General features: G+C 41.9%; 1 protein-coding gene across 1 annotated transcript; it reads right to left on the reverse strand.

Moving 5' to 3' along the window:
- Positions 1 to 5085: 5085 nt before the first annotated feature.
- On the reverse strand, positions 5086 to 66307 carry LOC115154950 (beta,beta-carotene 9',10'-oxygenase-like). The gene is made up of 11 exons (XM_029701684.1): positions 66107 to 66307; positions 65496 to 65707; positions 57532 to 57647; positions 55820 to 55922; positions 35606 to 35734; positions 34912 to 35072; positions 30228 to 30395; positions 19887 to 20024; positions 14581 to 14763; positions 12915 to 13025; positions 5086 to 5295 (listed from the first exon to the last, which is right to left on the reverse strand). Exons 2-11 carry the CDS (start codon positions 65683 to 65685, stop codon positions 5179 to 5181), a joined length of 1416 nt encoding a protein of 471 aa, XP_029557544.1. The 5' UTR covers positions 65686 to 65707; positions 66107 to 66307; the 3' UTR covers positions 5086 to 5178.
- Positions 66308 to 144179: the final 77872 nt, after the last annotated feature.

The following is a 144179-nucleotide window of genomic DNA, read 5'->3' on the forward strand; positions in this document are numbered from 1 at the left end:
GTTGTGCTTTATTTTAGTTTGTTACATCATATCTAATTTTAATTTGGTTTTGTCTTGAATTGAATATGCAGGGCTCCCTGTTGAAATACATCCAGGTCTCAATGGGGACTCCCTGTTTAAATAAGGGTAAAATGAAATATAATACAAAAACCATTAGAAAAATGTAAGGACAAATAATAGTCAGTGATGTATAACATAGTTGTATAGTTATTTTCTTTGTTGTGATAATACTGCAGTCTTTTGACTTAAAGCAACCTACAGTCGTCATTTTGCCGGCATTTTTCGGCATAGTGTTATCATATAGGCACATTTAACAATCTTCTTTCCGGTCTATGTGGATAGTGAAAACAAATATTTTTATCACAACCTGTGAAGTCCACGATGCCAAAACACATCAGAACTTTGTGGAATCTCTTCTATTGAACATGCCACTTTATTATAGGCAGTTTACTATTATGAAGAGTGGCTTGGTCGGATTTATTCATACTGCACTTGCCCGCTCCTGCTAGAATTCTGTCCGACTCCCACCAGCTACCACAAAACTGATCCCAAAGGCAGTACTGCTATTTTATTTTTGGTGCATGTGACAGCTCACTTGCCAGCCATGTTCCCAGTAATTTTGTGCCTTATCGCAATATCAAAATGCACAAAAATAACATGAGAAATAGGTTAAAAATTACCAGAGATTCTCACGTGAACCATTATATTAGGATTACCCGGTATTACTGGGCTGTATTAGCCAAGTCTAGACCTAGTTTGAAGAAAGCAGAGTTGTAGAGGGAGCAGACACTTGCACTTTCTCTTGAGGTATGTTTTACAGCCTACCTTTCAGGAGCAGGACGATTTTTAAACGGAGTGAAATATGGGTGATCCATAATTATTTCTAGGCATTTTAGTAAACTATAGCCTAATCATATTTAGAAAGTTAATTACCTTGGAACATTAACTGCCCTGTGCGTCTCCACCCATTCATAGGCTGTATAGATTACTATTTAGTTGAGACCACACGCGCAACTGATCTTGCACATATGGCTACTGAACTTGAAGCATCAAGAATGATGAGAACAGACACTTGCACTTTCTCTAAAGCTACATTTTGCAAATTGGATATTTGGGAGAGGGATGATTTGCAGTCAGAGACAAATAAATGGGTAATCAACATTTATAGAAAAGGAAAATGGTATACCCACATTGTGCTTTTGTGTTTTCAGCTATGATATATTTTTCTGATTGCAGCTCGACTGTTTTGAGCACAACACTTTTAGGTAAACATTTTTTTTAAATAGTATTTTTTTGGGGGGGTGGGGCTTGCCTGTTTTGCTTGTTATTTTGTCACATATCAGTTTGCAAACAATGTAAAAAATAAAATATCATTGAGCTAATAAAGCCGCATACAAACATGGTCTTTTTTTTGCTTTGTTGAGTAAGGCAGCTCCAAAATGCAAGTGTTTCAGCCTAGCTCAGTGCTTTCAGTGGTGGTGGTGGTGGGGCTAGCCAGCAGAAAATACAGAGCGCTGCGCCTGATTGGCTCAGTTTTCTGTTATGATTGGCTCCATTTTCTGTCACTCATGGAACAGTACATCATCACTAAATGTAAGGTTAGAGTTATATTAGAAGTGCCCATGCAAGAAGGCTCAAACTTCACAGATAGAATGACATCAAATCACGTTATATCTACAGTAGCTTTGATTGGACTGTCAAAATATTAGCTAGCAGTCGTCAAGTCGACAATCTACTGGCAAATCCTTTTTACTCCTTGTCATATGAAGAGAAATAATTAACAGAAATGATCGATAAAACTTATCTGTGCTCATCGGCCATTGCACATAAAGATTACACAAGTTGGAAATCGCAAATTCAATAATGAGTTGTTTGGAAGGAATCAGTGGCTAACTGCAAGTGTTGCAAAGAAACCACTAACGTTAGTCTGCTATTCAATAGAGTGGCTGTGTTCTTTTCCCGAGTTCCCACCACCAGAGAATGCCTGACTTTGATGACAAAGTTTGATGACAAAATTTGCCATCAAAGGACTGCTGCGCCACCTTCACAAGGTGAGTCCAAAAATGTCTTGCTGCTGCATAAATTATGTAATATGCAAGGGAGAAATGTATACTGCTAAGAAAGTACTAAGTGTATGTTGTGTAGTAAGCTGTTAGTAGCCCATGTGCCTCACCCTAATCATTTGGTCTATTTTCACCAGCGCAGTATTGTAAACACATCGTTCGTACCCGGTGTGTGCTTGTTTGGCTACTTTTTTTGAACAGCTTTGACAGTGCTACTGATAGTAGTTGTGGTGCTTGGCTTGCACGTGCAAATTCAGCACACACAACATTCTATAATATAATTCTGTTATTTGAAGTGTCAAATTAAAAGCTAATTTAACGCGTCAAATACTGTTATGTGACGTGTATCTTTTTTTGACACGCAAAGACCCAAACGGCGTTCAATGTGCCTCACCCTAATAATTTGGTCTATTTGGACCACTTAATTTCGCCTACTGTTCTAACTTGGTGGTGGACAAATAGCCTATAGCCTGTTTTAGAGAAATGTAATCATCAAATATTGTAAGAGCTTTCATTGTCTGTTTATATGCCCCATGTATTTATCCTACGGTTCTGACGTGTATAGGGTGTGGTGGTTCATTTCTGAATTACCAAAGAGGAGAGTTACAAACTTCACACACCAGTCAGAGTTATACTTAAACTACATCTTTAATAATAAGAGCTTTGCAATAGCACTGACTTCCAATGATGCACCATTTCTAATGAACCATTGAAAAGTGACAACACAAAGGTACAAAGACCTTTTATAGCCAAGATACACCCCTCTCAACCTACATGACGAACCACAGATCTTAGGAACAGTTCACAAAGAAAATATTTTACTTGAGGGAGAAGTATCCCATAGCCAGATAGCATTCGCCATAAATTATCATTCAGTTCGTCCCTAAGACGAGGTTCTAATCCCGTTCCTGGTACTTCATAGCACAAAAGCACCATCTCATCCAATGGCATAAACCAATTGTCAACTCTAGATACTCCCATCTCTAGTAAACCCCCTCTTGACCTCTAGCCTCTAGGTCATACACTATCCCAGGATAAGTGCAACATCAGAGAGGACATACAATGGTTCCAGACACTGCCATACACCTCCCCCCAATGCCAAAGGAGGGAGTGTCTTGCGCACAGACATTGTGGAGACAAGTAATTGGTTCCCCATTAATCACACCATCCCTTCACATGGTTTAAGAGTAGGTAAAGACACATTCACATATGAAGACAATGTTCCATCCTTTCCTCGTCCCTTTCTGATATTCTGCATAGCACCAGAGACATGTAAAACACAAGTCTGACCTCTCCCTGCTCTGGGCCCCAAGTGACTGAGCCCCAGCTGAGGGAAGAAATGCAACTGCCAACACTAGTGTATTAGAAATACATTCTAATAGACACATATCACATAAACATATTATGCAATACAAGCATTATAACATAATCTTGCAATTTTCCACAACAAGGGTGTGCACTGTAAGAATGGCCCATGTTCTGTATTCTGTAGCTGTACATTTCAAAAGTGCTGAACAAATAGTTATATTGACTATGTCTGTGCTCATTAATGTCTTAATCGAAATTACGGATTGCCTCTTATCCGCTTGTCGTCCCCTTATGCCATAGTTTGAACATCTCAATTGTCAGTAGAAACTACATTTGTTTAAGCAAGTCAGCCATATCTCCCAAGTGGCACTGCGGTCTAAGCCACTGCATCTCAGTGTAAGAGGCATCACTGCAGTCCCTGGTATGAATCCAGGCTGCATCACATCTGGCTGTGATTGGGAGTCCCATAGGGCAATGTCAGGGTTTGGCTGGGGTAAGTCGTCATTGTAAATAATAATAATAAAAAAAAAATGTAAGCATTAAATGAGGCTGAATTAACTGTTTTGCTACCAGACAAGGCTCCGCTGATAGCCAAGTGTAGCAGTGATAAGCTGTTAAAGGCCCTAACAGTTTTTAGGCACCGTTATAGTACAATTAATGTATTTGTTATTGTTGTGTTGTGTAGTGGCTTTGTTGGCATGCATCCCAATTTTTTTTCTTTTGTTTGCCCACCAAGTTTTACTAAAATTGTCACTGACCTAAATGCACTATTACCTTCAACTTGGCTCAATTTACATTTCCAATTTCCCAACCTGACATAGCCTACCAGGCTAGAAAGGGCTCTGCGTCTCAACCAATAGCCAATACAGGCTAAATATCCCAAGCAGGGCTACAGCAACTTCCGGAGAGGGTCAGGCTCTTGGGCTTTCCGGTGGCCACATATCGTTCTGGGTTCCACTGCGCAACAGCAGTGGAACCCTATAGTTTTTCAAGGAGTTTTTGTGGTGATTAAATATCAATAATTTAGAATTGATCAGAATAAATGTTCTGTATATTCTCAAATTGAAAAACTGACACATCCAGTTTACTTGTGAAGCAATGGCAGCTGCAATGTGCTATATTTGTCACACGGCACCCAGACCCCCAAACGACTTCCTATTTGTACTTGATCTTTCACCCCCCAACTAGGAGAGGAGAGGTAGGCTACTGAACTTCAAGAATTGCATTCTGTGTGTAAATGATGTGGGGAAAAGTTGTTTTTAATACATTAGATAGGCTAACTCATACAAAGCAAAAAGACAACCATTTCCAAATTATCTGCGGGACACAAAACCTTTTTCATCCCTCAGGTGTGTCTGACCACCCACTTCCGCCCTCAGCATGAAAAAAATGCCAACTGTGCTGCAATGATCTCTGTCATGACACGCAGGTCCTGCGCTGCATCGCATAGGAAGGCAGCCCTCTAGCTTGGTCCTTCTTTTTCTGGGGGCTTAATACAGAGAGTGGGTTTGACCATGATGGTTTCAGGACAGTGGGTTGTATAAGGGAGGAACTAAGGAGGGAGGAAAGAAGGAAGGAAGGGAAGGATAATGGAGGGACTTGCGGGCAGTTGGTTCAGATGAACCACAATAAATGTATACAAAAAATGTAATTATACCACCACCCAAAAGGGCATGTGGCGAGTGGGAGTGGGGCATGTGCATGTGCTCAGCACAGGTAGACTCCTTTCTGGGCATGTGCCTGAATGGAGAAAAAAGGGAATGGGAGGGAGGAAGGGAGGGGTAGTTGGTAGGACAGTATCGCTGATCTAGGCGGTGGGGTTGAAGGCCCCATGGAAACCGTAGGGAACGTTGACAGGCACCTCAGCTCTCCCTAGCTCCTCCCATGTCCTGGCATTCAGAACCAGGAGGAATGTCCTCTTATCCTGGATAGAGAGATAGAACCTTCCAGATTCATCTACATCAACACTCAAGAACATTAAAGATGAACCTCTATCAACACTCTAAAACATTCTAAATTAATCTTTATCAATACCGTAAAAGTATGGCAAGGTTCTGAAATGCTGTAACTTGAGGTTACTGCCCAGTAAATGTCCCCAAATGACCCTAATGAATGGGTGAGTAAACTGAACAACCTGAACAACCTTGTGGTATGAATACGATTGATGACAAGTTAGTTTTTTTCATTGAAAATGAAAACCACCGCTTACCCACATATGGGTTAGAAATGGTAGATATGGACACTGACAAGCATCTAAATTGGAATGCAGCGGCTGTACAGTAACATGCATTACATGATGTTAGAGCTCAGAGTCTCTGCTTCAAATCGCTGTAGGGGTTTTGACTGACAGCCGCTCTGAACTTCAGCACGGCGGGCGACAAGAAGTTGCCCCCATTTTGGTCCACTTTTGCAAATGTTTTGTTTAGAGCCCTACTAATAACTAATTTCAACTGTTTGACTGATATTAGCCTTTCACCGGAAAAAAATTGTATCGGCCTTTATTCCACGGATAAAGCGTCGATATTAGTAGTTGGTTTTCGGAAATCTGCAATGGGGCTGGCAGGTAGCCAAGTGGTTAGAGTGTTGGACCAGTAACCGAAAGATTGCTAGATCAAATCCCCAAGCTGACAAGGTGAAAATCTGTCCTTCTGCCCCTGAACAAGGCAGTTAACCCACTGTTCCTAGACCGTCATTGTAAATAAGAATTTGTTCTTAACTGGCTTGCGTAGTTAAATAAAAAATGTAGCAAAAAGCAAGACAGTTGCACACATATATCATTCAGGGTATGTGCTTGCATTCATGATGAAATACGATTGTTAGCTAGCCAGCCAAATTAGAACATGTGTGGCAAACAATTTTCGGCATTAACTTTTTCAGTCATAAGTACACGACATTTGCAGTTGAAATATATAGCCAATACATGTTGTATTGAAAGACAGCGTACATTTCAAGTCGGGAAGTTTACATCCACCTTAGCAAAATACATTTAAACTCAGTTTTTCACAATTCCTCAGTAAGAATTCCTTAGTAAGAATTCCCTGTCTTAGGTCAGTTAGGATCATCACATTATTTTAAGAATGTGTAATGTTAGAATAATTATAGAGTGATTTATTTCATCTTTTATTTCTTTCATCACATTCCCAGTGGGTCAGAAGTTTACATACACTCAATTAGTATTTGGTAGCATTGCCTTTAAATTGTTAAACTTGGGTCAAACGTTTCGGGTAGCCTTCCACAAGCTTCCCACTATAAGTTGGGTGAATTGACTGAGTCATGTTTGTATGCCTCCTTGCCAGCACACGCTTTTTCAGTTCTGCCCACAAATTTTCTATAGGATTGAGGTCAGGGCTTTGTGATGGCCACTCCAATACCTTGACTTTGTTATCCTTAAGCCATTTTGCCACAACTTTGGAAGTATACTTGGGGTCATTGTCCATTTGGAAGAACCATTTGCAACCAAGCTTTAACTTCCTGACTGATGTCTTGAGATGTTGCTTTAATTTATCCCCTTAATTTTCCATCCTCATGATGCCATCTATTTTGTGAAGTGCACCAGTCCCTCCTGCATAAAATCACCCACACAACATGATGCTGCCATCCCCGTGCTTCACGGTTGGGATGGTGTTCTTCGGCTTGCCAGCGTCCCCCTTTTTCCTCCAAACATAACGATGGTCATTATGGCCAAACAGTTCTATTTTTGTTTCATCAGACCAGAGGACATTTCTCCAAAAAGTATGATCTTTGTCCCCATGTGCAGTTGCAAACCATAGTCTGGCTTTTTTATGGCAGTTTTGGAGTTGTGGCTTTTTCCTTGCTGATCGGCCTTTCAGGTTATGTTGATATAGGACTCGTTTTACTGTGGATATAGATACTTTTGTACCTGTTTCCTCCAGCATCTTCACAAGGTTCTTTGCTGTTGTTCTGGGATTGATTTGCACTTTTTGCACCAAAGTACGTTCATCTCTAGGAGACGGAACGCATCTCCTTCCTGAGCGGTGTGACGGCTGCGCGGTCCCATGGTGTTTATACTTGCATACTATTGTTCGTACAGATGAACGTGGTACCTTCAGGCCTTTGGAAATTGCTCCCACAGATGAACCAGTCTTGTGGAGGTCTACAATTTTACTTCTGAGGTTTTGGCTGATTTCTTTTGATTTTTCTATGATGTCAAGCAAAGAGGCACTGAGTTTAAAGGAGGCCTTGAAATACAGCCACAGGTACACCTCCAATTGACTCAAATTAAGTCAATTAGACTATCAGAAGCTTCTAAAGCCATCACATCATTTTCTGGAATTTTCCAAGCTGTTTAAAGGCACAGTCAACTTCTGACCCACTGGAATTGTGATACAGTGAATTATAAGTGAAATAATCTGTCTGTAAACAATTGTTGAAAAAATTACTTTTGTCATGCACAAAGTAGATTTCCAAAACCGACTTGCCAAAACTATAATTTGTTAACAAGACATTTGTGGAGTGGTTGAAAAACGAGTTTTAATGACTCCAACCTAAGTGTATGTAAACTTCTGACTTCAACTGTAATTAACCAGATTATTTAGTAAGAAAATATGGTAACAATTTACTTGACACCCAGCGTCATAACAAGGTCATAATATGTCAGAAAAGCTGACATTTGTCATAAGCGGTTATAACACTGTCATGGCCCATATATTTACACCTGTTGTGACATATTTTATTATTTTATGGCTGATATGACACCTACATAAGATTGTCAAAATCCACATTTATTCAGATGTGATTTTTCCCTCCCAAGAAGTTATTCTTTACAGTTTTTTCATCATATTTTAAATAACACTGTCATGAAGCATTATGACCATCCTGTGTCACATTACTTGGACTAAGAAAATGCACTTTATGAAGCTGTCAACAAGCATCATGACCATCATAATCATGTAAGCCAGATAGGCCTATCACATACATGCCCTTATGTCAGTTATCAGTCAAAAAGAGTGTTTCTTGTCCTGATCCTGAAATCTGCTCTTGCTTTCATCCCAGTAATCAGCAACAGAGCATTGGGGTAGGTGCATGTCTGACATTAATTTGTACGCAATTACAATGACAATTAAATATGGTCAATTTCAGAAAATGTTGTTATATAGGCTATGGTGTAATGGAATGTTTTGCCTTGTGTGGTAGGTTTTGTGGGTTTTAACACTATTATGTGGGTGTCATAACCAGCCACAAGATAATGCAATATATGTCACAAAAGGTCTAAATATATGTGTCATGACAGTTATGACCATATTATGATAGGTTATAACAAGTTGTCAGCTGTTATGACATTATATAACAGGTGGTTCTAATCCTGAATGTTGATTGGTTAAAACCTCATTCCAGACAGTGTCTATTCCACAAGTTACCGCTGGCTAAATCTATGACGTTAAAATTCCTATTTATTCAGTTCTATCTTATTGTGCAATCCACTGACTCATCAGCCCAGCCAGGCAATGTATGAACTTGATCTCCACTATAAAAGCTATCTAGACATTAACTCACATTTCTTTTAGACTAACATTTAGTTTTCAACAGAGGATATTTGTATAAACCTTGCTGTCTGTCTCTCCAACATTTGAAACATTGTTTCAATATTCAAATTCAACCTCCAGCTGTCCTGCGTGTATCGTGTCGGGACAAGACAGACAGACACGTAGTGTCTGTCAATCATATGTCAATCATTATTTGAATATGTTGGTTACCCCTTGTATAAAGTGATAACGCCCACGAAGATATATTGGCATAAACTTCATCTCGGCCCTAAAAACACCCGTGCCAATATATCCTCCAAACACTGGCTTCTTGGGGGGCTCCCGAGTGGCTAAGCGGTCTACGGCACTGCATCTCAGTGCTAGAGGCGTCATTACAGATCCTGGCTCAATTCCAGGCTGTATCAGGTCAGGTCAGTTTGGTTGGGGCGCACCTAGTCAGTTGTACAACTGAATGCCTTCAACTGAAATGTGTCTTCCACATTTAACCCAACCCCTCTGAATCAGATAGGTGGGGGGGGCTGCCTTAATCGACATCCACATCTTTGGCGCACGGGGAACAGTGGGTTAACTGCCTTGCTCAGGGGCAGAACGACAGATTTTTACATTGTCAGCTTGGGGATTCGATCCAGCAACCTTTTGGTTACTGGCCCAATGCTCTAAGCACTAGGCTACTTGACATCACAACCAGCTGTAATTGGGAGTCCCATAGGGCGGCACACAATTGGCCCAGCGTCATCCGGGTTAGGGTTTGGCCGGGGTAGGCCGTCATTGTAAATAAGAATTTGTTCTTAACTGACTTGCCTAGTTAACTAAAAGTTAAATAAAATAAATAAAAATATATTGGGCATTTTCACTTTATTATAAGATGGTTATGACCGTGTCATAATGTGTTATTATGATAAGTGTCAAATAAGTGTTACCAAAACATTTAGGTAATAAGCAGTTAGCCTGCTCTTGTCATAACAAGCTCTCATTGCAAGGTTGCCATAAAGTGTTTTTTACATGACCTTTGACTGTTGTAAAACCCTGTAGTGAATCTACTCAATACATTTGCTGACACTGACATTTAGTGGTGACATTAAGAACTGCATGTTAAAGCATAGTTTGTGAACCTGAGAACAGTGCAGTTTTAGATTTACTTTGAGACAAAGTTCAATTCATTCAGCCCTCTTATTTATTTTTTTGCTTGTGGTGCTTCAGCATAAACACTTATGCATTCTTATCCACTGCCAAAAATAGGTACAACTTAAAAATGTGTCTAAGAAGGTAAACTGAACAAGTGTTTTGTATTTCATTTTGTATTTATAGAGGATATAAAATACATTCAGAAAGTATACATACCTATTGACTTCTTCCACATTTTGTTGTATTACAGGCTGAATTCAACATTTATTACATTGATTCATCACCCATCTAAGCTCAATACCCCATAACGACCAAGTGAAAACATGCTTTTTTAGAATTCTTTGCAAATGTTTTAAATGAAATACGGATATATCGAAATTAAATTCACACCCCTGAGTAAATACTTGTTAGAATCACCTTAGGCATCGATTACAGTTGTGAGTCCTTACGGGTAAGTCTCTAAGAGCTCCGCACACCTGGATTGTTCAATATTTCAAGCCGATTTAAGTCAAAACTATAACTAGGCCACTCAGGAACATTTAATGTCGTCTTGGTAAGCAACTCCACTGTATATTTGGCATTGTGTTTTAGGCTATGGTCCTGCTGAAAGGTGAATGTGTCTCCCAGTGTCTGTTGGAAAGCAGACTGAAGCAGGTTTTCCTCTAGGATTTTGTCTTAGCTTGGCTCTTGTACGCTCAGCCCTAATTTATGTGCTCTCTGACACCTGGAGTTGGAAGACAGCGGACAAAGCCGAACGACTAGTCAGCCCGTCAAAGGTCAAATATACAGTCGTGGCTAAACGTTTTGAGAATGACACAAATATTAATTTTCTGCTGCCTCAGTGTCTTTAGATATTTTTGTCAGATGTTACTATGGAATACTGAAGTATAATTACAAGCATTTCATAAGTGTCAAAGGCTTTTATTGACAATTACATGAAGTTAATGCAAAGAGTCAATATTTGCAGTGTTGACACTTATTTTTCAAGACCTCTGCAATCCGCCCTGGCATGCTGTCAATTAACTTCTGGGCCACATCCTGACTGATGGCAGCCCATTCTTGCATAATCAATACTTGGAGTTTTTCAGAATTTGTGGGTTTTTGTTTGTCCACCCGCGTCTTGAGGATTGACCACAAGTTCTCAATTGGATAAAGGTCTGGGGAGTTTTCTGGCCATGGACCCAACATATCAATGTCTTATTCCCCGAGCCACTTAATTATCACTTTTGCCTTATGGCAAGGTGCTTCATCATGCTGGAAAAGGCATTGTACATCACCAAACTGTTCCTGGATGTTTGGGAGAAGTTGCTCTCGGAGGATGTGTTGGTACCATTCTTTATTAATGGCTGTGTTCTTAGGCAAAATTGTGAGTGAGCCCACTCCCTTGGCTGAGAAGCAACCCAACACATGAATGGTCTCAGGATGCTTTACTGTTGGCATGACACAGGACTGATGGTAGCGCTCACCTTGTCTTCTGCGGACAAGCTTTTTTCCGGATGCCCCAAACAATCGGAAAGGGGATTCATCAGAGAAAATGACTTTACCCCAGTCCTCAGCAGTCCAATCCCTGTACCTTTTGCAGAATATCAGTCTGTCCCTGATGTTTTTCCTGGAGAGAAGTGGCTTCTTTCCTGCCCTTCTTGACACCAGACCATCCTCCAAAAGTCTTCGCCTCACTGTGCATGCAGATGCACTCACACCTGCCTGCTGCCATTCCTGAGCAAGCTCTGTACTGGTGGTGCCCCGATCCCGCAGCTGAATCAACTTTAAGAGACGGTCCTGGCGCTTGCTGGACTTTCTTGGGCGACCTGAAGCCTTCTTCACAACAATTGAACCGCTCTCTTTGAAGTTCTTGATAATCCGATAAATGGTTGATTTAGGTGCAATCTTACTGGCAGCAATATCCTTGCCTATGATGCCCTTTTTGTGCAAAGCAATGATGATGGCACGTGTTTCCTTGCAGGTAACCATGGCTGACAGAGGAAGAATAATGATTCCAAGCACCATCCTCATTTTGAAGCTTTCAGTCTGTTATTTGAACTCAATCAGCATGACAGAGTGATCTCCAGCCTTGTCAACACTTACACCTGTGTTAACGAGAGAATCACTGACATGATGTCAGCTGGTCCTTTTGTGGCAGGGCTGAAATGCAGTGGAAATGTTTTTGGGGGATTCAGTTCATTTGCATGGCAAAGAGGGACTTTGCAATTCATTGCAATTCATCTGATCACTTTTCATAACATTCTGGAGTATATGCAAATTGCCATCATACAAACTGAAGTAGCAGACTTTGTGAAAACTAATATTCGTGTCATTCTCAAAACTTTTGTCCACGACTATATATACACAGGTCAAATATATTACTGCCCACTACAATCTATTCCATTTCTTTTTATCTTGAAAAACTCCCTAGTCCTTGCCGATGACAAGCATACCCATAAGATGATGCAGCCACCACCATGATTGAAAATATGAAGAGTGGTACTCAGTAATGTGTTGTTTTGGATTTTCCCCAAACACTTATTCAGGACATAGAGTTAATTACTTTGCAGTTTTAGTTTAGTTTCCTATTGTAAACAGGATGAATGTTTTGAAATAACTGTTTTCTGTACAGACTTCCTTCTTTTCACTTTGTCATTTAGGTTAGTATTCTGGAGTAACAATGTTGATTCATCCTCAGTTTCTTCCTATCACAGCCATTAAACTTTAACTGTTTTAAAGTCACCATTTCTTGAGCGGTTTCCTTCCTCTCCCTTCCTCTCTGGCAACTGTGCACTCATGACTCCATTCTCCATTTTATGCACACCAAAATTACAATCTGCTTCTCTGAATTGCCTTGTGAAAGCCTAACACTAAGATCATTTTTGATAATTTAGCTAGTCATGTTGGCAATAGAATGGCCAATGACCTTTACCTCAGTGGGCGTGACCACCACGGACAGGATGACCCCATCGTCCTCCTCCACGGCATCTGTCGAGGGGACGAACACAGGCTCTGAGGGGAACAAACCCTTCTGGTACCACACCTTGAGACAGAGAGAGAGCAGAGAGCAGGGATGCATACTGGTGAGGACTTAAAAAGGTAAATATGGAAAAACACCAAAAAACGTTGTAAAGTGCAAGAAAAAATGTTGCCTATTTTCAGAGAATAACAAGTACATGATACGCATTTCATTAATCTCAATACTCCTAACTTTCCGAACCACAATCAACAAAGAAAATGGTATCCTGGGGTAGGTGGGAGTTGGGCTCTTTGGTCTGTGTTCAGAGTTTATCATGACATGTAACGATAATCTCAGTTTCTAGCAGTGCAGAAATGTGACGATCTGAATTGTTGGAAAGGTGGAATCCTATGACGGTGCCACGTTGAAAGTCACTGAGCTCTTCAGCAAGACCATTCTACTGCCAATGTTTGTCTAAGGAGATTGCATGGCTCTGTGCTCGATTTTATACACCTGTCAGGAATGGGTGTGGCTGCAATAGCCAAATCCACTCATTTGAAGGGGTGTCCACATTTGTATGTATAGTGTACTAATACCATCACATTTCCTGCAGTACATATGGATACCTGTGAGGAATTCAAAGCAATCATGAAGATAGCAATAAAGATGGTTGGGGGTTTCCACAGAGTGTAGTTTGAAATGTGAGGTCCAGGACCAAGGCAGGGGTTAAGTGAGTTGTATTATGAGAAACTAATGGTATGTTGTTTTTTGTACAAGTCTGTTTATTTTCAGAGAGACTAAACACTGCCCTGAGGTTGAATTAATGTTGGTGTTGTTGGCCACTCTTAAACCTTATGCACACATGGCCCTGTAATCTCAATAAGCCAGAAAGCATAGAAGTCCTGATCTAGGACCACCTGTCCATATAAATCTTATCCATTATGATATGAAAGGCAAAACTGATTCTAGATCTACGCTCCTACTCTAAGACATTTCTGAATACAGGCCCTGGAATTACCTGGTCTAAACCGCACAGCCTTCAGACATACAGTTGAAGTCGGAAGTTTACATACACTTAGGTTGGAGTCATTAAAACTCGTTTTTCAAATGGCACCGCCATTTCGAATGTCAGACTTCCAAACTTCTCATGCACCAACAAATCATTCACCCAGTTTGGACTCCGCACTTGGAATTCTCCAGGCATGAAGTAAACAAATCTTGCATGCAACAACACAACCAAGCACTTCCTCCAGTCTCCCATGACGGCCAACCACAATCACCAATTAGCTCTAGGCAATGCTGTGGCTCCTTGTACATGACCATTCCCCCTAACCCCACCAACTTTAGACTCAGGAGCAGTGAAAAACTTTCTCTGGAATTGATTTTATAAGTCTCCATTGATTTTGATGGCAGTCCACACTGGTAGGACTATATTATGATCAAATAGCCACAGGCAGCCTATTTGGCCACTGTTAAAAGTGTAATTTAAAGTGGGTACAGCCTGTGTTCACAGTAAACACACCCTGGAAGATGTACTTTTAACAAAGTTCAAGTTCGCGCTCAGCAGACCTGAAATTTGCTCAGTGCCCCCCAAGGGAGGGAACATTGCACATAAGAATACTGTTGTTACAAAACTCACCTTGACTTTCTTTCCCTCCAGGTCAATCTTGAGGAGTGAGTCTCCCACCAGGTGCCTGAAGCCACAGCCGTAGAAGTAGCGATAGGGCCGCGTGTTGAACTTGCTGTAGTTGATCTGGGGGAACTCCAGACCTCCATACTCATAAAGGTCCTCTCCATGGAGATCCTCAAACTGGCACTCCACCTGACCAGGACACAAAGAGACCAAACTTTAATGGCTGAACAAAAGTTGATAAGTGGAGTCACAATTCAACGGCTCAGACAGGAGACGTATGTGGCAGGGTCTACAGACAATCACGGATTACAAAGGGAAAACCAGCCACGTCACGGACACCGATGTCTTGCTCCTGGACAAGCTAAACACCTTCTTCGCCATCGACGCGGCCCCCTCCTGAGGACTGTGGGCTCTCATACTCTGTGGCCGACAGGAGTAAGACATTTAAGCGTGTTAACCCTCACAAGGCTGCTGTCCCAGACGGCATCCCGAGCCGCATCCTCAGAGTATTTGCAGTCCAGCTGGCTGGAGTGTTTAAGGACATATTCAATCTCTCCCTATCCCAGTCTGCTGTCCCCACTTGCTTCAAGATGTCCACCATTGTTCCTGTACCCAAGAAAGCAAAAGTAACTGAACTAAATGACTATCGCCAGGTAGCACTCACTTCTGTCATAATGAAGTGCTTTGAGATGCGAGTTAAGGATCATATCACCGGTACCTTACATAGTCACTATAACCATACCTACATGTACATACTACCTCAATAAGCCTGACTAACCGGTGTCTGTATATAGCCTTGCTACTCTTATTTTCAAATTTATTTTTACTGTTGTTTTATTTCTTTACTTACCTACACACACACACCTTTTTTCGCATTATTGGTTAGAGCCTGTAAGTAAGTATTTCACTGTAAGATCTACACCTGTTGTATTCGGCGCACGTGACAAATGAACTTTGATTTGATACCCTGGAACTTGCTTACCGCCTTAATAGATCTACAGACGATGCAATTGCAATTGCACTGCACACTGCCCTATCCCATCTGGACAAGAGGAAAAGCTTTATAAGAATGCAGTTCATTGACTATAGCTCAGCCTTCAACACCATAGTACCTTCCAAGCTCATCATTAAGCTCGGGGCACTGGGACTGAATCTAGCCCTGTGCAACTGGGTCCTGGACTTTCTGACGGGCCGCCCCCAGTTGGTGAAGGTAGGAAACAACACCTCCACTTCACTGATCCTCAACACAGGGGCCCCACAAGGGTGCGTGCTCACCCCCTCCTGTACTCCCTGTTCACCCATGACTGCATGGCCACACACACCTCCAACTCAATCATCAAGTTTGCAGACGACACAACAGTAGTATGCCGGATCCCCAACAATGACGAGATAGACTACAGGGAGGAAGTGAGGACCCTGGTGGAGTGGTGCCAGGAAAAATAACCTCTCCCTCAATCTCAACAAAATGAAGGAGCTGATCGTGGACTTCAGGAAAAAGCAGAGGGAGCACTCCCCTATCCACATTGACAGGACTGCAGTGTAGAAGTTGGAAAGCTTCAAGTTCCTCGGGGTACACATCACTGACGATCTGAAATGGTCCACCCACACAGACAGTGTGGTGAAGAAGGCACAACAGTGCCTCTTCAACCTCAGGAGGCTGAAGAAATATGGCTTGTCCCCTAAGACCCTAACAAACTTTTATAGATGCACAATTGAGAGCATCCTGTCGGGCTGCATCACTGCCTGGTACGGCAACTGCACTGCCCGCAACCGCAGGGCTCTCCAGAGGGTGGTGCGGTCTGCCCAATGCATCACCAGGGGCACACCTCTAGGACACCTACAGCATCCGATGTCACAGGAAGGCCAAAAAGATCATCAAGGACATCAACCACCCGAGCCATGTTCACCCCACCATCATCCAGAAGGTGAGGTCAGTACAGGTGCATCAAAGCTGGGACCAAGAGACTGAATAACAGCTTCTATCTCAAGGCCATCAGACAGAAATAGCCATCCCTAGCCGGCTACCATCTCAATCCCGCACCTTAGAGGCTGCTGCCCTATAGACAATGGTCACTTTAATAATGGACCTCTAGTCACTTTGATAATGTTTACATACTGCTTTACTCATTTCATATGAATATACTGTATTCTATTCTACTGTATGTTAGTCAATGCCACTCCAACATTGCACGTCCTAATATTTCATAATTCCATTATTTTACAATTAGATTTGTGTATTGTTGTGAATTGTTGGAGCTAGGAACACAAGCATTTGGCAATTACCGCAATAACATCTACTAAATATGTGTATGTGATGGTACCTGCCAAAATAAAGGAAAACACTTGATTAGGTTTGTAGGTCAAATACTGTATGTTATAGATGCATGTATATAGTACTTGGAATAAGTCCAAACACACAACTGTAACGTTGGGAACAACTATCATGTTGCAAAAAAACTGTTGTCAACAACCAGACTTGGCAGGGGTTAGGTTCCAGAGCATTTAGAAAGGTTGCACTACATTCACCACAGTACAATAACACGTGCACTAGAACTCTCCACAAACAATTATTTTGTTGTCAAACGTGAGAATGTCAAAAACATACAAAATAAAGAAAAGACATTGACAGTTAAGTACAGTAACACCACCCCACCCCTATCTTCCTCACACATGAACAAAAGGTGTTGAAAAAATCTAGATCACTTTGGTCAATTACACACAAGGTCCAACCGACATTTGACTTCCGCTTTTAACCCAACCCATTCAAAAGACACACATACAGTACATACTATCATGACTGTCCATGTGAATCCAAATAGGTCAGATCAGGCATGCAATGAATAACTTCAATCAGACCCCCTTTCACCCGTAGATGGGGAAGGAAAGAACTAGTTGGGATTAACAACTGACGTCCTGTTGTAAGTCATGGGAGAAGATTGTTTTGTGCTCTCCAAAATTCACAAAAGGAAATCTAACACGTTCAAAAGCAAATACTGAAATAATAGTTTGAATGTAGAACGTGTGGAATGGTCAGAGGTGAGCTAAATAACACTAATGTAATTTTATTTGTTATTTTGTGATGCCATTAAAAATGTTATAAAGGATATATTGTAACTTGGAAAGTGTACCTACTACATATATGAAGTTTCCATACTATGAGTTGTGCATGTAATATGAAAAACGATGAAAGTGTTTTTGTTAGGAGAGGGATGTGATTTGAGAAGCTATAAGAGATAATTGTTTTACATAACTTTTCACAGTGCGTAATCACCTCCCCAGAGTGAGGTCAGGGAGCGTGCCAGCCTGCCGGAACCACCCCTTTCGAGCAAAATATATAAATGGGTAAAGACAAACACAAAAGACCATAAAATCGTGAAGCGGCAGCTACAGGTTTAAAATGGTTTGAACTTTGAGTCTCAACACGAGGTGGAGACGATAAAATGACCTCCCAGACAATCACTGGTACGGCTGATTAGCTGTTCTAAGTAAAGTATCTTTGAAAGCGTATGAACCATCCTTTTACTTTGCTCAAACCATCGTAGTATGCTACTCTCATCACCACATTGGGGAACCATCGATACGGCTGGCATCTTCAAGAGTGAATGGAAGGAAAATCAACTCAGAAGTTTGATTCAGGACTACACGACAAGTCACCAGATACCGGACAACTACAAATAAGGACAATAGTAGAACACTTGTTGGAACCATGTTGGACAATCAGAGCCTTACAAGCGTGCCGCGAAAAGGCCCAATCCGCATTCGAAAGGCTGCCCTGTTCACCGAGAGATTGCCGGCAAACCCAGGCATTTCCTGTGAATACAGTCATGATTTCTTTCTCAAAGCGGGCGGCGGTTTGTGTGCAAAGTATATGGTTACTGTAGGTAAGAGTAATTTCTGAATGTACCAATGTTAAGTGTCTCTGTCCAACTCTTCTTCAACACCTTAATGATTACCCCCTTTTTTTAAATTTTCGCCTAAAATGACATACCCAAATCTAACTGCCTGTAGCTTAAGCCCTGAAGCAAGGATATGCATATTTTTGGTACCATTTGAAAGGAAACACTTTGAAGGTTATGGAAATGTGAAAGAAATGTAGTAGAATATAACACACTAAATCTGGTAAAAGATAATACAAAGAAAAAAAACAACCGTTCATCTTTGAAATTCAAAAGAAAGGCCTTAATATATTATTCCACCCCAGGTGCAATTTAGATTTTGGCCACGCGATGGCATCAGTGTATGTGCAACGTTTTAGACTGATCCAATGAACCATTGCATTTCTGTTCAAAATGTTGTGTCAAGACTGCCAAAATGTGCCTAATGTGTTGATGAATAACTCTTCAAGTTCAAAATGATGCACTCTCCTCAAACAATAGCATGGTATTATTTTACTGTAATAGCTACTGTAAATTGGACAGTGCAGTTAGATTAACAAGAATTTAAGCTTTCTGCCAATATCAGATATGTCTATGTCCTGGGAAATGTTCTGGTTACTTACAACCTCATGATAATCGCATTAGCGTACGTTAGCTCAACCGTCCTGTGGAAGGGACACTGATCACAAAGAAGTTGTAATACGCGTCAATGTTGTCATTCCGCTAGGGACCTGTTTTCAGCGTATTAACTGGTGCAGAGTGTGTATGTTTATCCTGTTTTGTGTAGAACTGAATCATCAGCATGGTTCGTATTTTTGCAGATGCAAGGAGGTTACGAATAATCAGAACAATGATATGATACAAAGTTATGATTAATAAGCTCACTGTTTATAGATGTGATAGGTAAAGGCCTTTAATAGTTTAATTTGGGAGAATTACCACTCTGGTGGTGCCCCAGATCCCAATGAGTTAATTGTTACATGATTAATTTAATCCGGTAACAATTAAACATAGTTAGTTAGTTAATTACATAAATAACAGACTTCAGATTAATGTTAAAGTCAAGTCATGACAATACACATATATACATATACAGGTTTTGGAGAGGTGCGGTGGGCTGCCATACTGCACACCCAGGGAGCTGTTGTTGTGGGGGGTTAAGTGCCTTGCTCAAGGTTACAACGACAGGCAATGGCATCTAGAATTTGATATCAGCAAGCCGCCGGATGCCAACTCACTTCCCGTCAGATTTTTCCCGTTGGACAAGGATTCGAACTGGGAATCCCCCGGTTGCTTGCTCGCCAGAATAGCCATATCTTTCTCACACACACAAAAGATCACAGTTTACAGAAACATGCATAGTTCTAACACACCTAACCTTTACTAACAATAACACATACAGCATAGATAACAGAAACATGCACATTTCCAGCATACCTTATCTTTGGCTGTTTTGAAAGAAGTGGCAGAGCTGGTGGGACGTGTGTTGAGGTTCACACCTGTTGGTGTGTCGTTAGTCACATTGAGAGGCAGAACAAAGCGCCGGGGAAAAGCTTTGTACATGGTGTTGTAGACCTGAGGAACAAATACAGTGCACGTGAACATCAAATCAAATCTTATTTGTCACGAGCCGAATACAACAGGTGTCAACCTTACTATGAAATGCTTACTTACAAGCCCTTAACCAACAATGCAATTTTAAGACAGTAAGAGCTGAGAAAATATTTAATAAATAAACTAAAGTTAAAAAAGTAACACAATAAAATAACGATAATGAGGCTATTACATTTACATAAGTATTCAGACCCTTTACTCAGTACTTTGTTGAAGCACCTATGGCAGCGATTACAGCCTCAAGTCTTCTTGGGTATAACGTTCAAGCTTGGCAGACCTGTGTCATGACGTTGGCCTGTGGGTAAGGTTAATGACCCCCCCATAAATACCCTTCTCCCTTCCCCTCTCTCTCTGACCCTACTGAAGGACTTGAATAGCCTGTGTTAAATATAGAGAGTCTGGGAACATCAAACAAATGGGGAAAAGGAACCATCTTTTGATAATAAAACCAGTTGGAAATATGCTTGATAATGTAATGAGTATGTATGTCAGTTCATTGTTATCTGAGACATTATGATTGATGACAGGACGACATAAACTGTACCTGAGAAAGTATACACCCTCTAGTTATCAGAGTCACATGGAATTGTTATGCAATTGAAATGTTTGATATTGAAATTGTTTGTTAGGAGATTAAAGGTAATTTTAGCTTCCAAATGAGAGAATTGGGTTTTCATAAGGAAAGGGCCCTGCCCGATCAGTGGCCAACCCTGTGAAGAGACATGGGGTTATAAACGATGAAACACCTCCTTTCCCCCTCTCCACTATATAAGTCTTTGACGAAAAGATAACCAGTGTGTTCCAGTACGGGAGGTCTGCAGCCTGCGTCAGAAGGACACACATGTTAACTAAACCATATCAAGGACAGAACTAAGCCAACCTCGGCGTGAGCTTTGATGGCGAATGGTATGAACTTTGAGTTTATTCACTACAGAAGTGATACTTCCTAGCCGTTGAGTTAGCCGCTGCTAACGTGGGCTAAGAAAGGACGGACGACGGATCCAGTCTAACAACCAGACGAAGATACCACCACGTATCCAATTTGCCACCATTGACATTCTTCCACTACAGGAAGATCTGGTGGCCAACCCGGCCAGCATCTATGACCAACCTACCGAAGCGCAGCTCAGAGTAAATATTTATTCCATTTTCCTTTTCCAAATGGGCAGTAATTTAGAATGCATAAGATAATGTATTTACGATAGCATAGCTGCTGTTTCTTTGTTCCTAAATCTTCCCGCCCTTTCATTCAAGCCAACCCCCTTTCCTTTGTGTAACCAGCCATGATACAGGCTCCGTTCACCAGGACGTTTTCTGTATGACATCATATGTATTCTGTGTATTTGTAATTCTGTGTGATTAGTTAGGTATTTAGTAAATAAATAATTAAACCCAATTTTGTATTGCTGATTCAACTTGTTAGCCAGGGTTCGTGAAGATAACCAAGAATTTACAACTTTCATTATGAGACTGGAAATAAGATAAGGGTTAATATTGACTGCTATCGATGTAAAATATTACTAAGTATTTTAAGAGTTTATTCGGAAGATAACAGCTCTATAAACGTTCTTCTGTGGTGCCCCGACTTTCTAGTTAATTACATTTACATGATTAGCTTAATCAGGTAATATTAATTACAGAGAAATAATTGTATAAGTTAGCATGTCATATCACTTAATCCGGCATAGCCAAAGACACGACACCTGTATTTGGGGAGTTTCTCCCATTCTTCTCTGCAGATCCTCTCAAGCTCTGTCAGGTTGGATGGAGAGAGTCGCTACAGAGCTAATTTCAGGTCTCTCTAGAGATGTTCGATGGGGTTCAAGTCCGGGCTCTGGCTGGGCCACTCAAGGACATTAAGAGACTTGTCCCGAAGCCACTCCTGCATTGACTTGGCTATGTGCTTAGGGTTGTTGTCCTGTTGGATGGTGAACCTTCACCACAGTCTGAGGACCTGCGTGCTCTGGAGCAGGTTTTAATCAAGGATCTCTCTGTACTTTGCTCCATTCATCTTTCACTCGATCCTGACTAGTCTCCAAGTCCTTGCCACTGGAACACATCCCCACAGCATGATGCTGCCATCACCATGCTTCACCATAGGGATGGTGACAGGTTTCCTCCAGATGTGACTTGGCATTCAAGACAAAAAGTTAAATCTTGGTCTCATCAGACCAGAGAATTTTGTTTCCTTTGGTCTGAGAGTCTTTAGGTGCCTATTGGCAAAATCCAAGCAGGCTGTCATGTGCATTTTACTGAGGAGTGGCTTCTGCCTTGCCACTCTAACATAAAGTAGATTGGTGGAGTGCTGCAGATATGTTTTTCCTACTGGAAGGTTCTCCCATCTCCACAGAGGAAATCTGGAGCTCTCACCATCGTGTTCTTGGTCACCTCCCTGACCAAGGCCCTTCTCCCCTGATTGCTCAGTTTGGCAGGGTGGCCAGCTCTAGGAAGAGTCTTGGTGGTTCCAAACTTCTTCAATTTAAGAATGATGGAGGTCACTGTGTTCTTCAATGCTGCAGACATTTTGTTATACCCTTTCCCAGATAGGTGCCTCGACACAATCCTGTCTTGGAGCACTATGGACAACTCCTTTGACCTCATGGCTTGGTTTTTGCTCTGACATGCACTGTCAACTTTGGGAACTTATATAGACAGGTGTGCGCCTTTCCAAATCATGTCCAATCAATTTCATTTACCACAAGTGGACTTCAGTCAAGTTGTAGAAACATCATGGATGATCAATGGAATGATCAGCTCAATTTCGAGTCTCGTAGCAAATGGTCTGAATTCTTATGTAAATAAGGTATTTTATTTTATTTGAATAAATTTTCAAAACTGTCAAAGAACCTGTTTTCACTTTGTCATTGTGGGGTACTGTCTGTAGATGGATGAGGAAATAATTGTATTTAATCTATTTTAGAATAAGCCTGTCACAAAATGTGGAAAACTTCAGGGGTCTGAATACTTTCCGAATGCACTGTATATGTTGGTAGGGGTAAAGTTACTATGCAATGATTCAGCAATTAAAGGGGGGGGGGTCAATGCAAGTAGTCCAGATAGCCATTTGATTAATTTATCAGCAGTCTTATGGCTTGAGGGTAGAAGGTGTTAATGAGCCTTTTGGACCTAGACTTGGTGACAGTTTATGACTTGGGTGGCTGAAGACTTTGACACCTTTTTGGGCGTTCCTCAGACACCGCCTAGTATAGAGGTCCTGGATGGCAGGAAGCTTGGCCCAAGTGATGTACTGAGCCTTATGCATGTAACGGCTGTCTTTGGAGAGAGTAGACCAAGGCGCAGCGTGGTTAGTACTCATCATGAATTTATTAAAGATAGAACACTTTAAACAAAAAAACAAGAAACCGACAGCCAAACAGTTCTGTCAGGTGCAAAACACTAAACCGAAATTAACTATCCACAAACCCCAAAGGAAAACAGGCTGCCTAAGTATGACTCCCAATCAGCGACAGCGATGTACAGCTGTTCCTGATTGAGAGCCATACCAGGCCAAAACAAAGAAATACAAAGCATAGAAAAACGGACATAGAATGCCCACCCAAATCACACCCTGACCAAACCTAAATAGAGACATAAAAAAGGCTCTCTCAGGTCAGGGCGTGACAATGCACTACCCTCTGGAGCACCTTATAGTCAGATGCCGAGCAGATGCCCTACCAGACGGTGATGCAAATGGTCTAGGGAACCCATGCCAAATCTTTTTATTCTCCTGAGGGGGATAGGCGTTGTCGTGCCCTGTTTAAGACTGTCTTGGTGTGTTTGGACCATGACAGTTTGTAGGTGATGTGGACACTAAGGAACTTGAAACTCTCGACCCACTCGGCCCTCCTTTTCCTGTAGTCCACGATCAGCTCCTTTGTCTTGTTCACATTGAGGGAGAAGTTGTTTTCCTGAAACTATACTGCCAGGTCTCTGACCTCCTTCCTATAGGCTGTCTCATCGTTGTTGGTGATCAGGCCTACCACCGTTGTCATCAACTACTTCATGATGGTGTTGGAGTCGTGCTCAGCCACGCAATTGTGGGAGAACAGGGAGTACAGGAAGGGACTAAGCACGCACCCCTGAGAGGCCCCTGTGTTGAGGATCAGCGTGGCATATGTGTTGTTGACTAACCTTACCACCTGGGAGCGACCATCAGGAAGTCCAGCATCCAGTTGCAGAGGGAGATGTTTTGTCCTAGAGTCTTTAGCTTAGTGATGAGCTTTGTGGTAAATGTGGTGTTGTAAGCTGAGCTGTAGTCAATGAACAGATTCTCACATTCAGCACCAGTCTAAAGTTTGGACACACCTACTCATTCCAGAATTTTTCTTTATCTTTACTATTTTCGATATTGTATAATAATGTTGAAGACATGAACTATGACGTAACACATAGAATCATGTAGTAATGAAAAAAGTGATTTATTTAAGTTTGAGATTTTTCAAAGTATCCACCATTTGCCTTCATGACAGCTTTGCACACTCTTGGTTTTCTCTCAACCAGCTTCACCTAGAATGCTTTTCCAACAGTCTTGGAGTTCCTACATATGCTGAGCACTTGTTGGCTTCTTTTCCTTCACCCTGTGGTCCAACTCATCCAAAACCATCACAATTGGGTTGAGGTCGGGTGATTGTGAAGGCCAGGTCATCTGATGCAGCACTCCATCACTCTCCTTCTTGGTCAAATAGGCCTTACACAGCCTGGAGGTGTGTTTTTTCATAGTTTTAATGTCTTCACTATTATTCTACAATGTAGAAAATTGTAAAAATAAAGAAAAACCCTTGAATGAGTAAATGTGTCCAAGCCTTTGACTGTAGGTGTTCCTTTTGTCCAATTGGGAAAGGGCAGTGTGGAGTGCAATTGAGATTGTGTCTTCTGTGGATCTGTTTGCATCTGTGGATCTGTTGGCAATTGTAGTGGGTCTAGGGATTCTGGGAAATTGGTGTTGACATGAGCCATGACCAGCCTTTCAAAGCACTTCATGGCTACAGTCTTGAGTCCTATGGGGTGCTAGTCATTTAAGCAGGTTACCTTGGCGTTCTTGGGCACAGGGACTATGGTGGTCTGCTAAAAGCATGTAGGTATTACAGACTTGGTCAGGGAGGGGTGGAAAATGTCAGTGAAGACACTTGCCAGTTGGTCCGTGCATGCTCCGAGTACACATCCTGGTAATCCATCTGGCCCCTCGGCCTTGTGAATGTTGACCTGTTTAAAGATCTTACTCATATCAGCTATAGAGAGCGTGATCACACAGTGATCCGGAACAGCTGGTGCTCTAATATATGCTTCAGTTAATGCTTGCCTCGAAGGGAGCATAAAAGGCATTTAGCTAATCTGGTAGGCTCACGTCACTCGGCAGCTCACTTTGTAGTCCGTAATAGTTCGCAAGTCCTGCCTTATCCGACGAGCATAGTGTCGTAGGATTCAATAATATTCCTGCATTGAAGTTTTGCCTGTTTGATGGGTCGTCTGAGGGTATAGCGGGATTTCTTATATGCCTACGGATGAATGTCCCACTCCTTGAAAGCGGCAGCTCTAGCAGCATCCCAATGTCACAGCATAAATTGTATTTGGTATTTTATTAGGATCCCCATTAGCTGTTGCAAAAGATGCAGCTACTATTCCAGGGGTCCACACAAAACATGAAACATGACATCATACACACCATTAATAGACAAGAATAGATCAAAGACAAAACGATATCAATTTTAAAAAAGGCACACGTAGCCTACAAATCAATTCACACAAACTATCTAGGTAAAATAGGGGAGAGGCATTGTGCCGTGAGGTGTTGCTTTATTCGTTTTTTAAACCAGTTATATTCATTTGAGCAATATGAGATAGAAAGGAGTTCCATTTAATAATGGTCTATATAGTACTGTACGCTTTCTTGAATTTGTTCAGGATTTGGGGACTGTGAAAAGACCCCTGTTGGTATGTCTGGCTGGGTTAGTGTGTTTGTCAGAGCGGTGTTTCTTATAAAAAGAAGAAGTGATGAAGTCAGTCTCTCCTCAACTCTTAGCCAAGAGAGACTGGCATGCATATTATTTATATCAGCCCTCTGATTACAACAAAGAGCAAGACGTGCCAATCTGTTCTGAGCCAGCTGCAGCTTAAATAGGTCTTTCCTTGAAGTACTAAACCACACGACTGGACAATAATCAAGATAAAACAAAACTAGTGCCTGCAGGACTTGCTTTTTGGAGTGTGGTGTCAAAAAAGCAGAGCATATCTTAATTACAGACAGACCTCTCCCCATCTTTACAACTATTGAATCTACAGTTGAAGTCAGAAATGTACATAAACTGAGTTGTATTTAGCTAAAGTGTTTCACGATTCCTGACATTTAATCCTAGTAACAATTCCCTGTTTTAGGTCAGTTAGGATCACCACTTTATTTTATGATTGTGAAATGTCAGAATAACAGTAGAGAGAATGATTTATTTCAGCTTTTATTTATTTCATCACATTCCCAGTGGGTCAAAAGTTTACATACACTCAATTAGTATTTGGTAGCATTGCCTTTAAATTGTTTAACTTAGGTCAAATGTTTTGGGGAGTCTTCCACAAGCGTCCCACAATAATTTGGATGAATTTTGGCACATTCCACCTGACAGAACTGGTGTAACTGAGTCAGGGTTGCAGGCCTCCTTGCTCGCACACACTTTTTCAGTTCTGCCCACACATTTTCTATGGGATTGAGGTCAGGACTTTGTGATGGCCACTCCAATACCTTGACTTTGTTGTCCTTGAGCCATTTTGCCACAACTTTGGAAGTATGTCGGGGTCATTGTCCATTTGGAAGACCCATTTGCGACCAAGCTTTAACTTCCTGACTGATGTCTTGAGATGTTGCTTGAATATATCCACATAATTTTGCTTCCTCATGATGCCATCTATTTTGTGAAGTGCACCAGTCCCTCCTGCAGCAAAGCACCCCCACAACATGATGCTGCCACCACCCTGCTTCACGGTTGGGATGGTGTTCTTCAGCTTGCAAACATCCCCCTTTTTCCTCCAAACATAACAATGGTCATTATGGCCAAACAGTTCTATTTTTGTTTCGTCAGACCAGAGGACATTTCTCCAAAAAGTACGATCTTTGTCCCCATGTACAGTTGCAAAACGTAGTCTGGATTTTTATGGCGGTTTTGGAGCAGTGGCTTCTTCCTTGCTGAGCAGCCTTTCAGGGTATGTCGATATTGGACTCGTTTTTCTGTGGATATAGATACTTTTGTACCTGTTTCCTCCAGCATCTTCACAAGGTCCTTTGCTGTTGTTCTGGGATTGATTTGCACTTTTCGCATCAAAGAACATTCAGCTCTAGGAGACAGAACGCGTCTCCTTCCTGAGCGGTGTGACGGCTGTGTGGTCCCATGGTGTTTATACTTGCATACTGTTGTTCGTACAGATGAACGTGGTACCTTCAGGTGTTTGTAAAATGCTCCCAAGGATGAACCAGACTTGTGGAGCTCTACAATTTATTTTCTGAGGTCTTGGCTGATTTCTTTTGATTTTCCCATGATGTCAAGCAAAGAGGCACTGAGTTTGAAGGTAGGCCTTGAAATACATCCACATGTACACCTCCAATTGACTCAAATGATGTCTTTTAGGCTATCAGAAGCTTCTAAAGCCATGACATAATTTTCTGGAATTGTCCAAGCTGTTTAAAGGCACAGTCAACTTAGTGTATGTAAACTTCTGACCCACTGGAATTGTGATACAGTAAATTATGTTGACTGCGAAAATAATCTGTCTGTAAACAATTGTTAGAAAAATAACTTGTGTCATGCACAAAGTAGATGTCCTAACCAGCTTGCAAAAACTATAGTTTGTTAACAAGTAATTTGTGGAGTGGTTAAAAAACAAGTTTTAATGACTCCAACCTAAGTGTATGTAAACTTCCGACTTCTTCCACACTAACTTAACAAAATATGCAATGCTTTTCTTTCATTATTTGATTTTTATGCATGAGTGCGATGGCTCACTGTTCGTTATAGGCATTTCCTGCCTAAGTTTGCCCACTTTGCCAATGAAGTAATCATTAAAATGTAACATCTGCTTCCAACTCACACTCTCAAACACGTAGAGCCCCTGAACACAGCTCACTTTCCAGCCCACGTTCCAGCTCACACTCTCAAACACATAGATCCCCTGAACACAGCTCACTCTCCAGATCCTAATCACCTGAATTCTAATCACCTGTTCACACACCTGTATGTCATCATCACACACTCTTTAGTTCAGTTCTTTGCACCCCATCATTGTGAGGTATTGTTTGTTTTGTGACACACTTCTATTCGGAGCTCTGTTTTTGCATGTTTATCCATAATGTGATTTCATAAATGCATGAAGTGCCACATCTGGATGCTCCTTATTAATCACGTCAGAACAACAAATGATCTTTACCTCATCTACATCTCTTATACACTATTTTAGGCCCAACTTTTGGAACTTTGGCTTTCCTGGAAATAGACACTAAATTGCTACATTGTGACCACTGCATCCAATGGGTACGGATACAGCTTTAGAACAAAGTTCTACAGTATTAGTAAAAATGTGATCAATACATGTGGATCATCTTGTTCCTGCAGTGTTTGTTAACATCCTGGTAGGTTGATTAATAACCTAAACCAGATTACAGGCAATGGTTACAGTGAGAAGTTTCCTCTTGAGCGGACAGCTTGATGAAAACCAGTCAATATTCAGGTTCCCAAGAAAGTAGACCTCTCTGTTTACATCATTTACACTATCAAGCATTTCACACATATTATTTAGATACTGACTGTTAGCATTTGGTATAGCAACATATAGCAACACACCCCCAAAAAAGGCTTTAGATGTGCCAAGTGAACCTGCATCCATAAACAACACTTCAGTATCACTTGACTTAAGATCTTCTCTAAGCGTTACAGGGATTTGTCTCTGAATATATAAAGCAACACCTCCCCCTTAAGCATTCCTGTCTCTTTTTTAGATGTTATATCCTTGTATTGCTACTGCTACTACACAATATATATATATATATATTGGTCTTCCCATAGATTTTAAAGCAGAATTAATTCATAACTGTAACTCAGCCACTCAGGAACACCCACTGTCTTCTTGATAAGCAACTCCAGTGTAGATTTGGCCTTGTTTTAGGTTATTGTCCTGCTGAAAGGTGAATTCATCTCCCAGTGTCTGGTGGAAAGCACACTGAACCAGGTTTTCTTCTATTATTTTGACTGTACTTAGCGTCATTCCATGTATTTTTTATCCTGAAATACTTCCCAGTCCTCAACAATTACAAGCATACCCATTACATGATGCAGCCACCACTTACAAATATGGGAGTGGTACTCAGTAAAGTGTTGCATTGGATTTGCTCCACACATAACACTGTATTATTGCCAAAAAGTGAATTGCTTTGCCACATTTTTTGCTGTATTACTTTAGTACCTTGTCGCAAACAGGATGCATGTTTTGGAATATGTGTTATTCTTTACAGGCTTCCTTTTATTAAGTCTGTCAATTAGGTTAGTATTGTGGAGTAACTACAATGTTGTTCATCCCTCCTCAGTTTTCTTCTATCAAAGCCATTAAAGTCATCATTGGCCTCACATTGAAATCCCTGAGCAATTCTGTTCTTCTCCAGCAACTGAGTTAGGAAGGACGCCTGTATCTTTGTAGTGACTGGTTGTTTTGATACACCATCCAAAGTGTAATGATTAACTTCACTATGTTCAAAGGGATATTCAATGGCTGCTTTTTGATCTACTAATAGGTGCCCTTCTTTGCAAGATGTTGCAAAACCTCCCTGGTCTCTGTGTTAGAAATGCACTGCTCGACTTTGGGACTTACAGAGATGAGGTAGTCATTCAAAAATCATGTTAAACACTACTGTTGCACACTGAGATCATACATCTTATTATGTGACTTGTTAAGCAAATTTCTACTCCTGAACTTATTTAGGTTTGCCATAACAAAGGGGTTGAATACTTATTATTCCGACATTTCAGCTTTTCATTTTTTATTAATTTGTAAAAAATTTATAAAACATAATTCCACTTTGACATTATGAGGTATTGTGTGTAGGCCAGTGACAAAACATTTAAATGTAATCCATTTTAAATTCAGGCTGTAACACAACAACATGTGGAAAAGGCACTGTATTTCCATGCTGACCTGATCGAGAGCCTCCCCTGACTTGCGTAGGTTCTGGATGAGGTAGTTGTTAAGGGCCACTCCATTGTCAGAGCAACACATGTCCAGCATCAGGAAGCCATCCTCTTCATAAGCGTTGATCTGGTGGAACACTGACAGCGCCTTGGTGTGGAACTTTACAGAGTTGGTCTAGAGAAGACAGAAGAGAGAGGGACAAACAGCTAGTGAAGTAAAAGTTACTTCACTGAGTTGATCTATAGGAGATAAGAGCGTGGGATAAATATTATATAAAATTAACAGATAATTTACTGGTCATTAAGCAATATAGTAAGTAGCTTAGTTACTAGCTGTATCAGTGGGGAACATGACTGCTATAAGTTCTACTTTTCTGATAGATTAAACAAATTATGATACAGTATCATCAACTCAGCAAAAAAGAAACGTCCTCTCACTGTCTACTGCATATATTTCAGCTAACTTAACATGTGTAAATATTTGTATGAACATAACAACATTCAACAACTGAGACATGAACTGGGCTCTTCGCTGGCCATGGCAGAACACTGACATTCCTGTCTTGCAGGAAATCATGCACAGAACGAGCATTATGGCTGGTGGCATTGTCATGCTGGAGGGTCATGTCAGGATGAGCCTGCAGGAAGGGTACCACATGAGGGAGGAGGATGTCTTCTCTGTAACGCACAGCATTGAGAGTGCCTGCAATGACAACAAGCTAAGTCCGATGATGCTGTGACACACCCCCCCAGACCATGACGGACCATCCACCTCCAAATCGATCCCGCTCCAGAGTACAGACCTCGGTGTAACGCTCATTCCTTCTACGATAAACGTGAATCCAACCATCACCCCTGGTGAGACAAAACCATGACTTGTCAGTGAAAAGCACTTTTGCCAGTCCTGTCTGGTCCAGCGACAGTGGGTTTGTGCCCATAGGCGACATTGTTGCCGGTGACGTCTGGTGAGGTCCTGCTGCAAGCCTGACCTGCAAGCCCTCAGTCCAGTCTCTCTCAGCCTATTGCGGACAGTCTGAACACTGATGGAGGGATTGTGCGTTCCTGGTGTAACTCTGGCAGTTGTTGCCATCCTATACCTGTCCTGTAGGGGTGATGTTCGGGTGTACCGATCCAGTGCAGGTGTTGTTACATGCCACTGCGAGGACAATCAGCTGTCCGTCCTGTCTCCCTGTAGTGCTGTCTTAGGCGTCTCACAGTACGGACATTGCAATTTATTTCCTTGGCCACATCTGCAGTCCTCAGGCCTCCTTGCAGCATGCCTAAGGCACGTTCACGCAGATGAGCAGGGCATCTTTCTTTTGGTGTTTTTCAGAGTCAGTAGAAAGGCCTCTTTTAGTGTCCTAAGTTTTCGTAACATTGACCTTAACTTCTATGGGCTACGTGGGACGCTAGCGTCCACCTGCAGGACACAGCCAGTGAAATATCAGGGCGGCAAATTCAAAAACAACAAAATGTCATAATTCAACTTTCTCAAACATACAACTATTTTACACCATTTTAAAGATACACTTCTCCTTGATGTAACCACATTGTCCGATTTCAAAAAGGCTTTACAGCGAAAGCAAAACATTAGATTATGTTAGGAGAGTACATAGACAAAAATAATCATACAGCCATTTTCCAAGCCAGGACATGTGTCAATAAAACCCAAAACACAGCTAAATGAAGCACTAACCTTTGACGATCTTCATCAGATGACACTCCTAGGACATTATGTTACACAATACATGTATGTTTTGTTCGATAAAGTTCATATTTATATCCAAAAACAGCATTTTACATTGGCGCGTGATGTTCAGAAAATGTATTCCCACCAAACCTCCGGCGAATGTGCACATCAATTTACAAAAATACTCATCATAAACGTTGAGAAAATATATAACAATTATTTAAAAATTATAGATAGAATACTCCTGTATGCAAGCACTGTGTCAGATTTTAAAATAGGTTTACGGAGAAAGCACATTTTTCAATATTCTGAGTACATAGCTCAGCCATCACGGTGAGCTATACAGACACCCGCCAAGTTCGGGGCAACCTAAACTCAGAATTAGTATTAGAAATATTCTCTTACCTTTGCTGATCTTCGTCAGAATGCACTCCTAGGACTGCTACTTCCACAAGAAATGTTGTTTTGGTTCAAAATACTCCATATTTATGTCCAAATACCTCCATTTTGTTAGTGCGTTCAGAGCACTATCCAAAGGCATAACGCGCGAGCGCGGTACCAGAGGCGAAAAGTCAAAATGTTCCATTACCATACTTAGAAGCATGTCAAACACTGTTTAAAATCAATTTTCATGGTATTTTTAACGTAAAATTGTGATAATATTCCAACTGGACAATAGCGTATTCATTCGAGGAGAAAAGGAAGGAGGGGTGCGCTCGCGGGATCGAGCATATCCAATCCCTTTGTTGCCAGGCAGACCACTCAGTAACTGAGATCCTACTATCTGCCCAGTGACAGGAGAATGCTCAAACCACTTTCTGAAGGCTTTTGACAGCCAATGGAAGCCTTAGGAAGTGCAACGTAACCCCACAGATACTGTAGTTCCGAAAGGGACTAGAAAGAAGAACTAGAATTCTCAGATCCTCCACTTCCTGGTTGACTTTTTCAAAGGTTTTTGCCTGCCATATGAGTTCTGTTATACTCACAGACACCATTCAAACAGTTTTAGAAATGTCAGAGTGTTTTCTATCCAAATCTACTAATAATATGCATATTCTAGTTTCTGGGCCAGAGTAGTAACCTGTTTATATTGGGTACGTTTTTCATCCGGCCATGAAAATACTGCCCCCTAGCCCAGACAGGTTAATTGCCTACTGTCTTCAAGCTGTTAGTGTCATAACGATCATTCCACAGGTGCATGTTCATTAATTGTTTATGGTTCATTGAACAAGCATGGGAAACAGTGTTTAAATCCTTTACAATGAAGACCTGTGAAGTTATTTGGATTTTTACGAATTATCTTTGAAAGACAGGTTCCTGAAAAAGGGGCGTTTCTTTTTTTGCTGAGTTTAGATAAGCACTTTTCGCAATTCAACAGCTCAGACACGAGACGTATGTGGCAGGGTCTACAGACAATCACGGACTACAAATAGAAAACCAGCCACTTCGCAGACACCGACATCTTGCTTCCTGACAAGCTAAACACCTACTTCGCTCGCTTTGAGAATAATGCAGTGCCACCGACGCAGCCCGCTACCAAGGACTGTGGGCTCTCCTTCGTCATGGCCGACGCGAGTAAGACATTTAAGCGTGTTAACCCTCGCAAGGGTCCTCAGAGCATGCACAGACCAGCTGGCTGGAATGTTTAAGGACATATTCAATCTCTCCCTATCCCCGTCTACTGTCCCCATATGCTTCAGATGTCCACCATTGTTCCTGTACCCAAGAAAGCAAAGGTAACAGAACTAAATGACTATCGCCAAGTAGCACTCACTTCTGCCATCATGAAGTGCTTTGAGAGACTAGTCAAGGACCATATCACCTCTACCTTACCTGACACCCTAGACCCACTTCAATTTGCTTACCGCCCCAATAGATCGACAGACGATGCAATCGCCATCGCGCTGCACACTGCCCTATTCCATCTGGAGAAGAGGAATACCTATGTAAGAACGCTGTTCATTGACTATCGCTCAGTATTCAACACCATAGTACCCTCTAAGCTTATCATTAAGCGGTCTGAACCCCGCCCCGTGCAACTGAGTCCTGGACTTCCTGATGGGCAGCCCCTGTGGTGGTGAAGGTAGGAAAAAACATTGATACTCAACACTGTTGCCCCACAAGGATGCGTGCCCAGCCCCTTCATGTACTCCCTGTCCACCCATGACTGCATGGCCACGCACGCCTCCAACTCAATCATCAAGTTCGCAGATAACACAACAGCAGTAGGCCTGATTACCAACAATGACGAGACAGCCTACAGGGAGGAGGTGAGGGCCCTGGGAGTGTGGTGCAATGAAAATAACCTCTCACCAAACGTCAACAAAACGAAGGAGCTGATTGTGGACTTCAGGAAACTGCAGCTGGAGCACACCCCTATCCACATCAACGGGACCGCATTGGAGAAGGTGGAAAGCTTCAAGTGAAAATACATATCCTAATTTTAGAAAGTAGAATATAAACTTGATATAGGGTACTGTGGGTGGGGTCACAGTAATTAAAAGAATAGTGATAAAGGACAATGAAAAAGCTAAGCAGAGCATGCTCTGAGCTTGTGGGTAGGCAGTACTGGAGTAAAATTGGAGCGGGAGAGAATGGCAACACATTATTTTTCAAATGCTCGACTCCACACTCGACCACTTACATGCTCTGGCATTCAAATGCAGCCCTGTTTTAGGCTATCAAAGAACTGTAAATGAATAATAATTTCAATGGGTGGAATCAGTGACAACCTTTGCACGGTCTGACAAGCTGCATAACGAATGAGGCCTAATTAGACAAAGTAAAAATGAAGTACACGAAATGAGATGAGTCATTACATTTTTTGTTGTTTACTAAGACCTTCAAATTAGATACTAAGACCTTCAAACAAGATAATTCCAAGAAACTACGTTTTTATATATTTTTTTGTCTTAGGCTTCAGGGCTTCCGTAATAGAACCATATGAGTTATTTATTTGCATTATGAAGGCCTTAAAATCATTGTCCTGTCCATCGCTCACCTGTCCTGTGTGTTTGTCAATCAGGTGGAAGACAGTATCTTGCTTGGGGTCCCAGAAGAACCTTTCACAGATCCTCTCCCCCCTCTTCTTGGATGTGATGCTCTTCAGCAGGTCAATTTTGATAGGCTGCTCTATGAATACCACATAGTTCTCTGACATGGCTACAGGAAGAAGGGAAGAAGCATGTCAAATACATTGTTTTCATTGGGGATGGGGTCGATTTGAATGGATGGTTTCACTTCCTGAATTGACTTTCATTTATATATTTTTTTGCTACAGAAAGAGAGAAAAAGATGCATATACCTGTAAATACACCCCGCCCATTTTCACACTGATTCTCATTGCTAAAATAGCATTATGTAGTGACATTGTGAGATTATGTATACATGAGTATAAGGAGGGCAGAGGAACCTCAATTTCTGGCTTTCTGTCAAGTTAAAATGAGACTTGGAAGTTTGACACTTAAGTCAGGGTACATTTTGTTCCATACGGATATGATAGAGACGTGTAGCTAAGGGAAGTCATGGGATGCATCCCTAATGGCGCCCTGTTCCTTCTATAGTGCACTACTTCTGACCAGCCCTGATCAAAATAAGTGCACTATAAAGGGAAAAGGGTGCTATTTGGGACACAGTCATGGTTATGTTTTGGCTCTTATTGCATAGGTATTGCATGAAGTGTTTGATAGGTTTACCGAAGCTGTGGTAGTAGGAGGGCCTGGCCTTGTCTATAGGGACAATAGAGCAGAGCACTTTGGCCCCCTCCAGGGTTTCCTCAGGATTGTTCTTCATAGGTGGCACTTTGATTATGTTATACAAGGCACCTAAAATTACAGGGACACAGTTAGTACACAACCTCTCGCAGTGTTGTAATACTGTGTCACAACACTGGTGTGTATACAAGAAATGATCACCTAAACTCACAGGAACACTGTTTCTACACAACCTGTCACCCTGTGATATTGTGTCAGAGCCACATAAAACACACACTTGTATATAAACAAGAAATAAATGTATATAAGTATCTCACAGAGATTACAGTAAATAATATGTTGTCGGAAATGAACAACCAGTGTGTGCTCATTTCACAACACAGATGACGCCACTGTTGTCTATGAGGTTTTCAGCTTGGTATGTTTGAGGAGGACAATTACCCCCTCACCCATCTGAGCTCATAGACATAAATAAAACTCATATAATATATCTTACTGGTTTAAATCAGCACTATTACTTCTGTCTTGAGTCACACTGAGAAGGTTTAAGATGCAGTAATAGACAGACTTCTACTGTATATTACAATACTGCCTAAAAGGTACATCTCACCAGTTTATGCCTCCTGCACCATACCAGTGTCTAAATTTTTGAAAATAGTAATACAAAAAAATAGACCTATGTTGTCAAAGTTAAGAAGTGGTGAAGTGCCCCTTTAAGTGAACTTGATGAAAAACCAATCAGGACTATACAGTGCTATCATTTTGATCGTATATGCTCCTACATATTTTGCTGTACTACCTGGAATTTTAATTTGGGAGCACCAGTGCCACTAGAAAAAAATAACATTTAGTAGGTCCCTTACCAAAATGAATTTGTTGCGGCAACCTTCCAGCAAGTTTGTGGCAAATTTGCTGCAAACTAAATAGTGTGCCACAAAATGTTGTCAGAAGTTTGCAAACTTTTGCCACTAGTGATGAATCTGCAGCAAAGGTTTGGCAACAATAATGTTTATTGCCGCTAGTGGCAAAACATGGCAAAACATTTATTTCTGATAGGCAATTCCTTCAAGATTCTATTTGAATCTGTTGCAAACCTGTCCTAACAACATTTATTGCCTCTAGTGGAAAACAGTGTACCAGAAGCCGTGATTGGGAAAGACATGGAGGGAGGTTGAGATGGCTGGAGCAGAAATGTTGTTTGAAGCTGAAAGTGCATCAAGTACAGTTAATGAGAAAGATGAGTGGACAACTGTGATCCAAAAATGGAAAACATTTTGTGGAAAATGAGTCGGATGAATTGTTGCTTGTTTGAGTATGTTTTTTGGATAAGGATGTACATTTGGGAAAACCTATTGAAGTCACAAAGACGGTGAAGGTGGCGCTGATAAAAGTGGAGTAAGCAGGAGTGGCTCAGTATGGTGTTGATATTGTGTGTATCTAAAGAGCAAAAGGAGTGAGTGTGCATTGTGGCTCACAAAATTATCGATGCATGAAGTGGACAGCTTTGATTTTCGGAGCAGGGCACCGGTAAAAAGTTATATCTCTGGCGTCCTTTGGTTATTGATAATAACTATCTTATGCAAAAAAATCCAAGTGTAGTTAATGCACGTCGCTTAACCCTTACAGATCATGGGAAAAAGGAGCAAAGTTTATCTGTATTATTAATGAAGAGTATCTACCAACCTATGTAAAGCTGGGAAATGCAGTTGAAGTTGGAAGTTTACATACAGCTTAGTCAAATACAGTCGTGGCCAAAAGTTTTGAGAATGACACAAATATTAATTTCCACAAAGTTTTCTGCTTCAGTGTGGTTAGATATTTTTGTCAGATGTTACTATGGAATACTGAAGTATAATTACAAGCATTTCATAAGTGTCAAAGGCTTTTATTGACAATTACATGAAGTTGATGCAAAGAGTCAATAGTTGACCCTTCTTTTTCAAGTCCTCTGCATTCCACCCTGGCATGCTGTCAATTAACTTCTGGGCCACATCCTGACTGATGGCAGCCCATTCTTGCATAATCAATGCTTGGAGTTTGTCAGAATTTGTGGGTTTTGTTTGTCCACCCGCCTCTTGAGGGTACTATGCTCTTGACCACGAGGTGAGGGCCCTCGGAGTGTGGTGTCAGGAAAATAACCTCGCACTCAATGTCAACAAAACAAAAGAGATGATTGGGGACTTCAGGAAACAGCAGAGGGAGCAGCCCCCTATCTACATTGACGGGACAGTAGTGGAGAGGGTGGAGAGTTAAGTTCCTCGGCGTACACATCACGGACAAACTGAAATGGTCCACCCACACAGACAGCGTGGTGAAGAAGGCGCAGCAGCGCATCTTCAACCTCAGGAGGCTGAAGAAATTTGGCTTGTCACCAAAAGCACTCAGAAACTTTTACAGATGCACAATCGAGAGCATCCTGTCGGGCTGTATCACCGCCTGGTACGGCAACTGCTCCGCCCATAACCGGAAGGGTCTCCAGAGGGTAGTGAGGTCTGCACAACGCATCACCGGGTGCAAACTACCTGCCCTCCAGGACACCTACACCACCTAATGTCACAGGAAGGCCAAAAAGATCATCAAGGACAGCAACCACCCGAGCCACTGCCTGTTCACCCTGCTAACATCCAGATGGCGAGGTCAGTACAGGTGCATCAAAGCTGGAACCGAGAGACTGAAAAACAGCTTCTATCTCAAGGCCATCAGACTGTTAAACAGCCATCACTAACATTGAGTGGCTGCTGCCAACATACTGACTCAACTCAAGCCACTTTAATAATGGGAAAATTGATGCAATCAATTTATCACTTGCCACGTTATATTATTTATATTAGATAATGTTAACATAACCTACATTATTCATCTCATATGTGTATATACTGTACGCCATACCATCTACTGCATCTTGCCATCTTGATGTAATTAGATGTATCACTAGCCACTTTAAACAATGCCACTTTACATAATGTTTTCATAACCTACATTAATCCTCTCATATGTATATACTGTACTCCATACCATCTACTACATCTTGCCTGCCGTTCGGCCATCACTCATTTATATATTTTTATGTACATATTCGTATTCATTCCTTTACACTTGTGTGTATAAGGTAGTTGTTGTGAAATTGTTAGGTTATATTACTTGTTAGATATTACTGCATGGTCGGAACTAGAAGCACAAGCATTTCCCTACACTTGCATTAACACCTGCTAACCATGTGTATGTGACAAATACATTTGATTTGATTTTGATTTTGACCACAAGTTCTCAATAGGATTAAGGTCTGGGGAGCTTCCTGGCCATGGACCCAAAATATCGATGTTTTGTTCCCCAAGCCACTTAGTTATCACTTTTGCCTTATGGCAAGGTGCTCCATCATGCTGGAAAGGCATTGTTTGTTACCAAACTGTTCCTGGATGGTGTGGAGAAGTTGCTCTCGGAGGATGTGTTGGTACCATTCTTTATTCATGGCTGTGTTCTTAGCTTCACTAGGGTAGGGGGCAGCTTTTGGAATTTTGGATGAAAAGCGTGCCCAAATTAAACTACCTGCTGCTCAGGCCCAGAACTAGGATATGCATATAATTGGTAGGTTTGGATAGCAAATACTCTAAAGTTTAAAAAACTGTTAGAACAATGTCTTTGAGTATAACAGAACTGATATGGCAGGCAAAACCCTGAGGAAAATCTATCCAGGACGTACTATTACTTTGAAAGGCTGTTTTTCCATTGAAAGCTTATCCACCTTACAAAGACTTAGGACCCAGTTCACACTCTATGGCTTCTTCTACATGTGGCCAGTCTTTAGGCATTGTTTCAGGCTTTTACTCTAAGAAATGAGGGAGATGCAGCACTTTCAATGAGTGGACAGTGGAACTTTCCAGACATAAGTCCAGCGCGCGATTGGGAGCTCCCCTTTCTTGTTTCTCCTTTTCTATTGACAAAGCTTTTGTCCGGTTGAAATATTATTGATTATGTATGACAAAAACAACCAGAGGATTGATTTTAAACATCGTTTGACATGTTTCTATGAACTTTTATTGTACTTTTTTGATTTTGTCTGTGTGACCACATTTTGTTCCAATGGATTGCTGAACAAAACACACCAGCAAAGGTTGAGGTTTTTGGACATAAAGAGGGACATTATCGAACAAAACAAACATTTATTGTGTAACATGGAGTCTTCGGAGTGCAACCATATGAAGATCATCAAAGGTAAGTGATACATTTTATCGCTATTTCTGACTTTTGTTACTCCTCTTCTTGGCTGCTAACTGTTTGTAATGATTTGTCTGCTGGGCGCTGTTCTCATATAATCGCATGGTTTGCTTTCGCCATAAAGCCTTTTTGAAATCTGATACCGTGGTTGGATTAACAAGAAGTTTATCTTTAAATCCATGTATAACGCTTGTATGTTTCATGAATTTTTATAATGAGTATTTCTGTTTTAGAATTTGGAGCTCTGCAATTTCGCTAACGTACCACACCCCCTAGTGAGGTTAAGCAAAATTGTGAGTGAGCCCACTCCCTTGGCTGAGAAGCAACTTCACACATGAATGGTCTCAGGATGCTTTATTGTTGGCATGACACAGGACTGATGGTAGCGCTCACCTTGTCTTCTCCGGACAAGCTTTTTTCCAGACTGATATTCTGCAAAAGGTACAGGGAATATCAGTCTGTTCCTGTTGTTTTTCCTGGAGAGAAGTGGCTTCTTTGCTACCCTTCTTGACACCAGGCCATCCTCCAAAATTATTCGCCTCACTGTGCGTGCAGATGCACTCACACCTGCCTGCTGCCATTCCTGAGCAAGCTCTGTACTGGTTGTGCCCCGATCCCGCAGCTGAATCAACTTTAGGAGACGGTCCTGGCGCTTGCTGGACTTTCTTGGGCGCCCTGAAGCCTTCTTCACAACAATTGAACCGCTCTCCTTGAAGTTCTTGATGATCCGATAAATGGTTGATTTAGGTGCAATCTTACTGGCAGCAATATCCTTGCCTGTGAAGAACTTTTTGTGTAAAGCAATAATGACGGCACATGTTTCCTTGCAGATAACCATTTTTGACAGAGGATGAACAATGATTCCAAGCACCATCCTCCTTTGAAGCTTCCAGTCTGTTATTTGAACTCAATCAGCATGACAGAGTGATCTCCAGCCTTGTCCTCGTCAACACTCACACCTGTGTTAACGAGAGAATCACTGACATGATGTCACCTGGTCCTTTTGTGGCAGGGCTGAAATGCAGTGGAAATGTTTTTGGGGGATTCAGTTCACTTTGCAATTAATTGCAATTCATCTGATCACTCTTCATAAGATTCTGGAGTATATGCAAATTGACATCATACAAACTGAGGCAGCAGACGTTGTATAAATTAATATTTGTGTGATTCTCAAAACTTTTGGCCACGACTGTACATTTAAACTCAGTTTTTCACAATTCCTGACATTTAATCCAAGTAAACATTCACTGTCTTAGGCCAGTTAGGATTACCACTTTATTTTAAGAATGTGAAATGTCAGAATAATAGAAGGGAGAATGATTTATTTCAGCTTTTATTTCTTTTATCAAATCCCCAGTGGGTCAGAAGTTTACATACACTCAATTAGTATTTGGTAGCATTGCCTTAAAATTCTTTAACTTGGGTGAAACGTTGCTGGGTAGCCTTCCACAAGCTTCCCACTATAAGTTGGGTGAATTCTGGCCCATTTCTCCTGACAGAGCTGGTGTAACTGAGTCAGGTTTGTAGGCCTCCTTGCTCGCACACACTTTTTCAGTTCTACCTATGCATTTTCTATGGGATTGAGGTCAGGGCTTTGTGATGGCAACTCCAATACCTTGACTTTGTTGTCCTTATTAAGCCATTTTGCCACAACTTTGGAAGTGTGCTTTGGGTCATTGTCCATTTGGAAGACCCATTTGTGACCAAGCTTTAACTTTCTGACTCATGTCTTGAGATGTTGCTTCAAGATATCCACATAATTTTGCTTCCTCATGTGCCAACTGTTTTGTGAAGTGCACCAGTCTCTCCTGCATCAAATCACCCCCACAACATCATGCTGCCACCACCGTGCTTCACGGTTGGAATGGTGTTCTTCGGCTTGCAAGCCACCCCCTTTTTCCTCCAAACATAATGATGGTCATTATGGCCAAACAGTTCTATTTTTGTTTCATCAGACCATTTTTCCAAAAAGTACAATATTTGTCCCTATGTGCAGTTGCCAACCGTAGTCTGGCTTTTTTTATGGTAGTTTAGGAGCAGTGGCTTCTTCCTTGCTGAGAGGCCTTTCAGGTTATGTCGATATAGGACTCATTTTACAGTGGATATAGATACATTTGTACCCCTTTCCTCCAGCATCTTCACAAGGTCCTTTGCTGTTGTTCTGGGATTGATTTGCACTTTTCGCACCAAAGTACTTTCATCTCTAGGAGACAGAACATGTCTCCTTCCTGAGCGGTATGATGGCTGCGTGGTCCCATGGTGTTTTTACTTGCATACTGTTGTTTGTATAGATGAACGTGGTACCTTCAGGCATTTGGAAATTTCTCCCGAGGATAAACCAGACTTGTGGAGGTCTACAATGTTTTTTCTGAGGTTTTGGCTGATTTCTTTTGATTTTCCCATGATGTCAAGCAAAGAGGCACTGAGTTTGAAGGTAGGCCTTGAAATACAGCCACAGGTACACCTCCAATTGATTCAAATGATGTCAATTAGCCTATCAGAAGCTTCTAAAGCCATGACATAATTTTCTGGAATTGTCCAAGCTGTTTAAAGGCACAGTCAACTTAGTTTATGTAAACTTCTGACCCACTGGAATTGTGATACAGTGAATTATAAGTGAAATTATCTGTCTGTAAACAATTGTTAGAAAAATTACTTATAACATGCACAAAGTAGATGTCCTAACCGACTTGCTAGAACTATATGTTGTTAACAAGAAATTTGTGGAGTGGTTGAAAAACGAGTTTTAATGACTCCAACCTAAGTGTATGTAAACTTCCAACTTCCCCTGTATAAAATACCTCTTGAGAGCGGTCGTGCGAAACCATATGCAATGTGACCTCGTGTCAAGTGTTTGCAGACGGAAGAAATATGTTATTGAAGAGTCTGTGAATGTAAAATGCTGTAACTGTGGTGGAGATCATATTCCCTAATTCCCTGACCTGAGCACCATGTTAGGGTAAAAGCGTTTGAGGTGCCAAGGATCAAGGCTGTTCAGCAAATCTCCTAGATTATGTGGAGTGGAGAAGAGTTTTGAAGGGGCAAAAAGCCTCAGTGTTGAAGATACGGCAGGGGATGCACAGCAACTAGTTGCAAATGTTATACATCAAACAAGTGGTCTGGATACACTTATTGTGAAGGTGGATTTTGTAGCATTTATAGCTACATTTATTGTGTCCATCTTTTTTTTTTACAATATATATTCAAAAGTATGTAGTTGCGGAGCAGAACTGCCCAACGGTCAGCAGGAATTTTGGACCATTCCTTTTAACAAAACTGTTTCAGTTCAGCAATATTCTTGGGATGTCTGGAGTGAACCACTCTTGAGGTCTTGAAACAGCATCTCAATCGGGTTGAGGTCAGGACTCTGACTGGGCCACTCCAGAAGGCGTATTTTCTTCTATTGAAGCCATTTTGTTGTTGATTTACTTCTGTGTTTTGGGTCGTTGTCCTGTTGCGTCACCCAACTTCTGTTGAGCTTCAATTTGCGGATAGACAGCCTTACATTCTCCTGCAAAATGTTTTGATGAACTTGGTAATTCATTTTTCCGTTGATGATAGCAAGCTATCCATGCCCTAAGGTAGCAAAGCAGCCCCAAACCATGACACTCCCTTCACCATACTTTAGAGTTGGGATGAGGTTTTGATGTTGGTGTGCTGTGCCTTTTTTCTCCACAAATAGTGTTGTGTGTTCCTTCCAAACAACTCACCTTTAGTTTAATCTGTCCACAGAATATTTTGGAACATCCAGGTGATCTTTTGTGAACTTCAGATTTGCAGCAATGTGGGGTCCTCCCGTGAACACCATTCTTGTTTAGTGTTTTACGTATCATAGACTCATCAACAGAGATGTTAGCATGTTCCAGAGATTTCTGTAAGTCTTTATCTGACACCAGGATTCTTCTTAACCTCATAGAGCATTCTGCGCTGTGCTCTTGCAGATATCTTTGCAGGATGGCCACTCCTAGGGAGAGTAGCAACAGCGCTGAACTTTCTCCATTTATAGACAATTTGTTTTACCGTGGACTGATGAACATCAAGGCTTTTAGAGATACTTTTGTTACCTTTTCCAGTTTTATGCAAGTCAACAATTCTTAATCTTAGGTCTTCTGAGATCTATTTTGTTTGAGGCATGGTTCACATCAGGCAATGCTTCTTGTGAATAGCAAACTCACATTTTGTGAGTGTTTTATATAGGGCAGGGCAGCTCTAACCAAAATCTCCAATCTCGTCTCATTGATTCGACTCCAGGTTAGCTGACTCCAATTAGCTTTTGGAGAAGTCATTAGCCTAGGGGTTCACCTCAGTTTTCCAACCTACACTGTGACTGTTTAAATGATGTATTGAATATAGAAAAATACAATTTGCATGTTACTGTGAGGGAAAAAAGTATTGATCCCCTGCTGATTTTGTACGTTTGCCCACTGTCAAAGAAATGATCAGTCTATAATTTTAATGGTAGGTTTATTTGAACAGTGAGACACAGGATAACAACAACATCCAGAAAAACGCACGTCAAAAGTGTTATAAATTGATTTGCATTTTAATGAGGGAAATAAGTATTTGACCCCTGTGCAAAACATGACTTAGTACTTGGTGGCAAAACCCTTGTTGGAACTCACAGAGGTCAGACGTTTCTTGTAGTTGGTCACCAGGTTTGCACACACCTCAGGAGGGATTTTGTCCCACTCCTCTTTGCAGATCTTCTCCAAGTCATTAAGGTTTCGAGGCTGACGTTTGGCAACTCAAACCTTCAGCTCCCTCCACAGATTTTATATTGGATTGAGGTCTGGAGACTGGCTAGGCCACTCCAGGACCTTAATGTGATTCCTCTTGAGCCTCTCCTTTGTTGTCTTGGCCGTGTGTTTTGGGTCATAGTCATGCTGGAATATCCATCCACGACCCATTTTCAATGCCCTGGCTGAGGGAAGGAGGTTCTCACCCAAGATTTGACGGTACATGGCCCCGTCCATCGTCCCTTTGATGCAGTGAAGTTGTCCTGTCCCCTAGCGGAAAAACACCCCCAAAGCGTCATGTTTCCACCTCCATGTTTGACGGTGGGGATGGTGTTCTTGGGGTCATAGGCAGCATTCCTCCTCCTCCAAACACGGCGAGTTGAGTTGATGCAAAGAGCTCAATGTTGGTCTCATCTGACCACAACACTTTCACCCAGTTGTCCTGTGAATCATTCAGATGTTCATTGGCAAACTTCAGATGGGCATGTATATGTGCTTTCTTGAGCAGGGGGACCTTGCAGGCACTGAAGGATTTCAGTCCTTCACGGCGTAGTGTGTTACCAATTGTTTTCTTGGTGACTATGGTCCCAGCTGCCTTGAGATCATTGACAAGATCCTCCCGTGTAGTTCTGGGCTGATTCCTCACCGTTCTCAGGATCATTGCAACTCCGCAAGGTGAGATCTTCCAATGAGCCCCAGGCCGAGGGAGGTTGACAGTTCTTTTGTGTTTCTTCCATTTGTGAATATTGGCACCAACTGTTGTCACCTTCTCACCAAGCTGCTTGGCGATGGTCCTGTAGCCCATTCCAGCCTTGTGTAGGTCTACAATCTTGTCTCTGACATCCTTGGAGAGCTCTTTGGTCTTGGCCATGGTGGAGAGTTTGGAATCTGATTGATTGCTTCTGTGGACAGGTCTTTTATACAGGTAACAAACAGATTAGGAGCACTCCCTTTAAGAGTGTGCTCCTAATCTCAGCTCATTACCTGTATAAAAAAGACACCTGGGAGCCAGAAATCTTTCTGATTGAGAGGGGGTCAAATACTTACTTCCCTCATTAAAATGCAAATCAATTTCTAACAATTCTGACATATGTTTTTCAGGATTTTTTGTTGTTGTTATTCTGTCTCTCACTGTTCAAATAAACCTACCATTAAAATGATCGACTGATCATTTCTTTGTCTGTGAGCAAACGTACAAAATCAGCAGGAGATCAAATACTTTTTTCCCTCACTATATTAGTTTAAGCACACTGTGTTTGCCTATTTTTGCAGAAACCCAAGTAATTCCAAAGGGTTCACATACTTTTTCTTGCCACTGTAAGCTCACAGAATGGGACCGTCGAGTGCTGAAACGCATAGCACGTAACAATTGTCTGTAGTCAGTTGCAACACTCACTACCAAGTTCCAAACTGCCTCTGGAAGCAATGTCAGCACAAGAACTGTTCAAGCTTCATGAAATGTCCGAGCAGCCACACACAAGCCTAAGATCACCATGTGCAATGCCAAGCATCAGCTGGAGTGCTGTAAAGCTCAGAGCCAATGGACTCTGTAGCAGTGGAAACGCATTCTCTAGAGTGATGAATCATGCTTCACCATCTGGCAGTCCGAAGGAAAAAATAAAATAAAATCTGGATTTGGAAGATGCCAGGAGAACGCTACCGGCCTCAATGCATAGCGCCAACTTAAACGTTTTTGGTGGTGGAGGAATTACGGTCTGGGGCTGTTTTTGGGCTAGGCCCCTTAGTTCCAGTGAAGGGAAATCTTATCCATACAGAAATGGTTTGTCGAGATCGGTGTGGAAGAACTTGACTGGTATGCACAGAGCCCTGACCTAAATTGTGCGACGGGGCTTGATTGGTTCTCTGAAATGTTTTTTCTTCCCCTTGGGGTTGAGACCTCTCATTGTTTGGATTTGAAAATCCAACCATTGTAATAGGAGGTGGCACTCAGGGGCTGTGTGTGGCTCTGGGTGTTTGAGTGAGAAAGACACAGAAGAGATCCAACCAGGAAAAGCACAGCCCCCTTCATTATCAACACTTTGTGCTGACAACATCAAAGAGCCATTCCCGACTCTGAAGTCAGGAGGACTTCAAGAGTTAGGTGTTAGCCAGACTAGTGATTAACTGCAATGGAAAAGTAATTGTTTGTCTGGCTAAAACATTACACATTTTGATGTCATATGTGGCAGTCTCACAAGCATTAGAAATACGGTGGGAACACATGGATTTGAGCAAGTTTGATGTCATTAATATTTGTGGATATGCATGTAAATGTTAAGTTGACTATTGTTTTAGTCAAAGAATATTTTTGTTTGTAAAAAAAATGTTGAATTTTTTTTTTACAAAAAAGTAATTATCTGCTTTACTACAGAGTAATCAGGACTTTGTTAATTTGTTATTGGATTGGCTTTGTTCATTTTTGTATTTCTAACACAAGCAATTGCACAGTGATTACTGACATCATTACAGAATATCCCAGTCGATGTGTATTTGTGAGCTGAATTCGTTAGAAGAATGTCCAATAGCATTGATTTTTTTAGGTGCTCTAGGACTCGGTCTTGTAGGCTCATTAATTAATTTTGCAAGAGTCAGACAGTCAAGCAGTTCTTTAAAAGAGTGAAAAAAATAAGAAATTCAGAGTCATTTAGCTTATGCAGGACATCAGAACGATAATGAAGTGCGTCTCCCGAAGTCGAGGGCGGTCTGTACCAGCTGACTAGTGTGATGTGGGAGTCCTCATATATGTTCACTTTAACCGCAAGCAATTAAAAATGTTTGGCTTTGGTAATCGAGAGAATTTCAGACGTATTAAACTTGGATTCCACATAAATTGCAACCCCTCCTTCTTTACTCATTCAATCCGTTCTAAAAACTGTGTACCCATCAATAGATAGTTATTTGACACAGATTTCTTTAGCCAAGTTTATGATGAAACCATTATGTCTGCATTTGTCCTATTTTCCCGTTTTCTAATCTTGTTCATTTTTGGAAATAGACTTCTGACATCAACATTTAAGAGGCCAAAACCTGCTCTTTTTTTAAATCAAAGGGAGTCGGTAGCGATTGCATGGTATCTACCGTCTCAGGGTTTGGTCACACATTACCAGAGATCAACAATAAAAGCATAACAATACATCTCAGTTGCCCAATGCGTGAGGATTTGGCGGAGCCAAGTATCGCTGTCATTAAAACGAGCAGAGTCTTTCAGGACAGAAAAAAATGTAATTAAAGAGTTCGAGATTTTGGAAGTATGCCATCAAGAGAAGTCCCACCTGCGTTTCAGAGTGTAACAAATGCAATTGCAGAGACAGACAAAGTTCCTGGTGGTATTGACATTATGGTCTAATCAGACTGTTTGCAAATTGTAGGGCATAAGACAAAGATAATTCACTCACCCATTGATCATTCAGCCTATTTAATCCAATTGTTTTTATTTACTTTATCTTTATTTAACTAGGCAAGTCAGTTGAGAATAAATTCTTATTTTCAATGAGAGCCTAGGAACAGCAGGTTAACTGCCTTGTTCAGAAGCAGAATGCCAATTTTAACCTTGTCAGCTCGGGGATTCAATCTTGCAACCTTTTGGTTACTAGTCCAGCGCTCTAACCACTAGGCTACCTGCGCCTCAATATGGTCAAGTGCATTCACCAGGTGGCGGTGACCAGACCCCAACCCATTTGTGTTGGCTCTTGGGGACTGCTCACAGGTTTTTACTTCTAGCAGGTGAGCTCTCTGAATCGCCGTGTATCCAGCTCGCCTAGCATAGCAGCGACTACGGAATTGGCTCTCTAACTCATCTAGTGCTACTCATTGGACCCTATGATCACTCGGTTACACATGCCTCTCCCTAACGTCAATATGCCTTGTCTATTGCTGTTTTGGTTAGTGATTATTGTCATATTTCACTGTTGAGCCCCTAACCCTGTCCAATATGCCTTAGATAGCCCTTTTGTTCCACCCCCCACACATGCGGTGAACTCACCTGGCTTAACTGGTGCCTTCGAGAGACAAAACCTCTCTCATCGTCACTCAATGCCTAGGTTTACCTCCACTGTACTCACATCCTACCATACCCTTGTCTGTACATTATGCCTTGAATCTATTCTTCCGCGCCCAGAAATCTGCTCCTTTTACTCTCTGTATTGAACGCACTAGACGACCAGTTCTTATAACCTTTAGCCATACCCTTATCCTATTCCTCTGGTGATGTAGAGGTTAACCCAGGCCCTGCAGCCACCAACACCACTCCCATTCCCCAGGCGCAGTCATTTGTTGAATTCTGTAACCGTAAAAGCCTTGGTTTCATGCACGTTAACATTAGAAGCATCCTCCCTGTTTGTTTTATTCACTGCTTTAGCACACTCCACCAACCCTGATGTCCTAGCCGTGTCTGAATCATGGCTTAGGAAGGTCACCAAAAATCCTGAAATTACCATCCCTAACTATAACGTCTTCCAACAAGATAGAACTGCCAAAGGGGGCGGAGTTGCAATTCTGTCATGCTATCCAGGTCTGTGCCAAAACAATTTGAGCTTCTACTTTTTAACCTGTTGGGGCTAGGGGGCAGTATTGAGAATTTTGAAAAAAATATGTGCCCATTTTTAACTGCCTCCTATACCAACTCAGAAGCTAGGATATGCATATTATTAACAGATTTGGTATGAAAACTCTGAATTTTCTAAAACTGTTTGAATGGTGTCTGTAAGTATAACAAAACTCATATGGCAGGCAAAAACCTGAGAAAAATTACAACCAGGAAATGAGAATTGTGGCTGTACTATTTTCGAGTCATTGCTAATAGATCACACAGTGACAAAGGATTCATTTCGCACTTCCTACGGCTTCCACTAGATGTCAACGATCTTTATAAAGTTGTTTGAAGCGTTCTATGATGAACAGAGACCGGATGACAAGGAAGAGAAGTTGACGTCCCTGGGATGTCGTCACTTCATTATTGTGCGCACCTGCGCGTTCATGTGAGGCGAGACATTTTTCAAAAACGTTTTTCAAGACACAGGGTTGAAATATTACTGATGTTTCACGTTAGCAATGGCCCTAAAGATTGATGCTAAACAACATTTGACATGTTTGAACAAACGTAAATAGATTTTTTTTACTTTTCGTTGTGACTTTCCCCCCTCCCCGCTATACTTTTGAGTAGCCTACCGAAGCTCTAACAACATGGAACAACTTGGAGTTATTTGGACATAAATTATGAACTTTGTCGAAAGAAACCACATTTGTTGTGGACCTGGGATTCCTGGAAGTGCCTTCTGATGGAGATAATCAAAGGTAAGGGCTTATTGACAATAGTATTATTGATATTAGATGGTGCTAACCTGTATATCCTAGCCTATTACCCTGTTTATTGCAAAGTGTGATTTCCCAGTATAGTTATTTTGAAATCTGGCAATGCGGTAGCATTTACGAGATGTTAATCAATAATTATTTGAATGACAATATTATAATTTACCAATGTTTTCGAATAGTAATTTTGTAAATTGTAACGCTGATTCACCGGAAGCATTTGAGGGGAAAAAAAAAAAATCGCATTTTTTCACCGCCTCTGTAAAATGCTGTTTTTGGATATAAATATGAACTTGATGGAACAAAAAATGCATGTATTGTATAACAATGTACTATGAGTGTCATCTGATGAAGATTGTCAAAGGTTAGTGCACAATTTTAGCTGGTTATCTGCTTTTGGTGACGCCTGTCTTTGAATTGACAAAACATTACACACAGCTATTTTCAATGTACTCTCCTAACATAACCTAACTTTATGCTTTCGCCGTAATGCCTCTTTGAAATCGGACAATGTGGTTGGATTTAGATGTTTATCTTTCAAATGGTGAAATAGTTGATTGTTTGAGAAATTGAAATTATTAGATTCTTGCAGTTTTGAATTTCCCGCCATGGTCTCTTGACAATAAATCCCAATACCGGGATTAGAGCGGAAGGGGTCCCCAAAAGGTTTTAAATATGCACCTTTGCAGAAACAAGTCTCTAACCATTGCAGCTTGTTATAGACCCCCTTCAGGCCCCAGCTGTGCCCTGGACACCATATGTGAATTGATTGCCCCACATACAGTGGGGAGAACAAGTATTTGATAACCTGCAAAATCGGCAGTGTTTTCTACTTACAAAGCATGTAGAGGTCTGTAATTTTTATCATAGGTACACTTCAACTGTGAGAGACGGAATCTAAAACAAAAATCCAGAAAATCACATTGTATGATTTTTAAAAAATTAATTTGCATGTTATTGCATGACATAAGTATTTGATACAACAGAAAAGCAGAACTTAATATTTGGTACAGAAACCTTTGTTTGCAATTACAGAGATCATACGTTTCCTGTCGTTCTTGACCAGGTTTGCACACACTGCAGCAGGGATTTTGGCACACTTCTCAATACAGACCTTCTTCAGATCCTTCAGGTTTTGGGGCTGTCGCTGGGCAATACTGACTTTCAGCTCCTCCAAAGATTTTCTATTGGGTTCAGGTCTGGAGACTGGCTAGGCTACTCCAGGACCTTGAGATACTTCTTACGGAGCCACTCCTTGGTTGCCCTGGCTGTGTGTTTCGGGTTGTTGTCATGCTGGAAGACCCAGCCACGACCCGTCTTCAATACTCTTACTGAGCGAAGGCGGTTGTTGGCCAAGATCTCGCGATACATGGCCCCATACATCCTCCCCTCAATACGGTGCAGTCGTCCTGTCCCCTTTGCAGAAAAGCATCCCCAAAGAATGATGTTTCCACCTCCATGCTTCACGGTTGGGATGGTTTTCTTGGGGTTGTACTCATCCTTCTTCCTCCAAACATGGCGAGTGGAGTTTAGACCGGAAAGCTCTATTTTTGTCTCATCAGACAACATGACCTTCTCCCATTCCTCCTCTGGATCATCCAGATGGTCATTGGCAAACTTCAGACAGGCCTGGACATGCGCTGGCTTGAGCAGGGGGACCTTGCGTGCGCTGCAGGATTTTAATCCATGACGGCGTAGTGTGTTACTAATGGTTTTCTTTGAGACTGTGGTCCCAGCTCTCTTCAGGTCATTGACCAGGTCCTGCTGTGTAGTTCTGGGCTGATCCCTCACCTTCCTCATGATCATTGATGCCCCACGAGGTGAGATCTTGCATGGACCCCCAGGCCGAGGGTGATTGACCGTCATCTTGAACTGCTTCCATTTTCGAATAAATGCGCCAACAGTTGTTGCCTTCTCACCAAGCTGCTTGCCTATTGTCCTGTAGCCCATCCCAGCCTTGTGCAGGTCTACAATTTTATCCCTGATATCCTTACACAGCTCTCTGGTCTTGGCCATTGTGGAGAGGTTGGAGTCTGTTTGATTGAGTGTGTGGACAGGTGTCTTTTATACAGGTAATGAGTTCAAACAGGTGCAGTTAATACAGGTAATGAGTGGAGAACAGGAGGGCTTCTTAAAGAAAAACTAACAAGTCTGTGAGAGCCGGAATTCTTACTGGTTGGTAGGTGATCAAATACTTATGTCATGCAATAAAATGCAAATTAATTACTTAAAAATCATACAATGTGATTTTCTGGATTTTTTAGATTCCGTCTCTCACAGTTGAAATGTACCTATGATACAAATTGCAGACCTATACATGCTTTGTAAGTAGGAAAACCTGCAAAATCGGCAGTGTATCAAATACTTGTTCTCCCCATTTTCAGTGTTCGTACTGTTAGGTGACCTAAATCGGGATATGCTTAACATCCCGGCTGTCCTACAATCTAAGCTAGATGCCCTCAATCTCACACAAATTATTAAGGAACCTACCAGGTACAATCCTAAATCCGTAACCATGGGCAACCTCTTAGATATCATCCTGACCAATTTGCACTCTAAATACACCTCTGCTGTCAACAACCAGGATCTCAGAGATCACTGCCTCATTGATCACTGCCTCGTGTGCGTAATGTGTCCGCAGTCAAACAACCACCTCTCATCACTGTCAAACGCTCCCTAAAACACTTCAGCCAGCAGGCCTTTCTAATCATTTTGGCCCGGGTATCCTGGAAGGAAATTGACCTCAACCTGTCAGTAGGTCAGTAGGTCTCCATCTTAAATAAGCATGCCCCATTCAAAAAATGTAGAACTAAGAACAGATATAGCCCTTGGTACACCCCAGACTTGGCTGCCCTTGACCAGCACAAAAACATCCTGTGGTATTCTGCATTAGCATCGAATAGCCAATGTGATATGCAGCCTTTCAGGGAAGTCAGGAACCAATATACTCAGTCAGTTAGGAAAGCTAAGGCTAGCTTTTTCAAACAGAATTTGCATCCTGTAGCACTAATTCCAAAAAGTTGTGGGACACTGTAAAGTCCATGGAGAATAAGAGCACCTCCTCCCAGATGTCCACTGCACTGAGGCTAGGAAACACTGTCACCACCGATAAATCTACGATAATCGAGAAAATCAATCAACATTTTTATACGGCTGGCCATGCTTTCCAATTGGCTAACCGTACCCCGACCAACAGCTCGCACCCTCTGTAGCAACTTGCCCAAGCTTCTCCATCCAAATCCAGACAGCTGATGTTCTGAAAGAGCTGCAAAATCTGGATCCCTACAAATCAGCTGGGCTAGACAATCTGGACCCTCTCTTTCTGAAATTATCCGCCGAAATTGTTGCAACCCCTATTACTAGCCTGTTCAACCTCTCTTTCGTATCATCTGAGATCCCCAAAGATTGGAAAGCTGCCGCGGTCATTCCCCTCCTTAAAGAGGGAGACACTCTAGACCCAAACTGTTACAGACCTATATCCATCCTGCCCTGCCTTTCTAAAATCTTCGAAAACCAAGCTAACAAACTGATAACCGACCATTTCGAATCCCACCGTACCTTCTCCACTATGCAATCTGGTTTCATTTGTGCATCTCAGCCACGCTCCAGGTCCTAAACGATATCATAACCGCCATTGATAAAAGACAGTACTGTGCAGCCGTCTTCATCGACCTGGCCAAGGCTTTCAACTCTGTCAATCAGTGCAATCTCATCAGCAGACTCAATAGCCTTGGCTTCTCAAATGAGTGCCTTGCCTGGTTCACCAACTACTTCTCAGATAGAGTTCAGTGTGTCAAATCGGAGGGCCTGTTGTCCGGACATCTGGCAGTCTCCATGGAGGTGCCACAGGGTTCAATTCTCGGGCCAACTTTTTACTCTTTATATATCAATGATGTTGCTCTTGCTGCTGGTGATTCTCTGATCCACCTCTACTCAGACGGCACCATTCTGTAAACATCTGGCCCTTCTTTGGACAATGTGTTAACAAACCTCCAAACGAGCTTCAATGCCATACAAACACTCCTTCCGTGGCCTCCAACTGCTTTTAAATGATAGTAAACCTAAATGCATGCGCTTCAACCGATTGTTGCTCCTTTTTAATTATTAAAAAAAATATATATATTTCACCTTTATTTAACCAGGTAGGCAAGTTGAGAACAAGTTCGCATTTACAACTGCGACCTGGCCAAGATAAAGCAAAGCAGTGTGTCAGACAACAGCACAGAGTTACACATGGAGTAAACAATAAACAAGCCAATAACACAGTAGAAAAAAAGAGTCTATATACAGTGTGTGCAAAAGGCATGAGGAGGTAGGCAATAAATAGGCTATAGGAGCGAATAATTACAATTTACCAGATTAACACGAGTGATAAATGAGCATATGATGATGTGCAAGTAGGGGTACTGGTGTGCAAAAGAGTAAAATTCTAAATATTTTTGGTTTTAAATATTCTTAACTATCAAAAGTAAATGTAATTGCTAAAATATACTTAAATAACAAAAGTAAAAGTATAAATAATTTCAAATTCCTTATTAACTTGTTATGGATAGGGGGCAGTATTTTCACGGCCGGATAAAAAACGTACCCCATTTAATCTGGTTATTACTCCTGCCCAGAAACTAGAATATGCATATAATTATTAGCTTTGGATAAAAAACACTCCAAAGTTTCTAAAACTGTTTGAATGGTGTCTGTGAGTATAACAGAACTCAAATGGCCAGCCAAAACCTGAAGATTCTGTACAGGAAGTACCCTGTCTGACCATTTCTGGGTTTATGTCACAACCCAACATACTGGGTTTTAACCCAGCCATATAGTATACTTTACCCAGCAGGGTTAGATGCACAACTCAAACCCGCTTGGTTGAATTAACCCAATGCTGTGTTTGGCCAATATTAACCCAGCGCTGGGTTGTTGAAATGACCCAAATTGGGTGGTTTTTAACCCAGCATTTTTTAAAGAAACAATAATTCATTTTGGGGAAAGTAATATGAATTGCAATATTATATATTAACTCAATTTCTACCTTTTAAGATTTGTATTGTTTTCATTACCCTAATTGTATTATGTTTTCTGATTGTTTCAGTGCATGCATTCAACAAGCTTTGGACAAAGGACTTCGAGGGCCACCAATCTCCAAAGTTCACTCAAAAAGGCAATACTTCTCAACTGCATTTGATTTCATTTTAATTATTAAAATGTTGTTAAATATTGAAATTTCATTGGTTAATCTATTGCTCGGTTATCACTTGGCTCATGTAAATAATTCACATCCCCATAGTGTTAACATTTCTGTCATGTAAATGTTGTAGCTACATAAAAAGATTACACAATCGATTTGGTAAAAATACAGTCTTGCTATTTTCTATATTACCATGCTGATGACTTCAAGTTGTATTGGATTCATTTGTATCTGTTGAAGACACTGAATATCTGTTGTTTAGTATATTTACAACACTTAGTTTGTGTTTCTTTTGTTCTGTGAAGTAAGTTAATTTAAAGTTGTGATTTGGTTTATGTAGATACATTTCAATGTTGTTTAACACACAGTAACCAAAAACTTGATCTAATTTGCATATTCATACTGAGTTTGCCACGACTGCTTGCCAGAAGCCAGTTTTTTCAGTAAGGGAGAACAGAAAGAAAGGAAAAGGGAAAGCGTCTTTAGGGGATTATCTTTTAAAGTATCTAGGATTCATATTGGCCCAATGTAGGGTACATCTCAATCCAAAAATCAAAACATTCTGGTTATCCTCAACCCTGAATTGTGTAATTGCTGGCAATTCTTACTAATATGTTGAATATTTTTCATTGTGCTCCAATATTTATTTGTGCTCCTACATTTTTCAACTTAGGAGCACATGTGCTCCTTGTAAAAAATGTCAGCATAGAGCTCTGCCGATGTGGGCCTAGTGGAGATTCTATCTAGACTGACCTTTTCTGCCATAAGAGTTGCCCATGTTGTAAGTAGTGCCGTCTGGTTCAGTGTGGGGATGAGCAGTGGCCATATTCACAGCAATAAACTTTGTCCAGTCCACCTATAGTAGGAAGAACAGGTCAGATAAACTACACTGCTGTTACTAATGTATGTCAGGTCAGGTGTCTGAGAGGCCCAGTCCACCATCAATGTGTCAGCAGATAGTCTAGCAAGGAGTAGAGGGAGTTTGACCAGAAAGTCAAACACAGATCACATTATGTTCTCAATTCCCTACTGTTCCTCCAATTCAAATGACAAAAAATATGTATTATATAATCAGGGTTGGAGTGACAGGGGGCCTTGTCATCACCATAACAAATCAGGTGCACTCAATGAGAATTAAAATACCAATGTGAGCCCCCACACAAAGATGTTGACGTCGGACACCCCTAAGTATTCAGACCCCTTGACATTTTCAACATTTTGTTACGTTACAGCCTTATTCTAAATTTGATTAAATAAATAAAAAATCCTCATCAATCTACACACAATACCCCATTATGGCAAAGGGAAAACATGTTGAAATTGAGCTCAGGTGTATCCCGCTTCCATTGATAGTCCTTGAGATGTTTCTACAACTTGATTGGAGTCCACCTGTGGTAAATTAAATTGATTGGACATGATTTGGAAAGAGACACACCTGTCTATATAAGGTCCCACAGTTGACAGTGTATGCCAGAGCAAAAACCAAGCCATGAGGTCATAGGAATTGTCCATTGAGCTCCGAGACAGGATTGTGTCGAGGCACAGATCCGGGGAATTGTACTAAAACATTTCTGCAGCATTGAAAGTCCCCAAGAACACAGTGGCCTCCATCATTCTTAAATGGAAGATGTTTGGATCCACCAAGACTCTGTCTAGAGTTGGCTGCCCGGCCAAACTGAGCAATCGAGGGAGAAGGACCATGGTCAGGGAGGTCTCTACAGTGAAGCATGGTGGTGGCAGCATCATGCTGTGGGGATGTTTTTCAGCGGCATTGGCTGGGAGACTATTCAGGATCGAGGGAAAGATGAACGGTGTAAAGTACAGAGAGATCCTTGATGGAAAACTGCTCCAGAGCGCTCAGGGCCTCAGACTGGGGATGAAGGTTCACCTTCCAACAGGACAACGACCTTAAGCGCACAGCCAAGACAAGGCAGGAGTAGCTTCAAGACAAGTACGTCTCTGAATGTCCTTGAGTGGCCCACCCAGAGCCCAGACTTGAATCCGATCAAACATTTCTAGAGAGTCCTGAAAATAGCTGTGCAGCGACATTCCCCATCCAACCTGACAGAGCTTGAGAGGATCTGCAGAGAAGAATGGGAGAAACTCCCCAAATACAAGGCTGTAATCGCTGCCAAAGGTGCTTCAACCAAGTACTGAGTAAAGGTTCTGAATACTTATGTAAATGTAATATAAAAAAAAGGTTTAATACATTTGGGGTATTGTTTGTAGATTGATGAGAGGGGAAGAAAACTATTTAATCGATTTTAGAATAAGGCTGTAACATAACAAAACATGGAAAAAAGTGAAGGAGGCTGAATACAATCACACTGTATATTTCAAACACTGCATAAGTTGCGTAAGTCAGTAGATTTTGCAAGGGTATGATTGTGAAATGTGTCTGGTCACTGAGCTCATTGTTTTTATTGGCTGTCTCTTTTCTCCTATTTCTTGTGTCATTACTGTACCTTATCCTGTGTCTCCAGGCTCTCTGGGTCCACCCTGTACATGTAGTTGGTCTCAGTGCTGACAAAGCAGTCTCCCTTGTACTTTACAAAGCTAACACTAGCATTGTCTGTTGCCTCTGCAGGGAGAAAATAGAATGTAGAAATTAATCATCATATTTATATGGGGGCAAATGCATCTTGTTGCTGCTGATATTTCTTCATTTTCCTTTCTGGTGTAGGCCTACACAAAATAAATGAGTGATTGACATTACATTTTTGGAAAAACTCTTTCTTTATAAACCTTGGAAATGACTATAGTCTGTGCATGGCTTGCATGGAAAATTAAAGATTCATGTTGCTTGCAAACAGTCATATTACTTGCAAAGAGTTGTGGTGCTTGCAAAGACTCCTATTGCTGTATGAAAATTCTGGAGAGGAAATTGTTTTTTCAGGACTATTTCAGAACAAGTAAACTCAATTCAAATAAGAATTCCTACATGAGATGTGCGTCTGTTCATACTGTAACTCAAGCTGGTATGCGACCCGGGAGAGCTGATGGAGGCCTCAGGGGCTTGGCTACAATCCAAGGTTATGTCAAGTTGAAATGCGGGGACTGGGGGGGAAGAAGGGACACCACAGGCCACAGACAAGCTTGAGTTACAGATGGAAGAGAGGCACATCTCATTTAGGAATTCTTCATTGAATTCATTTTACTTGCTCTGAATTAGTCCTGAAAAAACTATCTTCAATAAAGTACATTCTTTGTCACATTCTTCACTGTTAAATAGAACAGATCAGCAGAATCTGGAAACCACACTAGAACTGACACCACCATCTCCACCAAGGTTAAATTTGAGATTACACCATGAAATAGCACTGCGATATTGACAATAGGCAGGTTTCCATTGACCCAGATTTATTCGACAAAAGCAATGTCGCAAAAAATATAATACCGACATGTGTAATGGAAATGGCAAATATAGAAGAAATTCTCTAAAGATTGATAACATTGTTATCCCTTCGACGGGGTGGATTTTTCTTTTGTCAAACTTTAATGCAACAAATAATGGATTTTTTTTCAACTATACTGTTTCTTTGCAGGACATGGATTGTCCTGACTTGCACTCCTGTAGATGTGAAATATTTTGATGGTGAAACTTGCCTACCAACCGGAAAAGCAAGGTGAAGCAATTCAGGAATTCTTGTAAGTTTCACCATGACATAGACGTGGCGTTACATTGGCTACCTGAGACATGAGACAGATAGGAGGGAGGGCATAGTTGGAGCGTTAGTTAGCGCGTTGGACTAGTAACCGAAATGTTGAATCCCCGACCTGACAAAGTAAAATATCTGTCGTTCTGCCCTTGAACAAGGCAGTTAAGAACAGCTGGAGGTGAATAAAAGTTTATGCAAAAATCTGGTGTTGAATAAAATTGTAGTGGTTGAAGTGTTTCCATTACCCATTTAGGTATTAATAAGTTGGTGACAGCCTGTATTATATTTTTATTGTTTTACCTTTATTTAACTAGGCAAGTCAGTTACGAACAAATTCTTATTTTCAATGACGGCCTAGGAACAGTGGGTTAATAAACAAGATAGTCAAATGGAAACGCACCCTAGCAGGCAATTGTTGCACATCTTTTCTATGCAAACTTGTAAATGTCCCAACCAAAAAATAATAAAATCACTGGACAAGTTAACGCTACATGACCAAAAGTGTGTGGACACCTGCTCATTGAACATCTCATTCAAAAAAATCATGGGCATTGATATGGAGTTGGTACCCCCTTTGCTGCTATAACAGCCTCCACTCGTCTGGGAAGGCTTTCCACTAGATGTTGGAACATTGCTGTGAGGAGTTGCTTCCATTCAGCCACAAGAGCATTAGTGATGTCTGGCACTGATGTTGGGCGATTAGGCCTGGCTCACAGTCAGCGTTCCAATTCATCCAAAAGGTGATCATTGGGGTTTAGGTAGGGCTCTGTGCAGGCCAGTCAAGTTCTTACACACCGATCTCGACAAACCATTTATGTATGGACCTCCATTTTCGCACAGGGGTACTGTCATGCTGAAACAGGAAAGGGCCTTCCTCAAACTGTTGGAATCAGAGAATCGTCTAGAATGTCATTGAATGCTTTCACGTTAAGGAATCCCTTCACTGGAACAAAGGGACCTTGCCTGAAACAGCCCCAGAAAAGTATTCCTCCTCCACCAAACTTTAAAGTTGTCACTATGCTTTCGGGCAGGTATTGTTCTCCTGGCATCGGCCAAACCCAGATTTGTCTGTCGGACTGCCAGAAGGTAAAGTGTGATTCAGCAATCCGAAGAACATGTTTCCATTTCTCCAGAGTCCAATGGTGGCGAGCTTTACACCACTCCATCCGACATTTGGCATTGCGCATGGGGATCTAATGCTTGTGTGCGGCTGCTAGGCCATGGAAACCCATTTCATGAAGCTCCTGAAAAACAGTTATTGTGCTGGTGTTGCTTCCAGAGGCAGTTTGGAACTCGGTAGTGAGTGTTGCAACTGAGGACAGACGATTTTTACGCACTGCAGCACTCGGCGGTCCTGTGAGCTTGTGTGGCCTGCCACTTCATGGCTGAGCTGTTGCCCCTTACCATACTATCAACTATATTATATGATTACAGATTTGTAAGTACAGAGCACAATCATGCAGAGAACCATGCACAGAATGCAACTTTTTCCAACAGCAGCAACATTTGCTTGCTATGTAACATCATGGTGGTCTCTCGTATACGTACATATATACAATAGAAGGATTTATTTATAATTTATTTAATCAGGGAGTCATACTGAGACCAAGGTCTCTTTTACAGAAAATATCAAATGCAAGCAGAAAGAAAAACAAACACATTCATTAGTAAGGTCGTCAATCAGCTTTCTGAATTGCCCTAGAGGCACCAGAACATTGAAGATTTCTTGCACCTTATTGTGGAACAAACTGAAAGCTGATTTACCTAACTCAGTATAGACCAAAGGAATATCCAGAGTTAGCCATCGCTGCGACCGGGTGTGGTAACTCGTATGTCTAAAGTTTAGATATGATGTTAGGTAAAGTTGGAGTTTTTGTAAAAGTGAAAACATAGCAATGTATCATCCTACATGACATCAAAGATGGCCAACCATGTCACGTCCTGGCCAGTATAAGGGTTAATTAGTATTATAGTTTGGTCAGGACGTGGCAGAGGGTATTTGTTTTATGTGGTTCTGGGTGTTGTATGAGTTAGGAGGGCATTTGATTTAGTATTCTGGGGTTTTGGGCACTGGGTGAGTTTCATGAATTCTATGTTGAGTCTAGTGTGTCTGTTTCTATGTTTGGATTCATTGGGGTTGGGACTCTAAATTGAAGGCAGGTGTTGTCTATTTTCCTTTGATTGAGAGTCCCATATGTGGGTGTGTTTGTTTGTCTTTTGTGGGAGATTGTTCGGTGTTTAGCCTTGTGCCTTACCAGACTGTTTTTGTTGATCGTTAGTTTTTTTGTTATTTTTGTATGTTCATTTTGAGAGTAATTAAAAATCAAGATGAGCCTGCACATACCTGCTGCGTTTTGGTCCTCCTTAACCGACGACAACCGTGACAAACCAACTTTCTGGTAAAGATTGCAGTGATGAGTACTAATATTGATGCCCGGAATAAAGTGCAGTGTGCTATGATAAACTGCTCCTAATGGCTTTAATGAAGTGGCAGCTGCATTCATATATACTGAACAAAAATATAAACTCAACTTCTAATAATTTTACTGAGTTATAGTTCATATAAGGAACTCAGTCAACTGAAATAAATGAGTCCCTAATCTATGGATTTCACATGACTTGGCAAGGGTGCAGCCATTGGCCCGCCCACTGGGGAGCCCAGCCCAGCCGATAAGAATTCGCTTTTCCACACAAAAGGGCTTTATTACGGACAAAAATACTCCTCAGCACCCGCCCCAGCCCCCTCAGAAGATCCCACAAGTTAAGAAACCGGATGTGGACGTCCTGGGCTTGCCTGGTCTGTGGTTGCGAGCCTGGTTGGAAGTACTGCCAAGTCCTCAAAAACGATGTTGGAGGCAGCTTGTGGTAGAGAAATGAACACTCACTTCTCTAGCAATTGAGGTGGATAATTTTAGAAAGAGAGGGTCCAGATTGTCTAGCCCAGCTGATTTGTAGGGGTCCAGATTTTGCAACTCTTTCAGAACATAAGCCATCTGGATTTGGGTGAAGGAGAAATGGGGGAGGCTTGGGCAAGTTGCTGTGTGGAGTGCAGGGCTGTTGACGGGGATAGGGGTAGCCAGGTGGAAAGCATGGCCAGCCGTAGAAAAATGCTTATTGAAATTCTCAATTGCACTGCATCTCAGTGCAAGAGGCGTCTCTACAGTCCCTGGTTTGAATCTAGGCTGTATCACATCCGGCCGCGATTGGGAGTCCCATTGGGCAGCGTACAATTGGCCCAGCGTCGCCCGGGGTAGGCCGTCATTGTAAATAAGAATTTGTTATTAACTGACTTGCCTAGTTAAATGAAGGTTACATTTTAAACCATTTTTTTATCACATTTGAAATGATAAACTGGATAGTTTAGCTACTGGATGCTGAAAGCCGTGGTATACCACACAATGTAAACCAGGTGGTTCGAGCCCTGAATGCTGATTGGCTGACAGGCATGGTATATCAGACTGTATACCACGGATATGACAAAACATGTATTTTTATTGCTCTAAATATGATGGTAACCAGTTTATAATAGCAATAAGGCAATTCGGGGCGTTGTGATATATGGACAATGTACCACAGCTAAGGGCTGTGCCCAGGCACTCTGCATTGCGTCGTACTTTAGATGTCACGGTAGTCGTAGAGATTAGACCAAGGCGCAGCGGGTTGCGTGCTCATCATTATTTATTTATAAGTGAACACGAAAAACAAGGAACGACAGTACAACAGTTTTGCAGGCTAAACTAACAGCAGTGCAAAGACAACTACCCACAAAGAAACAGCTGGAAAACAAGCTCCTTAAGTATGACTCTCAATCAGAAACAACGATGTTCAGCTGTTCCTGATTGAGAGCCACACCAGGCAAACAAAGAAAATCACAACATAGACAACCTAGAATACAAAACAAGAACATAAACCAAAAACCCCGGAACACATAAATACAACACCCCTCTAAGTACACACACACCCCGAACAATATAAAACAAATACCCCCTGCCACGTCCTGACCAAACTACAATAACCAATAACCCCTTATACTGGTCAGAATGTGACAGTACCCCCCCCCAAAGGTGCAGACCCCGTACGCACCTGACAACAACCCCAAAATAACCCCTAAACTAAAGGGAGGGAAGGGAGGGTGGCTGCCGTCACCGACGTCACTCGTGCATACACCCCCCCTCCCCAAACCTCCTACAGTGGAGGTGGCTCAGGCTCAGGTCTTAGTCCCCTCCCTGACCAGTCCACCCCCACTGAATACCTTTGCCGAAGGCCAGTCACTGCAGACCCTGGACTGTCCTCTGGGAGCTCCGGACTGTGGACCGTCTCACCCGGTTCCGGACTGCACACTGTTGCCGGATACTCTGGACGGGGTACTGTCGCCGGACACTCTGGACGGGGCACTGTCGCCGGACACTCTGGACGGGGCACTGTCGCCGGACACTCTGGACGGGGCACTGTCGCCGGACACTCTGGACGGGGCACTGTCGCCGGACACTCTGGAAGGGGCACTGTCGCCGGACACTCTGGAAGGGGCACTGTCGCCGGACACTCTGGAAGGGGCACTGTCGCCGGACACTCTGGAAGGGGCACTGTCGCCGGACACTCTGGACGGGGCACTGTCGCCGGACACTCTGGACGGGGCACTGTCTTCAGAAGCTCGAGACTGGGCTGACGCACTGGAAACCTGATGCGTGGGGCTGGTAGTGGAGGTACCAGCCTGGAGACACGCACCTCAGGGCTAGTGCGGGGAGCCGGAACAGGCCGAGTTGGACTGGGCTGACGCACTGGAAGCCTGATGCGTGGGGCTGGTAGTGGAGGTACCAGACTGGAGATATGCACTTCAAGGCTAGTGCGAGGAGTGGGAACAGGACATACTGGACTGGGCTGATGCACTGGAAGCCTAGTGCGTGGTGCTGGTACTGGAGGTATCAGACTCGAGACACGCACTTCTAGGCTAGTGCAAGGAGCGGGAAACCCTGGACCGTAGAGGAACACTGGCGGTCTCGAGCGCAGAACTGGCACCGCCCGTACTGGCTGGGTACCCACTTCCCCTGGCAAATGTGGGGCGCTGGCACTGCGCACACCGGCCTGAAAATAACTGACCTCGCCACAGTACTTAACACCCCTAAGCACGGGACCTGTCCAGTCATATGTTGCCTAAAAAAAGGCACGGGGATTTGGCTTGGGGCTCAATCCTCGCCCAGCCAAACTACCCGTGTGCCCCCCCAAAGAAAATGATTGGGGCTGCCTCTCGGGCTCCCTTAACTCCTCCATAGCCCTGGAAATGCTCATCCTCATCTCCGCCCATGTCCATCCTTCTTCCTCCTGCTCCTTACTCCGCTGCTTGGTCCATGGTTGGTGGGTAGTTCTATCACGGTAGTCGTAGAGATTAGACCAAGGCACAGCGGGTTGCGTGCTCATCATTATTTATTTATAAGTGAACACGAAAAACAATAAACAAGGAACGACAGTTTTGCAGGCTAAACTAACAGCAGTGCAAAGACAACTACCCACAAAGAGACAGGTAGAAAACAAGCTCCTTAAGTATGACTCTCAATCATAAACAACGATGTACAGCTGTTCCTGATTGAGAGCCACACCAGGCAAACAAAGAAATACACAACCTAGAATACAAAACAAGAACATAAACCAAAAAGCCCGGAACACATAAATACAACACCCCTCTAAGTACACACACACCCCGAACAATATAAAACAAATACCCCCTGCCACGTCCTGACCAAACTACAATAACCAATAACCCCTTATACTGGTCAGGACGTGACATTAGAACAGTCCTTAGCCGTGGTTTATTGGCCGTTTACCACACCCCCTCGCGCCTTATTGCTTAATTAGAAGAGTAAGCAAGTTTATGTTGGTAACCTGTTCATAATAACAATAATGCACATCAGGGGTTTGTGGTATATGATCAATATACCATGGCTAAGGGCAGTATCCAGGCACTCCACGTTGCGTCGTCCCTCAGAACAGTCCTTAGCTGTGGTATATTCAAGCCCCCAGTGTCTGGTCTCGAGCGTGAAGTCACGAGTTCTGCTGGTCAGCTACTGCGTAGCAACCTAGCGGTGCCAAAAGCCGTGGTCTGCCCTAGAAAGCCTATGAAAATTACAGACGGGCCAAACCCCAAAAATGTTGACGTTGTTTTGGGCTCTAAATTTTGTTTATTATGATCGAGTGATGATCAAGATTATTGAATTAAATAGTGATCACTCTGACTACTACATTTGTCATCACACAGGACCACGTGCTGACAATCATGGGCCGGCAAGCTACGGGGAGGCTCCCAGGCAGGATGAAAATGATTACATTGACCATCAAACCTCTCTTTTGACTGACTGGGTTTAAACATATTCCTCCATTACCTTTATTTGAATTTATTCATCTGTATTCATTTATTTTTGCTGCTTGAGGGTAATTGTTATTGCTTGGATAACCGTATCTACTATTTTGTATTGATATTTGAATTTCTTAATATGCGGTGTGTACTGCGCAGAACACCAGAATAATTATTGTAAGAATCAGTGTAATGTTTGTTTAACAATGTGTCAATTAATCTCGTAAGGTATGGGTCGCCAACTGTCGATTTGACAACTAAAAGTATATTATGCTTCAGAGGGGAGATAATGACATTGCTGTTACCGTAATAATAAAACTTACTAGGTGTAAGTGCAACTGTAAAATGTTGCTCAATAAATCATTCGTTCAGCTGCTTGGCTTATATCCACCCACTCTCCACTCTGTCTGTGACTGTGACTAACCTGGCATTTCGAAGCGAGAGAGGAAACGCATGAAGAAGTTCTTGCAGGGGTCGGGCATGGCCACCGTGCCAAACTCTGACACCATGATGCGGTCCCTCTCGCTGTTCTTCTTGTAGGCATCACTCTGCAGGAAGCGGCTCCTATAAGTCACCTTGCCATCTTCAATCTTAAACTGGTGCAGCATGGCCATTCCATCAAACCAGTGGTTGTAGCTAAAGAATAAATGACAGTGGGGATAGGTTAGGGCTACGTCAGGGTTAGTGGACAGAACAGGACAGTGGTGATACATTTGTCATGAATAAACTGGAAGTGGATTCATCATGTATCCATATACTGTAGCGTGATTCTAGATATGTTTGTATTTACTTGGCTGTTGTCCATAGCACTTTAGGAGTTGGCAAGACAGAACAAACAAGTCAAAGAACAGGCTAACATCCTCATATTTTTGTTGTTAAATATAAAATAGTTTTGTGGTCAAATGCTAAACAGGATAGGTTAATTCTTGTTATTCCAATGTGTAGCTTGCTTGTGCTTATTTTTGTTTTATTCTACTGGTCTAATGGCTGTTGGTCTAAGTTGTTCCAATAAAATTGGCTGAAGGTGTGACTTACTGTTGGTTTCCGAACTCAAACTTCCCCGGGCCGTTGCGGAGGAGGCTGCCTCGGATCCAGGTAGGGATGGTCCCACGCACCTCTGTGGAGATGGGCTCTGGGGTCTCCTCCACGGAAAGCACCAGAGGGGCGATAGACTCCAGACCCTTCTGCTTTAGCTGGTTACATTTATTGAGCTCCTTTGGCTTGACATCACTAGACTGTGTGATGGTCTTATCTGCACAAAATAATAGATAATTTTCTATAAATGTTTGTATCTCTTGAACCTCTAGGCTATCTAGAGGCTGCTGCCCTATGAGTGAGTCCTATGACACACAAACCGAACCATATTGTTGACCAGACCATGCTCATACAAACCATCTAGAAACATCCTGTTTTTAGAAAATAGGTCATGAATATGGACTTTCGATATGTCAAACTGTTCATTCATGGTTAGATTTATCCTAGTTTTACAAACAGATGTGGTTTTGTTTTGTTTTACTCAGTATATAGGTAAAGGCAAAGCATAATAGCCCATCAATCTCATATCTGCCCTACACCATACATACTGTACATAGCCTCACAAAATTATTGGTTCCACTTTACTACAACTACAAGATATGAATCCCCTACGTCGTATCAGGACATATACCAAAGGTATTCATATTGGAAATGTTTTTAAATGAGATTTGTTTAGTCAACTGGTTTTGTTTTTTTGTATGCAATGTGTAATGCTCGCTACACAGGTCTCACCTTTTCTGTCCTATGATTCCCCCATCTACTGCATCCTATAGACTCTAGAACATCTGTTTGCCCACATATTCCATATGCACCAGCATAGTATGTTAAAAGTTTGAGGGTAAACAGAATGTTAACACAGAGCAAATACATACACAGAAGGCGACATAAAGGCTAAAGGGGTTGGTGCATGTGAAGGCACATTACTTTTACACACGCTCATTAAGTACTATGAATTATAATTATATCATTTAATTATGAAACCGGTTTGGACTTGGCAAGAGATTATTGCTCTGATTGACGTCAGTAAACACACTACCAGTCAAAAGTTTTAGAACACCTACTCATTCAAGGGTTTTCCTTTATTTTTACTATTTTCTACATTGTAGAATAATAGTGAAGACGTCAAAACTATGAAATAATAACACATGTAAGTAACCAAAAAAGTGTTAAATAAATCAAAGGCAAAGAATGGCTATTTGAAGAATCTCAAATATAAAATATATTTTGATTTGTTTAACACTTTTTTGGTTACTACATGATTCCATATGTATTATTTCATAGTTTTGATGTCTTCACCATTATTCCACAATGTAGAAAATAGTAAAAATAAAGAAAAACCCTTGAGTGAGTAGGTGTTCTAAAACTTTTGACCGGTAGTGTACATCTTAGTTCACCACACAAGGCATCAGCCACAACCCTGTTTATACACCAAGCAGATGAATCCTCACCACAAAATACACTACATTGGCAAAAGTATGTCAAACTGCTTGTCAAACATCTTATTCCAAAATCATGTGCATTAATATGGAGTTGGTCCCCCCTTTGCTGCTATAACAGCCTCCACTCTTCTGGGAAGGCTTTCCAGTAGATGTTGGAACATTTCTGCGGGGACTTGCTTCCATTCAGCCACAAGAGCATTAGTGAGGTCAGGCACTGATGTTGGGAGATGAGGCCTGGCTCGCAGTCTGTGTTCCAATTCATCCCAAAGGTATTTTTTTATTTAACCTTTATTTATCTAGGCAAGTCAGTTAAGAACAAATTCGTATTTACAATGACGGCCTACCCCTACCAAACCCTAACCCGGACGATGCTGGGAAAATTGTGCGCCGGCCTATGGGATTCCCAATAAGGCTGGTTGTGATACTACCTGATACTCTTTGTATTTACAATTTACCATTCTATTATTATTCTGTATTATTTTTGATTGCATTGATTGGGATGATGAAATTGGTACTGATGAGAGTGGCGCTGATGAGACCTGGAGTCCCTTAAAGGAATCACAGGTGAACAAAGATTCTGAAGAGGAGTCTGACGACTTTGAAGATTCTGGGGATAGCAGCTCGGATGAAGAATAGATTCCTTCCTTTTGTGTAAGGTATTATTATCATTCTATGCCTTTAGCCATGTATGTGCATCTTATGCTACATCTCAAAAATTATGTATCCACATTATTTTCTATGTATTAAAACAGAACGGGTGGATTTCTCCATCCACAGCTGTGCATTGATAGACTACCGGTCATCAGTGTGGAAGAGACAGTGCATGATTCCATCCTTTTAGAAGACTCTTCTGCCACAGGCACCTCCATCCACAGACACACCTCCACATCAAGTGATTTGCGAGGATGACATCATTGTCAAGCGTGTATACATCACTTATGAAGACAGTTTAATACATCTGACAAACTTTCTTGTGCTACCTGTAGATCAATGCCCATACCACAACTGGGGAAGAGGTGAAGATTGCCATGCCCTTCCACCCTTTGAGGTCCACATCAGTTTGAGAGGCACAGCAAGCATCATTGAATGGGTGAGTTAATCCAATCCTAACATGGGTTTGTTGTACTTCTCTATATGCATACAATGAAGGATGTCACAGACTTGTATCTTTGAACTTCCTATGGTATTTAAACATTGGTTTGCATCCACCCAAGTAAGGAAGCTTGCCCAAATGTACATGTATGTGTGCAAAAAAAATGCTGTAACTTGGTAAAAGTACAGTGCCTTTGGAAAGGACACAGGACACAACTCTTTTGTTATTTAATTTGTAACGAAACCCAACACTTACTGTACCTGTTTTCTCACTTCACTTTTCGAGTCGAGTAGATCCAGATCCAATACTAATGATGATGATGCTTGTTCAGTAGAACATTAAAATAAATGTTGCCCCTGCTACCACAACTGTTTATCTACAACTAGCTAGCAGCTGGCAACTGCTGTTTACATTCCAGCTCTCTCCCTCACGCTCATGCGTGCTGCCTCATGCCCAAGCACTCTCTCTCGCATCACAACCATAGATTGTACAGTCGTGGCAAAAAGTTTGAGAATGACCCAAATATTAATTTCCACAAAGTTTGTTGCTTCAGTGTCTTTAGATATTTTTGAGAGATGTTACTATAGAATACTGAAGTATAATTACAAGCATTTCATAAGTTTCAAAGGCTTTTATTGACAATTACATGAAGTTGATGCAAAGAGTCAATATTTGCAGTGTTGAACCTTTTTTTTCAAGACCTCTGGAATCTGCCCTGGCATGCAGTCAATTAACTTCTGGGCCACATCCTGACTGATGGCAGCCCATTCTTGCATAATCAATGCTTGGAGTTTGTCAGAATTTGTGGGTTTTGTTTGTCCACCCGCCTCTTGAGGATTGACCACAAGTTCTCAATGGGATTTAGGTCTGGGGAGTTTCCTTGCCATGGACCCAAAATATCAATGTTTTGCTCCCCGAGACACTTAGTTATCACTTTTGCCTTATGGCAAGGTGCTCCATCATGCTGGAAAAGGCATTGTTCGTCACCAAACTGTTCCTGGATGGTTGGGAGAAGTTGCTCTCTGAGGATGTGTTGGTACCATTCTTTATTCATGGTTGTGTTCTTAGGAAAAACTGTGAGTGAGCCCACTCCCTTGGCTGAGAAGCAACCCAACACATGAATGGTCTCAGGATTCTTTACTGTTTGCATGACATATGACGGATGGTAGCGCTCACCTTGTCTTCTCCAGGTCAACCTTTTCTCCGGATGCCCCAAACAATCGGAAAGGGGATTCATCAGAGAAAATGACTTTAACCCAGTCCTCAGCTGTCGAATCCCTGTACCTTTTGCAGAATATCAGTCTGTCCCTGATGTTTTTCCTGGAGAGAAGTGGCTTCTTTGCTGCCCTTCTTGACACCAGGCCATCCCTAACAATTCTTTGCCTCACTCTGCATGCAGATGCACTCACACCTGCCTGCTGCCATTCCTGAGCAAGCTCTGTACTTGGGGTGCCCCGATCCCGCAGCTGAATCAACTTTAGGAGACGGTCCTGGCGCTTGCTGGACTTTCTTGGGCGCCCTGAAGTCTTCTTCACAACAATTAAACTGCTCTCCTTGAAATTCTTGATTGTCCGATAAATGGTTGATTTAGGTACAATCTTACTGGCAGCAATATCCTTGCCTGTGAAGCCATTTTTGTGCAAAGCAATGATGACGGCACGTGTTTCCTTGCAGGTAACCATGGTTGACAGAGGACGAACAATGATTCCAAGCACTACCTTCCTTTTGAAGCTTCCAGTCTGTTATTTGAACTCAAATCGGCATGACAGAGTATCTCTAGCCTTGTCCTCGTCAACACTCACACCTGTGTTAACGAGAGAATCACTGACATGATGTCAGCTGGTCCTTTTGTGGCAGGGCTGAAATGCAGTGGAAATGTTTTTGTGGGATTCAGTTAATTTGCATGGCAAAGAGGGACTTTGCAATCAATTGCTATTTATCTGATCACTCTTCATAACATTTTGGAGTATATGCAAATTGCCATCGTACAAACTGAGGCAGCATACTGTGAAAATGTACATTTGTGTCATTCTCAAAACTTTTGGCCACGACTGTATATATAAACAACACAAGAAGCAGGGGGAAGCCTGGGGTCAAGGACGACTCACTAATTACCACTTGAAATATTGTCATGTCCTGACCCTAGTAAGATGTCATTTTCTATAGTAGAGTAGGTCAGGGCGTGACAGGGTGTGTTTTTCTATGTTTTCTATTTCTATGTTTAAGTTCTAGTTTTTCTATTTCTATGTTGGGATTGTTTGGGTTGATCTCTAATTGGAGGCAGCTGATCCTCGTTGCCACTGATTAGAGATCATATTTAAGTAGGGGTTTTTCTTCCTGGGTTTTGTGGGTAGTTGTTTTCTGTTTAGTGTATGTCACCCGACAGAACTGTTTTCGGTCTTTTGTTAAAGTATATTCATTAAAAGTAAATATGAGCACTCTACACGCTGCGCCTTGGTCCCCTTTATACGACCCACGTTACAGAACTACCCACCACAACTGGATCAAGCAGCGTGCTCGGGAGGAAATGGATACCAGGTCTCTGAAGGAGAGGCTAGAGAGGGTAAACTGTACTTGGGGCCAAGTAATAGACAGATATAGAAGCCTGCCAGGGAGGCAGGAGAGGCTTCTGAAACCCAAATAACATTTTTGGGGGGGCACATGGAGCAGTCGGCGGAGCCGAGGAGTAAACCAGAGACAATCCGGGAGAAGAAAGAGAATTTGGAGAAGGGAGAAATGGGAGAGTTATTAAGTTGGTGGAGGACGCACATGTTTTTCCCAAAGGAACGTGTCGTCAGTTTGGTGCCACCTGAGTCAGCTCCCCGTACTCATCCTGAGAAGTGTGTGGAAGTTCCAGAACAAGTGATACCGGCGATACACACCAGGTCTCCAGTAAGTCTCAACAGCCCGGTATGTCCTGTGCCTGCTCCTCGCACTCTTTTTCCAGTGCGCCTCCAAAGCCCAGTATGTCCTGTGCCTGCTCCTCGCACTCTCCCTCCAGTGCGTTTCCACAGCCCAGTACGTCCTGTGCCTCCTCCCCGCACTCGACCTGAGGTGTGTGTCATCAGCCCAGTGCCACCTGTACCGGTCCCACGCATGAGACCTCCGGCACGCCTCCACAGCCCAGTACGTCCTGTGACTGCTCCTTGCACTCTCGCTCCAGTGCGCTTCCACAGCCCAGTACGTCCTGTGCCTCCTCCCCGCACTCGACCTGAGGTGTGTGTCACCAGTCTGGCGTCACCTATGCCAGTCCCACGCATCAGACCTCCAGTGCGCATCCCCAGTCCGGAGCCTCCAGTGCGCATCCCCAGTCCGGAGCCTCCAGCGGCTCTCTCCAGCCCGGAGCCTCCAGCGGCTCTCTCCAGCCCGGAGCCTCCAGCGGCTCTCTCCAGCCCGGAGCCTCCAGCGGCGCTCTCCAGCCCGGAGCCTCCAGCGGCGCTCTCCAGCCCGGAGCCTCCAGCGGCGCTCTCCAGCCCGGAGCCTCCAGCGGCGCTCTCCAGCACCGCGCTCTCCAGCCCGGAGTCTCCAGCAATGATCTACACTCCGGTTCCTTCATTGACGATCCACGGTCCGGTGGTAATGAAGCAGAAGGATCCACAGGTGGAGCGGGGAGTGCGCCCAGAACCGGAGCCGCCTCCTGTGCTGGAGGTTAAGGTTAGGTGGACTGCATTTGAGCCGCCATAGACAATTATCGCCCTCCCTTTTGTTTTGTGTTTTTTTTGGGGGGTTGTTTCATTCGGAATCTGCACCTTGGGGGGGGGGGGGGGGGGGGTACTGTCACGTCCTGACCCTAGTAAGATGTCATTTTCTATAGTAGAGTAGGTCAGGGTGTGACAGGGGGTGTTTTTGTGTTTTTCTATTTCTATGTTTAAGTTCTAGTTTTTCTATGTTGGGATTGTTTGGGTTGATATCTAATTGGAGGCAGCTGATCCTCGTTGCCACTGATTAGAGATCATATTTAAGTAGGGGTTTTTCTTCCTGGGTTTTGTGGGTAGTTGTTTTCTGTTTAGTGTATGCCACCTGACGGAACTGTTTTCGGTCGTTTTGTTAAAGTATATTCATTAAAAGTAAATATGAGCACTCTACACGCTGCGCCTTGGTCCCCTTTATACGACCCACGTTACAAATATGTCATTGAGTTCTTTTGTCCAGGGGTAGATATGTGTTCTATATCCCATTTGAAATATCGGTACTATAACCTAATAATTTCACTGTCTTATTTCACTGGACCTCCCATGTCTCCTTGTATAGCAAAGCTTGGAGTAAGTTCTCATTTACCTGCATAGACCTGGCACAAGTCATTGGTGTTAACTTTTGTTTTGAGGGTGACATTACAACTAAGATTATGTCAATGGTAACCAATGTTCAATGTAGACAAACATTGTGCTTTTGAAACATTATATCCAGAAAAATATAAATATACTAACAAACTAATGTAAAATTATGATTTATTCATACACACTTTCAGATGTATAAATAAAATCATAAATATTCCCATTTAAATTTGTACTGAGAGAAAAGTTCAGTGATGACACTTTTGGGTGAGAAATAAACTATCAAACTTTAGAATCTTTGATATGTCATGGTGTGCTCAGTAAGAAGGTCTTTGATGTCCTGAAGATGCACCTGGCAGGTGTTTGTGTGTGGAGAATGCAAACTGAGAGAGAGGTTGTGTTCTGTTCACAGAAAGTAACATGACACCGTACTAATGTCATGCCAATAAGTGTCTGGCAACGGACACTCTTTGGGCATAACACTAGTATGTCATCATGCCACACACTTTGAGAACCCTAGCGCCCAGGGTGGAACCCAGTTTTCTGTGAATGGGGATCAGGTAAAGTGTCCCTGATTCTCCAAACACAGCAACTGGGGATGACAACTCGGTTTCCTGAGTTGCAATTTAGATGTTGGCCACTAGATGACAGCAGTGTACGTGCAAAGTTTTAAACTGCTCCAATGAACCATTGCATTTTGTTAACTTTGTATCAAGACTGCCCAAATGTGCCTAATTTGTTTATTAATAACTTGAGCCACATCATCAGAAACCACTTGATGTCTCAATGTACTCAATTACTGTATTGTGCATTGTTTTTCTTCATGGTGATGGAAAGTCTACAGGTACAAACCTAGATGACCAGCATATGTACACTACAGTAATGTACACTTACATTAAAAACTTTTTAGGGCTAGGCCCCTTTTTTCTCAATTTCCGCCTGACTGATGTGCCCAAAGTAAACTGCCTGTTGCTCAGGCCCTGAATTATATGCATATAATTGGTACCATTGGAACGAAAACACTTTAAAGTTTGTAGAAATGTTAAAATAATGTAGGAGACTATAGATATGGTAGGAGAGAATCCAAAGATAATTTTTTTAAGAGACCATTCTCTTACAATGGAAAGTATAGGGGCAAACTGAATTCTAGCTCCCAGGATGCAATTCCTATGGCTTCCACAGGACCTCAGCAGTCTATGTTCAAGGTTTCAGGCTTGTAACTTCCAAAATGAATAAGAAATATGAGTTTTAGTACAGAGACACAGTCTTGGAAATTCGTGTTTGGGCGCGCGATGAAGACAAGACGCACCTGCTAAAATCGGTTTCCTATTGAACATACTTCTTTCCGTAAGAAATATTATAGTTTGATTACATTTTAGGGTATCTGAGGAGTAAATAGAAATGTATTTTGACTTGTTGAAACAAAGTTTAGCGTTAGTTGTTAGGATTCCTTTCTCTGCATGTTGAACGAGTGTATTACTCAAATCGACGGCGCCAACTAAACTGACTTTTTGGGATATAAAGAAGGATTTTATCTAACATAACACTATGTTATAACTGGGACCCATTGGATGACAAATCAGAGGAAGATTTTCAAAAAGTAAGTGAATATTTATTTGCTATTTGTGAATTTATGAAACCTGTGCCAGTGGAAAAATATTTTGATGTGGGGCGCCATCCTCAATCGCAAGGTGTGCTTTCGCTGTAATGGCTACCGGAAATTGGAGAGTGCAGTTAGATTAACAAGAATTGAAGCTTTAAACCGACATAAGACACTTGTATGTACCTCACTGTTTAATATCCATAATTGTTATGATTATTTATTTCAATTGCTCGCCCTCCAGTTTCACCGGAAGTTGTCCCGCTAGCGGGATGCCTAGCCCAAACAGGTGGTTTGTAATTAATACTGCAGAAAAATGGTTGTTTTCTATGTTATTTGATCAAGAAAAATATTTAATTTGATGTGGATGTTCTGGGTCTTTGCACATAACTTGATGTAAATGTATCAGGACAGGGATTGTTCTTTCTGGATTCCATAAGAATGACGATCACTGGGAAAGGGATAGGGCAACAACTCTTACAATTCATTTATTGAATCCTGCAATATACTGTTCTTAATTATACAACTATGTTTTTTGCCGAAGCAGAGAAGCTGAAAAAAAGTTTTTTATCCCGGATACAGACATCTATAGCCTATTGGTCCACTAATACAGGACTAGGGGGATACTGGCAGGTTACGTTTTCTATTTGACTGGCTACTCCACGTGCTTGTGGAAATTGAAATGGGGCTTCAGCCTACTTGGTGACACCCACAGAATACAACAATTGTATTCGAATACCAATGTCGATTCGGATATTATAATATTTTAATAACGTGCTCATCCCTATAATCTATCAACCGATTTAAAGCGTACCATAAAACAGTGTTTACAACATATACCGTGCCTTCAGAAAGTATGCATACCCCGTGACTTATTCCACATTTTGTTGTGTTAAAGTCTGAATTCAAAATGGAGAAAATATATATATATATATATATATATATATATATTCTCACCCATCTACACATAATACCCCATAATGACAAAAGTAAAAACATGGTTTTAGAAATGTTATGCATATTTATTGAAAACTAAATACAGAAATATCTCATTTACATAACTATTTACATCCCTGAGTCAATACATGTTAGAATCACCTTTGGTAGCGATTACAGCTGAGAGTCTTTCTGGGTAAGCCTTTAAGAGCTTTACACACCTGGATTGCACAATATTTTCCCATTATTCTTTTTAAAATTCTTCAAACTCTGTCAAGGTGGTTGTTGATCATTGCTAGACAGCCATTTTCAAGTCTTGACATTGATTTTCAAACCGATTTAAGTCAAAACTGTAGCCACTCGGGAAAATTCTATGTCATCTTGGTAAGCAACTATATTTGGCCTTTTGTTTTAGGTTATGTTTCTGCTGAAAGTTGAATTTGTCTACAAAAATCCCTGAGCGGTTTCTTCCTCTCCAGCAACTGTGTCAGGAAGGACACCTGTATCTTTGTAGTGACTGCTTAAGTTCACCTTGCTCAAAAGGATATACAAGGTCTGCTTATTTGTTTATACCCAGCTACCACTAGGTGCCCTTCTTTGCAAGGCATTGGAAAACCTCCCTGGTCTTTGTGGTTGAATCTGTGTTTGACATTCAATGCTCGACTGAGGGACCTTACAGTAAATTGTATGTGTGGGGGTACAGAGATGAGGTAGTCATTCAGTAATCATGTTCAAAATTATTATTGCACACAGAGTGAGTCCATGCAACTTATTATGTGACTTGTTAATCACATTTTTTTCAGTAGGGATAGGATACACACCCACACAAAGGGAAATAACAGTCACATGCAACTATAATATGCAGTAATATAGCATAGGAAACAACAGTACAATGTAGATATAATATGCAGTAATATGTAGCCTAGGAAATAGTCACATGCAACTATAATATGCAGTAATTTGTAGCCTAGGAAACAACAGTAATATGCAGCTATATGCAGTAAAATGTAGCCTAGGATGCAACAGTAATATGCAGCTATAATATGCAGTAATATGTAGCCTAGGAAACAGCAGTCACATGCAGCTATAATATGCAGTAACATGTAGCCTACAACAGTAAAATGCATACAGCTGTAGCATAGGAAAAAACAGGTACATTTAGCTGTAGCCTAGGAAACAACAGGTATATTTAGCTGTAGCCTAGGAAACAACAGTAACATGCGGCTGTAGGCTAGAAATGAAGAGAAGAAAAAGTTTTAAGATTCACCTTTTAAAGTGAAGGAGAATAAACGTACCTGAGGCCGCAAGCTTTACTGATGACATGGCTTGACCTAGAACACTGCTGCTGCTGTGTGATAAATATTTTTCCCTGTCTGCGCTCTACACAGCACACTAGTGAGCTGCTCACTGTACTGCCAGTCAATATGGAACCGGTACATTATATAATCCTGTTATACTGAGCAACAAAGGTACTGGGAGGGGAGGGGGAGTGTAAAGAGAGGCAGCATCATTCAAGGAGGAGACTACAGGGACAGTTATAGACCCGGAGAGAATGCCAAGCTTGTGCAAAGCTGTCATCAAGGGAAAGAGTGGCTACTTTGAAGAATTTCAAATATAAAATATACTTTTTTGATAACTACATAATTTCATGTCTTATTTCATAGTTTTGATGTCTTCACTATTATAGTACAATAAAGAAAAACCCTGTAATCAGTAGGTGTGTCCAAACTTTTGACTGGTTCTGTATATACTTACTTGAAAAGGTTCTCACACTGCCTATTTTTCTGGGTCCTATGAAAGGAGATATCCGTCAGTTAAGTTGTCACGCACTGATCTGTTTTACCTGTCCTTGTGCTTGTCTCCACACCCCTCCAGGTGGTGTCGCCCATCTTCCCCATTTATCCCTTGGGTATTTATACCTGTGTTTTCTGTCTGTCTGTGCCAGTTCGTCTTGTTTGTTCAAGTCAATGAGCATTTTGTGTCTCAGCTTCTGCTTTTTCCCCAGTTTCTCTTTTTCTCATCCTTCTGGTTTGAGAAGCCCCTGGCTGCAGTGTGCGGTTCGGGGCCGGGCTCAAGGTGGGCGGAGTCAAACGCGTTTAACCCGAACCCTTTCCGTCTCCTTCAAGGTCACCGAAGTTGAGGTTCACGTCGAAGGTATCAACGTCAACAAAAGTGAATCTTAATAGAACCTAACCTACATGGATAAAAATGTAAAGCATGGAAATAAGTGACACTGTAATTATGCATAATGTACTTAGTAATGCTCATGTTATACTAGTGCAGTGGTATATTTTTAAATAACCTACTATTAACTAAAGTAAGGTGCATTCTTGTACACACATCCCTAGAGGTTCCCTTACATTACTTAATGACCACAATCTGTTTTCCTTCTAGACGACACTGAAAACAAAATGCGGGGCCAACTGGGAGCTAAGAACTCAGTATGTAGTCTTCTATGTGTAATGCTGAAGGCTTGATGCATGGCAAGATATAATAGTTGTGATGACATGTTGAGTAGTTATAGATATTACTGAAAACCCCTTTAGTAATAGTGGCTTTTGTTTGCATGGTGGTATTGTGAAAGTGGGGTGTAATTTGTCTTGATCACACAATGAGGCCGATACATGCCAATATCAGCTGTAAAATGGGTTAACATGGCTGATATCCAGAAAAGGTGTGACAATCAAGTAATACAACACAGAAAAACACAGAAAAATTAGAGACAGATACCCGTCCCTCCTAATTTCAGGATTGGGATCTGTGATTAATTAGCTCAGGACCTCAGACTGGGGTAAAGGTTCACCTTCCAACAGGACAAGAACCCTAAGCACATCGCCAAGATAATGCAAGAGTAGCTTCGGGACAAGTCTCTGAATGTCCTTGAGTGGCCCAGCCAGAGCCTGGACTTGAACCAGATTTAGTGGTTTAAGTGTTTCCATTAACCATTTAGGCAAATTGCGCAGTAATAAATTGGCGACAGCCGGTATGTCTCAGGTAGCCCGTGAAAGCCAGCACGGATAGATTACAATAATTTACAAATATTTGCCATATTCTAATAATACTCATGTGCCAATGTATCGCCACGGTCCGTTCCATGGTGAAACTTGCACTCCTGTAGATCTGAAATAATTTGATGGTGAAACTTGCCAGCCAACCAGAAAAGCAATTTAAAAAGAAAAGCATTTTAGGCACTCTGAAATTCAGGTCCTGCAAAGAAACATTATTTTTATAGTAAAATGTTTTTATTTTGCAAGCAGTAGGCATGTAGATTCAAATGTGAAGTGGTGCATTTTAGTTATGCGGTGACATCACTTGCCCCCACGAACCTTCAAAAAGAGTTGGCAATAATAATTTATTCAAAAAACAGTTTCCATCATTTGTTGCGATAAAGAAAGTTTGACAATAGAAAAATCCACCCGTCTAACAAATAAAAACGTTTTCAATCTTTAGAGAATTTCTTCTATATCTCCATTTCCATTACACATGTCACAATTATATGACAATGCTTTTGTCGAATAAACCTGGATCTATGGAAACCTGCCTGTTGCCAATGTCGCAGTGCTATTTCATGGTGTAATCTCAAAATGATCCTTGGTGGAGATGGTAGAGTCAGTTCCAGTTTGGTTTCCATTTTTTTCAGGGCTATTTCAGAACAATAAACTCAATTCCTGAAAAAACTATTCTTTCCACTCAAGGGTTTGCAAACAGCAACAGGAGTCTTTTCAAGCAGCACAACTTTGCAATTAATATGACTCTTTGCATGCAATATGACTTTGGAAGAATTATGACTCTTTGCAAGAAATATGACTGTTTGCAATCAACTTTAATCTTTAATTGACCATGCAAGCCATGCACTGGCTAGAGTCATTTACCAGAGTTTATAAAGAGAGTTTGTCCAAAAATGTTATGTCACTCACTCCTTTTGTGTAGGCCTAAATAAGAAAGGACATTTACATTTACGTCATTTAGCAGACGCTCTTATCCAGAGCAACTTACAAATTGGTGCATTCACCTTATGATATCCAGTGGAACAACCACTCTACAATAGTACATCTATATCTTTTTTTTTTGTTTGGGGGGGGGGGGGGGGTTAGAAGGATTACTATATCCTATCCCAGGACAATTAATAAGTATCAGCGGCAACAATAGAATAATTAATTTCTACATTCTATTTCATTTTTCTCCCTGCAGAGGCAACAGACCATGCCAGTGTTAGCATTGTAAAGTACAAGGGAGACTGCTTTGTCAGCACTGAGACCAACTAGATGTACAGGGTGGACCCAGAGAGCCTGGAGACACGGGATAAGGTATGATAATGTCACAAGAAATAGGAGATAAGATAGCCAAAGAAAACAATGAGCTCAGTGACAAGACACATTTCACAATCAAACCCTTGCACAAATGTACTGACTTACGTAACACATGCAGTGTTTGAAATATACCCTGATTCTTGTGAGTTCCCAAAGTCTTGTAGGGGTAAAACAATTTTTTGCATTTGAATTGGAGGAACTGTAGGAAATTTAGAACAAATTGTGATCTGTGTTTGACTCTCTGGTCAAACTCCCACCACTCCCTGCTATCTGCTGACACAGTGATGGTGGACTGGACGTCAGACACCTGGCCTGACATACATTGGTAACAGATGGGTAGTTTATCTGGCCTGTTCTTCTACTATAGGTGGACTGGACCAAGTTTATTGCTGTGAATATGGCCACGGGACATCCTCAAACTGAACCAGATGGCACTAGGGACAACATGGGCAACTCTTATGGCAGTAAAGGTCAGTCTAGATCAGGCCTGGGCAACTATTTTCCATGGAGGTGTAACGCCCTGGCCATAGAGAGGGGTTTTTGTTCTTTATTTTGGTTAGGCCAGGGTGTTACATTGGGTGGGCGTTCTATGTGCATTTGTTTCATTAATTTTGGCCGTGTGGCTTCCAATCAGGCACAGCTGTAGAGTGTTGTTGCTGATTGGGAGTCACACATAAGTGCCTGTTTTTCCGTTGGGGTTTTGTAGGTAATTGTTTCTGTTTAGTGTTTTGCACCTGACAGGACTGTTTGGCTGTCGTTTTTCCTGTTTTGTTTTGTATAGTGTTCTTTCTGTTATTAAATTCAATGATGAACACTAACTCCGCTGCGCCTTGGTCTACTCTCTCTCCCGACAGCCGTTACAGAATTACCCACCAAAAACGGACCAAGCAGCGGAGGAAGGAGAGGCACCAGGAGAAGGAGAGTAATATGGACTCATGGACTTTGGAGAAGATGGAGAGGAACGTTCAGGATTCCTGGAGATGGGAAGAATTAATGGACGGAAAGGGACCATGGGCTCAAGCTGGGGAGTATCGCCGCCCGCAGTGGGAGATCGAGGCAGCGATAGCTGAGAGGCGCTGGTATGAGGAAAGGGAGCGCAACAGACACGAGAGGCAGCCCCCCCAAAAAACTTTTGGGGGCACACGGGGAGATTGGCGGTGTCAGGCGGTAGACCTGAGCCAACTCCCCGTGCTTACAGGAGGCAGCGCAGTACTGGTCAGACACCGTGTTATGCGGTAAAGCGCACGTGTCCCCAGTACGCGTTCATAGCCCGGTGCGCTATAGGCCAGCCCCCCGCAAGTGCCATGTGAGTGCAGGCATCGAGCCAGGACGGGTTGTGCCAGCTCAGCACGTCTGGTCTCCGGTGCGCCTTTTCGGTCCAGGTTATCCTGCACCGGCTCTGCGCACTGTGTCTCCAGAGCGCTGGGAGGGCCCAGTTCGCCCAATGCCTGCGCTCTGCCCGTGCCGGGCTAAAGTGGTCATTCAGCCTGGAGTGTAGGTAAGGAGCCTACGTACCAGAACTCCAGTGCTGCCCCACAGCCCGGTTTATCCTGTGCCTCCTCCTCGGACCAGGCCTCCAGTGGGTCTCCCCATCCTGGTTAAGCCTGTGCCTCCTCCACGGACCAGGCCTCCAGTGGGTCTCCCCATCCTGGCCTCTCCTGTGCCGCCTCCACGGACCAGGCCTCCAGTGGGTCTCCCCATCCTGGTCTCTCCTGTGCCGCCTCCACGGACCAGGCCTCCAGTGGGTCTCCCCATCCTGGTCTCTCCTGTGCCGCCTCCACGGACCAGGCCTCCAGTGGGTTTCCCCATCCTGGTCAGTCCTGTGCCTGCTCAATGGACCAGGCCTCCAGTGGGTCTCGTCAGTCCGGAGCCGCCAGAGCCGCCCGCCAGTCCGGAGCCGCCAGAGCCGCCCGCCTGTCCGGAGCCGCCAGAGTCGCCCGCCTGTCCGGAGCCGCCAGAGCCGCCCGCCTGTCTGGAGCTGCCAGAGCCGCCTACCTGTCCGGAGCCGCCATCGACACCCGCCAGCCGGGCGCAGCCATCACCGCCCGCCAGCCATCGCCGCCCGCCAGCCGGGCGCAGCCAGGGTCGCCCGCCAGCCGGGCGCAACCAAGGTCGCCCACCAGTCCTCCGGCGCGGCCAGGGGCGCTACCTAAGTGGGCAATGCCGAGGGTGGTGCGGAGGCCACGTCCTGCACCTGAGCCGCCGCCGTAAGAAGGCCCACCCGGACCCTCCCCTTCAGAGTCAGGTTTCCGGAGTCCGCACCTTTGGGGGGGGGGTACTCTAACGCCCTGGCCATAGAGAGGGGTTTTTTGTTCTTTATTTTGGTTAGGCCAGGGTGTTACATTGGGTACACAGCCCTCCATGTGCTCGCCAGAGGTAGCCTGACTGCCATTAGGTACCGAGATGAGATCCTCAGACCCCTTGTGAGACCATATGCTGGTGCGGTTGGCCCTGGGTTCCTCCTAATGCAAGACAATGCTAGACCTCATGTGGCTGGAGTGTGTCAGCAGTTCCTGCAAGAGGAAGACATTGATGCTATGGACTGGCCCGCCCATTCCCCAGACCTGAATCCAATTGAGCACATCTGGGACATCATGTCTCGCTCCATCCACCAACGCCACGTTGCACCACAGACTGTCCAGGAGACTGACCATCCGTCACCTCTTCAGGAGCATGCCCAGGCGTTGTAGGGAGGTCATACAGGCACGTGGAGGCTACACACACTACTGAGCCTCATTTTGACTAGTTTTAAGGACATTACATCAAAGTTGGATCAGCCTGTAGTGTGGTTATCCACTTTAATTTTGAGTGTGACTCCAAATCCAGACCTCCATGGGTTGATAAATTGGATTTCCATTGATTATTTTTGTGTGATTTTGTTGTCAGCACATTCAACTATGTAAAGAAAAAAGTATTTAATAAGATTATTTCTTTCATTCAGATCTAGGATGTGTTGTTTAAGTGTTCCCTTTTTTTGAGCAGTATATATATATATATATATTGTCTGTGTGTGAGTTTGTAGAATTCAAATGTATTTAAAATTATTTTGAAAGTTTGTTTAAAACCAATCTTAAAGTTATTTTCACTCTCGGTTCTTGGGGTTAGGGAGAATGGGAGTGTCCAAGGAGCCACAACATTAGCTTTACAGCTTAATAACCTATTGCCTCGAGCTAATCTGTGCTTGCGATTGTGCCTCATCGGTGACGTGGGAGACCAGAGCAAACGATCGCTTGGTGGTTGTGTTGCGGTGCACAAGATTTGAGTTTGGTTTGAATTACTTCATGCCTGGAGAATTCCGAATGCGGTGTCGCAATCGGGTGATTGAGTTGTTGGTGCGTGAAAATTTTGGAAGTTTGACAGCCGAAATGGTGGCAAGTAGTGTGGAGGCAATGGGGGAAATGGAGAAAAGGTTGAAGAAGAAACAGCTCTGCTAGAATGCGAAAACAGTATGGGTGTCAGTTCTGATGATATGGAGCAGGAGGATGAGGTTCAAGGAACAGAATGGTCTGTAGTGGAAAGACATAGGAAGAAGAGAGACCATGACACTAAAAGCAGTGGGGCGTCTACTAAAGAAAGCATAAAAAGGTCCAAGATAGGAAGCAAGAGTAATATTATGTCGGAATGGAAAGCGGGGCTCATTTACACCCTATCTTACCAATGCCGTAGAGAATGAGATAGGTGAAGTCAAAATAGCCCAGTGCATTGGAAAATGGTAGATTATTCATATTGTGTGGTACCCAGGCTCAGCAAGGGAAGATTATGCGAATGGAAAAGCTTAATGGGAAAAAAATTAAGAGCTATGTCCCCGGTGCTTATGCTAGGTTGAGGGGAGTCATCACTGGGGGTCCCAATATCTATGTCCATAGATGATATTAAAGAAAATGTGAAGGGAGGCAGAGTGATTGAGGCCTAAAGGTTGATCACTAGGATAGAGGGTCAAAGGAGTGAATGCTTATCAGTGCTGCTGAGGTTTGAGAAGGTTTTGCCTGGAAAAGTACAGATAGGATTTTTTGGTTTCAATGTCAGAGAATTTGTCCCATCCCAATTGCGGTGTTTTAAGACAGATTGGTGGAACTACAGTAAGGAATGACGGACCTTCCATGGCTGCTCCTTTACTAAGTGGACATAATGTCGGGGCTGGTGCTTCTGTTGGTCCTTGCATGGTTTCGAGACCTATTCAGAAATCTTGCGCTGACGAATGTGCTGTGTCAAAGGACACTTTGATAGTGAATAAAGTTAACTTCAAAGCTTTCATTGGTAAGGTTATCAACACAACTCTGGTTGTAGAAAGCAGAAATGCCAGGTTGAAAGTTATTGTGGATACGGCAAAATAGTTATTGGGGATGTTATTGTTGAAATGGTTGTAGATATGCTGTTTTAGCATGATATGAATAAAGTTTCATGGGTTGGGGGGCATGGGAGGGTTTTTTGCTTTGGAAGTGTGGAGGGATGAGGAATTAGGCAGACCATGATTGATCACACACTCCAACACAGTCGGTGGCGGCATGCACCTTAAACGTTTGTTTGCGGACTGCCATGATATCGAAGAAGAAGAACAATAACATGTTGCTTCATTACCATCAGCCCCATCCAGGTTAGAGGGGTAACAAACACACTGAGGATTCTCCCTGTCTGTTGTCATTCATTGACTGAAGACATGGTGGACTCACGACCAAGGGCTACCAGGTCACAGCCTTCTGTAATTATTTGCTCTAGATAATGTAGTTAAGGAATTGCTATTGATATGTGTATTGTAGTTAGTAACTGTGTTTTGAGCTGCACAGTTTGTTGTGCCGCTATAACACTCTCTCATTGATGCTCGTCTACTTTAGATATGTATCAAAGCTAAATTCTTCAATGCCTCTTCATAGGTTGCCTTAGTTCTAGAATTCAGCAAGTCAGCAGGTTGATGTTTATTGTTATGAATCTTGCCTTGGAGGCAGAACTGGGTGATTTCAGCTCATGGGCCAGCTGCAAACTCAAAATTGGCTATATTGTAAAAATAGCTTTTTGGTCTTAATTTAAGTTTAGGGTTAGGCATTAGGGTTAGAAGTGTGGTTAAGATTAGATTTAAAATCTTATTTAATCACTTTTTCTGTGCCAGCTAGTGACGACTCTGCAAGCTGTCTCCAGAGCAAGATTCATGACAAAAACTGCTCGCCTGTGAAAAGCATTATGGGAAATCAAACTGTTCATTTCTGCTATTGATGAGTTTGTCAATTTTACACTTATATAACGTTACCTGTGAAATCTGTACTCCTTAATGTATAAATTTGACATGGATTCATACTGCTGTAACCCATACAAACATACATTTTCTCATAATTAGAACTAAAATCTATTATTCTAAAACAGTTATCAAGTTGAGTAGAAACTACTATTTGCATACCATCAGCCCCCAATGAACTAATATTGCTCTTGTGGAATGATTTCATGAAGCAGTAGGCCTTTTTATAACATGGCATGAGCATTTAGGCCTCCCACACATAAACAATTATGTTTTTGTGGTCGTAGGATTGTTACGCGGAGTGGAACAGGAGAATCCAAGAGCAGACTCAGACAAGGACACTGGGATGAAGTAACCAAGGTATTTATTGAATGACAGGGGGGAGATGGAGTGCAGGTCAGGGGAAGCTCGGGCGGGTTGCTGGAAACCATGTGCGGAGGCTGAGGCTGGAGCAAGAGGGGTTGAGACATACACAAGCATTTTGCTACACTCACATTAACATCTGCTAACCATGTGTATGTGACCAATAAAATGTGATTTAATTTGATTTGAATGCCTTCTGAATTACCAGGATATGGCTGAGCTCAGGGCAGTAATTGACCCAACCTCACTGTCTGAGACCTACGGCAGAGATATTTTATTGCACTAAACTATGTTCTACTTCACACAGAGTAGGCTCAAAGAAACCAACCCATGCAATGTCATTGCAGCATGTAAAAAAAATACAAATAAATGGTGTATATGAATATAAATCAATAATCCAGTAGTGCAATATTACATAACGTTTTAATATGCTTTACAAAACAATGTGTCTATGCCCACTATGTGCACTTGAACAATCTCTTCTAGGAGAGTAACATGATTTGTGACTGTTAATGAGAACAACATTGTCAGGAGATGAAAAATGTTCAAGGCCAAAAACTGACAGTCACATTTCCATTGAGTTAGGAACACTGCATAGACATGGAACGGTAATACTGTATTCAGGCTGTGAGGTTTAGAATCCATATCTCCAGGAGTAAAGGTGGCCAACAATTCCAAGATAAGGTCAGCCTCAGGACATAAGGGTACTGTGTAACCATTAGACAAGAAATACATGGGCTTGTACAAAGAAAAATTATGGAAGATTCACATGATAATAAATAACAGCATTCAAATGGTACTGTGAATATTTTCTAATGACTAAAAGGCAAAGAGCATTCCCATTTCCCTTGAATTCAAAACATTACATAGGCACAGAAAGATAGTACTCTGTCTTCAGGCTGTGCAGTTTAGAGCAGGAAATTCTATGGACTGTATTCAGAATTGAGTAAGAGTGCTGATCTAGAATCAGTTTTGCCTTTCATATCATATTGGATAAGATTATTTGGACAATGGGTCCTAGATCAGCACTCGTACTCTGACACTTTATTGAGACTAGAGAGCCATGTGTGAATAAGGTGCAAAGGTGGCCAACAACACCAACAGTATTAACTCAGGACATAATACAACTCACTTGGTATTTGGTATTTTATTAGGATCCCCATTAGCTGTTGTAAAAGCAGCAGCTACTCTTCCAGGGGTCCACACAAAACATGAAACATGACATAATACAGAACATTAATAGACAATAATAGCTCAAGGACAGAACTACATCAATAAAAACATATTTTTTTAAAGGCACACGTAGCCTACATATAAAAACCAATACATACACAAACTATCTAGGTCAAATAGTGGAGAGGCGTTGTGCCGTGAGGTGTTGCTTTATCTGTTTTTTTGAAACCAGGTTTGCTGTTCATTTGAGCAATATGAGATGGAATGAAGTTCCATGCAATAATGGCTCTAAATAATACTGTATGCTTTCATGAATTTGTTCGCTTTCTTGGGGACTGTGAAAAGACCCCTGTTGGCATGTCTGGTGGGATAAGTGTGTGTGTCAGAGCTGTATGTAAGCTGACTGTGCAAACAATTTGGGATTTTCAACACATTGTTTCTTATAGAAAGAAGAAGTGATGCAGTTAGTTTCACCTCAACTCTTAGCCAAGAGAGACTGGCATGCATAGTATTTATATCAGCCCTCTGATTACAATGAAGAGCAAGACGTGCCGCTTTGTTCTTTGCCAGATGCAGCTTAACCCGGTCTTTCCTTGCAGCACACGACTGAACTATAGTCAAGATAAGACAAAACTAGAGCCTGCAGGACTTACTTTTCGGAATGTGGTGTCAAAAAAGTAGAGCCTCTCTTTATTTTATGGACAGACCTATCCCCATCTTTACAACCATTGAATCTATGTTTTGAACATGACAGTTTACAAACTAAGGTAACGCCAAGTAATTGTCTCTATACTGACAGCGTAGTTTGGTTGACATTAGATCAGCTTCCATTAAAGAAAACCCTTTGAGTTCTATTAGATCGATAGCTCTTAAATCCATGATATGGCAGAGGTTGAAAAGCCATAACAACAGGTTATGGTCATTAATATCAAAGGCTGCACTGAAATCTGAAATCTGCACTGAAATTTAACTAGCAGTAAAATGAACGTAATATATTACATCTGAAATGGGGTGATAAGGTATGGAAGACCAACATCTGAGCTTAGGGACCTACATCAAAAGAATGGACAGACAATAACACAATTATTTCAATTTGAGTGGTATCAATTGATAGACTGGCTCTGTGTACAAGTCAACAGCACCTATTGAAAGGACATTTTCTGCACTGATGCCGATGCCGATCAAGGACAACTCTCATCCCTTGCCATCATCTCCATGTAGACCAGGGATGGGCAACTGGCGGCCTCCCCTTTTGAAAGCCCTCGGATCAATTCCCCCCTACCCTCCTCCAAACTCAGTCGGGGTCACTGAGAATACACAAGGTGCAGTTTCAAAATGTGGTTGTGCATCAGCAGTTGTTCTGTTATGTCAGTCACTGATTGTCAATTAGCCCATCTCACAAAATTAAAAAAAATTGATTGCCAAGTTTGTTTAGTGGTCAGCTATCTTAACTTGTTATCATTAGTCAGTCTCACTCAGATATAATTTTAAACATTTATTTCCACCCTGTGGCTTAGTTGGTAGACCATGGCGCTTGCAACACCAGGGTTGTTGGTTCAATTCCCATTAGAGAACAGTATGGACAAAATGGATGAGAATGTATGCACTTACTACTCTGGATCAGAGTGTCTGTTAAAATACAAAGATGTATGGCAAAATGTGATAAATTGCAGGAAATGTGCTGTAAATCAGTTACTTTTTTTCTCTGCCCCATGGCATAATGAGTAGAATTGCATGAAATGAGTTATAAAATTGCAAAATCTTCTCTCCGCCCCATGGCAAAATGTATAGAATTGGACAAAATGTATTCTAAAACATTAAAAAAAGTCTATCTTCTGTCAAGAGGGGGGCCCCTGAAATGTTTTGCTTGCAATGTGTGTGGGGTTTGGATGTGTGTACGCAGACCCACGAGCAACTGCGGCCCCTCATGACAAGTTCAGATTTTACAGTTTAGGGATTTTACAGTTTAGTCATAGATGTCTTTACCCAGAAGGATAGACGGATGGACTTCGTTTAAAAGTAGGCCTAAATGTATTCTATAAACGCTGATCCCATTTTTTCATGAGCTAAAATAAAGATCCCAGAACTGTTCCATATTCACCCCCAATTTTTACATTGCTGTTAGTGAGCATTTCTCCTTGGCCAAGATAATCCATCCAACTGACAGGTGTGGCATATCAAGAAGCAAAAAAAACAGCACGATCCTTACAGATGCACCTTGTGCTGGGGACAATGAAAGGCCAAGGAGAAATGTGCAGTTTTGTCACAACATAATGCCAGAGATGTCTCAGGTTTTGAGGGAGCGTGCAATTGGCATGTTGACTGCAGAAATGTCCAACAGAGCTGTAGCCAGAGAATTGAATGTTCATTCCAAGTCGTTTTAGAGCATTTGGCAGTACATCCAATCCAACCAATACATTCAACATCCAATCCAACCAATACATTGTACTGTTTTCAATAATACCATTACCGATCATGAGCTCTTTAATCCCACCCCTCAGGCCTCTCAGCCCACCCCACCTATTACTGTAGACCACCCTCGTTTGGTTTCCATGTGTCATATATTTTTCAACTGTACTGTGATGTTTTACATGAATTTTGAACTTTTCTAAATCGCATAGTATCCACAGATTGTAAGCTAAAGATGAAAACCTTTCCTACGAGTACTACTATATTGTTGATTGATCGACAAGCTTTACAAATCGCCCAACACTGCTACAGTATTTGTAGGGTTAATTTTAAAAGAATTATGTTATTTTTTGCCATTCCTGAACCTCTGACCAGGGCTGCCAACTTTTGAAGATAGCTTGGAGTGAGATTTTCTATTTTGAATGTCATTGGCTCCACCGCTTCAATATAACCTATTCTCATGATGTAGAAAAATGCATATTTTCAGAAATACTCCTCATGCTGATCATATTGTTTAATCAGCTTCTTGATATGCCACACCTGTCAGGTGGATGGATTATCTTGACAAAGGATAAAATGCTCACCAACAGGGATGTAAACAAATTTGTCCACAAAATGTGAGAGAAATAAGCTTTTTCTAAATATGGAATATTTCTGTGGTCTTTTATTTCAGCTCAAGAAACATGGAACAAGCACTTTACATGTTGCATGTATATATTTGTTCAGTATATTTGGAATGCTACTCCTTCCACACCATCTAAGCTAGAAAAATCATTCAAACTTTAAAACTTGCAGATTGGTAAGCAATAATGTGCTTGTATACAACTTTTTGATACCTTTTATACTTTTGATTTTGTTTTGTCCTCCATCCGCTTACATGGGATTTCCTCAAGATTCTAAAAGGCCATCATCGCTTCCAACTTCCATTCACTGTAAATGCAATTGTTGACACAAATCAGTTACTTTGACCATGTTGCAAGAACTTAGACAATAGAATGTTCCTCACACTTCCTTTAGCCATGAGGGAGCAGTGTTGCCAAGGCTACTGTGTCTAGCAACACTTGACGTACGGGAGAGAACGTCTTCATAGCTCAACAAATTCCCAAGATTTGTGAATCTGTTTCGGACCGAACGTCTAGGGCTAAGATTTTAAATGTTTCCCCAATCTGGACGACCTGGAATGACAAAGAGAAAATGTTTAATGCTCACTAGCTTCGTGCTCCTTCTCAGGATCACGATCCATGCTCTAAATAACTCAACTGGCTAGTTTGCCTGTCTTTAAAGAGAAGGATGGGCTATACCCTATGAATGGATAGAGCGGATTAGGAATAGCTTCTACCAAAAAAACTTACAGCTGTTTGTTGGATTGTATAGTGGAAAAAAGTGACTAACTTCTATGAACATCTCTCTGTGTCATCATTGAGCAGCCCAAACTGAGCCACACTCACAGATGCAGAGGCCAAAAATCCTGACGAGGGTGAAGTGACCACAATTACTGACCACAGCCACACAAATATTGACCACACCACAACTAAACCACACAACTACAGACCACAACCACTGACCACAACCACACAACTGACATCACAACTACTGACCACAAGCACACAACTACAGACCACAACACAACGACTCACCACAAGCACACAACTACTTACCATACAACTACTGACACAACACAACAACGAACCACATCTACGGACATCACCACTACTGACCATAACCACACAACTACTGACCATACAACTACCGACCACAACACAACTGCAAACCACAACTACTAACCACAACCATACATTTCTGACCACAACCACTCAACTGCTGACCACAACCGCACAACTTCTGACCACACAACTACTGAACCACAATGACTGACCAAAAAACTGCTGACCACTATTGACCACAGCCACACAACTTCTGACCACAACCACAGAACTGCTGACCAAATCTAGTTACTACAATCACACAACTACTGACCACACATCGAATCACCATAACTACTGACCACCACAACTAATGACCACAACCACCTGGCAACAACTACTGGCCACATTTACTAACCACGTCCTGTAATAAGCCTGTGTGTAGCTGGTGTAGAGGAGTCAGGCGCAGGACAGGAGATATGAGTAATAAACATAATTTACTCAAAGACTCAATAATACAACGCAATAATCTAGCCCAAAATAATGGACCGTATTACATACAAACAATCACTCACAAACAAACATGGTGGAACAGAGGTTTAAATAATGAACAAGTAATTGGGGGAATGAAACCAGGTGTGTAAGACAGGGACAAAACAAATGGAAAATGAAAAGTGGATCGGCGATGGCTAGAAGGCCGGTGACGTCGACCGCCGAACGCCGCCCGAACAAGGAGAGGGACCAACTTAAGGCGGAAGTCGTGACACATCCACACAACTATTAACCACTCAACTATTGACAAGTACTGACCACAACTGCTGAGCAAAACCACTGACCAAAACTACTGAACCACAAAAATCTTTTAGCAACTATAACTATGTAACTATTAACAAAAATGTTGATCTAAATGTGCAAATAGTCAGGAATGATTCGCAAGGAAGGTGGATCTTTTTGAATTATGAATGTGGATAAAAAACAGATTTGGTTTATTAATCTATATGGTCCAAATCAGGATGATCCATACTTCTTTGAAAATATTTATACAATTTTTTTGAACTTACAGGCAACAAATGATCAAATCATTATGGTGGGAGACTATAACACAGTGTTAAGTACCTCAATGGACCATAAAGGAATTCACTCTACAAACTATCATCACCGTGCCCTTAAGGAAATCACAAATATTATGGACACATTAGAAATAGTGGAGATTTGGAGACTAAAAAACTCATACCTGGTGAGGTATACATGGAGGAGACTTATCAAGCTAGTTGTTTTGACTACTTTCTTGTCTCTTTTTCTCTTGCATCAAAGGTTAAAAAACTCGTTACTGAAGACGGAGTCATCTATGATTCTCCGAATTATATTTTAAAAGAGGAAGCTAAATATCTTAAGCAGATGTTCTCTTTTCTGTCTCATCCTCACCCACTGAATTACGATTACTGTAAGGAATACTTTCCAAGTAATAAAAAAATTAAAATGAACAAATGTACAGAAAGATCAGTGCGAAGGCTTTTTGAGGCTATTAAATCCTTTCAGTCTGGAAAAACTCCAGGGCTTGATGGCATACCGGTAGAGGTATTTCAAGCCTTTTTTGAAATACTCAAAGCTCCATTATTAGCTTGTTTTACCTACTCCTATATAAATTGTAGTGTGTCAGGGAGCAGGAAGGTCTGATTCCACTATTATTAAAACAAGACCCAGATGGCAAATACACTTCAATGTTGTGATGCAAAAAAAATTTGCGAAATGTATAGCATCAGAACAGAAAAGGTTTTACCAGATATTGTTCATCCTTATCAGACAGGTTTTTTACATGGACGATACATCGGAGATAATATACGACAACTACTAGAAATAGAAATAACTTTATAAAACATTCTGAAACATCTAAGAAGCCATGGCTGGTATTTATACCAGATTTTGAAAAGGCCTTTGATAAAGTAAGATTGGATTCTATTCATAAATGCCTGGATTTTTTTCAATTTTGGTGATTCTCTTATAAAACGTGTAAAGGTAATGTTTTATTTAACCTTTATTTAACTAGGCAAGTCAGTAATAAGAAAAAAATCTTATTTACAATGATGGCCTACCCCTGCCAAACATTAACCTGGAAGACCCTGGGCTAATTGTGTGCCACTCCTATGGGACTCCCAATCGCGGCCGGTTGTGATACAGCCTGGAATTAAACCCGGGTCTTTAGTGATGCCTTTTGCACTGAGATGCAGTGCATTAGACAGCTGTGCCACTCGGGAACCCAATGTATAGCAACCCCAGGTGTAAAATAGTAAATAGCGGCTACTTCTCAGAGAGTTTTGAATTGTCAAGAGGAGTTAATTAAACAAGGGCATCAGCTGTCACCATATCTATTCATTATGGCCATCAAAATGCTAGCTATTAAAATCAGATCAAAAAACAACAGAGGATTAAAAACCCAAAGCTTAAAAACAAAAGGTGTCCATGTATGCTGGTGACTCAAGTTTTACATTAAGTCCGCAAGCTAGATCCCTGCAATGTCTCATTGAAGATCAGATAACTTTTCTGGTCTATAACCTAATTATGATCTATAACCTAATTATGATAAGTTAACAATATTGTATCTTAAAACCTGTTTGGGATAGGGGGCAGTATTTTCACGGCCGGATAAAAAATGTACCCGATTTAATCTGGTTACTACTCCTGCCCAGAAACTAGAATATGCATGTCATTACTAGATTTGGATAGAAAACACTCTAAAGTTTCTAAAACTGTTTGAATGGTGTCTGTGAGTATAACAGAACTCATATGGTAGGCCAAAACCTGAGAAGATTCCATACAGGAAGTGCCCTGTCTGACAATGTATTGTCTTTCTGTAGCATCTCTATCAAAAATACAGCATCTGTGCTGTAACGTGACATTTTCTAAGGCTTCCATTGGCTCTCAGAAGGCACCAGAAATTGGAATGACGTGTCTCCTGTCTCTGGGCTAAGAACAGGAGCTCTGTTTGTTAGTGGTCAGGCTGGGAACAGTGACACTGGAGATGCGCGTCCACGAGACGACTCCATTTTTTCTTTCAGCCTTGGAATGAATACAACGTCGCCCGGTTGGAATATTATCGCTATTTTACGAGAAAAATAGCATAAAAATTGATTTTAAACAGCTTTTCACATGCTTCGAAGTACGGTAATGGAATAATTTGATTTTTTTGGTCACGAAATGCGCTCGCGCGTCACCCTTCGGATAGTGACCTCAACGCACAAACAAAACGGAGCTATTTCAATATAACTATGGATTATTTGGAACCAAAACAACATTTGTTGTTGAAGTAGAAGTCCTGGGAGTGCATTCTGACGAAGAACAGCAAAGGTAATGATTTGGAAAGGCACACACCTGTCTGTATAAGGTCCCACCTTTGACAGTGCATGTCAGAGCAAAAACCAAGCCATGAGGTCAAAGGAATTGTCCGTAGAGCACCAAGACAGGATGGTGTTGATGTACAGATCTGGGGAAGGGTACCAAAAAATATCTGCAGCATTGAAGGTTCCCAAGAACACAGTGGCCTATGTAATTAGTAAATGGAAGAAGTTTGGAACCACCAACCCTGTTCCGTTTTTATCTATACAAGGACACAGGTGCAGCAGGTTTGCAACACAGGATTATCCTCCCAAGAATTGGATATGATGATGATAAGACAGTTTCACAAGGTTAGTCACATGCTCAGTTATGTGGACACGTACAATTAAAATGTCCCATTACAATTCTCCCTTTTGTTAATTTCTTAATTTAATCAATTAAATGTAAAAAGCTTCTAAAGGCATACTATCCTGTAATCCACCAATTATTCCATGTAAATCTCATCTGTTGTGGGACTGAGTTGAAAACCTTCAACCCTTCACACATCATATATATATTATTTCTTACTTCCCATTTTCTGATAATGATTAGGTATAACAAAGATATCCAAGTGCATCCTTTCTCAGCAAAGTGTTTGTTCCCAGAGTGCGGCTGCTTAGGAGATATTTTTATTTATTTCACCTTCAAGAGGTTAATGTCAGTTTCATTGAGGACTTTTCCACACAACAGAAACACGCAAGGGAGTTCCATAACTTCCATTTCAAATTCTCTCTCTCTCGCATAATGACAAGTTAAATAGCCTACCTACAACTGGTAAAAAGTTGTCAAGTGTTCGCTGCTTTGCCTCTTCTCACTCACGTGAATCAGCCAATAGTGAACTAAGCTGCATGCTTTGCAGTGCTCTCTCAACACAGACACACCCATGTAGCCCTCCCCACCACTCACTCAGCAACATCCTGCATCACTGCCTGGTAGTCAGCAGCAGCAGGTCACAGTGAAATAGATGTTTATTTTTTCAGAAATTCCATGGTGGAACCTAGAAGTAGGCCAAAACCCTACAACCCGCAACCAATACATTTTCAGCCACGATATTTTCAAGGTTGCCTAATTTCAAGAAAAACGCAAACATGGCAACCCAGCTTGCCTCTTGTTGACGAGTTTACATGGAAAAATGTGCCTAGAGGGATGACTTCAAAGCTTGCGGCAAGATGTGTAGTTCTGTTTAATAGCCACATTAGCGGCTGATTAACATTGTTTTGGGGGGGTAATTACAGGCGAATACATTGATAAGTGACCTTGTCAGAGAAAGATTTGAGCGGTTATCGAAACGTCTCACCACTGTAAGTCTAAACGAAACACAGACCTTATATGAAGTCAATCTAAAATCCCTGATGCAAAAAAATGTATGGTGAAAAAAAGGATTGGAACCATTTCAGGTTTTACCGCTAGGTTTTTTGGGGTATTATGTACTCAGTCTGGCACGGTGGACGCGTCACACTACCCATAAATAATACCCATAAAACCTAACGGTAAAACCCAGTAATGGTTCCAATTGTTTTTTCCCCATACATACTTTAAGTTACATCTTATTCAAGAAAGATCCAGTGTAATATATATCTTTTTTTAAATAAAGCAAAATGGATGGGAAAAATGCACAATTCTTTTTCGATCTTCAACATAGAAATGCTACCCAAATGAATGTATTAACTTGTTACAAATGGAGTCACGCATGATTCACCGAATGATATTTGGAAAGAGGAAGTAAAGTACTTTAAGAATGTTTTCGTTTCAGCCTCCTCCATCTCCACTAACTGAAGCTAATCGTATGGATTTTTTTCCTATTAATAATGTAAAATTAACATCTGTACAGACACTCATGTGAAGGCCAAAATACAGAGGAGGAGCTTCTTTATGCAATTAAAGCCTTTAAATAGCATGATCATTACACAGGTGCACCTTGTGCTGGGGACAATAAAGGGCCACTCTAAAATGTGCAGTTTTGTCACACAATGCCACAGATGTCTCAATTTTAGAGGGAGCGTGGAATTGGAATGCTGACTGCAGGAATGTCCAGTAGGTGACCATAAGTCACCTCCCACATTGTTTTAGAGAATTTGGCAGTACATCCAACCAGCCTCACAACCACAGACCACATGTAACTACGCCAGCCCAGGACCTCCACATCCGGCTTCTTCACCTGCTGGATTGTTTGAGAAGAGGGAGGGTGGGCGCTGATGAGTATTTCTTTTTAGGGTAAAACTCATTCTGATGGCTGTCCTGGCTCACCAGTGGGTGGGCCTATGCCCTCCCAGGCCCACCCATGGCTGCGCCCCTACCCAGTCATGTGAAATCCATAGATTATTGCCTAATGAATTCATTTAAATGACTGATTTCCTTCTATGAGCTGTAAATCTTTGATATTGTTGCATTTATATTTTTGTTCAGTATAATTTGGCTGCTCTAAATTCTTTTGACCAGCAGGTGCCATTAGTGTACACTGGTTTAATCAAAGCGTTGAGCAATGAACCTTTTTTGGACACAATTTGCTAGAAAACCTTCAGGAAGATTAGCTTCCCCATCACTACTGTAAACGAGGAGATTCCTAACACAAATGTGGTACATGCGCAATGCCATCTGGGTTTTTTTTCCTTTCATTTTCAAAAAGTCCATTTATATTTTCCAACGGGGCTTTTCATTCAGGTGAGATTTTTTTCTCGCCTGAGTAGCCTCGTTTCATTGCCAAAAACAAAATTAAACCATCTAGTTTTCAGCGAAATAACAACACAATGTCAAATACAGGTAGCCTAGTCAAATAATTAACATCACAGTAACCGTTACTCTCTTGTGGGAATTCCACTAACAGTCCGTATGTTGCCAAACGTAGTTGCTGCTCATTCCATTTGCTGGAAAATAGATGAATGGTTAAGAAAGTAAGACCATAGAGACACATACCAGCTCTATTGGTAGTACTGCTACTTCCAGCAGTACTACACCTGCACCTGTCAATGACACACGTTGTTCTGCTTCCATGAGCACATCTAATGCTAGCATCAGTAATTCTACATTTGCTGTTAGCCCAGCTAGCATGGACACTGACAGTTGTGAATCTGATGAGCCGAAGAGCTACTGCCCTCTTACCTGGGAAAGCACCAAACAACAGACACTTACCGATATCTGAACAACAGAGCCTCGTTGAAATTGCAACAAGCGGTTCTGTGAGAATTTAATTTAATCAGAAGCCACTGCCAGATTTCTGGATTGGGCTGCGCTCAGAATATCCTGCCTTGGCAAATAGCGCTGTTAACTGATGCCCTTTGCAACCACGTACCTATGTGAGAGTGGATTCTCGGCTCTCACTAGCATGAAAACTAAATACAGGCACAGACTGTGTGGAAAATGATTTAAGACTGAGACTCTCCAATACAACCCAAAATTGCAGAGTTATGTACATCCTTTCAAGCACACCCTTTCATTAACCTGTGGTGAGTTTTTCACAATTTTCGATGAACAAATAAAGTTTTATATGTAAGATGGCTAAATAAAGAGCAAAATTATTGATTATTATATTATTACTTGTGCCCTGGTCCTATAAGATCTCTTTTTCATTTCCCACAAGCAGGGTTGTGACAAACTCACACGCATTCTTATGTTTAATAAATATATCGTATAGTGTGTGTGTGTGGCAGGCTTACAATAATGGAAAACTACATTTGAGAGTGTGCTGACCCTGGTGCTAGAGGGGTATGCAGCTGGAGGTTGAATGTTTGAAGGGGTACGGGCTATAAAAAGTTTGGGAACCACTGTAGGTGGTTAGGGTATAACTAGGCCCTCAATGATATATGTAATATATTGTCATACATAATAACAATTGAAGGCTAATAAGTTCATAGATGGTTCTAGGAAGAACTGTCCAAAAATAAAAGGGTTCTCGGTTGAATCCTTCATAGACTGCTCTAGGAAGAACCTTCAGATGATAAAATGGTTCTTGGTAGAACCCTTTTATAGAGGGTTCAATGCAGAAACATTCATAGAGGGTTCTAGGTAGTACCATAAAGAAGTGGTTCTTTAAAGAACCTTACATAGAGGGTTTTAGAAAGCATCCTCTGCAAAAAAGAGTTACCTTATGGGGACAAACCGAAGAACCCTGTATGGTTCTACTTAGAATCTTTTTTTTTCTGAGTGTACATGATAGATACAGTCAACTGTCTGACAGTCTATGAGGACTGTCTCTGCAAGAACATATGCCACTCAGTTATGTCCAGAAGGTGGTGTAACCTTGCCCAGCCTCTGGAGGGCAGCATCATACCACTGTTTTGAGGATCCAGTGTTTATCAATTTAAGGCGATCTATCCAGTTTCCTTTATTCTTCTTTCAGAACCATGGCTCAGTATTTGTATCATCTAGCACATGTTATATCTGTTTTGTATCTGTTGCTTGCATGCGTGACTATGTGTGAATCTGAATCTGACTCTGTGTATGTGTGACAGTGCTCAGACACGGCCGTGGCAGACGTACCTCTGAATATCCTGTGTCTGCTGATGAAGGACCAATGGATCTGGCTGTGCACTGAGAACATCCAGAAGATCTTCAGACTGCTGTTTGGCACCTTCGTTGAGAGGTAGCACAACATATCATACCGTCATCTTCATAGAATAGAACAGAAAAGCAGACCATATCCTTCCCTGACCATGGACTTCAACAGTAAAGAACAGTTTATCATCCGTTATATCGCTGCAGATGCACCTGTGGCCCTTTGCTCCATAGTACCAGTCAAAAGTTTGGATCCATCTACTCATTCAAGGGTTTTTCTTTGTTTTTACTATTTTCTACATTGTAGAATAATAGTGAAGACATCAAAACTATGAAATAACACATGGAATCATGTAACCAAAAAAGTGTTAAACAAATCAAAATATATTTTATATTTGAGATTCTTCAAAGTAGCCACCCTTTGCCTTGATGACAGCTTTGCACACTCTTGACATTCTCTCAACCAGCTTCACCTGGAATGCTTTTCCAACAGTCTTGAAGAAGTTCCCACATATGCTGAGCACTTGTTGGCTGCTTTTCCTTCCCTCTGCAGTCCAACTCATCACAAACCATCTCAACTGGGTTGAGGTTGGGTGATTGTGGAGGCCAGGTCATCTGATGCAGCACTTCATCACTCTCCTTATTGGTCAAATGGCCCTTACACAGCCTGGAGGTGTGTGCTGGGTCAATGTCCTGTTGAAAACAAATTTATAGGCCCACTAAGCGCAAACCAGATGGGATGGCGTATCGCTGTAGAATGCTGTGGTAGCCATGCTGGTTAAGTGTGCCTTTAATTCTAAATAAATCACAGACAGTGTCACCAGGAAAGCACCCCCACACCATCACATCTCCTCCTCCACTCTTCCTGGTGGGAACCACACTAGTGGTGATCATCTGTTCACCTCCTCTGGATCTCACAAGGACACCACAGTTGGGCAGTTGGAACCAAAAATCTAAACTGGTCTAACATCCATTGCTCATGTTTCTTGGCCCAAGCAAGTTTCTTCTTCTTATTGCTGTCCTTTAGGAGTGGTTTCTTTGCAGCAAATCAACCATGAAGACCTGATTCACGCAGTCTCCTCTGAACAGTTGATGTTGAGATGTCTGTTACTTGAACTCTTTGAAGCATTAATTTGGTCTGCAATCTGAGGTGCAGTTAATCCTAATGAAGTGATCCTCCTCCGCAGCAGAGGTAACTCTGGGTCTTCCTTTCCTGTGGCTGTCCTCATGAGAGCCAATTTCATGATAGCGCTTGATGGTTTTTGCGTCTTCACTTGAAGAAACTTTCAAAGTTCTTGACATTTTCCAGATTGGCTGACCTTCATGTCTTAAATTGATGATGGACTGTTTCTCTTTGCTTATTTGAGCTGTTATGTGTTATTTCATAATTTTGATGTCTTCGCTATTATTCTACAATATAGAAAATAGTAAATATAAAGAAAAACCCTTGAATGAGTATGTGTGTCCAAACTTTTGACTGGTACTGTATGTTATACACATAATGTGTAGTTATGTGTAGTTATTACAAGGGCCATATAAAATATGAAGGACCACATCTGTCTAGGGAAGTCTTGCTCCTGAGAGTGTAAAGTTGTTTCTATGGGGTTGCAAGTCACTTATTTTAGTAATTCAGTGCACTTTCCCCTTATGGTTCTCCTGTCATATAATCAACTTTACGCTGTCAGGAGCAATACTTCCCTAAAGAGATGTGGTCCTTCATACTTCATATGACCCTTGTAATAACTAAACATTTTGGTTAGAGTGTGGCAAGAATATTTAACACTATTTGACCCATATAGCAATGTAGGTTAGCTAGTTGGCTAGGAAATGAGGTTGTGGTGAGGTTTCCTACCGCTCTATGGATCTTGACAGGTCCTCACTTTATTTGACTTTAAGCAAAAGAACATCCAGACATTGGCTTTTTTCTCTCCGTATTTCCAGAAATGGTTTGCTGAGGGATTAAGAGGGTTTATCAGCAGTCGAATAATGCCGTGTTTAAATTTCACTACAAAAACAACAGTTCTTTCCCTGTAATATGGGTGTGATTTAAATGTTTGGTTGAATAATTATAAACAAAGGTCCTTGGCTTGGACGCAAGCCTCTGTCTGTTCATTCAGAAGGGATCATTTGCATCCGTAACTTGATATGTTAAATGCTATGAAATTAAGTTTCATGTCAGGATGGAAAAAAGTATTGATTGTTGAGCTTAGTTTAGTATCAGGCCTGATCACTGTTCATATAACTTTGGATTGATTGAGATATGTCAGGGAAAAGACAATAAAATGTTCTAGGCCACAGTCGATAATAAGTATTACATGTACAGTGCATTCGGAAAGTATTCAGACCTCTTCCCCTTTTCCGCATTTTGTTACATTACAGCCTTATCAATCTACACACAATACTCCATAATGACAAAGCGAAAACAGGTTTTTAGACATTTTGTATTGTGTGTATTCACAATAAAAGTAAAATATATGATTGAATTACTGTAAGTATTTAGACCCTTTGCTAGGAGAATCGAAATTTAGCTCAAGTGCATCCTGTTTCTATGATCATCCTTGAGATGTTTCTACAACTTGGAGTCCATCTGTGGTAAATTAAATTAATTGGACTTGATTTGGAAAGGCACAGATCTGGGGAAGGGTACCAAAATATCTCTTAAGCATTGAAGGTCTCCAAGAACACAGTGGCCTCCATCATTCTTAAATGGAACAATTTGGAACACCCAAGTCTCTTCCTAGAGCTGGCCACCTGGCCAAACTGAGCAATCGGGGAGAAGGGCCTTGGTTAGGGAGGTGACCAAGAACCTGATGATCACTCTGACAGAGATCCAGAGTTCCTCTGTAGAGATGGTTGTCCTTCTGGAAGGTTATCCCACCTCTGTAGCACCAGCAATCAGGCCATTATGGTAGAGTAGCAAGACGGGAGCCACTTCTCAGTAAAAGGCACGGCAGCCATCACTACGGTGAAGCATGGTGGTGGCAGCATCATGCTGTGGGGATGTTTTTCATCATTAGGGACTGGGAGACTAGTCTGGATCAAGTGAAAGATTAACAGAGCAAAGTACAGAGAGATCCTTGATGAAAACCTGCTTCAGAGCTCTCAGGACCTCAAACTGGGGCAAATGTTCACCTTCCAACAGGACAACAACTCTAAGCACACAGCCAAGACAATGCAGGAGTGGCTTTGGGAAAAGTCTCTGAATGTCCTTGAGTGGCCCAGTCAGAGCCCAGAAAATGAACCTGATCGAACATCTCTGGAGAGACCTGAAATTATCTGTGCAGTGACGCTCCCCATCCAACCTAACTGAGCTTGAGAGGCTCTGCAAAACACCAGTCTCAACATCAACAGAGAAGAGGTGACTCTGGGATGCTGACCTTCTAGGCAGAGTTGCAAAGAAAAAGCCATATCTCAGACTGGCCAATAAAAATAAAAGATTAAAATGGGCAAAAGAACACAGACACTGGACAGAAGAACTCTGCTTGGAAGGCCATTAACCCAGAGTCACCTCTTCACTGTTAACATTGAGACTGGTGTTTTGCAGGTACTATTTAATGAAGCTGCCAGTTGAGGACTTGTCAAACTAGACAATCTAATGTACTTGTCCTCTTGCTCAGTTGTGCACTGGGGCCTCCCACTCCTCTTTCTATTCTGGTTAGATCCATTTTGCGCTGTTCTGTGAAGGGAGTAGTACACAGCGTTGTATGAGATTTTCAGTTTCTTGGACATTTCTTGCATGGAATAGCCTTCATTTTTTCAGAACAAAAATAGACTGACAAGTTTCAGAAGAAAGTTCTTTGTTTCTGGCCATTTTGAGCCTGTAATCGAACCCACAAACGCTGATGCTCCAGATACTCAACTAGTCTAAAGATGGTCAGTTGTATTGCTTCTTTAATCAGGACAGCACTTTTCAGCTGTGCTAACATAATTGCAAAAAGGTTTTCTAATGATCAATTCACCTTTTAAAATAATACACTTGGATTAGCTAACACAACGTGCCATTGGAACACAAGAGTGATGGTTGCTGATAATGGGCCTCTGTACGCCTATGTAGATATTCCATAAGACAGCTGCCGTTTCCAGCAACAATAGTCATTTACAACATTAACAATGTCTACACTGTATTTCTGATCAATTTGATGTTATTTTAATGGACAAATAATTTGCTTTTCTTTCAAAAACAAGGACATTTCTAAGTGACCCCAAACTTTTGAATGGTAATTTATATACAATTGATCTTGCAGAATGTGGGGACAGGCACTCGTTATATTGGCAGCATGCATGCTTAATTTGAAAATGTCACTGCAAAATATCGCAACATTCTTTCTGCCCACAGCTCGACAGAAATGTGATCATAATTGCTATAGAAACTGATTACTATTACACTCAACAACAAAAAATCTGTTTTTCCCAATTTCGGTTATTTGGTAATCCAACGCTGAGTAAATATTGGACAAATCACATGCTTGGTTTTTTGGACTTAGCCACTTAGAAATAGAAAGGAGTTCTATTTTAGCCCTTGGCATCGCAGACGCTCATTGGCGTGCACGAGCAGTGTGGGTGCAAAAATTGAATAGCATGGATTTCAAAATGTATTTTGCGAAGCTCACGCACGTGATGTGTCCGGTCTGGTCAGCATGTTACTTCGTTGACCACACCGCTCGCGTCGCGTGCACAAGCGATGCAAAAGACATTTTGAATTCCATGTTATTCAATTATTGCACCCACACTGCTCGCACGCGTCAATGAGCTTCGGCGTTGCCAGGGGCTAAATCAGTTCTATTTCTGACGCAGATCACGCTGCAAGTCCTGTCTCTTCCATCTCCTCATTGGTTTGTAGAAGCAGGTACCCACGTGCCATCTCCCCATTGGTTATACCCACGTGGGTGACTGAAGACGAACGAAGTCAGTGGCGATAATGCACGTAATTAATGAAAGTTGCCAATACCAATTTAAAGTTAGGGGAGAAAAAGCCTGGAAGGAAGAGAGATGACTAGAAACGATTAGGTTGACCATTTTATGTGTGGATTAATTGTTGGAGTCGAGGACCTTGGGCATTTCAGGTAAAATAACAACTCAATGTTTACAGTGAGGGGAAAAAAGTATTTGATCCCCTGCTGATTTTGTACATTTGCCTGCCCACTGACAAAGAAATGATCAGTCTATATATAACATTAAGGTTCTGGAGTGGCCTAGCCAGTCTCCAGACCTTAATCCCATAGAAAATCTGTGGAGGGAGCTGAAGCTTCGAGTTGCCAAACGTCAGCCTCGAAACCTTAATGACTTGGAGAAGATCTGCAAAGAGATGTGTGCAAACCTGGTTGCCAACTACAAGAAATGTCTGACCTCTGTGATTGCCACCAAGTACTAAGTCATGTTTTGCAGAGGGGTCAAATACTTATTTCCCTCATTAAAATGCAAATCAATTTATAACATTTTTGACATGCGTTTTCCTGGATTTTTTTGTTGTTATTCTGTCTCTCACTGTTCAAATTAACCTACCATTAAAATTATAGACTGATCATTTCTTTGTCAGTGGGCAAACGTACAAAATCAGCAGGGGATCAAATACTTTTTTCCTTCACTGTATATCCCAGGACAAATTAGCTAGCAACAACAAGCTAGCTAAATAGGACAAGTTAGCTAGCAAGTGCAAGCTAGCTAGCTAAATTGCCAGCTAGCTAGCTAAATTGCCATACATGTTTAATATTTTTCGACCTATCCCCAAATTAATGTAATTGGTTCAGAGTTTGTTTTGATATTTTAACCTGCGTGTCGTGATTGCGTTTGGTGTGGGGGGACAAAATAAATGTATGCACGATGGCGCACACGTGCAGCCGGTTTGGGTTCCGTGTAGAGTGTAGCCACTTTGCAAGAATCACAGTGATTCTTGGCTGTTTCTTTTCTGTGAATTTACTAGTGGGAGGCCGTGTCTGGGCAGCATCTCAGTATCCAGCTATGGATTGACGTCAAGGTCTGGGGAACACTGGACATTTTCAGTAAAATGGAAAGAGGTAGAAGTATGCACCATGCATGAACTAAACTCCAGCCGTCTTACAAGGAGTCTTTTTTTACAAGCCAAGACTGTATCTGGCCAGACACACTGAATCAACAGCATGACACGTTAAAAGATTTAGAAATGCAGTAATCTCCAGTTCACATGTGAAGACATTAACATAGATATTTGACCTAAAATGACTTGGGCAGCCCTTATATTGGAGAGGGATGACAGGGACGTTGATAATATATATATTTTTTTACCTTTATTTAACTAGGCAAGTCAGTTAAGAACAAATTCTTATTTTCAATGACGGCCTAGGAACAGTGGGTTAACTGCCTTGTTCAGGGGCAGAACGACAGATTTGTACCTTGTCAGTCAATCATTATAACAATTGTGTTTAAGGATGAAGGATGCCTAAAACCATTTCAGTATGACCTTTAACCTCAAGTCTGTAACTAATGTAAACCTGTGATGTAAAATGCAGCTCATAGTTCATGTTCACTATTATGTAATATCAGCACCCAGAACCAAATCTTGTGTGCACGCTGGTGTCTGGCCAGCTATGTCTGTCATGAGAGATGAACCATTAGGAAATGACTGTGAACACAAGACTATACTCCATCTCATGTAGTTGGGGAAACGTTGCATGTTGTTCCAACTTTACGGGTTATCCCTCTCCTTCCGCCCCTTGAATTATAAGTCCCAAAACTGCGATTCTTGGTTCTGGTCTGAGAACAGTGTTGGGCTCAGTGTGGAGACTGTCTTTCCCTGGATGCCGCGGTTTGGAGACTGTTCTGCACAGGATACAGTGTGTGTGTGTGCATCTGCGTGTGCATGTGTGTCTGTGTGTCTCAGCAAGTGCTTGGTCCAAGTCTTCCAGCACCGTTCACAATTTGACATTTATCTATTTTTATTGTTTATTTGGCATGGTGGCCATGGAATGTTTTTAAAACAGCAGAGCTATTACTCAATGGTGCTGGTCCATTTTATTACTGTGGAGCTTTTCAGCAATGAGTACACACTGTACTTTGCCTAAATGGAACAAGAACAAGACCGAACAAGGCCAGTGCACGCTCCCTAGTCCTCCTCCTCTTCCTTCTCCTGCCCCAACTATTTTAATTGGCGAGGGATTACGTTCTTGAACCAGAGCGATGTTTGTGAAGTCAACCAAAAATAATGGTATAAGGTTTGGTGAAGATGCAGTTTGATGAATATTTAATTCGTATCGAATATGACCTCTCCCGCCTTCACTCTCTCATACTTCCCCACCGCCACCCATGATAGTAAACACTCAACAGATGAAGTCAGGCTCCCTGTAAACATTGTGGTTCTGTGTAAATAGCATTATGTTCCCAAAACAGTGCCTGTTGAAGAAACCTAACCCCTAGAGGGGTTAATATTAGAGGTAATTCTGTGGACAGGTTAATATTAGCAGTGATTGCGGTATGCACGCTCACCCGTGAACTGTCAATGACATGAAGTCACCAGTTAATGTGGATGGTATTAAAATGTACACGTATCATCTCTCCATCCAAAATGTGAGGCAGTGGAGGGAGGCTACAGTGACCCCTCTCTCTCTCTCTCTAATTCTCTATATGAATCTCTTTCTCTCTCTCTCTACATCACCACTTACTTGGCTGAATGATGGTATTGGTGCCTTGGCCCAGTTCAGAGGTTCTCTATTTTAGGTTCTATGACCTAAAATAGTACCAGTCTGTCCACTTGTTTGTGTCCCCTCGTAGCTTGGCCTGTCTGCCTGTTTGTGTGTAACAGAGCAGTGTGGTCCTGTCCTGATGAATACTTTTGGACTGATCTCCTGTGTTAGTAACGCCCAGCCCGTTTCTAAGTAATTCAGAGATTCCTGAATGTTTTAATCAGTTTGTGGAAGGTTCCTGTGACCCAGGCAGCCCAGGCTTGGAGTGTCAGTATGCTGACGGGAGAGCTGAGGCCTGTTAGCTGGGCCAGAAGCTAGACTATGGCTATGTGTAAAATAACACCCTTTTCCCCATCAGGCTTTTGACAAAAGTAGTGAACTATTTACACTGAAAAAAAGAAATGTTCTTAAATGGTCCTTCCTCAGCTCTTAAGGTTCATTGGAGAACTCTTGCCTGATAAAGAGCCTTTGAGTTAAGTGTGGGGTTTTTGACGTGGCATCTACGGTTCTTCAGAATTCTACAAAGTTGTATGGAAGCATGCAGATGTGTCCCTTTCATAGCACACACAATTGGCCAATGTAAAAAAAATGTGTTTAACATTTCTAGTGTTGATTCAAGAGCTAAATGAAAACTGTAAAGAGTTAAATAACCAGAGTTGTGCTTTTAAATATCTACACTACCGGTCAAACTTTTAGAACACCTACTCATTCAAGGGCTTTTCTTTATTTTTACTATTTTCTACATTGTAGAATAATAGTGAAGACATCACAACTCTGAAATAACACATATGGGATCATGTAGTAACCAAACAAGTGTTAAACAAATCAAAATATATTTGAGATTCTTCAAATAGCCACCCTTTGCCTTGATGACATCTTTGCACACTCTTGGCATTCTCTCAACCAGCTTCATGAGGTAGTCACCTGGAATGCATTTCAATTAACAGGTGTGGCTTCTTAAAAGTTAATTTGTGGAATTTCTTTCCTTCTTAATGCGTTTGAGCCAATTAGTTGTGTTGTGACAAGGTAGGGGGGTATACAGAAGATAGCCCTATTTGGTAAAAGACCAAGTCCATTTTATGGCAAGAACAGCTCCATCTAAATGACAGTCCATCATTAATTGCTGCCAAAGGTGGCTCTACAAAGTATTGACTTTGGGGGGGTGAATAGTTGCACACGCTGAAGTTTTCTGTTTTTTTGTCTTGTTTCACAATAAAAAATATTTTACATCTTCAAAGTGGTAGGCATGTTGTGTAAATCAAATGATACAAACTCCCAAAAACTGGATTTTAATTCCAGGTTGTAAGGCAACAAAATAGGAAAAATGCCAAGGGGGTGAATACTTTTGCATGCCACTGTAATTCATTTCAAATTCCTTATATTAAGCAAACCAGATGACAATTTTAGTTTGATTTATTTTATTTACGGATAGCCAGAGGCACACTCAAACACTCAGACATCATTTACAAAGAAAGCATTTGTGTTTAGTGAGTCTGTTATTTAGGAATGTAGTGAAGTAAAAGTTGCTAAAGATGGATATAAATAGTAAAGTCAAGTACAGATTTCCCAAAAAACAACTTAATAAGCAGTACTTTCATGTATTTTTTACTGCTTATTGCACCATTACTGAAATTGATGTTCCAGTTCAGATGTTTAAGGTAGTCTCATAGCTTGGTCTTCCCAACCCTAGCAGTCATTCTGAATGCAGGTTGGGAGTGAATCAAAATGAAAAATGACTGATATCTGGCTGGAATCTTATAGGAATTACACATCACTTTGCAAGCCAGCATAATGTGATTTGCAGGCTTGATGTGTTGTATTGAATCATTTAATTTGAATGTCAACTTAATCTCACTTGATGAAGGCCATGTGAACTGAAAATGGATGAATGCAAAAAACATGTCTTCCTCACTAGAAAACCCAGTCATGGTTGGTACTGGTAACTCTAAAATTCACTCGAAAGGCACCCTGAGAAATATGCAATTAAGGCTGAAAACCCAACAGAAGGTCTATTCAATTACTGTCCTGGAGGTCCGAAACATTTCTGGTTTGGGATTTTTGTATGGTTCTTCAAAGAACCTTCCCATTTTTTGTTCTTCAGACACTCTAAAATGATTATCCTATGGCATCACTCTCATGAACCTTATTTGGTTCCAACTTGCACCTTGAGTGTAGGCTGTAGTGAATAGGGGGGCATTTGGGATATAGCCTACAGTATATATGTCTGCCTTGCCTGGAAGCAGGAAGACAGTGTTTGTTCATTACACACTGACGTGCTGAGCAGGTGCTTTATTGTATTGTCTGGCAGTAACAACTGTGCTGGAGTCTCAATAAAGCAAAGAGGAGAAAGAAGAGATCTATATTGGTTTTGCCCATGCTAGAATAGCTCTGTTATTCTACACTTGATGGCATAATCTGAATGCACTGGTACCTGCACAAGGAATGGCAGGCCTGATGGTGGAAGGTGTATAAAATATAACTTTTTTTCATAAATTAAATGATTGGAGACTTCAAACCCCTGTCCTAGTCAGCAAGGGGCAGAGAAAGACAGTCTAACCTCAGATGTCCCGGCAAGGAACTGTATCTCTGCCAGCGGTATTAATATGGCTGGATCACGCCGTAAAGCTGTTTGGAGATCATCTCTGGAAAATCTTTATGACACGATCACATGTAAATTATGTGTAAAACCTGAAAAGATTTGTTTGGAGTTGTGGTTGTGTGTCCTGTATGAGTGTTTTATTAGATATATCATTTTTGGATGGGAAGGAGGAGAGGTTGGAGGAGATGTTGTTGTAACAGCTGTATGGTACAGACCAAGGTTATTATAATTAAACTAAAACTAACCATGAAAAAACGATTCCGTCAACTGAAATGAAACAATTAACACACCCATTTGAAAAACTAAAACTATAACAACTATTATGTTTGCCTCCAAAACTAAAATATATTTTTTTAAACTAATAGAAATAAAAAGAATATGAAAACCCAAAACTATAATAACTTTGGTACAGACTGCCGTCTGCAATACTAGCACTGGGATCCATAAAGTTCCCCTTGCAACTTTCTACTGCTAGTAGGCAACATACCTGTAGAAGCATGGTCACAGAACATTGAGGAGGATTCAGAGATGCTGAATGAAATTACTTGATATTTAATATTGAATGGCAATTTGAATTGCTTTTATGTCAACATTTCCCTCATAAGCAGTGTCATAGGCTTAGTCCAAGCCAAGACAAAATAGATACATATTTCTGGCACCATTGCACTGGCTTTTGTGACTGGACATGAAATTATAGACCAGGCCATTGTATCTGGGTGTGAGATGAGCAGGTGGTTTGGGTCTGCCTGGGGTTGGGTTCATAATTCTAACACAAAGGGCAGGGCTCCATTTGATTCGTTCTTACATCTGGCCCCTGCGTCATCACCGGGGCAACTTTGTGGAGCCAAAGGGCATTGCACACAATGGGCTGGCCCACAGATGGCTTGGACTTTTCAAGGTACTTTCCACAGACAGGCTGCCTGGGCTGTGTCTCTCTATCTGCCAACCCCATTCCCCAGTGTGAGCAGTCTGTCCAGTTCTTACATGCCAAAACCCCGAAAATTGGGCCAGGGGCCAGGTTTCATCTTCAGACTAAGCCAGACCACAGTGCTCCTGGGAAAAGTCCTGACTGTCCTGTGATTTGGAACAGTGAGCTGCTGAGCTGTGTCTATTCACACAACCAGTGGGAGGGAGGCAGGGGAGAGATGAGACAGATGGCACAGAGACAATAACATAGACTGGTAGTAGTAGTCATCCTGCAGTCTATCTCACCCACAGTCTGTACAGTATTATCAGACAGAGGCAATGACAAAACACCTTTACCAGTGCCAATAGATGGGTGGCAAGACATAATCATGAAAAGTACCTCTTGTTTAAAACCGAGACATTAACACCTGGTATCTGGTATCTTCTGGTACTCATCCTGGCTGCAGACCGCCTTAGGCTGGAGTTACATGAAGGAACTTTCACGCAATTTTAGTTGCAGTTGCAAGTGACATAATTTCAAGCAACTGATACATGAAGCAACTCAAACGCAATTGAAATTGTATGCAACAGCCAATCAAATTGATCTGCTTTTGTTTTGTCATATCATTCCATATGGTTTGAGAATTCTAAACTCACCCAATGTCATCTTGCATTACATCATGATTTCACAAATGATTTGTTTATCCAACTATTTGGTTATTGTATAAAGGTTCAATTTAGACAAAATGCTGGCTGTACATTTTAGCTAGCTATCCAAACTTAAATTGCTAGCACCGTATTTTATCAAGCTATGTAGATAGTTTGTTGTTAGCTCGTTGCTAACTAACTAAGCGAGCTAGCTAGCAAATGCTGTTCCTGTTGAACAATATCAGTTGAAACTGGTCAGAGGGTTCACTTAAGAGTTCAATTAAAAATTACATTTATTGACTGTCAAAGCAGTATAACAGAACTGACATGGCAGGCAAAAATCCATCCAGGAAGTGTTATTATTTTGAAATGCCTGTTTTTCCATTGAAAGCCTATCCACCATACAAAGCGTTATGACGCAGTTCACAATCCCCATGGCTTCCACTACATGTGGCCAGTCTTTAGGCATTGTTTCAGGCTTTTACTCTGAAAAATGAGGGAGAAACACCACTTTCAATGAGAGGACAGTGGACATTTCCAGACATGAGTCCTGCGCGTGACTGGGACCATGCCTTTCTTGTTTTTCCTTTTCTATTGACAAACCTATTGTCCGGTTCAAATATGATCAATTTATTTATGACAAAAACAACCCGAGGATTGATTATAAACGTCGTTTGACATGTTTCTACAAACTTTTATGGTATTTTTTGATTTTTCATCTGTCTGTTGTGGCCACGCTTTGTTCCAATGGATTACTGAACAAAACGCACCAACAAAACGTTTGAATATGAATGTTTTTGAATATAAAGAGGGACATTATTTGGAGTCTTGGGAGTGGAATCATATGAAGATCATCAAAGGTAAGTGATACATTTTATCGCTATTTCTGACTTTTGTTACTCCTTCTTGGCTGCTAACTGTACGTAATAATTTGTCTGCTGGGCGCTGTTCTCAGATAATCGCATGGTTTGCTTTCACCGTAAAGTATTTTTGAAATCTGACACCGTGGTTGGATTAACAAGAAGTTAATCTTTAAACCGATGTATAACACTTGTATGTTTCATGAATTTTTATAATAAGTATTTGTGTTTTAGAATTTGGCGCACTGCAATTTCACTGGATGTTTATTCTGTGGTTATCATTTAGTTAGCAAATAAATAAATAATTAAACCAATTGGTGTAGTACTGAATCATGAGAAAGGCTGAGGTAACATGTTGACTGTTTTATGGATGTTATAGGTAAAGACCTTTATAAAGTTTAATTCGGGAGATGGTAACACTTTAACCTCTCTAGGGGGTGTGGGACGCTACCGTTCCACACCCCCTAGAGACGTTAGTGTTACCATCTCCCGAATTAAACTCTATAAAGGTCTTTACCTATAACATCCATAAAACAGTCAACATGTTAATCATAATCCACTTATCATCATTCTGAACTATTATAACATTCTTGGATCTGCAAAAAACATCAGCCTTTCTCATGATTCAGTACTACACCAATTGGTTTAATTATTTATTTACTTTACTTTCTAACTAAATAATAACACAGATGTGATGTCATTAAAAATCTAATGGAGGAAATACTATAACTTGGAAAGTATGGCTATTACAGGTATGAGGTTTAATCCGATGCATTGAGCGTATAATATGAAACGTGATGAAGGTATTTGTCTTATTAAGAGTCATGTTGAGCTCTGATTTATCAGCTCAACGACAGGGTAAATGTCACATGTAACCTCACACACACATAGTCTTGTACATCTAACTTTGTGGGGACACACAATTCAGTCCCACTCAAAATCCTATTTTCCCTAACCCAAAACCTAACCCTAACCCATACTGTTACCCTAAACCTAACCCTAGCTCCTAACCCTTAACGTAATTCTAACCCTAACACTAATTCTAACCTTAACCCTAAACCCCCTAGAAATAGCATTTGACCTCTTGGGGACTAACAAAATGTCCCCAGTTGGTAAAATGTTTGATTGTTTTTACTATTCTTGTGGGGACTTCTGGTCCAGAATAGGTAAAAACTCTTAGTGATCCCTTAACTCTCCAATCCCGTTAGCGGGATAGATTTGACAACATCCGGTGAATTTGCAGAGCGCCAAATTCAAACTACAGAAATATCAACATTCACGAAAATATAAGGGTAATACATCAAAATAAAGCTTAACTTCTTGTTAATCCAGCCACTGTGTCAGATTTCAAAAAGGCTTTACGGCAAAAGCACACCATGCAATTATCTGAGGACAGTGCCCCGCATACAAACACATAAATCATTTTTCAACCAGGCAGGTGCGACACAGTCAGAAATAACGATATAATAAATCGCTTACCTTTGAAGATCTTCTTCTTTTTGCAATCCCAAATGTCTCAGTGACATAATGAATGGTCGTTTTGTTCGATAAATTCTTTCTTTATATCCCCAAAATGTCCATTTATTTGGCGCGTTTGATTCAGAAATACACCGGTTCCAACATGACTACAAAGTATCCAATAAGTTAGCCGTAAACTTGGTCCAAACATTTCAAACAACGTTCCTAATCCAACCTCAGGTATCCTAAATTGTAAATAATCGATCAAATTTAAGACAGGATAATCTGTTTCCAATACTGAAAAATAACAAGGAGTGTGCTCCTGTTCACACGCACCAAAATACTAAAGACCTTCAGAGTGACACGTACAAAGAACAGCACTACTTCTTCATTTCTCAAAAGAAAACCATCAACCAATTTCTAAAGACTATTGACATCTAGTGGAAGCCATAGGAACTGCAATCTGGGCCCTAATAAATCAGGTTTCCCATAGAAAAGCATTGGAAAACACAATGACCTCAAACATTTTTTTCCCTGGATGGATTGTGCTTGGGGTTTCGCCTGCCAAATCAGATCTGTTATACTCACAGACATTATTCTAACAGTTTTAGAAACTTCAGTGTTTTCTATCCAAATCTACTAGAGGTCGACCGATTTATGATTTTTCAACGCCGGTACGGCTCCCGATTATTGGAGGGCCAAAAAAGACGATACCGATTAATCGGCCGATTTATTTTATTTTTTATTTTATTAATTTTTTATTTGTAATAATGACAATTACAACAATACTGAATGAACACTTATTTTAACTTAATATAATACATAAATAAAATCAATTTAGCCTCAAATAAATAACCAGGAACACATCGACAACAGCCACCCTCAAAGCAGCATTACCCATGTAGAGCAAACTACTCCAAGTCTCAGAGCGAGTGACGTTTGAAACGCTATTAGCACGCACCCGCTAACTAGCTAGCCATTTCACATCGGTTACACCAGCCTAATCTTGGGAGTTGATAGGCTTGAAGTCATAAACAGCGCAATGCATTGCGAAGAGCTTCTGGCAAAATGCACGAAAGTGCTGTATGAATGAATGCCTACGAGCCTGCTCGTGCCTACCACCGCTCAGTCAGACTGCTTTATCAAATCATAGACTTAATTATAATATAATAAACACACAGAAATACGAGCATTAGGTCATTATTAATATGGTCGAATCCGGAAACTATCAACTCGGAAAACAAAACCTTTTTTTCTTTCAGTGAAATACGGAACCGGTCCGTATTTTATATAACGGGTGGCATCCCTAAGTCTAAATATTCCTGTTACATTGCACAACCTTCAATGGTATGTCATAATTACGTAAAATTCTGGCAAATTAGTTCACAACGAGGCAGGCGGCCCAAACTGTTGCATATACCCTGACTCTGCATGCAATGAACGCAAGAGCAGTTACATGTTAGCAGGCAATATTAACTAAATATGCAGGTTTAAAAATATATACTTGTGAATTGATTTTAAAGAAAGGCATTGATGTTTATGGTTAGGTACATTGGTACATAGGTACGTTGTCCGATTTCAAGAGGCTTTACGGCGAAAGCATAAAGTTAGATTATGTTAGGAGAGTACATTGACAATAGCTGTGTGTAATGTTTTGTCAATTCAAAGACAGGCGTCACCAAAACCAGAAAATCAGCTAAAATTATGCACTAACCTTTGACAATCTCCATCAGATGACACTCCTAGGACATTATGTTAGACAATACATGCATTTTTAGTTCTATCGAGTTCATATTTATATCCAAAAACAGCGTTTTACTATGGCGTTGATGTTCAGGAAATCGTTTCCCTCCAATAACCGCCAGTCAAGTCAGCACAACAAATTAAATAATTACTATTTGAAAACATTGGTAAAATATTATATTGTCATTCAAAGAATTATAGATTTACATCTCTTGAACGCAACCGGCTTGCCAGATTTAAAAATAACCTTACTGGGAAATCACACTTTGCAATAATCTGAGCACTGCCCAGAAAAATACCCTTTGCGATATAGACTAACCGCCATGTTGGAGAGATCTAAAATTGAAAATACTATGTAAATAATCCATTACCTTTGATTCTCTTCATCAGATGTCACTTCCAGGAATCCCAGGTCCATAACGAATGTAGTTTTGTTCGAAAAAGCTCATAATTTATGTGCAAAAAGCTCCATGTTGTTAGCACATGATCTATGCCCGCCGGACTTCACTTCATGAACGAGGGGAAAAAAAATATTTACGTTCGTTCAAACATGTCAAACGTTGTATAGCATAAATCATTAGTGCCTTTTTTAACCAGAACATGAATAATATTCAAGGCGGACAATTGCGTTCTCTTTTAAAACGTATTGGAACGAGAGTACCCAACATGAACTCGCGCGCCAGAGTCTAATCGGCCATCACCGTTCCATGGCTCTTGTTCGGTCAGATCTCACAGTAGAAGACTCAAAACACTTTGTAAAGACTGGTGACATCTAGTGGAAGCAATAGGAAGTGCTCAAACAGTAATAAGCCCCTGTGTGTTTCAATGGCATAGGCTTAAAGGTAATTCAACACATCAGGTATCCACTTCCTGTCAGAAATTTGTCTCAGGGTTTTGACTGCCATATGAGTTCTGTTATACTTACAGACATCATTCAAACAGTTTTAGAAAATTCAGAGTGTTTTCTATCCAAACCTGAACAATAATATGCATATTCTAGCTTCTGAGTTGGTGTAGGAGGCAGTTAAAAATGGGCACATACTTTTTTCAAAATTCTCAGTACTGCCCCCTAGCCCTAAGAAGTTAAACAGCGGTTGACATGCTTCGAAGTACGGTAATGGAATATTTAGACATTTTTTGTCACGAAACGCGTCGGGCGCGTGACCCTTATTTACCCTTTGGATAGTGTCTTGAACGCACGAACAAAACGCCGCTATTTGGATATAACTATGGATTATTTGGGACCAAACCAACATTTGTTATTGAAGTAGAAGTCCTGGGAGTGCATTCTGACGAAAAACACCAAAGGTAATCAAACTTTTCTAATAGTAAATAGGAGTTTGGTGAGTACCACACTTGGTTGGTGTCAAAATAGCTAGCCTGTGATGGCTGGGCTATCTACTTAGAATATTGCAAAATGTGCTTTCACCGAAAAGCTATTTTAAATCGGACATAGCGAGTGCATAAAGGAGTTCTGTATCTATAATTCTTAAAATAATTGTTATGTTTTTTGTGAACGTTTATCGTGAGTAATTTAGTAAATTCACCGGAAGTGTTCGGTGGGAATGCTAGTCACATGCTAGTCACATGCTAATGTAAAAAGCTGTTTTTTTTATATAAATATGAACTTGATTGAACAAAACATGCATGTATTGTATAACATAATGTCCTAAGATTGTCATCTGATGAAGATCATCAAAGGTTAGTGCTGCATTTAGCTGTCTTCTGGGTTTTTGTGACATTATATGCTAGCTTGAAAAATGGGTGTCTGATTATTTCTGGCTGGGTTCTCTGCTGACATAATCTAATGTTTTGCTTTCGTTGTAAAGCCTTTTTGAAATCGGACAGTGTGGTTAGATTAATGAGAGTCTTGTCTTTAAAATGATGTAAAATAGTCATATGTTTGAGAAATTGAAGTAATAGCATTTCTAAGGTATTTCAATAACGCTAATAGCGTCCCACCTAGCCCATAGAGGTTAAATCGTCACCCGTTTGTCGAAGTAGGGTGTGATTCGATGAGAAATTAACAGGCACCGCATCGATTATATGTAACGCAGGACACATTAGATAAACTAGTAATATCATCAACCATGTGTAGTTAACTAGTGAATATGTTAAGATGGACCGTTTTTTATAAGATCAGTTTAATGCTAGCTAGCAACTTACCTTGGCTTCTTGCTGCCCTCGGGTAACAGGTAGTCAGCCTGCCATGCAGGCTCCTCATGGAGTGCAATGTAAGGCAGGTGGTTAGAGCGTTGGACTAGAAACCAGAAGGTTGCAAAAACGAATCCCCGAATCCCCCCCTGAACAAGGCAGTTAACCCCCGTTCCTAGGCCGTCATTGAAAATAAGAATGTGTTCTTAATCTGACATGCCTAGTTAAATAAAGGTGTAAAAGCAAAAAATAAATGTTTAAAAAATTGGCAAATCGGTGGCCAAAAATACCGATTAACGATTGTTTTGAAAACTTGAAATCGGCCATAATTAATCGGCCATTACGATTAATCGGTCGACCTCTAAAATCTACTAATTCTATGCATATCCTAACTTCTGGGCCTGAGTAACAGGCAGTTTATTTTGGGCACGCTTTTCATCCGGACGTGAAAATAATGCCCCCATCCCTAAGAAGTTTTAAACACGTACACACACACAGACACACACACACAGTGTTACATCTCTGTAATAAAAACTGACGGGTTTACAACCATTCGTGATTAACGATTCTCAGACTGGTCCTATGTAACGTTCTGTCTCCACTGAGGCCGTAGGAGTGTATTGTGGCTCCTTTGTTTACACATTGTCTTGCTGTACCTGCTGTAGAGGGTTTGGACCCTAAATTGGATGCAGTTTAAGCTATCTGTTAAACCTGCGTGTTTAAGCCATCACTATGAGAAAATCAAATGGAATTGAATTAAGCTTTTTTTATGGAAGGTCCTCAAAAGTCTTGGAGGATAATTAAGTCCATCTGTCATCGGTCGTTTAATAGCTTCATTTACATTTACATTTACATTACATTTAAGTCATTTAGCAGACGCTCTTATCCAGAGCGACTTACAAATTGGTGCATTCACCTTATGATAAGCTTCCTCCCGGGGCAGTCCTTCCCCGGGAGGAAGAGCAGCTCCATCTTGCCGAGGTTCAGCTTGAGGTGGTGATCCGTCATCCACACTGATATGTCTGCCAGACATGCAGAGATGCGATTCGCCGCCTGGTTATCAGAAGGGGGAAAGGAGAAGATTAATTGTGTCGTCTGCATAGCAATAATAGGAGAGACCATGTGAGGATATGACAGAGCCAAGTGACTTGGTGTATAGCGAGAATAGGAGAGGGCCTAGAACAGAGCCCTGGGGGACACCAGTGGTGAGAGCGCGTGGTGCGGAGACAGATTCTCGCCACGCCACCTGGTAGGAGCGACCTGTCAGGTAGGACGCAATTCAAGCGTGGGCCGCGCCGGAGATGCCCAACTCGGAGAGGGTGGAGAGGAGGATCTGATTTACATACGGGCTCATGCATGTGCACACAACAGTGCCGTGTAATTAGGATAGGCAGTGCTTATCCTGTGATAATATAATGCAAAAAGCTGTTATGAAAATTATATAAAGAATTGTCATTATGTTTAATGTTTTTTTTCAATAATCTGGTGGTTTTTATTCTCAAAATCAAAATATTTGCTGAAACTGCATTAAAACCTCAGGAAAGGTGCCAGGGTATTCATACCTTCCTTTTCATGCACTAAAATTGTTGACATGCAAGGCTGTTCCTGATTTCAGTCACAGTTAATGCTTTGTCTACAGTAGCTTGAAGTAGCTTCATATTTTGCACATGGGTATTGCTTAAGCATGTTGTGTGTGTAAGGCTGGGGTATGCTCTGCACATTTGGGAGTGCCTACATAATTTGGCGCTCACATACCTTGAACTAGCTAGCTAGCTAGCAAAAACAACTTTACAAATGGACACTAAACTGGACTCAAACTATTTACCAAATGGGAATAAGGTAACACGCTGTTTGGAGGGTTCGAAGAGTGGAATGTGAACTATAACGAAAGTTAAGACCAGACATGCAGCATACAGCATACAAGAAGTGACTTCATTGACAGGCAACCACCATCTCCCTCACTGCTAGCGGTCGGGCAGGCGAACAGTGACTACTGGACTGTCCACTTGTCTGAAAGCTTATTACCAATTCATCTTTTTACCTAGACTTTTACATAGGCATTGGCTTCTACAAGATGGATGCTACTAACTACAGCGATTCTATGTGCATGGCTGCATGGAGGCGAACTCACATGGAAGGATTTCGCTCTCCTTCCGGCTGAATTCCAAATGGATTGAGCTGCCCACCTGTGTGCTGTGGGGAGAACTGTGCTACCAGCAACATTTTGTGTGTGTGATTTTTGTGTCAGTGTGTCAGTGTGACAATGAAACCGAAGGCCTTGGAGATGCGTCTCCCACACGACCGTAGCGCTGCTGTGTGGATGCAGATTAAATTAGTGAACATGGGTTTCTCTTTTCAGGTAGAGTGGATTAAGATTAAAGAACTGATGATGAAACTTGGAACTTGTTCTGTAGACATTTTCTGAAACATTGTCCCTGCTACAACAACAGTTTATCTGCGACAAGATACTGTGGCTTGCTGGCTACATCTGATGTATTTATTTTTGGCAGCTGTAGAAAGTTACTTCCCACTTCCTCTCTCTCTAGCAATGTCCTTTAAGTGGGCTGGATTTAGTGCAAAGCGGCTTAGGGACAACCCCCTTGTTTTTGCTGAAAGTGTAATCTCAACACAAGCAGTGGTGCAGCTGGTGATATGCCTGCGAGTAGCACATTACCACTTTACATTTTATTGGCTATTAGGATCTATTTAGATTTTTTTTTTAAACAGACCAGCTTGATTTCTTTCATCCCTTCCACTCAAATATTTTAGAAATGTTTCCAGAGTTATAAATCAAAGTTTGAGATTGGATGAAAGGAATACTATGTGATTGGATGAATTATGAATTGTGGCACTGCGATCTTGGTAAGATGTAAGTATATAATAGGGAGGTTTTATGTACTAAGCCTCTGATCAGGCCAGGTTTGATTTGGATAAAATGTTGGCCTCTTAACTCTCTCTCTTTCACTCTCTCTCACTCTCTTAGAGAAACCGTGTTAGGAGATACTAGCATGTTAATGACTATCTGTCACGTTTCTGTCTGCTGCAATGCATGTATTAGCTGGTGGAAAATACATTGAGTGTGTATTTGTGTTAGATATGATATGAAGTCATTTTTGCCCTTGGGCTGTGAGTCATTGGTAGCCCTATGTAGGCTTTCCATCTGTATTATTTTGTCACGTTTACTTAGCGAAGAGAAGGCCTTGTGAACACATTTTGAATGAAATTCCTATGCTGGCTATCCCTAAGCTTTCAAGGAGACTTGTCTTAAGGAAGGCCTTGTGATGAAATGTTTAAATTGTTTTTATGTTGTATCAATCAATTGAAAAGAAACAAGGATATACCATACAGTAGAAGCTTTCACAGACTCCAAAACAATCTCTACACAATGTTCTCAACTCAGAGAAGCATGATGAAGAAAATGTACAGTAATGCAATTATACACTGCTCAAAAAAATAAAGGGAACACTTAAACAACACAATGTAACTCCAAGTCAATCACACTTCTGTGAAATCAAACTGTCGACTTAGGGAGCAACACTGATTGACAATAAATTTCAGATGCTGTTATGCAAATGGGATAGACAACAGGTGGAAATTATAGGCAATTAGCAAGACACCCCCAATAAAGGAGTGGTTCTGCAGGTGGTGACCACAAACCACTTCTCAGTTCCTATGATTCCTGGCTGATGTTTTGGTCACTTTTGAATACCGGCGGTGCTTTCACTCTAGTGGTAGCATGAGAAGGAGTCTAAAACCCACACAAGTGCCTCAGGTAGTGCAGCTCATCCAGGATGGCACATCAATGCGAGCTGTGGCAAGAAAGTTTGCTGTGTCTGTCAGCGTTGTGTCCAGAGCATGGAGGCGCTACCAGGAGACAGGCCAGTACATCAGGAGACGTGGAGGAGGCCGTAGGAGGGCAACAACCCAGCAGCAGGACCGCTACCTCCGCCTTTGTGCAAGGAGGAGCAGGAGGAGCACTGCCAGAGCCCTGCAAAATGACCTCCAGCAGGCCACAAATGTGCATGTGTCTGCTCAAACGGTCAGAAACAGACTCCATGAGGGCGGTATGAGGGCCCGACATCCACAGGTGGGGGTTGTGCTTACAGCCCAACACCGTGCAGGATGTTTGGCATTTGCCAGAGAACACCAAGATTGGCAAATTCGCCACTGACGCCCTGTGCTCTTCACAGATGAAAGAAGGTTCACACTGAGCACATGTGACAGACGTGACAGAGTCTGGAGACGCTGTGGAGAACGTTCTGCTGCCTGCAACATCCTCCAGCATGACTGGTTTGGCGGTGGGTCAATCATGGTGTGGGGTGGCATTTCTTTGGGGGGCCGCACAGCCCTCCATGTTCTCGCCAGAGGTAGCCTGACTGCCATTAGGTACCGGGATGAGATCCTCAGACCCCTTGTGAGACCATATGCTGGTGCGGTTGGCCCTGGGTTCCTTCAAGACAACGCTAGACCTCATGTGGCTGGAGTTTGTCAGCAGTTCCTGCAAGAGGAAGGCATTGATGCTATGGACTGGCCCGCCCGTTCCCCAGACCTGAATCCAATTGAGCACATCTGGGACATCATGTCTCGCTCCATCCACCAACGCCACGTTGCACCACAGACTGTCCAGGAGTTGGCGGATGCTTTAGTCCAGGTCTGGGAGGAGATCCCTCAGGAGACCATCCGCCACCTCATCAGGAGCATGCCCAGGCATTGTAGGGAGGTCATACAGGCACGTGGAGGCCACACACACTAATGAGCCTCATTTTGACTTGTTTTAAGGACATTACATCAAAGTTGGATCAGCCTGTAGTGTGGTTTTCCACTTTAATTTTGAGTGTGACTCCAAATCCAGACCTCCATGGGTTGATAAATTGGATTTCCATTGATTATTTTTGTGTGATTTTGTTGTCAGCACATTCAACTATGTAAAGAAAAAAGTATTTAATAAGATTATTTCATTCATTCAGATCTAGGATGTGTTATTTTAGTGTTCCCTTTATTTTTTTGAGCAGTGTATTTTTGGGAAAATAGATTATCCGTGAAAAAAAAAGAAGGTTCTACATCGTGGAGCTCCACCCCATAGGGGAGCTCTGCTCCTAGTTGTTTACCCTGCTGCCTAGGCAGCGAATAGCCTGAGAGAAAATTATCTACACACCTGCAGCCAATAGGAGTACAGGTGTCCCTATATAAGAGGACGCTTCCCCTCAATCAGCCTCCCATTATCTTCAGCGAAAGGACTAGACTGAAGAAGCCGAGAAGAGAAGAAATCTCAGGACGAACTCGTTGTCGATATCCTGTTGTTGACGTCGTCCTTCAATGAGCACGCCTTTTCCACCCCCAAAAGCTCTTTTAAGAGCTCAGTGTCGCTGTTCCACTATGGCGGCTTTGGACCCGCACAAACTATGTTGTGTGTGCTTAGGTTCAAAGCAGGCTAGGGGCGGCCTCACAGATCCTCCGGAATGCCCTAGCTGTTCACTCCTTTCTTTAAAGGAGAGGAAACAGCGATGGGCATTTTTCAGTGAGGATTTCCCTCTAGAGGACGCGATGTCTATGATAGCCTCAGACTCTGAGGCGTCATATGATGACGGCGTCTCTAGAGAGGATGAGGATGTTGGGAAGTGTCTGGGTTTTTCTCCGAAAGAATCCAGTCTACCGACCGAGGCTGAAAAGACCCCCCTCCCTAGGGAGAGAGAGGAGATTTCCTCATTCTTATGCGAGGAAGAGATGGGCTCTGAATTTTCAGCAGCCCCCTCCTACGTAGTGGCCTCTCTGAGCTCTGATTTTACAGGGCTCATTGAGCGGGCTGCGAGCAGGCTGGAGATTACACTGCCCCCCATTCCCTTCGTTTCGGAAGTGGATTTGATGGTGGGGGGCCCCTATTCCAGACCAAGACCGGCAGCGGTACTTTTTGCACCGACCATGCCCTCGCTCGCCAAATATGTGGAGGGTGCATTGGAAACGCCTTTGACGGCCAGAGCGCCGGTGAAGGCGTATATCCCATTCACTAAAGTTGACGGAAAACGCTAACCCTTAGTCGTCGGTAATGTGGGTCTCTTGGCCAACGGCTCGAACCTGGCACGAGGTACGCCACTAGTGCGGCCTCGAGCCTAGGGATCTCGAGGCCGCACTAGCGGCGTACCTCGTGCCAGGTTCGAGCCGTTGGCCAAGAGACCCACATTACCGACGACTAAGGACTGCCTCACAGCTGGCTGAGAAGTCCTTTGTTCTAAGTACACAAGCTGTAGCAGCAGCGAATAATATTGCCCTCTTGGCAGCCTCTCTATCCCGTCTCACCACGGGTAGAGAGGGGCTGTCGGGAGAGGAGATAGAGGAAGCGTCAAAGATTTCCGGCGCCATTCTCCATCTCACACAGGCATCGGCTGTATGTGCGGGGAGATCCATGGCCACTTCGGTACTGGAACTGGAACGACACCTCTGGCTGTCTTTGACGGCTATGAAGGAGACCGACAAAACCGCCCTATTGAACGCCCCTATCTCTGACAGCGGTCTCTTTGGAGCCGCCGTCACAGATGCGATGGCGCGTTTTGGGAAGCTTGAGGAGGAGAGTAAGCAGCTGGCTAGAGACCTGCCTTTGGCAGGAGGGTCTAAAACAGCTACGAAAGATCCCCATCCCTCCACCGTCTCCAGTAGACCAGGGTCTACGGCCAGACAGAGAGCCCGTCAAGCAGCCGGGCCCAGCCCCTCCGGCAGTACCAGAGAAGGCGGCGGTGAAACCGACGAAAGAGATCCCGTTTATTTTGTCGCCGTGGCAGCCGAGAGGCAGTCAGAAGAGACGACGGCCATGACGGGACGAGGGGGAGAAGACGGGAGAGAGCGCTGCACTTCATGTGAAGGTGCCCACTGTTCATCCCCCACCCCTGCAAAGGGATGGAGGAGTCATTGTGTCTGTGTTTAACTTTTTAAGGTATAGGGGGCAGTTTTTAAATTTTCGGATGAAAAGCATGCCCAGAGTAAACTGCCTAATACTCAGGCCCAGAGTCAAATACTTGCTTATTATTAGTATATTTGGATAGAACACACTCTGAAGTTTCTAAAACTGTTTGAATGATGTCTGTGAGTATAACAGAACACATATGGCAGGCCAAAACCTGAGAAAAATCCAACCAGGAAGTGAGAAATCTGAGAATTGTAGTTCTTCTTTTGAATCCCTATCGAAACTACAGTGTCTGTGGGGTCACGTTGCACTTCCTAAGGCTTCCATTGGCTGTCAACAGCCTTTAGAAACGTGTTTCATCCTTCTCCTGTTACTGGGCAGAAAATAGGAGCTCAGTCAATGAGTGGACTGCCTGGGACCAGTTAGTTGTTTACTGCTCGGGGACGTTTGGCGCGCCGCTCCTTCTTTTTCCTCTGTAATGAATACGCTATTGTCCGGTTGGAATATTATCAACGTTTTATGTTAAAAAGACCCTAAGGATTGATTGTAAACAACGTTTGACATGTTTTTACGAACGGTAATGGAAATATTTGACTTTTCGTGTCTGGATATACGCTCGCGCGTTATGCCTTTGGATAGTGATCTGAACGCACGAACAAAACGGAGGTATTTGGACATAAATATGGAGTATTTCGAACAAAAATAACATTTCTTGTGGAAGTAGGAGTCCTGAGAGTGCATTCTGACGAAGATCAGCAAAGGTAAGAGAATATTTATAATACTAATTCTTTGTTGACCCCAGAACTTGCAGGGTATCTGTTTAGCTTGCTTTGATGGCTGAGCTATGTACTCAGATTATTGAAAAATGTGCTTTCTCCGTAAAACTATTTTAAAATCTGATACAGCGGTTGCATTAAGGAGAAGTATATCTATAACTCTTTCAATAACTGTTGTAAATTTTATCAACGTTTATGGTGAATATTTTTGTAAATTGATGTGCTCATTCACTGGTCGTTTTGGTGGGAATACATTTTCTGAACATCACGCGCCAATATAAAATGGGGTTTTTGGATATAAATATGAACTTTATCAAGCAAAACATGCATGTATTGTGTAACATGAAGTCCTATGAGTGCCATCTGATGAAGATCATCAAAGATTAGTGAATATTTTAGCTGTATTTTTGGTTTTTGTGATGCATGTCCTTGCTTGGAAAATGGCTGTGTGGTTTTTCTTGTGAAGTTTATGTCCTAACATAATCAAATTTTATGCTTTCGCCGTACAATGTGGTTAGATTAACGAGAAGTTTATCTTTAAAATGGTGTAAAATAGTTGATTGTTTGAGAAAATTAAATTGAGATTTTTGCTGTTTTATATTTCGCGCCATGCTATTTCACTGGCTGTTGAATAGTGTGTCCCACAGGTGTGTCCCACAAGATTGTGTTCCATTTGACTTTGTCACAAGATAACCTCTTTTAAATAACAAAACTGAGACCGCTCAGATTCCTTCTCTCTCTATCTCTCTCTCTTCCTCTCACCACTCTCACCACCAGCCCATTGCGGAGCTGAGCACACACAGAGGGACACTGTGAGTGGGAATGACGAGGAAAGCAAGACGGACGCTCGTAATGAGCCGTCATGCTATACCTCATAAAAACCCCAAACTACACACAGGAGTGAAGTAGAAAGGGGTTTTAATAGCAGCCTGCGTACACAGCCCCATAGTAGGCTGGCGCCTCAATTAGTGTAGCGCAGACCCGTGCTGAGTTCACAGAGGGCTGGAACCACAAGGTTACATGTATAACTGAAATGTCGGCGCCCCCGATTCTCACAGAACGCATTAGTGTTCCCTCCCCCTTTCGTAGGGGGCCCACCTTGGGCTGTCTCACCACTTCAGTGTTAGGAGACAGCGGCGGCTTGGGCGATAGAGGAATACAGGTCCTTCCTACTGTCTGTACCACAGCTTCGCACTCTCCCGCTCTCAGAGCACTATTGGGAGTGGCAGCGAAGCTGCACCCTCTCCTCCTGGCGAACGCTGGAGAAGGGTTATGCCATTCAATTCCATCGAACTCCACAAACGTTCTCAGGTGTGGTGGAGACGGTGATGAAGACGCCAGAGAAAGTAGCCGCTCTTGTGAAAGAGATTACGGAACTTTTGGCGAAGGAGGCGGTCACAGTAGTTCCCCAGGAGCAAAGGAACAGCGGGCTATATTCGCCCTATTTCCTAGTGCCAAAAAAGACGGGGGGAATGAGGCCGATATTGGATTTACGCACTCTCAACGAGAGCGTAGCCAAACGGCTTTTCCGAATGCTCACGACAAAACGTCTACTGGAATGAATTCACAACAGAGACTTTTGTGTAAGCATAGATCTAAAGGACGCATACTTTCATGTGCTGGTGCTTCCGCGTCACAGGAAGTTTCTGCGTTTCACCTTTCAAGGGGTGGCGTACGAGAATGCCATTCGGCTACACCCTGGCACCTCGCACGTTTTCCAAGGGATAAGGCTATTAGCCTACCTAGACAACCTACTGGTTTTGGCCCCGTCAGCAGAGCTGGCAATCTCACACACACACGACACAGACTGTGATTCACCTCACGCGTCTGGGGTTCGCTGTGAATTGGAAAAAGAGTGCACCTTGGCCCAGTCAGCAGATTGCCTATCTGGGATTACAGATAAACACTGTGACTATGAGGGCGCGAATTTCGGATCCTCGACGGGCTGCTTTGTTGTTAGCCCTGAGAAAGGTTAATCCAAATCACATGGTTACGGCGCATTCCGTCATGACACTTTTGGGTCTCATGTCGTCTGCCCACTCCGTGGTTCCGCTGGGACTTTTGCATATGCACAAAACACAGCGATGGTTTGCTCAACTACGACTGGACCCAGTGAGGCACCGTCGTCGGTTGTTGACAGTTCCCCTCTCGCTCAGAACGGACCTGAACTATTGGAGAGACCCATGCGTAATGGCACAAGGGGTCGCAATAGGCAGTGTCATCCTACATTCCAGTGTACACAGATGCTTGTCTGACTGGATGGGGAGAGACATGTCAGGCTCGGGCAGTCGGAGGTGTGTGGTCCCAATCGGGACGTCACATCAACCTCCTGGAATTGGAAACAGTTCTACTGGTTCTGACCCACTTCATGTCCTGACCCACTTCATCCTACGGGGACACGACATGCTGGTCTGGTCAGACAACAGAACGAGAGTAGCCTATATAAATCGCCAAGGGGGAGTCAGGTCTATTGCACTCCACCGGTTGGCGGAGGAATTGTGGCTGTGGGCTCACGACCACATTCGCTTGTTGACAACAGCACACATTCCAGGCTGTCAGAATATCGGAGCAGACCTCAGGTCTCGAGGGGGTCCCCGAGACAAAGAGTGGCAACTGCACCCGATGTTGTTCTCCAAATATGGGAAAGGTTCGGGAGAGCCGATGTGGACCTGTTCGCGTCATGTGTGAACGCGTAATGTCCCCTATGGTTTTCTCTACGAGCCCAGGACGAATCGCCACTAGGGATAGACGCTTTTGTGCACCAGTGGCCAGAGGTTCTCCTGTACGCATTTCCACCACTCGTGGAGTAGCGGCGTCTACGGCACTTTTCAGAGGAATTGGGGTAGAGGATATTTGTGCAGCGGCGTTGTCACCGTCTCCTTTTATCCGATTCTACCTGTTGAACATGTTGTCTAACTCTCTAGCTCGTTCTGTACTCAGCGTAGTTGAGGGCAGAACTTGAGTTAAGAAAGGTTACAGGACTAATGCCCTCTAAATACACCTCTGCTGTCTTCAACCAGGATCTCAGCGATCACTGCCTCATTGCCTGCATCCGTAAGGGGCCCGTGGTCAAACGACCACCTCTCATCACTGTCAAACGCTCCCTAAAACACTTCAGTGAGCAGGCCTTTCTAATCGACCTGCCCTGGGTATCCTGGAAGTATATTGACCTCATACTGTCAGTAGAGAATGCCTGGTTGTTCTTTAAAAGTGCTTTCCTCACCATATTAAATAAGCATGCCCCATTCAAAAAATGTTGAACTAAGAACAGATATAGCCCTGGGTTCACTTCAGACTCTCATAATGAGAAGACTTGACCAGCACAAAAATATCCTGTGGCATACTGCATTAGCATCAAATAGCCCCCGCGATATGCAACTTTTCAGGGAAGTCAGGAACAAAGGAACCAATATACACAGTCAGTTAGGAAAGCTAAGGCTAGCTTTTTCAAACATAAATTTGCATCCTGTAGCACTAATTCCAAAAAGTTTTGAGACATCGTAAAGTCCATGGAGAATAAGAGCACTTCCTCCCAGCTGCTCACTGCACTGAGGCTAGGAAATACTGTCACCACCAATAAATCTACAATAATTGAGAAATTCAATAAGCATTTTTCTACAGCTGGCCATGCTTTCCACCTGGCTACCCCTACCCCAGCCAACAGCTCTGTTCCCCCCGCAGCAACTTGCCCAAGCCCCCCACCCCCGCATCTCCTTCACCCAAATCCAGATAGCTGATGTTCTGAAAGAGCTGCAAAATCAGGATCCCTACAAATCAGTTGGGCTAGACAATCTGGACCCTCTCTTTCTAAAATTATCCGCCAAAATTGTTACAACCTCTATTACTAGCCTTTCCCAAAGATTGGAAAGCTGCCGTGGTAATCCCCCTCTTCAAAGGGGGAGACACTCTAGACCCAAACTGTTAGACTTATATCCATCCTGCCCTGCCTTTCTAAAGTCTTTGAAAGGCTAGTTAAACAGATCACCGGCCATTTCGAATCCCACCGTACCTTCTCCACTATGCAATCTGGTTTCTGAGCTTGTCATGGGTGCACCTCAGCCACGCTCAAGGTCCTAAACGATATCATAACCACCAACGATAAAAGACAGTACTGTGCAGCTGTTTTCATCGACCTGGCCAAGGCTTGCATTCTTATCGGCAGACTCAATAGCCTTGGTTCTCAAATGACTGCCTCGCCTGGTTCACCAACTACTTCTCAGATAGAGTTCAGTGTGTCAAATCGGAGGGCCTGTCGTCCAGACCTCTGGCAGTCTCTACGGGGATGCCAAAGAGTTCAATTCTTGGGCCTACTCTTTTCTCTGTATATATCAATGATATCGCTCTTGCTAATGGTTATTCTCTGATCCACCTCTACGCAGACAACACCATTCTGTATACAAACCTCCAAACGAGCTTCAATGCCATACAACACTCCTTCCATTGCCTCCAACTGCTCTTAAATGCTAGTAAAACTACATGCATGCTCTTCAACCGATTGCTGCCCGCACCTGCCCGCCCGCCTAGCATCACTACAATGGATGGTTCTGACTTAGAATATGTGGACAGCTACAAATACCTAGGTGTCTAGACTGTAAACTCTCCTTCCAGACTCACATTAAGCATCTCCATCCGAAATTAAATCTAGAATCGGCTTCCTATTTCGCAACAAAACCTCCTTCACTCATGCTGCCAAACATACCCTCGTAAAACTGACTATCCTACCGATCCTTGACTTCGCGATTTCATTTACAAAATAGCCTCTAACACTCTACTCAGCAAATTGGATGCAGTCTATAACAGTGCCATCCGTTTTGTCATTATAGCCCCATATACTACCCACCACTGTGACCTGTATGCTCTGGCTGGCCCTCGCTACATATTTGTTGCCAAACCCACTGGCTCCAGGTCTTCTATAAGTCTTTACTAGGTAAAGCCCCGCCTAATCTCAGCTCACTGGTCACCATAGCAACACCCACCCGTAGCATGCTCTCCAGCAGGAATATTTCATTGGTCATCCCCAAAGCCAACACCACCTTTGGCCGCTTTTCCTTCCAGTTCTCTGCTGCCAATGACTGGAACAAATTTTAAAAATCACTGAAGCTGGAGACTTATCTCCCTCACTAACTTCAAGCATCAGCTGTCAGAGCAGGTTCTGTCTGCTGTGTCAATGCTGGCTTTATCTATCTATCTATCTATCTATCTATCTATCTATCTATATCATCTCAGATTTTCTTCCCTAATGCTGCTGTGGCCCTGAGGCCTTATGCCATTGTGAGATCAATGTGGTGAACCCACGTGGTCAGAGTACGTTGGCCACTTTCTAACTGGCTAATCAGAGGCGGGATGATAATTTAGCGATCGGGAATGCTCATACATCCCTAACTGCCGGCACACAGACTTTCTGGATTCCACGAACAACAGCAGCAACATTCAGGGAGGACTGCTTTTTTAGAACAATTACGTTTCTAATCAAGAACAGGAGCAAGTGATGACTTTACCGTATCCACAATGTTAATGCTGATGATGGTGAGGAGTGCTGCAGTGTGATTGTCCTCAGCTGTGGTGCATTATGCGTATAATAGTGTAACTTATGGTAAACTTACTACTACTGTGAGCAATGAGCATGCAGTAGATAAGTGAAGGAAAGAGACTACAGAAATCTGTCTAGGTTGTCAATAGGTGATCAAACCCCAATATGATGCTTTGTTTTAGAGAAGGCCTGAGCCCTATAGGATCTCCATCCTATAGGGCTCTTCAAGCTACAGCATGGCCAGCGTCAACAGAAACATGGATGGATTATAAGAGAGCTCCGGAGAGATGTGGAATCAGTAAGATCAGCTCCAAATTCAAGGCCCATCCATCAGCACTGGGATGACGGAGCGTCAAACTCTGGCCCGTCGACTGTTTGGGTTAGTGTAAAGGATAATGTGTTAAAGATAAAGAGGAGAGCGCGCCCAGCCTTGTCGGCGAGGTAATAACCCGTATCCGTCACTGTCCGTCCACTCTCACCACAGCTTGGTTATTATGTAAAACAACGTGCCCAATGACTCTGGACTAAAGACTTTCTAGTATTTTCTTTGCCTATCCCTCTCTGTCTGGACTGGAACAGATGCTAGTTATTTTAATGTTGTAATTCAGTTACGTAACACAAATATGAAGGCATGCTCATTCAATTGAGCTCAGATGAGGATGATGGGGAAAAAATATTTACCCTCACTGCATGTTCTGTTTGTGTTTTCAACACACTAGACTCGAGGGTTTTGGAAGGAAAGTCTTTCTTGAACAAACTAGGACACGTGATGAGTTATTTGTTCTTGTTTCTCAAAGAAACATAGTACTAGCTTACTCCCAATACGTGTCATGCATACTTGCCTACTTTTTTTATTATTCCAAAGTCAAGACTGAAATCAAGTGTAAACATGAGCTACAAATCAATGGGTTCTAGGCATCTGAAAAACACAACATTGACATTTTAGTCATTTAGCAGATGCTCTTATCCAGAGCAGCTTACAGTAGTGAATGCATACATTTCATTTCATGCATTTTTTTTGTACTGGCCCCCTGTGGGAATTAAACCCACAACCCTGGTGTTGCACACATCATGCTGGCATTGCAAACACCATGCTCTACCAACTGAGCCACAGGGAGCAACACAAGCAACCTCTCACAAAGTCTTTCTCTTCCGGAAAACAGACATTTGTCAAATAATCTCTGTGAAACGAACCTATCAGGAAGACCTTCTCCCTCAGAGAGCCCTGTAAGTCCTCTCACACCTATCAAGAGTAACCTAACCCTCCCTAGTAACCTCTAACCACAATCAGTCACAGTCCGGTCATATTGGTCCCACTGGTAATTTCTTTATATTTGATACAATCTCAGGTTCTTGCCTGGGATATGTCCTCCCTTCCATAACAGCCAAGATGGATATTTTGGGAACAGTCTGTCTGGTCAGACTGACCCCTCAATACACCCAGGATCTGACTCTACTAGACTGAGGATGAAGGCAGGGGCCTGCGGGAAAAAACATTTGGGGTCAGGTGATGAGAGGAGAGACAGAGAGAGAGGGAGATGGGGGAAGAGAAAGAGGGAGAGATAGAGAGTATATAATGACATTATGTAGAAAGCTTTGGCAAAAATCTTTGGCAGTCTTTCCAGGGCTGTGTTGTTGCTAAGACACCGGTCATTTCCCAATCAAACTTGGAGTAGCCTTAAAACCTGTTGCCGCACGGATCCCGTAACCGGGATCAACAGCCAGCGAAAAAATCAGAGCGCCATATTCAAACCAAATCTAATAATTTCTGTTTCTCAAACATAGGACTATTTTACACCATTTTACAGATACACTTCTCCTGAATCGAACCGCGTTGTCCGATTTCAAAAAGGATTTACAGCGAAAGCAAAACATTACATTATGTTAGGAGAGTACATCGACAAAAACAACCACAGCCATTTTCCTAGCAACTAGCATGCATCACAAATACCCAAAACACAGCTAAATGCAGCACTAACCTTTGACGATCTTCATCAGATGACACTCCTAGGACATCATGTTACACAATACATGCATTTTTTGTTCGATAAAGTTCATATTTTTATATAAAAACAGCATTTTACATCGGCGCGTGATGTTCAGAAAATATTTTCCCTCAAATACTGCCGGTGGATCAGCGCCACAATTTACAAAAATACTTGTCATAAACATTGATACAAAATTAAACTGTCATTCAAAGAATTATAGATGAACATCTCCTTTATGCAAACGCTATGAAAGATTTCAAAAAAGCTTCACGAGGAAAGCCTCTTTGCAAAAATCTGAGTACTGAGCTCAGAAAAATACACTAGGCTATACAGATAGCCGCCATCTTGGGGTCATCAAAAATCATACATTGCATTAGAAATATTCCCTTACCTTTGATCATCTTCATCAGAAGGCACTTCCAGGAATCCCAGGTCCACAACAAATGTTGTTTTGTTCGATAAAGTCCATAATTTATGTCCAAATAACTCCTTGTTGTTCGTGCGTCCAGTAAGCTACTCCAAGTGTAGAAAGCGTGTGGACGATGTCGCGACGAAAAGTTTAAAAAAGTTGTATTTACGTTCGTTCAAACATGTCAAACGTTGTAAAACATCAATCTTTAGGGCCTTCAGAACGTGAAGCTTCAATAATATTTCAACCGGACGATTCCTGTGTCTTGAAAAAGGTTTTGGAACGGGAGGGATCCATCCTCATGAACGCGCTCCAAGAAGTGATGTCACCCCCTGCCTCAACAACTTCCCCTCCTTGTCATTCTGGCTCTGTTCATCGTAGAAGCTTCAAACAACTTTGTAAAGACTGTCGACATCTAGTGGAAGCCGTAGGTAGTGCACAATTATTACTATGTCACAGTGTATTCAATAGGAAACGACTTGAAGAGAGCCCATGTATCCAGATTTCCACTTCCTAATAGGATTTCTCTCAGGTTTTTGCTTGCCATATGAGTTATGTTATACTCACAGACACCATTCCAACGGTTTTAGAAACTTCAGAGTGTTTTCTATCCAAATCTACTAATACTATGCATATCCTAGCTTCTGAGTTGGAGTAGGAGGCAGTTTAATATGGGCACATATTTTTTCAAAAATTGTCAATACTGCCCCCTATCCGATCCGTGCGGCAAAAGGTTATTAATGTGCAAGGCACCCCTGTGCCCCCACTCATAATGAGAAGACTGTTTTGTGTGTTTTGTGTGTGTGTGCGTTTTTGTTTGCGTGCACACACACGGGCAAGTGTGTGTGTGTGAGAGACGTGTATGCTGCTGGTCAGGCTGGTGCCCTTAGAAACACCATAGCTGGTCATACAGTTGACCTTTTGTGCAAAGGGAGACTCTATGATATTTCCAGTAAGAGCACATCGGTGGAGTAATCACAGCATGCAAAGAGCCATGATTAGGATAGGCTAGATGGTCATACTTCCATTAACAGTCAATGGGTATTATTCATTGAAATTATGCCCATTGAAACACACTGCAGGTGGTAACAAAGCTGACCTCGGTGCCAGGGGAAGCACTATGGTCAGGTTATCATTCCCAGTAACAGCACGTAAGTGGAGCTGGCACAGCCTGCAGAGAGACACTGTAGATAGAGTCGACAGTTGTACTGTAAGTCATAGTCGTTAAGTATTATTAATTGAAATGTTGTCCTTTGTAACACACTGCAGGTGACCTCACTGCCAGGGGGGAGGCTCTATAACGGAGAAATAATTTCCAAAAAGACAACATCAGTGGAGCTGGTATGGCATGATGATAGGGTCCCCCTGCAGCTGCCCAGTGTTTCTCTCAAAGGCCCTTTGGTTATCTGAGCCTGCAGCAGATATATAAATGTGCGTCACTCAGGGATGGTGCTGCCTCTTATTGTAAGGGGCTGAAATTTCCCTCTGTTACAATGATCTCAGTGTGGTCAATTCCCAAAGGGCTATCATAGTACCGTGAGAGTTTTTAAAGTAATTTAACAATTGATGTCTCCTCTTCTCAGACAAAATATGGAGAGAACAGATGGGAAATGAGGAGAAGAAGGGAGGAGAGAAGAAGTATAACTGATTAGTTCTAGAGGCCTCTATTTCATTTGTTTGATAGCTCCTTGTGACGTGCTACGTGACATGGAAATGAACCTCGCTCCGGTTTTAACAGAACATAAATACAATTTTGATCTGTTCATTGACAGTGAAATCTTCACCCAGAGTTTCACTGCGTCCTTCAAAAGTATATATATTTTTTAAATGGATAGGGCCTTGATTTCGGTGACTTCCAAGGGTCACATGTCAGCGTCACAAATGGCACCCTATTCCCTATATAGTGCACTAGTTTGTCTTTTTAAAGGGCCAGGCCACACAAGACAGACAGACAGTTGTAGGTACATCAATTAGGAGGAATGGTACCAGACTCAATCCATCCATCCCTCACCCTTGCGGGTCTTTGTATTTTGTATTTTTATTTATTAAAGATCCCCATTAACTGCTACCAAGGGAACAGCTACTCTTCCTGGGGTCCAGCAACATTAAGGCAGTTATTTACAGTTTAAAATATTACATTACATTTCATAACACTTTTCACAACACATTAAGTATGTTCCCTCAGGCAACTACTTTACTACCACATATATATAATACAAAATCAATGTGTAGACATGTGTCTCTGCCTGTGTATGTGTCTATTCACAGTCCCCGCTGTTCCATAAGTTGTATTTTTATTCGTTTTTTAAATCTGATTCTACTGTTTGCATCAGTTACCTGATGTGGAATAGAGTTCTATATAGCCATGGCTCTACGTAGTACTGTGCGGCTCCCATAGTCTGTTCTTGACTTCGGGATTGTGAAGAGACCTCTGGTGGCATGTCTTGTGGGGTATGCATGGGTGTCCGAGCTGTGTGCGAGTAGTTTATACAGAGACCCCGGTGCATTCAGCATGTCAACAATTCTTATAAAAACAAGTAATGATGAAGTCAATCTCTCCTCCACTTTGAGCCATGAGAGATTGACGTGCATATTTTTTATGTTTGCTCTCCATGTACATTTTAAGGGCCAGCTCGTACTGCCCTGTTCTGAGCCAATTGTAATTTTCCGAGGTCCCTCTTTGTGGCACCTGACCACACGACTGAACAGTAGTCCAGGTGCGACAAAACTAGAGCCTGTAGGACCTGCCTTGTTGGTAGTTTTGTTAAAAAGGCAGAGCAACACTTTATTATGGACAGACTATAGTTTTAAGCTTTTTTTTGAGTGGCCAGCTTTAATGAAAGCCAGTCAATATTTAAAATCACCCAGAAAATGTACGTCTCTGTTGATATCCCATGCATTTCAGACATGTTATCCAGATACTGACTGTTAGCACTTTCTGGTCTATAGCAGTTTCCCACAATAATTGGCTTTAGGTGAGGAAGATGAACCTGTAGCCATATTACTTCAACATTATTTTACATTAGATCCTCTCTAAGAGGTACAGGAATGTGGTTCTGAATATAAACAGCAACACCTCTACCATTGGCATTTCTGTCTTTTCTGTAGATGTTATAACCATGTATTGCTACCATTGTATCATCAAAGGTATTATCTAAGTGAGTTTCAGAGAGTCAGAATATGAATGTCATCTGTTACCAGTAAGTTATTCATTTCATGAACCTTGTTTCTTAAGCTACATACGTATAAACGTGGGCTATTTTTAGCACTTTTCTGGGAGGCTTGATTGTTTTCATTGCTTTACTGGGAAGCGTAGCAGAAGTAGACATGCTCAGGTTATTTATGTTAGTGCAGGGTGAGCTGCACACAGTGGACTTCCTACTAGGGCACACCGCCTCAGTGATAACAGTATAACTCTGGTTCATAGGCACATGATTACTGCATACAATAGCTGTAGGATCAGCAGAGGCATTCAGGGCAGTTAGAGGGACATACATTGTGTCTACCAACGCCCCTGGGATAATGTACATTTGCTGAAGCATTATGAAAACTCAACGACACAATGGTAGGGATTAACTGAGCTGGGCTTGGGTCATAGATAAGTCATTTTAAAATCCAGTTTCAACTGTTCAGAGCTGTGTACACGGAAAACACATGCCCGGCCTTTTAGGGTTGCTTAATAGCCACAGTAAACGCTGATCTTCCAAAGCTGTTCTGATACTATCGGTCTCTATGGCAGTGGCCAGCTGAAATGTTCAGATTCACATTTCTTTCTTTTTAAAACCTTTTTTGTCTTCCACTTCTTCCTCTATAATCTGCAGACTGAAAGAGAACATGTGTTGGGTCAACAGAGAGCCAAGCTACCCAGAGAGGGAGCAGGTCTTTTAACACTGTATAGGACACTGTATTATTAGTATTTTACTGGAAGACACACAGGGACTGACTGAGGGACAGTGTCCGAAATCTGGCTCCATTCCTCTCTACTGGAAGACACACACGATGTGTGTCCACAACGGTACCCTATTTCCTATTTTGTGCAGTACTTTAGACCAGAGCGTGCACAAAGTAGTGAATAGGGTGCAATTTCAGACAGGTCTTGAGCTCGACTCCCTTCCTCCTCACACAACCTCACACAACATCCTCCCTTGTGGCACACATACATATTGATACACATTGACACCCCCCCACCCCTCTCCTTTTTTGTGTGCTATTCAAGAACTTCTGATTGTTTTCGTTCCAGTGTGCATGTTCTCAGAGCCTGTTCTGTTCCACCTCTGGTTCCACCTCTTCTCTGCCGAGGCGCTGAACTCTTGGACGATGTGAAGGGAACACCCAAGTGGTCCCCCAGTCGTTAAGTTAGGCTCACATCATGTGAGTTCTGTGTTTTTCAAGAAATTAGAGGCCAACGTGGGGTATCCCTGAGCATCTTTGAGTTGACACAGGCAAACGGAAACGTGTGTGTGTGTGTGTGTGTGTGTGTGTGTGTGTGTGTGTGTGTGTTTGCATGCATGTGTGTTCATAGGGACCCTCCTCAGGGATAGATGAACTTGTTCTGACTGGTTCATAGACATTGTTACCTGCCAATAACCCCATGGAGCACCAGGCAGACAATACTTTTGTGGGGATGTTGCTCTGTGATCTATCGTCAGAACAGTGACAGTGAAATATCTAGATATTTTAGAATAGACAGTATATTTTCAGTTCACTTTGTACTTTGAAATTCTGGTTGTTATTTAAAAAATGCATGTATATGACCCCATTACTTCAGTAGTGAGTCTGTCAGCCTAGAAGCATGTTATTGGGAATAAAAACAGTGTGATTTGTATTGCATGACATTCATGATAAGAGGCAGTAGAAGGGAGTCTCATTCAATATGAAGAATTCACACTGAGAGGAGTAACACAGAGATATCAAGGGTCTCGTGTTGCTCAGTTGGTAGAGAGTGGCGCTTGCAACGCCAGGGTTGTGGGATTTGATTCCCACGGGGGACCAGTACAAAATTGTATACACTCATACAACACTGTATGTTTCTCTGGATAAGCACATCTGCTAAATGACTCAAATGTAAAAATAAGGATTTGGGGGATTGTTTGGTGTGTAGTGGAGGTCTCTTTTTAGTATATAGACTTCATGGACTATGTTAAGCATAAGTGGTTGTATAAGTGACATGATTGATGAACTAGAAGCACGCACACACACTAAGTCAGTACAGACAGCTGTAAGTAGATGTTTAGATACATAAACTAGGTTATAACTTGAAGGACCCTGTAATAATAAATAATGGATTGACTTCTATGCAGTTGAAAGATCAGTGTAAACGTAGGCCAGTTACAGTGGAAGTCAGGCTGCTGTCCAGATCTGGGGGCGGGTGTGTGTGCACGTGTGTGTGGATCTGGAGGCTACAGTTCATAGCTCACTGACCTCATACATTTATTTATACTGGTCTAGACTCGAGAGCTAAAGGAGGTCTGAATCTGATGTGGCCTTTTCCATACTCACATACTAAGAAACCTTTTGGGAGAGTGCAATGGTTTTTCCATTAATGCCTCCCTGCATAGAAAACCATCATCCACAGGTCAACTACTTTATGTGGCAAAATGCCTCTAAAATTTCTCAGATTTTCACAGATCATGTGTTGTGACTCAGTCGTGTTTGTGTGAGTCAATCTCATCTCTAAGGAAACGTTCTAGTTGCAGAACATGTGGGTGTAAAATGTGAATGTCCACACATCCGCAGTCACCAATATGTTATTGCTACCAGAAGGGAGTGAGTATAAGAGCCTGTACTATGATCTCCCACCCAACAGAGGGTACTGTAGACTCATCTTTACACCATCTATGGCCATTAGCAGGTAAGAGTACCTACCAGGAGGGGGCAGTACAAGCTAATATTAGGTCCACCACATGTTGAAAACTCTGATTTACAATTGTTATTCGATATCTGTTATTGGCAGAAGTCAATTAAAAACAGCCCAATATGAAAACTTCCACATGCTGGAATAACATTGTTTGAAAACCCAATTGTGTGAATCAGGAATGTGACTTGAAGGTGAAGAAGTCAATCACCGTCTCGATTAGTTCACATGACAGTCAGGTATTTGTAGACACTTGTCAGGCAATAGTAATCAATGATCGTCCATTTCAATCTGCACACTTTCTCTACTACACAATGAATGTGTCTCTGCATTCTTCCTGTTTCTTCCCTTCCCTGTTGGTGGGAGAGCTGTCCACACTGGAGATGTGGAATGTTGGCTGGCCATTGGATGGAGAATTCAGCTCCTCCAGAGAGCATCCACGATCTGTGTTGGATATCACTTTACATGTTAATGTTCAGGATGGATTTTACTAAACTGACAAACGTTGTGCGAACGCCAACAAATGCTCTACAAATATGTACATAGAGTAATGATTGGAAAGGTTGGACTGACCAGAGAGCACAAAGTCAGGGGGAATGGCAGGGCCCATTCTCCCTGCATGCGCTGCAGAAATATGTGTAGTGTAGTGGTTTGGATCTAAACGTAAGAGACCTCTAGTCTCTCTCTTTCTCTCTCTCTCTCTCTCTCTCTATAGCTACATGTCTTCTATATTCTTCTGCAAAGACAGGGCTCTATCTCTCTTTTTCATTTTTCCAGGGTTCTGTCAGCACTGTGTGGATTAAGCTTAGCATTGAAAAACAAATATGATGTGGTTTAGTGAAGACGGCACATGACTTCTGACAGGATGATTGAGCGGGCCAAGAACAAAGTTAGAGAGGAGCGTCTGTCTTTGTGTGTTCTCCAAAGTGTAGACAGAGACAGCGGCTGAAAATGAAGCAGAGCGTGCAGAGAGACAAATGTTTTCATCCGATGAAGATGGGTCTGATCTTTGAGTTCTGGGAAAAAGTGCTTTGTTCTTTAAACAGTGTTAGTTGCCCACGTTGTAGAACTGTCTTTGGTCTTTGAGCTCTGCTGAGGGAAAAATATATATTTGTTCTAAAAACAGTGTCTGCCTTTGGTGTACGTGTCTGGAGGAGTTTTTTCCAACAGTGACCGTGTGTTTTAATATTACATGAGACAGAACCATGTCTGGTTTATACAAGCTAGGAGTCAGAGGTCAGGGATCAGGGAACAGGCTTGTGTCTCTGGGACTGGACCACTCAGACAGGGAGGAAGGGCAGTGACTGTGCTACATTAAATATCAGCCTCCACGTCATTAACTCTCTCTGGTCATCATCCCTCTTTTTCCTCCCTATCTTTTACTGCCTTCCCTCCTTTCTCTTGACAGTGGTCATGATCCCTCACCCCCCCTCTTTTTTACCGCCCTCCCTTCTTTCTCCTGACCCAGTAAGTCACGTCTGGAGGATTGTGGTTATGGGAACCTCTGCTTTCCATTGTGGAGTTATGGAGGATGCTGCAGTGTAGGTGGATATCCTGTGATAGTGACTGACTAGCCACTACCTAATACTTCCTTTTTAAAAAGCTGAGTCATCCTTTGCACTGGAAAATACTATTAGAGTATCATGGCCAGCTAATATTGAAGCTCTGAGAAGTGCATCTCAGAGCTCTCATGGGAGAAACAGAGAACTTAAGACAGTCCAAACTTAATATATGGTACTCCTGCTAGCTTGTACATTACAGTATATAACTCAGTTCCAAATTCATAGGTTTCCCAATGTAGACTGTTTTTCTGTAGCCAGTTCTTTTGTTGTTTGTCTGTCAGCTTATCTTTAGTGAACATTTAATGTTTTATCTCTGGCCAACTAACTGTCAGAGATACTCACTATACTCTCCAATTATATATTAATTTGGTGGGTGCTTGTTCTATTTCACACATGGACAAGTGTGTATTATACACATATGAATTGGGAGTGTGTTTTTGCATATCCCAACTCCCACATGAGACTGTAGTCATGGTCAGGGTCAGCCATTATAAACAGCATCTTTGGAGCAATTAAGATTAAATACCTTATTCAAGGACACATCGACAGATTTTTCACCTTGGTGATTTGAACTAGTGACCTTTCAGTTACTGGCCCAATGCTGTAACCGCTAGGCTACCAACCACCATTTGCCATTACTAAGAAGACTTAGAAAGAAGTGTTTTTAAAAAAAATTTAAACAGCACACAACAGCTATCTGAGATATTATTTTTGTGGAGATATGTGACAAGACTGGCTCAAATCAGTCTTATGTAGCAACATTTGAAACTGTGTTTTTTACATTGGATGAAAGAAGAGATTCAGAGCAACAAAATGGTATATCATACACTACAGATGAGCTACAGTGGGAAAGTAATTTTGCTTTGAAAGTTGATAAACTTGTAAACTCACTTTTAAGAAAATGGCCTTTAAATCTTTTGGTCCAACTGCTGGAGAGCCCTTCTTTGTGTACACACATTCAGCATCATTCACACCCTCTTAAGCTTTAGCCCCACCCATCTCTTTAAAGGGTTGATCAGAGCATTCTGTACTAACAACAGAAGTCAAGCACCCAAGCTAACTTGCTAGCTACTTCCAGACACAAATGACAGAACATCCCACTGAACATTGCTCACCCTAGCGGAGCTGGTTAGGCTGTTATGTTATCCAGAGTGTTGGTGATGGCAACTGTGCTGTCAGATTGTCCGTTTGTAAATCCAAAACGTGTCGCTCTCGGAGCGTTTAGAGTAGAGGTCGACCAATTCTGATTTTTCAACACCGATACCGATTATTGGAGGGCCAAAAAAGCCGATACCGATTAATCCGGCAATTATTTTTTTTTCATTTATTTGTAATAATGACAATTACAACAATACTGAATGAACACTTATTTTAACTTAATATAATACATCAATAAAATACATTTTACCTCAAATAAATAATGAAACATGTTCAATTTGGTTTAAATAATGCAAAAACAAAGTGTTGGAGAAGAAAGTAAAAGTGCAATATGTGCCATGTAAAAAAGCTAACGTTTAAGTTCCTTGCTCAGAACATATGAAAGCTGGTGGTTCCTTTTAAAATGAGTCTTCAATATTCCCAGGTAAGAAGTTTTAGGTTGTAGTTATTATAGGAATTATAGGACTATTTCTCTCTATACGATTTGTATTTCATATACCTTTGACTATTGGATGTTCTTACAGGCACTTTAGTATTGCCAGTGTAACAGTATAGCTTCCGTCCCTCTCCTCGCTCCTACATGGGCTCGACCCAGGAACACATCGACAACAGCCACCCTCGAAGCAGCGTTACCCATGCAGAGCAAGGGGAACAACTACTCCAAGTCTCAGAGCGAGTGACGTTTGAAACGCTATTAGCGCGCACCCGGCTAACTAGCTAGCCATTTCACATCGGTTACACCAGGCTAATCTTGGGAGTTGACAGGCTTGAAGTCATAAACAGCGCAATGCATTGCGAAGGGCTGCTGGCAAACGCATGAAAGTGCTGTTTGAATGAATGCTTACGAGCCTGCTGCTGCCTACCATCGCTCAGTCAGACTGCTCTATCAAATCATAGACTTAATTATAACATAATAACACACAGAAATACGAGCCTTAGGTCATTAATATGGTCGAATCCGGAAACTATCATCTCGAAAACAAAAGGTTTTTCCTGTCAGTGAAATACGGAACCGTTCCGTATTTTATCTAATGGGTGGCATCCCTAAGTCTAAATATTCCTGTTTCATTGCATAACCTTCAATGTTATGTCATAATTACGTAAAATTCTGGCAAATTAGTTCACAACGAGCCAGGCGGCCCAAACTGCTGCATATACCCTGACTCTGTTTGGAAGAGAAGTGACACATTTTCCCTAGTTTAAAGAAATTCATGTTAGCAGGCAATATTAACTAAATATGCAGGTTTAAAAATAAAGGCATTGATGTTTATGGTTGGAGCAACGTGTACCTAAGCGACTATATGCAATGCAGGACAGGCTAGATAAACTAGTAATATCATCAACCATGTGTAGTTAACTAGTGATTATGATTGATTGATGGTTTTTTATAAGATAAGTTTAATGCTAGCTAGCAACTTACCTTGGCTTCTTACTGCATTCACGTAACAGGCAGGCTCCTCGTGGAGTGCAATGTAAAGCAGGTGGTTAACCTCTATGGGCTATGTGGGACGCAAGCGTCCCACCCCTGGTACACCCTATCAACAACAGGTGAAATATCAAGAGCGCCAAATTTGAAAACAATTAAATGTCATAATTCAAATTTCTCAAACATACAACTATCTTACACCCTTTGAAAGATAAACATCTCCCTAATCTAACCACGTTGTCCGATTTCAAAAAGGCTTTACGGCGAAAGCATAAAGTTAGATTATGTTAGGACAGTACATTGAAAATAGCTGTGTGTAATGTTTTGTCAATGCAAAGACACGCGTCACCAAAAGCAGAAAACCAGCTAAAATTATGCACTAACCTTTGACAATCTTCATCAGATGACACTCCTAGGACATTATGTTAGACAATACATGCATTCTTTGTTCTATCAAGTTCATATTTATATCCAAAAACAGCGTTTTACTATGGCGTTGATGTTGAGGAAATCTTTTCCCTCCAATAACCGCCAGTCAATCAGCACAACAAATTAAATAATTACTATTCGAAAACATTGGTAAAATATTATATTGTCATTCAAAGAATTATAGATTTACATCTCTTGAACGCAACCGGATTGCCAGATTTAAAAATAACCTTACTGGGAAATCACACTTTGCAATAATCTGAGCACTGCGCCCAGAAAAAAAATACTCTTCATCCCAGGTCCATAACAAATGTAGTTTTGTTCGAAAAAGCTCATAATTTATGTCCAAAAAGCTCCGTGTCGTTAGCACATGAACTACGCCCGCCGGACTTGTCTTCATGAAAGAGGGGAAAAAAAATATTTACGTTCGTTCAAACATGTCAAACGTTGTATAGCATAAATCATTAGTGCCTTTTTCAACCAGAACATGAATAATATTCAAGGCGGACGATTGCATTCTCTTTTAAAACGTATTGGAACGAGAGTACCCAAAATGAACTCGCGCGCCAGAGTCTTATCGGCCACCACCGTTCCAAGGCTCTTGTTCGGTCAGATCTCACAGTAGCAGATTCAAACCACTTTGTAAAGACTGGTGACATCTAGTGGAAGCCATAGGAAGTGCTCAATGATTAATAAGCCCCTGTGTGTTTCAATGGCATAGGCTTAAAGGTAATTCAACACATCAGGTATCCACTTCCTGTCAGAATTTGTCTCAGGGTTTTGACTGCCATATGAGTTCTGTTATATTTACAGACACCATTCAAACAGTTTTAGAAAATTCAGAGTGTTTTCTATCCAAACCTGAACAATAATATGCATATTCTAGCTTCTGAGTTGGTGTAGGAGGCAGTTAACTTCTTGGGGCTATGTGGGACGTTAGCGTGCCCCCCGTGGCGCACCCTATCAACAGCAGGTGCATTTCAAGAGCGGCAAATTTGAAACCAAATAAATGTCCAAATTCAAATTTCTCAAACATACAACTAACTTACAGCCTTTGAAAGATAAACATCTTCTTAATCTAACCACGTTTACCGATTTCAAAAAGGTTTTACGGGGAAAGCATAAAGTTAGGTTATGTTAGGAGAGTACATTGACAATAGCTGTGTGTAGTGTATTGTCGATTCAAAGACAGGCGTCACCAAAACCATAAAATCAGCTAAAATTATGCACTAACCTTTTACAATCTCCATCAGATGACACTCCTAGGACATTATGTTAGACAATGCATGCATTTTTAGTTCTATCAAGTTCATATTTATATCTAAAAACAGCGTTTTACTATGGCGTTGATGTTCAGGAAATCGTTTCCCTCCAATACCGGCAGTCAAGTCATGACAACAAAATAATTAATTAATATTAGAAAACATTGGTAAAATATTATATTGTCATTCAAAGAATTATAGATTTACATCTCTTGAACGCAATGGACTTGCCAGATTTAAAATTAACCTTACTGGGAAATCACACTTTGCAATAATCTGAGCACTGCGCCAGAAAAATACGCATTGCGATACAGACTAACCGCCATGTTGGAGAGATCTAAAATCTAAAATACTATGTAAATAATCCATTACCTTTGATTCTCTTCATCAGATGTCACTTCCAAAGAATCCCAGGTCCATAACGAATGTAG

This window comes from Salmo trutta, chromosome 19, assembly GCF_901001165.1.
Source record: "Salmo trutta chromosome 19, fSalTru1.1, whole genome shotgun sequence".
NCBI lineage: Eukaryota > Metazoa > Chordata > Actinopteri > Salmoniformes > Salmonidae > Salmo > Salmo trutta.

Coding starts and splice junctions, on each gene's coding strand:
- LOC115154950 (XM_029701684.1), bottom strand. CDS start 65,685: ATGGCCATGCTGCACCAGTTTAAGATTGAAGATGGCAAGGTGACTTAT. Junction 35,735..55,819: donor CAACTCTTATGGCAGAAAAG/GTCAGTCTAGAT, acceptor CTGTAATTTTAG/GTGCCTTGTATAACATAATC. Junction 13,026..14,580: donor TGGAGGGAAAGAAAGTCAAG/GTGAGTTTTGTA, acceptor CTCTGTCTCAAG/GTGTGGTACCAGAAGGGTTT.